Here is a 144,179-nt window from a genome sequence, read left to right as displayed (position 1 = left end):
AGTTTAATGAAAAAGTGGTATCATCCTATTAGTTGATCCTCCTTCAGAGTAGAAAAAGAATCTGAGAAACCACATCTAACTTAACTATATAAATAAATATTTTGTTTTTTTTTAAATTGTTGTTGACTTGCAATTTTATGAAGCATTTACCAAAAAATACATGGAAAAGTTTTAAAACTGAACATATTTAAGGTGTTCCTTACTGCATTTGTAGTGTGACAGTTTCAAGAAACAATTGTAAATTCACTTTTTCTTGGTGAACATAAGTAGAATAATAAATGTATAAGTACTTTTCAAGGGTATGATAAATGTGTGTTTGGCCATGGGTTTTAAATGGCCTCCCAAGTAACGACAGCATGCGTAGGTATAGCTGGGAATGTCACACCTGGGTGCTCCTTGCATGTACAAACCCAGGAAGTAACCATGACAAGTCCCTCTTGCTCCCCAGTCCACAGAAGGAACAAGTTATTCAGCACCTGCTCTGACAAATCTGTCTTGAAGGACAGCTGAATAGAAACATGAAAGTCAGTGTTGGCAGGTGAACTCGGTGACTGCAGTGGTGCTTACCTCCCTGCCTGCTTCCTTCCCTCCCTCCTCCCTGCCTGCCTCCCGCAGGCTGCGTGTTAGGAAGTTCCAGTGAAATATAGCTGCTCTGGAAAGTCCGGCTCAGAGCGAGTGAGGAGGAGACGTGACCTCTCGGCGGCGAGTCAGATCCAATTTTACAGGCAGCTCTGAGTCAGGGTGGAGCCTGTGAACTGAATTTTGTGTTTAAGAAGGAAGTGATGTTGGTGGCAGCTTGTGTTGCTAAGCAGATGAGTTGCTGTCTTTTTATGTCAGCTGACAGTTTCGTCGGGTGTGTGACTTCATTCTTAGATACAGTCAGTGCCTCCCATTTATTAAGGACAAAGGTCAGAAATTGTCAGTGCTGTGATAGCTGTGTCTCTCCATATAAGAAGAGGTATGTTCTACTGAGCTGTCAAAGATGGAAACGGGACTCCTTAATGCTGCTTCTGCACAGTGAAAACAAAACCAACTGTGAGCCTGTCAGTCCATGTCCTGGTCCAAAAGTGAATGTCCTCATGAGTGGGGATGTTGTGGAGTAGGTCAGTCCTGTGGTGTTACTCCGTTTTTATAGGAGCTCACTGCTGTTCCCATTAAAGAGGCAGCCCGTCTAACCAAGTGTCTCATCTCCAGCAGTAATGGGAACTGGGGGCTGAGGAGAGCAGTCAGGCACTGGCCTGTTAAATGGGAGTATAGGTGGAAACCTATGCAATCCCTTCGGTAATCTAAGCAGTAAGCCTGGGAAGGAGAACGAGTTGTTTACCACCTCTGTGCCACTGGCACTGCAGTGGGTGCTGCCTTCCAGCAGTCCAGATCATCACTGGGAACTGGCAGTACCCAGGCAGCAGCTCTGAGCAGCTTGAAGGGGAAAGTGCAGGCTCAGGGCGCCTGCCCACAGCTCTGTGTGTGCCCACACAGTCATGATGTGCTGTCTCAGGTGCCTTTTCCACCCATTCCCCCTTTAAAGTCTTTGGTTACATCCTTAAGCTAGCCTTGAGAGAGCCATGTGTTGTTCTCCTTGTTCTGAGGGAGGTTACTGTATCAGAAAACTTTGACAGAAGGGAATGAATTTTGGGAGTAGTATTAATTCTTGCTGCTGTTGTTGTGTTCCCGAGGATAAGGCAGGGGGGAAGGCTGATGTCCCTCTGACAGCTTTCCCCCCCGTAAGGCCTGGCGGGTGAGTGGTGCTTGGGCACAAACTGCTGGGGCTTGCTGCTCCTCTCCTTTTCTAGTTCAGTTTCTCCATTAAGGAGCTCCCTGCCACAGAAGTGTCTGTTTGGGCCAGTTCCAGCTTTTGTCACTCTGGCTGGCGTGAGTTTCAAAACGAAAACCCACAACACAACTCCCCACACAAGTGTCTACCCTGGCTTGCCCTCCATTCCCTTAGCTTGCTGGTGCCACAGGGTGGCTCCTTGCAGCACTTGTATTTCTACTGCTTTTAGCTTTCCAGCTGAAATCGTTAAGGTTTTTTGCTCTGATATGAGTCTGCTGCTTCCTGGAACTAACCAAAATCCACGTGCTCTCGGTAGTTCAGCGTGCTGTGCTCTGAAAAAGGGATTCCTTCTGAGAAAGGAATACTGCTTTTCTTTAGCATGTGGCACACAGTTATTGTCAGTGCCCTTTTGGCCACGGCACCCCCACCCCCGTCTCCTGTGCTTCCACTGCTGCCTAATTTTTGAGAAGCTTTGAGTAAAACTTTCACTTGTGAAAGAAAAAGAAACCGTTTGTTTGTTTCTCTTTGTTTGGCTGCAGCAATGTTCAGAGATTAATAAAACGTTAGTGTGTGTCAGGGTTGTGGGATTTCAGAGCCACTTCCCACCAATCATGGGACAAAGCATGACGCCTTAGCTCATCTGAGGCTGTGAAATGGCACCCCAAATACCAAGCCTGAAGCGCTCAGAGGACAGCTACTCCAAGCACAAGCTCGGGCTCCTGGTGCAGTTTCACATCTCTCCTTGCACAAAAAGAAGCAAAAGAAAGGCTGCGAGATGAGAAGTTGTTGAGGTTTGGGTACATCTGTACAGAATTTCCTTGGGAGCCACAAGCTCCTTCATCAAAGCCAAAAGCCCTCTGGAAGAAGCCAGATGGAGTATATGGCACAAGCACAAGTACTTCCTGTTGGAACTGAAGCAGGGTTTGGACCGAGCAGGTGAGGAAGCAGATGTATTTAACAGAGCTTTCCTCAAGCAGGATGGGTTGCTCTGAGCTCTCTGTGCATAGCCCTCAGCATTATCAGCTCTCAAACAAGCTGAATACCTGGACCAGGTTGTCAGAAAGGCATGGACTGCTGGGGCCTTGTGGCCTGAAGGTCTTAGGGCACATGGCTTTCATGGGCACTCGATGTCTCCGAAGTGACAATGTCTAGACCTTAAGATCACATTTCACTATACCCGCCTGTTAAAACACATGCTGGGTCTTCAAAGTCTGCTGAATAAATAACCCCCCTTTGTATTTCCATGTGATACTACATAGTTTGCATTTTGTAATACTGGTGTTTTAACAGATGTAAATGCTGCTCAGTAATCTCTGTGCTGTACTTCCTATGGAGTACATTAACTTACCTCTGCATAATTATGCCTGTCATACACAGTGACTTGCTTAGCTTTACACAAACTATCCCCACCTTGAAAGTTCACATAGTTAGTTAGGTAAAGCTGGCACTTTGCTGGGTTCGGTTCACACACATACCCTTGCTCTGCAATTACTGTTGAAATTCTCAGCCGTTAATGCAAATTCTTTCTAATCTGCGAGCCAAATGGCTGCCTGCATCAGATGGAGTGCTCATCCCAACAGCACACAAAGGCTTGGGTAGCTACAAGTGAATTTTCATCCCTGTCATCTCTTGGATATTTTAATAAGCTGTTACCAATAATGCTAACCATGAACACTGCCGTGTTGCTGTTTCCTCACTCTCTCACAGAGCTGCGAAGCTCCTGTTGGTAACTTGGGGAGTTACAGCTTTCTCCTTGGGGACTGGCTGAAGCACGAGTTAAGGTTTCAAAACTTTTTCCTCCATAGCAGCTACGCAATGATGTGTTCCATCCGTGGCTGGTATGACCGTCAAGTACGTGTGTGTGAACATGTGCCGCCCCTGCACCACATCCCACCCTGGCCACGCTCTTCCTCACGCTCTGTGTCCTGCTGCTGCCCAGGAGCTGGAGAGCGGCTGTAATTCTCCCCACGCTGTGAAAGTGCCGTTTGCGGATTCTGTTTCTTCTCATGTTGGAAAATGCTGAGAGACTCCCTTCACGTTTTTATTACCCGAGTAGTGAGCCAGCTGATTTCATAGGCTGCGGCCTGAGGATGATTTATGGGACCCGAGGAGCTGGTTCTGTGCCTTCAGCAAGAGACTCGTGTGGTTTTATTCCCTTGGAGCAAATACCTAAGTACCCACGTGTCCCCCCTCATTGCTGGTGCCAGGCTAAAATACTTCTTTTTTCAAGAAATGCTGCATTTCTTTGGTTGTCTCACCCTGTCACCACAATGTTCTTCAAACACTTTTCACGCTCGGAAGCTTTGCAACCTGATTTCTGCTCAACAAGAAACTGAAACAAGTTCTAGAGGGAGCAGCAGCAATCTGCTGGCAGTTGGTCTCAGAATGAGTTTCTCTTGCCCCTAAATCTTGGAGAAGTTATGTCTTTGAAAGCAAGGGGAGTTCGGAGCGAGCTTACACTACACCAGGGCGCTTGGCTGCTGGGTGAGGGGCCCAGTTAAATGATGCACACAGAAAACCAGGCTTGCGGGAAGTGTTTCTGGGCTGTTTACTCTCTGGTCTGTCAACACGCTGGGAAAGAGAATAGAAGCTGATTACATTTAGTACTTTGGGAGGATCCCTGCCTCTGGGCAGGGTTGGGTTTTGGGGGGTTGCTGTTTCCTTTCTTTTTTCACGAAGTAGAGAAATGCACATTAAAAATAGAACAATCGTAAACCAAGCAAATTTCATGAAGATGCACTCGGGGCATGTGCTGCTTCGGTATTGGTTTTCTTTTAAACACTCTTTCCACTTGCTATTTTTAACTTTATGGAAGGCCAGGGTGAAGAACAGGGAGCACATTCTGCCGCGCCGCCACGTGCTGTCAGCTTCCCAACATGTTTTTCAGCAGGAAGCAGGGGATGGTGTCACCTCCCCAGCTGCCGGCCCCTCACTGCTTCATGGCCTCTCCCACCGAAAACCGCCTCTTCTCCCAGAGAGGTGCTTTCCCCTGAAACCCAGGAGGGGTTGAGTAGGCCGGACGTGCATGACACCATGTGGGAGAGTCCCAGGCTTCCTCTGGAGAAACCCGAAACATGACCTGGGCTGTGCTCCCGTGTGTCCCCCCCTATCCCTCATACACCAACATGGACGCCTGGATTGATGACAGCTGATGACCCAAGAACCCAGAGGAGCTTTTGGCATCCAGCTTGTCCACATCTAGCTCCTGGCTTACTCTCTCTGTTAAGAGAGCATAGAGGAAAGACTGTGAGAGATCTTATGAGGATGCCATTTCTCTTTCTCATTTTACAGGTATGAGTGTGGGTGCAGCCCCCAAAAAGGAGCAGGGGGAGCAGGAGGGCTCTGCTCAACACCACAGGAGTTTGGTTTTGCTTCTCCAACTCGCTACAGTGATGGTAAAAAGTTATCTCGTAAACGACTTGCTGAGAATTCCTGTAACATGGAGCATCTTTATGCTGGGTTTACATTTTAATCCCTTTATTCTTTCAAGATGCTGATTTAGTTTCCAGAGTGACGCAGGGAAGACTGTTGAAGAGTGCTACTGGTAATCACTTTTTTGGTGGGATTTGTCTGATTTACTTAAGGAATGAGTTGTTTCGGTTTGTATCACGCATTTGAACGCACAGCTTACAAACGCGACAGCACTTGGGACTCGGCAGTCCTCCCTCTGCCGGTGCGGGGACACGGACGGACACACACACACACACACACGCACACACACAGCGCTGCTGCCGCGGGCGGTCAGCACTTAATGGCCGCTTCCCTTTGCGAACCCGACCCGCTCGGGACAAAGTCCACCCCACATCGCGGACTGGAGCGATCCTGCCCTTGTCCCGCCCCGCCTGCCCCGGCGGCGATGCGGGCGTGCGGGGGCGCGGTGGCCGTGCCCTGCTTGGCCGGGGGCAGCGGGTGCGGGGCAGGCCGCGCGGGGCCGGGCAGCCGCCCGGGGCTCCCTGCGTTCCACTCGGCCGCCGCGTTGGGGAAGTTGGAAGCGCGGCGGTGACACCTCTGTGCCCCCCCCAACACCGCTTCACCGGGAGTTTCCCAGGGTGGGCCCGGCCCTGACCCCGCGGGGCTCTGTGTGCGTGTCCCCGTGTGTCCCCCCCCATCCCGGTCACCGTCAGGAGGGGCGGCGCACGGAAGACGCCGTGCTCCGCGGCGGCAGCGCTTCCTCGCCCGTCGGGGGGCTGGCTGTGCTGGCGCGGAGGTTAATGACCCCCCCCGCGCGGGTGCGTTTTGGGGCTTTTTTTCCTCTTTTTTCCCCTCTTTTTCTTTCTCTTTTTTCCTCCACCCCCCCCCCGCTTGCATAAATTATGCAGGGCGGGGCGGTGACGTAGAGGGGGGCGGGGCGTGCGCGGCGCTCGCCCCCGGGGAGGGGGCGGTGTCGGGGGCGCGTCTTGTGGCGGCGGAGGGAGGGGGAAGGCGGGAGGCGGTGGCGGGGCGGGCGGCGCAGGGGGCGGCAGCCGCCTGGCTGGTGTCGCGCTCGGCTCGGCTCCGGCAGGCGCGCTCGCTCGCTCGGGAACTATCGGATTAAACTTGAATCGAGTGAAATTACACAAAGGAGCGAAGCGGAGCCGGGACCCGGCGGAGACCCCGAAACTACCCGAGACCCGCGCTGACCCTTCCTCTCTCCCTCCCCTCCCTTCCACCCCTCCTCCGCCCGCCCGCCCCGGTCAGGGATCCCCCTCCTCCCCTCTTAGCCCAGCCCCGGTGCGAGCGAGCAACTCCGTGCGTCTGTGTGTGTGTGTGCGCGTGTGTGTGTGTGTGCGAGACCCGCACCCCGCCTCGCCCCCCCCCCCGGCCGGCGGCACCAACTCCGGAGCGTGTCCCCTCCTCCTCCCCGGCCCCTCAGCGGAGGGCAGCGAGGGAGCGAGCGGGGGACACCGGTCCCCGACGGCCACGCACCGGCCCGGTGAGTGACCCCGCACCTCGCTGGGCGCGGAGGGAGGGAGGGAGAGAAGGAAGAAGGGAGGGAGGGCGGGCGGCCGCCGGCCATGGAGCCGGGGACCGGCGGCAGGTCTCGTCCCCGACGGAGAGCAGCGGCCGGCGCGGAGCAGGGTGCTCGCTGCCATGGGGTGGTGGTGGGGGGGGTGGATGTTGCGCCCGGCCGCGGCCCCGAGCGAGGCGGGGCGGGGGGGTGGTGTGTCTCAGCGGGGCACTTCCCCGGGTGTAAATGGCTTTTTGTTGTGCTGCGGCCGGCCGGCCGCCTGCCTCGCCTCGGGGGAGGGGAGGGCACCGGGGAGCCGGAGCGGCGGCGCCCCTTCCCCTTCGCTTCCCTTCTCCCTCTCCGCCCTCCGCCCCCCCCCTCGCTCCGCAAGTTTGGAGGGTGACTAAAAATCCGGTAAAAGTTGGTGTGAGCGGCGGGGCCGGCGCCGGCCGGGGGGGGGCGGGAGCGGGAGCGCTCCCCCCGCTGACCACGCTGACGGCTCCCGGCGGCCGCGGCGGCACAACAAGCGCTAACAAAGTGAGGGCGCTTCCCCGCCGCGCACGGCCCGGCCCGGCCCGGCTCGACCCGACCCGGAGCAGCCCCGCCCGCCGCCGCCGCGCACCCCGCTCTGCGCCGGCACATGGGTCGCGGGGGCCGGGGCCGGGCCGCAGCGGGGGCACCCCCGGCGGAGGCCGGCGGTGGGTGGCGGCGGGCGGCAGGAAGGCGGGCGGGGAGGGAGGAGGAGGAGAAGGAGGAGGAGGGAGGCGGGAGCACGAGGTGCCGCTCCGGCCGCCGGTGCGTGCGGCGGGGGAATCGTCCTGCCCCGGCTGCACCGGGAACGGGGGGAGGCGCTCCGGCGGCCGGAGAAGAAAGGGGAAAGGGGAGGGAGGGGACGCGCAGGGAGAACGGTACCGAGGGCAGCCGGAGCGGGGACGGCGGACGCCACATAATAGGGGCTTCACCCCGTCGGGCACCTCGCTCCGCGGGGCCGCGGCCACGCACATGGGGTCGGGGCCGGGGCGCTGCCCTCTTCCCCCACACAGCCCCGTTTCCCTTCGCTCCCCCCCGCATCCTCCGGCCCCGTTCCGGGCCATTTTGAGGGTGAGCGGAAAAAGGTGGTTTGAGGCCAAGCGGTCAGAGCGGGGTGGGGAGAGCGGGGCCGGCGGTGCGTGCGGGGAGCGGGCAGCGCGTGAGTGTGCGTGTGCGCGCGTGAGTGTGCGTGTGCGCGCGTGAGTGAGTGTGTGTGTGTGTGTGTGTGCGGTAGCGGGGGGAGGGGGGCAGGGTTGCGAGTGAGTCTCAGGGAGAAGGCGCTGCAGGCAATGAGCAGCCATCATCATTACGTTGCCGTCGTTTATACCGGTAGCGTTAAACCGGGGGACAAGGTTTCATTCGTCCCCCCCCGCAACGCCCCGGGGAGCCCCCGCGGTGCGGCCCTGCCCCGGCGGGTGGTGCCGGGTGGGGTGTGTGTGGGGGTTAGGGGGTGGCGGTGGGGCTGGCGCTGGGAATGGAGCCGGTTTCCTTGCCGGCCCCGGCACCCCGCGCACGGCCGGGTTGAAAGTAGTTGTTTTTTAAACAGACAATGGACAAAAGGAAAGTCGCGGTGCCCGGGAGTTCCCTGCCCATCCCCGCGGCCGCCCGGCGCCCCGCGCAACTCGCCCGCACTTACCCACTTTCCGCCTTTGTTTTCGTTTGGGAAGGGGCTGAGCGTGCTCCCAACTACGGGAAACGGCGATTTCTCCATTTGCGAGACGCTTCTTTTTTGTTTGGTTCCCTCTTTTTTCCTCTTCCCCCCTCCCGCCCCCCATCCTCATCCCCTTTGGCCTTCCACGGGTTTTGACCCCGGGAATATGCGAATCCCCCGATGCTCTAAGTTTGTTTCTGTGTCGATGTGCGCCTCGGTTTTACTTTCATCAGAGCCGATCGCGGGCTGTGTTTATCCTGGAAGATGGCTTTCGGGAGAATGTGTTTGCCTTGTGTTTGTGGTTTGTTTCTTTTTCACCCCCCCCTCCCCTTTCCCCTTCTCTCCCGTGGCACACGGGGCTGGCGGAGATGCAAACAAGCAAGTTGAACAAAAAATGTTTCTGTTCGTTTCCTCACAGATCATCCATTCTAACGACGGCAAAAAAATCTTAATGACTATGACCTTAGCAGCATGGGTAGCTGGTTTACCCCAATTATAAACCCCGTTAGTTTGCGGTAATGTGTGAGTATCAATATATAATTCATATTAAAAAGCATGATCAGTAATTATCGCTATCGCCATGATTATTTTTGTTATAAAAGTTGAAACCCATCGTTTCCCGACGAGAGCGCTGCATCTGTCGCTTGGAGTGTTTTTGTCTCGCTGTTGCACAACAGAGGCTCTCTAGTCTTTAACCTAAAATGGCAGCTTTAATTTGACTGGGGCCCATTCATTGACAATGATAATAAAAAGGCTGAAAGCTAAATGTAGCTGGATGCTTGGGGCACGTTTGCAGAACTCTCTCCTTTTTCACTGCTGGGCGCTGCTAAGAGAGGAACTTGGGAGCTCTCTAGTTTCTAGCCTCAAAGTTTCACACTTTTATTAATTAAAGAGCAACAAAAAGAAGAAGGACAGGACACAAATCGCGTTGCTCTGAGTAACCCCATTCTAGACGGCAGGGTTGGCTGCTGACAAACTTAAGGGTGAGGAGATAGGGAGGGCTTCTTCCCTTGCGAGAGCTCTGCCTTTTTAAACAGCAGCACAAAAAATCGAGTAATGCCTTTTAAAATGAGGCAGCAGTGCCAGGGAAAATTAACCATTTGTTTCTGAGGCTGGTAACAGGTGATGGGAACAATCAGAACGTTCTGTTCCTGTTCCCGTCTCTGCCTACTAGAAGGGGAACACTGCTTGTTTCTTCTGGTTTGGTGTGAATGTGCTCGGGGTTTCACAGTGATCGTTGCTGATAGTGTGCTGTTCACTAGCAGAAAACCACAACTGCTGGGGAAGAGTAGTTCTTTCTTGTGTGAGGAATCATCTAAAGTTTGAAACAGTTTTATAAATCAGAATATCCCCTGCCCCAGCACAGGAAAACGCCACGGATCCACACACCCCCTGTGCTGCTCTTCCATCAGCCCAGACTGCTTATTCTCAGGCTTTCTTGAGCTTTTTAAAACGAGAACTACATAAAGATCGTTGTGAAAGCTGCAGAACAGGCTCTTGGATGAGTGTTAAATGCTTGTGATAGCAAGTTTAACTGAATTAGTGATTCATTGGTACTAGTTGGATAATCATACTTGACCAAATATCTTGCTGAATATATAGCAATGTAATGATATTTCTGTTACTCCTTGTGCATCCCGGTTCGTTTAATTAAAGAGGAAAAAACTTCCTCAGATTCAAAACCTGGAACGGTTTTATTGCTGCTTCAGTAATCAGGGAAAGTTTTGGTTGTAGGTGAAGATCGCTCAGTCCTTTTGAGGAAAAAATAGCTATTTCTAGGGACGTAATGCTGTAGAAATGTCAGTCAAAATGAGCTTTAGCGCAATGTTCTCCCTGTTGTAATCAGAACTCTGTGCAGGGGTGGTAGATTTGAGTTGTAACCATTTTCATCTGAATTCGGTTAATGTGGAAACCCGAAGGGTTAGGTGGAAGGAGGGCTCTAAAGGCTTCCTAGTCCACATAGAGGGGTCAGTTAACCAGAATGTAGCTTTTTCCATGTAAGTTACTTGCTGGCTTCACACTGAAAAGCTTTTGATGAGCATACATGGTATTTCCCATTAACATTCAGGTAGTGTTAGGACTTTATAAGATGTAAAATGAGTTGAGAGTAGAGGTGAAACACACTGATGGTGGAGTGCTGAAGAAGGGGATGTAGTGCTGGGGCCAGGCTTGGCACGGGTGATCCTGTCCTGCCCTGGTGGGGAGGCTGTGTCTATGCCCTGGCCAAGACCCTTGGCTGGAGCAGAATCTGCAGTGTGAGAATACAGCATGGCCTTAAACACCTTAACAGTCAGACTCAGGCATGGTTTTCTGAATAGGTGGAGGATCTGAGTAATGGGAACTTTGAAGGTTTTCAAAGAGCTGCTGAAATCTCACAGTGAGACTCTGCCTGTGGTTTGTTGTACCCGTGGCATCCTGTAGCAGCGGGCTGCTGGGGTTTTTGTTTAGCACATGGAACGATACATCAGGGTTGTTGAGGTGGGAGGAGGAGGAAAAAAGTAACCAGAAGGGGTGGAAATAAGGCACAGGACTCAAGGCAACACGTGTTTAACTCCAGCCCTTATTTCCCATTCATCCTATTTTTACATTCATTTTCATTCAGAACCTGCTGGTTGGTGTCTGCTCTCGTGAATCCAGTGTTATTCCAATAAACCTGTGTGACTAGCAAGGACACGGGCAACTGTGTGACGAGTGGTGTGTGCCCGAACGTCCTCCTTCCCCCCAGTTCCCTCAAATCCTGACTTCCAAACGCTTTTGTACTTGTCTGCTGTGTACAGATCAGTAAGTGCTCAGATTTATGAGCTGATTAACTGATGCCCGTAAGTAACATGGGTGATAATTTTATGTTCCCTGTACACGAGAAATCTGCGGATTTTAGTAAATAATTAAACTGTCTCCTTCACAAATGAGCCTTTTGTGTGTAGGTGAGGCTTTAGATTTCACTTTTCCAACAGAAAAGTTGTATAAATTTACTGCATCTATTTAGCTTCATCATTAACTTCATGGTTTGTCATCACTTATTTTTCTGTGAGTAGCTTGTTTGCACAAAACCCATTGGATTTTAATGGAAGAAGGTCTCAAATATTGCCAGTATTTTGGCAGCGATAAAAAGGCAAAGGGAAGCTCCGTGGATAATTTATTTTTAGAGCTCTTTCAGAGGAAGGAGTGAGGTGCAATATGCAGAAACATTCCATGTTTTTATTAGGATTCAGGATAATGACACCTCATGGAAGAGTTTTCCTCTTGATTTCTTTCTGCCTGCAGAATCTAACTGTAACTCTTAGTGGTTCGTATCTTACGTGGGATCAGTGCTGGTGGACATGCCACATCGCAGTTGCACAGTTGGAAAATGAGGTTGGAAGGCATGATGCCAAGAAGAAGGAGGCTGTGACCTAAATGACACACTGCAAGCACCTGAATGTGACAACAAAGCTCTTCAGATATTCTGAAGTATGCAAAAGCTGATTAGCTCTTTGCTTCCAACATTGTGACTCTTCAAGGATGTAGACATGTGCCTAGAAGAAGTCAAGTCAAACCCGAGGATCTCTGTGCTGTTGGGTTCTCTTGTTTCATGAATGCCACTCAGTAGTGGTTTCTACTTAATTAAGGAAGGTTTCCTTACTTAATTTAAGCATTTTCATTTAGAAGTTGCAATTCAGTAGAAGAGTGCTAATTATCCAGTAAGCCACTGTATTAGCAGAGCATTGTAACACAGGACTTTGAAAGCTCATTGGCGTATCGGAACTAACCCGAAGCCTTTGCTGTCATGGTGTAGGGTTTGCTCTGCTCTGGAGTGACCTATATAGCTATTCTGGGTGTGGTTTTGCTTGGCTTCCGTGGGAGCTGCATCCAGCCTTTCCCTGACACAGGCAGTTGCTGTGATGGGAGGGCCTTGAGGGGAATGGGGGGGAATAAATAATTTGGAGAATCAATTGTCTGGAAAAAGTTGTTGCAGCCAAAATGTGTCCTCCTTCTAATGGTCCTGAGGGAAGTTAAGTCTCAGGTGTGCAGTCTGGATCCCAGAGATGCTGCTGCTTAGGCCCCATTTAAATATGGGCTGGTGATCATGGTGACCAGTGCAGCAGCTTACCTGCCTGGGTGTATCTGGTGTGTGGAGAATCTCGTGCTGGGTAGTTTTGGAAGCACTTCAGTTTTGATGTCCTTGAGCTGCTTTTTAAGCCATTCTTTTGAACTGTGTTCACTGCTGGAACTCCAACAGGTAGTTGGCTTTAAAATTTCTTCTCAGTGATTTTTGGGAGGAATTGGCATACTGACAATTTATTTTGACTTCTGTCTACAAAGTAAGTATCACTTCTTAAACCGTTTCATGGAGGTGTACATCAGATGTACAGAGTGTGATTGCTTTTAATGCAGCAAAACCAGGCCTCCTCTGAAACCTAAACGTTCTACTTCTTTCTATTCCTCTTTCCAGCCCTGTCCCTGCTTCCTCCCCCCCACCCCCCAGCTTTCCCATAGATTTTTGTTCATCTTGTGCCTTCCCTATTGCGTTTTCAGTCTTCTTTCCAATTTATATCACTCTTGTTTGCTCAGTGGAGTTGCGTTTTCTTGCCAGTCTTGGATAATTAGAACATGTTGCAAAATAAACACACATTTCCCCTCCCAGTAATACTGCTTCCTACCCAAAGTGTGGAGGATGCTTTTGTTGGTGTGGGAAGAGCTGGCTGGCTATGCTGAAGTCTGATGGAGTCTCAAGTCAGACCCTGGGAGCTGCCTGGCAAGGGGATGTTCAGCAGCGGAGAGCCAGAGCTGGGGGTGCCTTGGGTGCTGATACAGAAGCTCTAATAGTTTCTCTTGCTGTGTTTGTGCAGTATTTGTGAGTGGGGGTCCAGGTGCAGTCTGGTCCTGTCACACTTCGTGTGGAATGGGGATAACCACTGAGGGATATCCCTTGCCAAACAGGGAAATTAGGGGTGTGAGGTGGAGCTTCTGTGGAGGTTGCTTAGGGCAGGTGTGGAGACCAGCGGCTGTGTGACCAGTGGTAAAGCAGATCAGAACCTGGAGAAAGTCCAAGGAGGACTTTAATAAAGGCACTTTTGTCCTGGATCTTAAAATAGGAAGCCTGTGGATTTATTTACAGGGTAAACAGGATTTGTTAAATCGGTAGTCTTTAGGTGCAATGGAATACCGGTCATTCTTTGAGAGAGAGTTCAGGGGAACCTTAACTGAAAGTTGGGTTTTTAGAGGTTTAGAGATCAGTGACGGGACAAAATGAGGAACAGAAGTTTTCATCATAGAAAGCACTGAGGTGGGGCTTTTATGGGAGAAATGTGAAACAAGCTCTTACATCAGAGAGAGAGAAGTTCAGTTAAAGTCTTAGGTAATAACAGCCTGGGTGAGCGAGTGGGAAGTCCCGAGCTGATGATGACTTATTAAAAGATATTCCCTGCTGCAAAGAGGATTCATAGAGATTGAAATCCAGAGCTGAAATGTCACTTGGTAAAATGGCCTGCAGCAAAGTGTGTGTTGGTCTGGACTGCAGAAAGTAACAGTTCCTGTGATTTGAAAACAGGACAGCCAGAAAGGAGATATCTGACTTTGTTCTAAGTGCTTGATAGAAGGATTGAAGAAAGGAAGGTAATGATGAGGCTAACAGATGTTCAAAAATCACTCTGATAAGACTGAGATAAAATTGCATGTAGGTGAGAGACTGGTAAATTTCAAGGATGCATCTTAATTAGTCATTTAGGGTGTAACAAATGGCGTCAGAATCTTACCTATTCCTGGGTAGGACAGCATAGCTGAAGTCCAGGAATCTGGCATCTTGGGTAACTTGCTGCTTTTAGTTCTGTATTTAAATGTGCATGGTGTGTTCATGTGGGATCAGAAATACCTGAACAACTGTAACTGCGGTTATTAGCTTGAAATAATGTCTAAGAATATATATATGTATGCAATATAAATTTTGACTCAGCTTTCTGGCATATATGTAGGTGCGTCCTGTGGCTTTTGGAGGATGTGCTTTGGTTTGCACTGCTATTGGACTGGAGTAGGTGCTTGTTGGTGGCTTATTGCAAGGCGAAGAGCAGGCAGGTCCTCATCTCTGGTTCTTGATTTGAGAGGTACTTAGACTACATTGTGGATTGCTGGGAGAATCCTGCAGGCTTCCCAGGGTGGTGTGGTCATGTCAGGATGCCTTAAGTGAAGGCCCTGTGTCACTGCAGCCATTGCTTATGTGAGTTCAGAGATCCCTTTAAACTCCAGTAAGGGGACTCTCACTAAGAGTATAATTCTTGCCTCAAGTTGTTTGAACTGTGAAGAATTAAACTGAGAGTTTATAGTGAGCAGTTTAATATCTCTCTTGATTTAGGAAGGAATCATTCAGAAAGCAAGTTAAATAGGGGTCTCTGGACTGCCTCGGGAGGTGAGTCTGGGAGAGACCTACTAAGTAATTCAGTTTATTTATCAGTACCATTACGAGGTGTCTGTTGTGCTTTGCATTCACTCAGCTCTGTGAGTGGGGTACAGCCTTATTCATCCTTAGTTTAATCATCATTCTTTCACTGGGGGGAAGTGAATAAACAGGCTTCAACTTCACTTGCCCCCTCCTTCTCTCTTGATCTCTGCAAAGGTACGTTGTCTATTTTCTGTACAGCAGTAAGTGAAAGCACTTACTTGCTTTAATTCTGTTGTAACTTTAAAAGAGCTTACTGCAAGAAAATCACATCTGTTCCACCTGCATCTCTCCTTCACTACAGTTCTGCAGTAGTGCCTGGCCCAGGCCACCTTCCCTCACTGAAGTGACTCTGAGTGAACATGCTTTAGTATTTAAGCAGGATTTGAACTTTGTGGCAGCCATGCAGAAGGAAGGGGTTGTTCCGTAGAAATGGCACGGCTGTTGGAAGAATCTGCTTGTTAAAGGCAGTGCTAGAACAGGAATGTGCTTTCCAGCTTGGGTCTGGTAATTGTTGTAGGAGGCAGTCTTAGAAGTTGTGTGTGTTAGATGTGGCACTGAAACTGAAAAGAAAAAGACAAATGGAAAGGGGGATTTTTTTGTGTGACTTTTCACTTATGGTTAGATTTAGAGAAATGCTGTGGTTAAGGTGACTGAGCTCTGGAATGGCTAGTTCTCAAGGAAATAAGCTCATGCCTCCCGCCCCTGCTTCCCTCTGCCCAACCTAATGACTACTTAATTTTGGGGTGCTAAAAAGGAAAACCTTGGCTACAAAAGAGGTGGCAGGTGAAAGGAATTTCTTACAGTGCTCCTCATGAGAAATTTCCCTTACACAGTTACTTAAGAGATTAATCTCCTTGATCTGTTTCTCTCTTTCCACCACCATTCCTCTTTTCCTGCCTCCCCCCCCCCCATAAGAGAGGAAACCGCAGTGCCTGCCTCTCTGGTTTAAGGCTGGTCACCCTTTGGCTTGTCAGTGTGTGGTTCTCCTGCTGAGACTGCTGCATGACTAGCAGCACAACTGGACTGTGTAGTGTGGGGATGGTTGGGCAGTATGGATTCTTACTGTGGGAGAAACCGGGCTAGTAAGGGCCCTTGAAGGCAGGTATTACAGAGCCAGCTGGGATGCAGGCTGCATGCTTGATCTTACTCCCCAGTGGGGCTTCTGGGGTCTACTGCAGTCTTCCTTTGTGGCTCTGTCTGTATGGCAGTCACAGATCTGTGGTGTAGCCTCTGTGGCTGTTTAAGGATTTTTGGTAGGCAGCTGGTAAGAGTCTGAAAAAACCCTTGTCTAGTTTGATAAGGTGTAACGATGGTGGTGGTGTGGGGCAGGGTGTTTTTTCTCTTCAGTGCATAGTGAAGTGAGTAGTTTCTGTTTTGAGATGCTTCGAGGTAGGCTGTGAATGTGAATAGCAAGGTGAGGACTCCAGCAGCTGCGCTGTCCCGTTTGCTGCTGTTGTGAGTGCAGTCTGGCTGTGGGAGAGATGTATTTGATACAGGTTCACTTCCAACTTCTCAGGTGAAATGGCATGTCTGCAGTAGGTGGTCCATCACAGAGCAAGGAAGAGCTCTCCATGGAGAGAGCTCACTGGGCAGAAAACCTGGGAACTGGGCACCTGGAGCATGTTGTCACTTCCCTGTGGTACAACACCTTGCAACCCATCGACTTGGCTGTCTCCCTCCGTATTCTTTCTCTAAGACATGTTATTCCTTGATAGTGTTACTTGGCTATTCATGGCAACTTCAGGAGAAAAGGCAAAGTGCTTGCTGTTTTCAGCTTATTGAAAGTACTTGTAGCTTTTCTCCATCATAATGCTCATTGAGATTGGTGGGCAAAAAAAAAAGGCAAGCTAGGAAGAAATCTTCCAAGCTTTCTTTACCCTCCTCTTCCAATAAAGTTACCCTTATCTTGCTATTGTGTTTTAATGTAAATGTGTTGTGTTTTTGAGAACTTCTCTTTCTTCCTGCTGGAGTTTTATACTTAAATATGTATAAGAATACATGTAATATTTTTTTGGTACAGTAAATATTTTGTAGCTCTGCAGATAGCTGAAAGCTATTGAATGTCATCTTGTGGCCCATCTAATCATTTGTAAGTCAGGGTATGGTTTGAAAAACACAGTGAGCTAATTTAACCGGGTATTGTTCTGAAAGGAGAAGTTTCCTCTCTGCCTTTGTCCCCCTGCACCCTTCCTCCCAACCGCATGGCTCTGCTACTTTGTTATAGCAGCAGTGCTTGTCAGGTCCTTCTGTGAACCACTTTAGTTCACTAAAATGGCAGAAAAATAACTCTGTAAAATGGAGAGCATTTTGCAGTTGTAATGAATCAAACCGGCTCATAAAAGGATCTGATGAACACCAGAGCTGGTGCTAAGGACAAGGGGGGCCGGTGGCTTGGAGAGCAGCAAGCCCTTTTCATCTTTTCATTTTGGTGGCAGTGAGCAAGTGGATTGGATCAGTTGCCAGGGAACCTTCGTGGGAGAAATAGAAATAGAGTAATCATCTGTGAAGCAAAGGACACCCCAAGAAGAATGTGCTGGCCTGAGTTCAGACTGATATTAAAATTTGTTTATTCTAGTGATGGTGTGGATTGCACATGATAAACAGTTTGTTAAAATTAATAACCCACTGCCCAGAAATCAGTTTTCCTCTTGAGGTACGAGAACAAAAGTCTTAAAGATTCACTGCCATACAAATGGCTTGTCTGATATTTCAAATGAAAAGTATTTAATCTCTAAAACAATTTATTCGCAGCAAAGTACATTGCTCTTGCGGTGTGTGATTCTTTTCTTGGCAAGCTTGAAGTCCTCCATTAGATTCATCAGCTTTCTGAGTCAATTTGTCTCAAATTTTATCAAATCAATGTTTAATGCAGTGGATTCAGTTATCCAGAATTTTATCCCAAGTATCTACATTATTCCTGTTAGTTTGAGAGGGTATGAGAGTTCTTGGTTATCGGAGGTGGCTGACGCTGTTACCTCCTGTCATAGTCTAAAGCTTTCTCATGCCAAAATGAACACAACTCTTATTTAAAACTGATGAAAAAATGGTGTTGTCAGTAAAATAACAGGCTGCTTCGTTACTCCTGTGATCCCAGCCTCTGCTGCTTTCCAGAGAGAAAGGGGCAGTTTACACTGCGTGGCTTGGCAGAGGAATGAACACCTTACAGAAAACCAGGAATTCTAACTGTGGCTTCTGCTCAAGCCACCTGCCAGCTGGAGGTGATGCTCTGAGCATAGCAGGAGCATGGCATGGGGAACTGCTTGCTTTCTGAAGAGCCCTGGCTATTCTGTAAAATCACTTGTGTAAACTGCCTGCAGTGTGACAGAAGGGCACTTCTTAGCAGGTGGAAGAGTGGAATCTCTTGCTTCCCTTCCTGTTTTTCTCAAGACTTGGACAGCTCTGTGTGCCTTAATGGAAATTAAACACTTGTCATAGCTATTTAAAACCCCCAAAACAACAATGCGGAGCACTATCTAGATTCCACTCTGCACGTTTTACATCTAAAATGTTCCCTTTTGGCAGCTACATGAGGTGTGGTGGGAAGAACAGGAGAGGGGACTTACAAATTCTGTCTGCAGGTACCAAGGATATTGCAGGCTGGTCTTAGTGAAAACTGCATGAGGAGTGGTGGCCCTAACTAACGTTGTGTGTGCAGAGTGAATACTGTAGTTACTAAAAGCAGTTTGTTTACATGAGGAATTGTATGTGCTTGCTCTAATGGGCCTTGGGAAGCCCAAAGCACAGCTGTAGAACATCTGTCTCTGAGACCAGAGCTTGTCTGTCTGATGAATTTTTGTCCTGCATTTTATGTTCAGACTTAAAAAAAGAACTAAAACTTCTTTTTGTAATAGGAAAGTTTTTGGCCGTCCTGCTTGACAACTGGTTTGCACTTGAAAGGCTATCATGCTGCTGTCTTGAACACAGAACTTAAAATAGTGACTCAGTATTAACTTAACTCCACTTCCTCTTTAATCCGATCATCTTGCTTGCTGTATGACCTTATAACACCTTAATTTAAAGGCTGCTTATTCCAGTGGATTAAATTTGGAGGTGTCTGGAGTGGTGGGCATTGCTACAGGAAGGGCTTAAGGGGAGCTGAGAAACAGTTGCCTCAAAAGAAAAAGGAGGAAGGGGGGTAGAATAGGAGCAGCAGGAGTATTTTCCCACTTGCTGGTGCTGACTGTTGTGCATATATGGTCTGTGCAGCAGAGCAAGGCTTGCTGAAAAGTCAGGAAGAGTTTTGAGCACATAGTTGTGCTGCACCATAAGAAAAAGTACATTCATCTTCAGTGAGTGAATTTGAGGCTCTTTGTCTCAGTTATGCATGGAAGTGATAGAAGACAAAATACCTGTTTAGTGCAGGCATCTCTGAGTGTTTGGATGGTTTTTCTTCTTTCCAAGGCTAGTGACCAAAGCAGATGATTGGAAGCCAGGAACCTGAGTGCTGCTCCAGACTGGTATACCAGGTTCATAATGATGTGTTTTGAGGTCTGCCATATTGGGATGTGTAATAGTTGTTGTTTACGTAGCAACTCTCACCAGATGATCTTAGTTCTTTACCAAGCTTTAATTTTGTCCTGCTCCTGATCTCATGAAGTAGATGAATGCTGTCTGTCCTTAAAAGCAGAGTTGGTCTGATATTTAGCACTTTAAAAAAAACAGTTTTAAGTGTTCAGAGTGTGTGTGTGAATAGCCTGCTGTTTTCTGAATTTACTTCATCTTCCTTTAAATGTTTTTCTCAGGAGTAAATTCTAAACAATTATAATTTGTGTACTGATCTTGGGGACTGTAAGCTTCCCCCTTGTCCTGCATGGTTTCCTAAATAAGCTCTGCCAGATAGTCTGTGATTATTATATTGAGCTTAAATTTAGGAGTAGGAGTTTAGATGGTGTACCTTCTATTCTATGCTATGCTATTAGCCATTTTGACTCAGGTTTTCTGTGAGGTTTTCTTTCCATCTCAAGTCAAGTATTTAACTTGACTAAACTAAACTGCAGCCAGCCAATCTCTTTGAAGAACTGTGTGGTTCCAAGCAAGGGTTTGTAATTTGTTGGGTGTGATCTGGGGCTTATGGGGAGTTTTACTGTACCTCTGAAAGCTTTGATCATTATGAGTCCTTGAAAGTAAACCATTGACTTGTGCTGCCTTGACAGAGGTTTAGAAGGCAGCCTGTTCTGTGCTGGGCATAGGCTGCTGTCTTCAGGCCTGGGCTGTGCTCAGTGTGGAGTTGCAGCAGCACCTTTCTTATGCTGGAGGAAGCAGGAGTAGGCTGGAAGGTGCAAAGGGGCAGAGTTCTTCCATTGCTGATGACAGCAGTTGTCTCTTCTGTATTGGTTGGGGGGAAAATATGTGTCCTTAATTTAGGAGATGGGCATGGTCCCCACTTCATAGGTAATAGAAAGCGTTTGTTTTTGGCAGCTAAGATGTTGCACAGAGACTTGTGGATTGGAGCTGAGGATTGAATTCAGTCTCCCAGTAATTCCTTTAAGTGCTTAACCTAAATATGTTGTAGTTATTTTAAGTACCTTTTTATAACAGTAGTAAAGCTTCAGGCCAGTGCTTTGAGCTGATATTATCTGTTACAATTGCTATTTAAATCACAATATGAATGTTTTAATTTTTTCACCACTTTGTTTTAATTATTTTTCATTCAAATGTAAAAAAAGTTTTTAATACAAGTTCAGTATTCCTGAAATTTCAGTATATAACACACCTTTGTCCTGAGTTCTCCCCAAACTGAACTTAACCACTGCAGGTATGGAGTAGCATCCAGAGAAGTACTGTTTGTGCTGCAGTGTTGAGTATTGTCAGGGTTGCTGTTACTACCCTTACTTCTGTGTTTCTGTTACTACACTTACCTCCATTGATAATATGGACTGAAACAGCTTTAAGTTTTCCTCATGAAAGGGAGGTGAAATGATATGCTGGAAATTGTGTATTATCGAAGTTGCATATTTGTCAAGAGCTACTAAAACCATGTTACGAATATGATCTCCTTTTTTTGGTACCAGAGAATAGCTCTGCCAGTTGAGACCAGAGGTCTGTCTCATCCAGAGTCCTATTTCACAGTGACTGTGGTGGAGGCTATCCAGAAACAGAGCAAGCCCCTTACTCTCCAGCACTGCAGCTCAGAATTATCCTGGAAGAAGTGATAGGTAACACTTGATGAATTTTTCTGGCATGAATTCATCTAGTCTTCCCCTGGTCTGTGTAAACTCTTGGCTTCCATTGGGATCGTGGCAATGAGTTTTGCAGCTTAAGTACACATTGTATGAGAACTGCTTCCTTTTATTTGTTTTATTTTGAACCTACCAGCTGCTAGTTTTGTTTGATGTTCTCTAGTTTCCTTGTTAAAAGAAAAAGAGAACAATGGTTCACTACTTACCTGCTCCCTGCTGCTCCTGATTTCGTAGACTCCTATTCAATCCCTGGTTGTCCCCTTTCGAGGCTGGAGATTCTGAAGGGTGTTCAGATGCCTGTTACCTTCCCCTTTGGTCCTTCAGTAATTTTACTCTTGAAGTGGAGGGGAGCAGAGCAAATACTGGCACTGAAGCAAAATACAGGTACCTGATAGACTTTTGCAGCTCTTGTACAATTCTGTGTTTAGTTTGGTTTGTTTTTCCTAAATATGTTTAGCCTTCTGTTTATTCTTCTGACAAATCTTGTCTTCCTGGATCTCTATTCTAGCCCTCAGATCTCTTTCCTGACAATGAGGTAATTGGGTCAAAGCTCAGTAAATTGTATGTAAACCAGTTGGGTTGTAGCTTCTCAGGTGCATTGCTTTCTATTTACTTACACTGACTCTCATCTGTATTTTATTACACCTTCGCTGGGTACAGTGAAGATTGTCTGCTTCCTGCATAGTCAATTTTCGTTTTTAACAAAAAAGACCTTGTTAGTATTATGAGCAAACTCACTTCAAGGCTCACCGCCTGTTCCTGGATGTTTTATGTGCATGCTGAACATCATGGGTCTGGAAAAGTCAGGTGATGTCTCCTAACTTTTTTTTTGCCTGTTTTGAGCCAGTTACTTATCCATGTGAAGACCTTCCTCTGTGAACTGCTGGTGGGAGACCTTTGTTCAGCAGCTGACACGTGTTCTGGTCATCCAGGTTAGCTCAGGCTTTGATCACTTGCCAATTGCTTCAGAGAATTCTCCCGTATTAGTAAGATGGGAGTTTTCTATGGGAAAGCATTAGTGTCACTTTCCATAGCCTGGACTTGGCTATGTGCACATGAACGTTGTTTCTTGTGTCTTCTACTTACTGGCCTTGCTGAGACAGTCTAAAAGTGTGACCACCTTTTAAAACTGATGCACTATTGACATAAAAGCTGTGTTTGATACCAAGTATTATGTGATACAGTAGATAGGCTATTTTATGCTTCAGCTTTTCAGAACTCTTGGGTGAATACAATCTTGCTTTGGTAACTTCCTACTATTTGCTTTGGTTTGATCAAAACTACCTCTGAGGCTTCATGAGATGAAAAAGATGAAAGCCTTCATTAGCTTCTTCAATTACAGTAGATGAAGCAAACTTTAATATTATTTATTTTCCTGGGGTATTTGTCTTGGTTATATGTTAGCCCAGCGGATTTTCTAGCAGGCATTGTACCTGGCATTCATAAAAGGACCTCTTACTATTTTGCCCCTTTATAAACATACCTTTTTACGTACAAACATATTAAGTAAAATTTGTAACTTTACTTGGTAGCTCTTTTTGTCTGCTTTATTCCCCTGTTGATGAAAAATGTTCTTAGACTCCCAGCTTGTGGTTTAACTGATGATTTTTTTTCCCCAGCTCTCTGCATTTTCAGTATAGTAATTTTGTCCATTGTCTGCAAACATTTTGTGCACCTACCTCATTTTCTTCAGTTTCTCTTACCAAGCCTCCTCATTTTATGCATTTTTTTTCTTCGAAAGTAGTAAACACTACAATAGTGCATTTTTGTTGCTATTTCCTTGTTAGGAATGTGAAGCTTAAATATATTTAATGGATTTCATTAGCAGTAGCCATGAGTCATGGTACGGTCAAGTCAGATATGACATGGACAAATCTGGACAAATTACATGGATGTAATATAATTTGCTGGATGTTGCAATAGTCCATAATCTAGGCAAATGCCGCAGCTCTGCCCTGTGTGCTTCACTGTAACTTTGGAGACATTGTTTGCTAAATATGGTTTATATGCATTATATGCCTGTTTTCTTCTTGGCAGCAAACCAGTCACCTTACCAAGTTGTACAAGAGGTATGGAAATTTGTTTTGAATGCTACTGATTTATTTGAGTGAGACAAAGTATGTGACTGTGTCCTTCAGTTATAATTCCCCATCAATTGTAAATTGATGCATTTGTTCAAATACACAGTATAAACCAGTATTACAATCAAGCTGTAGTTATCATGGGAACCATAACTTTGACTTTTCTTTTTCTTGGCTTCCAATGTGAAAAACCGTACTGTAGTATATTACTTAATTGTTTAGTACTGAGGTCTCTCTGTTTTATCATAGTATGTGCCATGTTACAGTACCACTCTGTATAAAAACCTTTGGTGCTTGAAGCAGTGGTGGAACAGTAAGAGTTTATTCATGTCTTCATGTATGGATATGTGAGTACCATATTTAGAAAAACATTCGCACAAATAATAACTGCTTCGTACTGGGTTTCTTTCTGAGAATTATGTTTCTTTGCCTAGCTGAGAAGTACTTGGAAAGTACTGTGTCAATCTGAAGTCACAGGCATTGACTGTTAGCTCTGTGTTTCGTTTGATAATTCTGTTAGAGAAGAGGCTATCCTGAAGGTTACCTGGACTTTGTAGCACGTCTGGACGTCTGTAGCATGCACTCATGCAGTATTTCAGGATAAGCAATTGAATTAGGGGGAGTTTTGCACTTCAGTAGTGGAAGAAATGTTTGCTGTATAAAGATCATGAAGTATTTGAGACCTGTTAGGCATCAATATGGGTGAACTGATCTTACAAGAAGTAGGAGCAGTTGCATTTTCAGCATGGATGCTCTGAAAGGTGGCATATGTGAGTTCCTAACACTTGGAAGCAAATTAGAATTTTAAGATATCTTACAGAATTATTTTTGTTTGTTTACTACCAAGAATGCAGGTGTCATGAAAGGCTTGTGCCAATCCAGTTGTTAAGGAGTGTCATGGTTGTGCTTTGATAAGTTCATTTTTAAACCTTGGGAAACCTACTTCAGCTTCTGGAGAGCATGCCATATGTACAAGAAGAGCTCATCAGCCCTTTTGCTCTCTTCTTAAAATAAGCTAAAAAGCAATCCGTGTGCTTGCAGGGACATTTGTTGAGGGTAACAGGGAAGGAAACCATATAGAAGTGGTACAGGGTTATGGTTTAAGAAAGAACTGAAAGGAATTTTAGCATGGGGTTGTTTCTTAGTTTAAATAATACTAGCAAAGCACCTAGAAGAGAGTGGAGGGATGGTTTTATGTTTGCGAAGTAAAGGGTGGTAACAGAATTTGAAGTAACAAGGGCTGAAATTTATCCAGCCTAGACACAATCAAAAGCAGCATGTTGGGAGATAGTAAATTCTTTTAGGTAGTGCTTACTGTATCCCTTCCTGAACAAATGTATTTTGGACTTCTCCTGTGTAACTTTCACGAAGAATAGAGGGGAAAACTGGAATTTGTTTAAAAGCTGTGTAGTTGTTGTGCATTAGTACAACATTATTTCTGCTACTGGAAGATCACAAGCTATTAGTCATTTACTGCCCAGGTTTAAATGGAATAGGGGCTTTTAGAGGCTGATTTATTAGAATACATGGCTTAGAGGCTTGTTTAAAAGTGTCACCAGCAAACTTGATATGAAAAAATGGCACAAAGACAGTTGGAGGGGATTTTGTCATCGTTTATGAATAGCTGATAAACAAAACGAGGTGCTGTAATGCTGCCATTTCCTTCCTTAACCTCCTTGTCTCCTGTCCCCCAACGCACAGAGGATTTTGAAAGTGGCATTGAGAGGGGGAAATAGGTCTTCATCTAGTAGCATGAATAAAGCCATGGATTATAGGTATCTGCTCCTGTTTCTGTGATCCTTATCAAAGGCATATATAATTCTGTTCCCTCCATCTCCCAGCAATAAGGCAATATCTTTTGGGGCTTGCAACAGGCTTTTAAAAGGCTGTCCTCCATCAAGTACATTCTTAACAAAGTCCTCTAAAGTAGCTGGGTACTGCACCACAATAACAATTGCTTCTTAAATTGTGACTCTGAATTGATAGAAATTGAGAAAACTGTACATAAGGTTTCTTTCTTTCAAACTATGTTAGAAGCTCAGTGTATTAGGTCTGAAATAGGCAAAAGATAGCAAACTAAAAAGCAGGACAGCCTTTCTGCAGGCCACACAAGTCTTTCTGATAAGACTGGTGTTGATGATGTAATGCTTTTGTTAGTATTATCTTAGTTTTAGTTGAAAAGGTATATGTGTTGCCAAGTGGTATGAAATGCAATCATATGCTTTGGGTTCCCCATCTCTATTTAAGAGGATTCTTTGAGCAGTTATGCATTAGCAGAATAGAGTCCCAGTGTAGGGTTTGTTGTAGGATAAAATGAAAACTGATTCTTTGACAGTAAGTTGTTGGTTTTCCTTGCTTCATTCCTTCTGGTCTACCTTGAAATTTAACAGGGTGGTAGGCCTTATCTTGAGTTAAGTACAACAGCAAGCTTCTGGAAATTTTATGTGGAAAGTTCTTTAAAATGTTCACAAAGACAGACTGTCCTACTGGAATTCTGATGCCTCCTTTCCCCCCTGTATGATTATCGAGCTGAAACAAACACACATACTTGATTGGAGCATGAGTTGATTTATATTTGCCCATCACTGTCTCATTTTCTTACTATTGAGATAGGTAAGTGGAAGTAAATTACTTCTGTTTAAGCACAGTTTTTGCACGATTAAAAATTATGCTCTTCCACTTTTATCCTTCTTTGTCTGCAAAAGAAATAGTTAAAGTGTTCTTAGCTGCAGGAGTGGAAGAATAATCCAGGCATTAATGTATGTGGTCTAAAAGGGAAATGCTTATCTGAATCTCGAAAAGCATGCAACTGCAAGGAAAAGACCCATCCAACCAGGATGGCCAATACTTGCTGGTTTGAGTGGGCAGGTAAGTTAGGACCTTAAGGTGAAGGGCCTAGATGGCTTTAGAATATGGGGATGCAATTTAAGATGGTAGTGTTAGTCACCTGGCTTGGAAGAAAATATACAACTTTTACATTTATATGGATGCATATTTAGAACTGGTAACAGTGTTGACACCAACGTTAGAAACATTTTGCATTTTGTAGAGTGAAGCCCCGTCTATCATCTCTAGCTTTTCCCCAAAATCAAGAGATCCAAATTCTGTTAGCATACTCTGTCTTGTGATAAGCCTAATTGTAGCTAGCTCTTCTTCTGGTCATGGACCATCATTTATGGAATGCATAATGTATTTAAATATGTGCACAACTGGCATTTTCTGTGTTAACAGCCCCAAACTGTATATTTGGTTTCCTTATGTCTTGTCTTTCTCTTTAAGGCCTTTGTGAAATTAGTGACTTGGATCTTCTGTGTAATTAACAGCATCCATAAAAGTGATCTCTGAAGGAAAGACTTTTTTTTTTCTTTTCTTGGGGATTAGCAGAATTTAAAGTCATGTCTGTTGTGCATCTTAGTCCAAGTCATGGTTTCTGTAACATGAAATGTCATTCACTGGAATTAAGCTGATTTTGTACTGAGGCTTCTGGTTTAAGATACAGGTATTTTCAACAGTGGAAGGTTAAAAATGATATCTTGAAATATGCTTCTGTTATCTTGAAATATGCCTTGAGTCAGCAGCTAAGTCAAGTTCTGGTTTTGAAACCTGATAGATCCCAGTCTCTGGTATTCCTTCAAATAAAACTGTCTTTTGCTCAGAGATGGAACATTTGGAGTTAGTCATAGATGTGAGCTTTGTGAAGTTGCGAAAATGAGGCTCAGGTTACAGAGCCAGAAATCACTCTTTTAGAAGTTTAATTTGTTCGTTCAAGAGATTTGGCATAGTCCGGGGTAGAAACCTGTTCTCCAGAATGGCATTCGCTTTCCCTGTGTTCATATATATCTTTCATTTTTTGTTGGCTAGCTAGCTGACCACAGCAAAGTGATTATGTGAGGTAAAGCAGAGAAATTAAAGGAGAAAACTTGTCCTCTTGTGCTAATTTTTGTATATTAATTACAGGTTATTCTTCATTCATGATCCTTAAAATACACATTTCCTACTAGAGAACTAATAACTCTTAAGCCAAAAATCTCTCTGGGCTGTAATAAGTTTAGCCTCAATGTAGATATTTGCTGTAAGCTTTAGAGCTGGGATTCTGTCAGTCTATAAATTTTCATTTTCTTCTTATACTGTTGAGTATAATTATGATTCAGTTGATGGTCACTGCACAATTGCACTTCATAAACTCAGTGCATCCACTGTATGTAACTTTATGTAGAAGTTCATCTACATAATAATTCCAAATGATAAAGTCACTGATAATTTATTTTCCTTCAGCAGTAGTGTAGAATTCTGTGGTATCACAGTTGGTATCCCTTTAACAACAGTTCTGAGTTGTTGGAGAAGCATCCTGTGTGATAGCTCTTGTATTCAATGAATTCCTAGATGTTTCTGAAAGATTTATAGTGAAGTCCAAAGGATTTCAAGGCCAAGTAGAGCAGTCTTGTCAGATACAGCTTTACAGCCTAGTGACTTATAATGAGAGGAGAATGTAATTAGAAATTGTCCGTGTCTTTACTGAGTACTGATGAAAACTATGGCTCAAAGGTTAATTCAAATAATAATTAATATTGGTTTCTGTCAGAACAGGGTGGTAATGAAATCTCTGTCGTACGATGACTGATTTTAAGAAGTGGGGGCATGAGAAATAGAGGCTACAGTTTACCTTTTCTGATTATATTCAGTTACCTTGCAATCAGCATGATAGCTTGATAAAGCATAATTTGAGGGCAATTTAAATGTACTCAGAAATATTACAACCTACAGTGAAAATCATCTAACGTGTTGCATCTGTTTAAGGAGCTCGATTGCTGAAGTAGATGGATTTATGACAAATGATCCTTAAGAACTGCGCAAGGCATTTTTTTTTTGTTAACAACTGATCAATACCATGTGTTTGTGGAAAGTATTCTTAATAAGATTTGCTAGTGTGAGAAATGTGGGATGTTACATTGATGTTTGTTTAAATTGGACTAGTTTCAACGAAAGCGATAGACCAGGTTTTGCTGGCAACCAAAACAAATTCTGTTCAGTTTCCTTTCCCGAGTTGAAATTTTCTGTTGGAAAAAAAAATAATGCTGGTAGCTTTTGCCTGAGCTAAAACTGTAATTTTTCAGTTTTAGTAATTTTTAAATTTCAGTTTTAGTAATTCTTTAAAACCGTAATTTTTCAGTTGCAAGTAGCCTGTGCGCTGCTAGACCTGTGGCTTTGAGAGGTGTTTCATGAATGCTTTGCTGTCTTCTGGTTTTCCTGTACCTGCTCCAATCCTGTTGTTAAAATCTGCCTACGGAAAAGCTTCTCCAGAAAGTTACAGCTGTAGCTTGGCTTTATGGGTCCAAATGGTTTTGCAGAACATGCCTGTGTCAAACCTCTCCTTTCTGTTCTCTCTGCTTGTCTTAAATGTTACTGCATTGTCTTCCACGGTTTTAAACTTGCTGTAATTTTAAGGGTGTTACTTTTATTGCCATAAAGAAACCATAAATGCCTCCGAATTCGATCTGACAAAAATAATGTATTTTCGTTCTTATGCTTATGACAGTGATCACAAGACTTCAGTTTTTCACTTACCTGGATAGTGCTTTCCATACAAACCACTTAAGTTCTTGGGAAGCAAAGAGTCTTATCAGGAGCAGAGTCACCGAATGGGAAATGAGTTACATCACGGGAGTTGAGAAAGGGGGTGTGTGTGTGTCTGTTGGAGGGGTGTTTTAAAACTGTTGAGATGAGAGATATGAAGCATTATGTTGATATGCCAGAGCTATTCCTGCTGAAATTTCCCCTAGATGAAGTGTGTGTATGAACCCCAATTTTAATGGTAGTGCTAGAAAAAGGCCCACTGTGCAAGTTATATGCTTAAATTCGCTCCCTCTTATTTTACTGTAAGCAGAAAAATACTGGCTTGGGAGCTGCACTGAAGTGTCTTACAGACATTTCTGAAGCTACAGGGTTTGAAAACTCTAGTGAGCAAACTTCATTATGAAATAGAGCATTTTTATCAGCAATGAAATCTGCACACTTATTTTCAAAAGCTAACAAAAATTCTAAAGGATAGCTGAAATCTTCCTTAGTGAATTGACGTGGCATGTTAATGCTTAATGATTTAGTTCTTTAAGAGAGAGAATCCATTGCCTGTAGAGTTGGCCTAGCCTCTGTAGAAGGCCTGCTGTAGTGATGGCAGAAAAAGTCTTTCTGAATGTGAAATACTGTGAAGTTTACTGAAATGTAAACTCCTACTACTCCTAATCCACTTATAGCGAGACCTGAATGTGCTGAAATTTGTGCCAGTACTCAGAAGATGTCAAGAGTACAAATGCGAACAGGTAGAAATGTAAAGGGAGGTGCTTTGTTGAACATCCTAAAAGCAACTTTTGTTTCTGTATACTCCCCCAAACAGCAATTTGAACCACACTTCAGGTTGTTCTCCCAATCCCTTTCCATGACAAGTCTACACACTGATCTGGAGGTATGAATTAAGACTGCCCTTTATTTAACCAGAGACACACGCACTGGTGTAAATAAGCCATCTCCAAAGAGCAATGAGACTACATAGTGAGTGGGGGAAGGGAAAAGAGGACAGTCATTTCTGTTCATTTTTTTTTATTAGGGTAAGTAGCAAAGTTGCTTGGGTTAGGTCTGCTTGAAATGTGCCGTAGCTTGTTTGCTCCAACCACTTGAAATTCTTTGGGAAGGGAATCTTCCAGAGGCTTGTATCTGTGCTGTGGAATAAACAGTTGCCGTGTGAAGCTGATGTGAGCCTTAGTTTTACTCTGCCTCCACTAAAATACACTTTTACGGTAGTTTGTGCAGGATCAGCACAGAGGAGTACAAAGAGGGAGCTTTTCAGTACAAAGGCTGCCTGTTTGGCCTGCCCAAACCACCGTGAATGTGTTTAAAGGGGACTTTTATTACCATGGAAACTCTCAGACAGGAAGGAATTTGTCCTGCCATATCTAGAAAATAGTCTGTAATGGTCAGCTTTTGCAACAAAAGTGTTTTAAATAGTGGGATATATTTAAAAATTCTTATGGTGAATACGTTTTCCTTAAAAAAAGAATATGTAAAACCCAGTCTTATGCTAATGGCCTTGTAGTATGGGGATTTAGGGAAGACAAGATAAGTACAATGTGAGCACTGGAAGTGTTATAAGAAATCTAGGAAAGTTTTACCTCTCTGTGTCTAGAAGGCTTCCTAGGCGGTGAATTGAAGTAGATGGAATATTCTTATTTTAAGTAGCGTGTTTATCCATCACAGTTATTCATTGAGGAACTGACTGTGTGTGTGCTTGGCTTGAACTGCTGGAAGCAGTTCTGTGAGCACCATGGATTAATTGCTTTTGGAATGTCTTAACTAAAACCTGTTCTTTACTCTCTTGATAAATATCCTTAGAATGCACAAATGGCCTTTATTTTCCTAAATCACACTGATAATAACATTTCTTGTCTAAAAGAAATTCTGGTGCCAGATCCCAGAAAATTTGCACATCCTTTGCAAGAGTTGTACATTGGTATGAAATAACTCCAAGTCAGCAGTCTTCCAGCCAGCACAAGCAGCTAGTGGTAACTTCAAGGTTTTCCATGCACTATGGTAGTGTTCAGTGTTTATTTGTGTGTTTGATCAGTTAAATGGAATCTATTTTTTCATGCATTTGATCAAATTATAATTCCTTTTTTTCTTCTCTGGAACACATAACCAGCAGACATTGGTTTTTCATGTTCTTTCTATACAGCAAATGCCTGGCTTGTTTTAATGATGTGCTTTTCAGGTTAAGTTGTTGAACCACCTGGCTGTGGCCTGAAGGCAGTTTGTCTGAGTGGTACAGTAATAAGCTGATCCAATGGGTTGTGGTGCTTGAAATCAACCATACCACTATTGCTTCTTCCCTTGTGCTGTCACTGCTGTTCAGCTGCCCCTGTAGTGACGATCTTCTGATGGAACTAATAGTTAGACCAGCTTACCCTGGGTGTCAGACTGCACCCAAACATTTTTTTTTTGAGATGTCTGGGGTAAGCAGTAGAATGAAAGCATCTTGTTTGTCATTTGGAGCAGGAATAGCTTAGGAGGAAAAATTGTCATGAAAACTTTATGCTGCCCTGTCAATTTTGCAAATTCCTACAGTTGCTGAAAATCAGTGTTCAAAGTGTAATTCTACATGGCAGGCCAGGTAAAGGACAGTTATATATATAGGTGTATATATCTATATATAGAGATATAGATGGATATATATATAAGTATATATATAAAATGGAGTATTTCTGTGTGCCTTTTACAAGCATCAAATGACCTTGTTTGTATTATCTGGGTTAACACTGTAATCTGCTGCTCTCATATGAGGACTTCCGTCTTACATGTTGATCAGTTTAGTTTCTTGAGGAGCCAAAAGGATTGCAGGAGATAGTTCCTACCAGTATAAAAAGAAACAAGAATTAAAAAACCCACCATGCATAAACTATCTCTGCTTAATGGCTCTATTCCCTGATACGGGGACTAGGGGTAGGCTGCTGTCCAGACTGTGCCAGGGGTTGGGCATCTTAATCATGGACAGTCGTTTGTCTTTTGAAAAGTAAAAACAACCCTGTTACATATATTTCCCTAATAGTTGACTTAAGTTGAGAAAGGAAATACTGGTGACATCATGTATGACTTAATACGGTTATTAACTGCGCAGGTGTTGTAAAGCTGTGAATCTAAACTGTAGTGGAATAATTGTACCATATGTCAGAGTTTTTTTCCTTCAATTTTTGTCCTTCATTTACCATGTTTGTTTTTTTCCCTCTTAAAAAATTTATTTCTGTGCCACTGATTCTGTAATACTGGTTATTTAAAAAAAGAATGGGGGGGGAGCATCACTCTAACCTTGATCCATTTTGATCTTAATTCATCCTGTTTCCTTACTTTTTCTCCAGTATGCACATGTAGTTTTGTCTCCTTCTTCACTGTTCCAGTTCTAGGCTCTCTTGAACTGGTAGTTCTTTACCTGCTGTGCTTTCCACGAAGAAAGCAAATGCTCAGCTTGCTCTTTCCCCCTACCTGCCGCTCCGCTGTGGAGCTGGCACCCAGTGTTTGCAGGTCTGTGTTGTGTGGCTCAGCCTTGTTCTCCTGATGGGAAGTGTGGGAAGCACTAAATCATCCAGCCACGTACCACTTCCTTCAGCTTTCTCCCCAGCAGATCCGTGGGCTGAGTTTGCAGGACAGTGTGATGGCTGCACACAGCTTTAAAGCTCGGGAGTGGGGATGTGCTTTCTGCCCCCACCCCACCCCCTCGCCCGCACAGACATTTCCCTGCTTTCCAGCTGCTCTGGTTTCCATCTGTTACAGGGCCTTCTGGTGTGACTGTTTCCTCATCTGCTGAGCCGAGTAGAATGCTGAAGGACCAGACACTGCGCTGACCCGGGGAATTAGGGGGATTGTGGTTTTGGAGAAAATGGCTTGCATGCTTATTTTCCCTTCCTCTCAGAAACTTGGCATGCAACACATGCACATCTCATATCTTGGAGAAACTTTGCTAGGTGCATTTTTATCTCTTTGTAGTGAACATGTTTACTCATCTTAATTGTTCATGCAGTGTTGTAGGGCTATCCCATGTGGCAGCTGCCCCCCACCCTGGGAGGAGCACTCTGCTTTGGTCTGTGATGGGCTCAGAAATGAACGGTGATGTTAAATGTTAACATGCAGCATACACTGGGATAAACAGCTGAACCCATATTTGTGAAGGCAAAAATACCCAACTAGTCAGTAGCAGAGAGCCAAGGGGTGGCATTAAGAAACCCTGGAGTGGCCATGGCTCTCTTGGCCCAGGAGCTGTCGAACTTTGTCCTGTGAGGTGTCTTCTGTTTTGGCAGGCAGATGCCTGCTGCCCATTTTCAGACTGCTATTTTAGGCTGCTCTTGTCTTTAGCACTTCTTCCATCCTGTAGTCACTTAGATTATTCCTTTCACAGATTGCTGGGCTGTTGCTGTCTCTTGAGTGATACTGGTAAGTTACCGACAGCAGCAGAGACAGTAGCAATGCTAGTATGCAACTGAGAAGTATTCCTGTGAAGCAAAATGCGTGAGCTAGAAAACGTCCATTTGATACATGAAGCATTGTAATTGCTTCTCACCTGGCAGTACCCAGAAGCTGGGCAAAACTTCATTATCCCTGCCAAAGTATAGAAAATGGCCAGAGTGCAGTCTCTTGCTAGTCAAGTTGTCGTAGTGAGCAAGCAGAATCATAGAATGGTTTGGGTTGAAAAGGACCTTAATCTAGTTTCAACGCCACTGTCACAGGCAGGGACACCTTCTACTAGACCAGGTTGCTCAAGGCCCTGTTCATTGTGGCCTTGAACATTGCCAGGGATGGAACTTTCACAGCTTCCTTGGGCAGCCTGTTCCAGTGCCTCACCACTCTCACAATAAAGAATTTCTTCCTTACCTAAGCTAAATCTCCCCTGTTTAAGTTTGAGTAGCTTCCCTTTTTCTGACTATTGCATCTTCTTCCTTTTGGAAGTATTTGTTCTTAGCTTTTAAAGTCTGTTTAGACACTGTCAAATTGGTTTGGATTTCAAAATTATATGTGTAAATGAGAAACGTACTTAGCACCCACTTTTGTAATTGAACAAAGCTTTTATTTCCAGAACCTGACTACTACTCAGCGTGTGGGAGAAGTGTGCTCTGACAACTTGGGCTGTTGTTTGAGGACTTCTGTGATCTCACTGAAGGGTTTTAATATTAATTCATCACTAGTGTTATGGTTGTGTTTTGATGATAGTCACTTAGGAGATGGGTGTTAGGCAACCAGTTGAAAATTACTGTAAAGTGATTTTTTTTTTTCTTAAAGTGCTTCATACATTCAACTTGAAATCCCCAAGCACATTAAAAGAGCTAATGCTCATTCTCCTGAAAGTAGTGTTTCTATGTATTTCTCAAATTAGCCTTCCTCTGCCCCCAGATCCCAGGTAATATAGTATATGTAAGTTAACCACTGATTTCAAAACTGGGGATTGTGTGTTTATTAGCTTGATGTCGGCAGGAATTGATAATGGAGATATAAAATATTATAGAGTTGCCGACAGGAGCAATTGTTTGTCTTTTGGGAGGATAGATGTATTGCATTATCAGAGATAATGTAATATACTTCTGGGTGGTATTCTGTGCATGACTCTCAGTGCAGCTGCCACATGTTGTTCTTTGCAGAGTGAGAATAGAAGCTCTGCACCCATGAGATAATGTTGCCTTCTTGAAAGACAGGAGTGAATAAAAAGGTGACCAAGAAGGAGAGGACTCAGTGAAACAGGAATGTTTTCACTGATGGATAACAGTTGCGTGCTCTGTTGTGAGCAACTACCATGCTGTTTAGCAGATAGCTGTATTATAAGAATAGGTATGGAGATGTCAGGCTCTTCAGTGTTTTGGAAAGAGGCTTCCCCATCCCATCTTCTGCACTTGGAGCATTACTAGGGAAGATACAAGATCAGAATCAAGGGGAATCCAGCTTGTGATTTCTAAAGTTTAGGAACAACAAACAATGGAGTGAGTGTCTGTTAATGGTTTAAGAGTTAGGTTATTTGGTATGCTAGTCTGTCTGGCTACAAGGCTCTCAGATTAAGTAGCTACTGCGTGGTCTAGCAGAAATGGGAAATTAATTTAAATGGATGAATTGGTAGGTCAAAAGGAAGTAGGGGAAACTGGCTGGACAGTTTCCTGGCTGTAATGAAAAGTGAAGTTTTTGGTAAACACTGAAATCTTCAGTCTGGTTCTCAAAACTCTAAAAATACTTCAGAGGGTGTTCTGTAGCCCTGTTTCATTTGTATCGGTTACCATAAAAGGTGGTATGTCTTGTGTGAAATGACAGATGGACACTGCTTTTCTAACAAAGTATAAGTGATGGGGCTATACTGCCATCATAGGTTTGAAATAGAGGCGCTACATAGATTTCTATCTTGTAGATGTTACTTGCATCGCTGCCTTGTTGATCTATATTTCCTCCCTGCCTCTCAAATGAAACTCTTGCCTTTAAACATGTTTTAGTTGGCTTCAGCTCTGGGGGGGGGGGGAAAAATACTATTGCTCTGGACCTTACCTATAAATTCACTCCAGCTTTAACACTGTTACTTTATTCAGTGTTTTAGAAGATGTGAGAGGAAGCTCAGTTTTGTCCTTGTTGTGAAGAAGACATAGGAAGTGTGTGTGAGACATGAAAAATTAACGGTTCGCCCTCAGATGAAGCACTGTGTCATGGCCATACCAATAATCTCAAATTCCCAGATTATCAACAAGGGCTATTTGTGGACCAGGCTGATAGCATGGAGCTGGCTCTCCTGATTTCAGTGAACTAATCTGAATTACATGTTATTGTACATGAATTACAGTTTATTGTAGGCTGAAAAAGTGACTTAGCCAGTTTCTTAGTAGAACATCATAATGTTGTGAGGGGAGAAAAAAAGTCATAACCCCCGCTGTATGTGATGCTACTTAGAATCTTGAGATCCCTAAAGAATAGTGGACTTTTTCCTTTTAAATAGACAGACACTGAAGTGGCTTTGTTGGGTTTTCTTGGTGTTTTGGGTTTTTTTACCTAATGTTTCAATTACTACTTCCTAAAAAGATAGAAGTTCCTGTTTCATGGCATCTTCCATCCCTTCTAAAGAGAGTATGTTTTATATGAAAGTGCCAGGAAGAGTTGCTAGAGCACATACATCATTTAGCATTGCTAATACCTAACTGCTGCTTCTATAAATGCAGGTGCCTAAAAATGTAGGTATTGAATAATCAGAAAAATAAACCTGACGCATTTATGGTTTTGGATGTGTATAGACACTCTTTTTTTTTTTATAAGACTGTCAGCATTGTCGGGTTTGAGGCTTAGAATTTGTTCAATAAATTCTTCACTTAGCTTGCTACTAGAAAGTTATTTTGTAAGTAGCCAGAAATTAAAAGACAGATGAAGTATTTGCCAGATGAAGAAAGACATACACACACACACACACACACAGACACAGAATCTTACTTTTAAACAAATACTTCTAGTTTTTGTTAGCAGCTTTTGAATAGGTTTGGAGTACAGCCTGTGCTGTAACCCAAGCTTGCCATGAGAGGCATGGCTGACTAGTGAGAAGTACATTTGAAAGGGAAGGCAGCAGCTGGCTTACCTGGATGCTCAGAAGCAGGCTGGAAGTCCTGACAATCCTGATGGACAAATCCAGTTGACAGCTGTTGCTGTTTCTACTGCTTTGCAGTCATCTCTTGGTAAACTGACACCAATATCTTTGGCTTAATTCTTGTCTTTTGGTTTTTGAGTAGTTTGCAGAGCTCTGCAGAATGTGTTGGGTGCTATGGAGATATGATAGGTGCAGCTGGTGTTAAGTCATTCTCTTAGCATCCATTACACTGAGAAGTGAGACCTGGGTTTGAGGGAAATCGGAAAAAAGAGCCTCCTTAACAATTTTTTATGAAGATCAGGTGGCAGGAGATCGGTCTGTCAAGTCTTCATGTATTTTAGAGTGGTAGGGCACTGAAGTTTCTCAAATAGAACTTTTTTTTTTTTCTTCAACAACTCTGTCTCATCCAAGCGTGGCACACTGGTATGCAGTGCCCAGGGGGACCTGTCCTGGGTTCAGCAGCAGTTTTTCTCCTTAGTAGTTGGTGCAGTGCTGTGTTTATACTTTCAGCCTGGGCACAATGCTGGTAACACTGATGTTTTTAATTGTTGCTAAATAATGTTTACTTTGACCAAGGTCTTGACCACGACAGGACCTGATTCTGATAACCGGCTGTTACTGAGATGAGCTGCGTCATTGCTGGGTTTGCTTTGAAGCAGCAGTCTCAGTTGAGGACATAACACATACTTCTTTGAGGTGATCCTGTTTCTTGTGCTTTTATTTCAAGACTACATTCAAAGATCACTGTTACCTAAAAGTGACGGTCCATGGATTTCAGGTGTTGAGCAGGATTGGAAAGGAAGAATCGCAGTCTTGAGCATTTCAGATTTTTGGATGATTCTGTGTGATCAGATACAGTAACTTCAAAGGTGCTGTAGCAAATCGGTCAGGAAGGCTCACTGTGGAGGTTTTATTAGTGGCAGTAGGCAGTTTGTCATCCCTTTCAAATACTTCTAAGTACTTACACTTTCATAACTAGTTTTATATTGTATATATAATTGGGGGAACAAGGAGCTAGATTTTATTGCTTTGCAAGCATCATTAATTAAACAGTTACCTAGTCTCAGCTGTAGGTCCAAATAATACTTGCTTATACAGCATAAGCATTTCATCTGCCACTAAAACTTGGGACTCCTAAACCAGCTGACTTCTATCAGAACCTCATCGATGCTTTTTCCTCAGCTGTGCACTGTGTTACTGAGTTCACATGATGCAAGTCCATGCTGTAATAATGCCATTTATGAATTGCTTAACTAAAACCTAGTGTAGGGGTTCATGCTTCTACTCTTTTGATGGCTGTTTACTGCATGCCTTTTTTTGTAGACATAAATTTTGAAATGTTGTCTAGCACTGGAACCTCAAAGGTCTTTGTACCTGTTCTGATTTCTCTAGCTTGAAAGCCGAGGAGTATGTTTTTTAGCTGTTTATTCACCCCTGACAAGCACATTTAGGACCTTTTCTAGAATAAAAGTTTTCCTGCTAGTGTTCTGGATTGCACTGTTGCACAGATAATACACTAGCTGTTGTAGGTCTTGTTCTGACAACTGGACTCTGAATAGTATGTGAAACAGCTCTGAACTGGGCTGGCAACACAGATCTGTATGGTAGCAACTTTCATGCAGTACTTAAGAATATGAGTTCTGTTGTTCTTGGATCTTTGCTACTTAAGTGTTTTTGCTTGTTGCTTTTTTTATGACCCATTTTATGGATCAGGCTTTTGCTTCCCAGGTGTTTACAAACACAAAGAAATTGCAAGTCCAAAAAAGTTTGCAATCTAAACTCTTCCATGATTATCATAATAAGCTGTCCTATTTCTCACATTTACAAAGTATTATTCCAATATTTTAGTCATCCTGTCCATTTTTTAAATTTGCTCACTCTTCATACTTAAAAAAGGATCAACCCACAAGTTACACCACAAAGCCCCTCTACACAGAATTTTAACTCCACAGTCTTTAGTGAGTAGAAATGATTTTTTTTTGTTGTTGTTTTGTTGAGGACAGAGCGGTATTAGGAATTGGTCTTTTTGTGTGTTTTTTGTTTGGTTTGGGTTTTTTGTTTTGTTTGTTCATTTAAAAGGACTTTGGAAAATTCTAGTCCTCTGGAGATGCTGTAACAAGATTGATAGGCTTGAAAAGTAATTTAAATGGAATGTGAATCATTAGGAACAGTGAATATGGCGCTTTCTAGTATGAAGTTAAGTTTAGCCCTGGTGTTTGAGAGAATCACAGAATCACAGAACCCTAAGGGTTGGAAGGGACCTCAAAAGATCATCTAGTCCAACTACCTACTAGTAGGAACCAGTTTCCAAGGTTATCTACATACGAGTAAAAATTTCCTTTCACATCTTATCCACGAATGCAGCACTGCTCTTGAATGTTCAGCATCAATCTCTGAAAAGCTTGTGAAGAACTGAAGGTAGCTCAAGAACTTCCCTGTTGGGGTGTAAAAGATTTCTGTGGTAGATGAATGCCAGCTGCCTCTACTTCTTGCAATACCTTGAATGCCTGTGGCTCTGGGTCACTACCCAGAGTAACTATCAGTAACTATCTTGGACTTGCAAACTACTTCCAAGTTCTTCAAAATCCTGATTATTGTGGTTTAAGGGGAGTGAGATTGCATACTTCTAAATGTTTAGATGACAGGGGTTTTTTCCCTGGAAGGCTTTGTTTGTTTGAACATAACTATGTTGGAGTAATGTTAGAAGTGTGTATTAATCAACACATTTGAAAACACCCCATTTAGTTTTCTTCTTGAAGAAACTGGAGATCTGTTAAAGTTCTGCACAAGAAAATTTGTTTCCCTTCCTTTTGAATCTCCCTTGCCTATATAAAGGAAAAATGTTCTAGCTTAGTCCTTCCTGGAAAGAAAATCCATGCTGCACATAATGCCTGACAAGGATTGCACTCATCTGCCAGTCCCTATCCCAATTTTTAACTTCTGACACTACTGGGTATAGTCACCCTACTACTGTATATGTGACACTACTGTATAGGCACCCTTTTTCCATGCCTGAGTGAACTTGAACGCAGCAGTGTGTTTACTCCTGAATCATAGAATAGTTAGGGTTGGAAAGGACCTCAAGATCGTCAGGTTCCAACACCCCTGCCATGGGCAGGGACACCTCACACTAAACCATGTTACCCAAGGCTCTGTCCAACCTAGCCTTGAACACTGCCAGGGATGGAGCATTCACAACTTCCCTGGGCAACCCATTCCAGTGCCTTACCACCCTAACAGTAAAGAACTTCTTCTTTATATCCAATCTAAACTTCCCCAGTTGAAGTTTTACCCTGTTACCCCTTGTCTTATCACTCTAGTCCCTAATGAATAGTTCCTCCCCACCATCCCTGTAGGCCCCCTTCAGATACTGGAAGGCTGCTATGAGGTCTCCACGCAGCCTGCTCTTCTCCAGGCTGAACAGCCCCAACTTTCTCAGCCTGTCTTCATACGGGAGGTGCTCCAGTCCTCTGTGGCTCCGATCATCCTCGTGGCCCTCCTCTGGACTTGTTCTAACAGTTCCATGTCCTTTTTATGCTGAGGACACCAGAACTGCACACAATACTCCAAGTGAGGTATCCCAAGAACATCTTGATCTCTTGAGCAATCCTCAATATCTTAGTCTTACACACTGGGAGCTGTTGAGAGCTCCAGACTAATTTTCTTTGGCATTCTCCATTCCAGAGAATAGTTTGGTGTAGTCGTTTATGTCATGGTCTGAATAAGCACTGATCAACTCTGAGCCTGGCATTATACTAATCAAACCCACCCCCCCACCCCCCCAACCTCTTTTATACATGCAAGAGCTTGCTTCCATTCCACAGACCAAGAACTAACTAGCTTTTTTGGCATATCCTTCAAAAAAAACAGCAGGATGTTCAAGATGCGTATCTAAATTTTGTTCAACCAAACAAACCCCTTCAAATGTTGGCAATCCAATCGAGTAGTTGTAGAAAGTTTTTTTGGATGTCTGTCCTGTGTATCAGCTGTCCCCCCATATTCTGAGGGATACTATTGGACCCAGGCAGTAAATGTAGGTTCCTGGAATCTGTTCACTCCATCTACTGCATTGAGGTGTGCTGTGTACTGGCTTTCTCCACACCCTCCCTCCCCAAACCCTTTTTTCTTTATGGTGGACTTCAAGTAGTGGAATAGTTCAACACTTGTTTTAAATAGTCTGTCGCATATGCTAAAATACATTAATTAGTCTAAAGGTATTTTTGTAACAGAAAGTTAAGATTTTAAGAATCCAATAGATCATGTCTGTTTTCATTTAAAACACCTCATGAAACATCAATGTTACTTTTTTTTCTTAAAAAAAAAGTAATTTGTAATACTTTCCCATTGCAATATGTAATTTTTATTTCTTTTGCTGAAAGGTTCAAGGCCATATGCTTAAGTGGTAGTGGGCAAAAATTACCATCAATAGTGGAAGTTGAGTAAGGGCTTAAGTTCAGAGGTAGAATGATTCATCTTGCCACATGTAAAGAGCGCAAGGGAGAACTACCATTTTATTCCACAACCCTGAAGTCTGTTCTCTTCAGTTCTGTGAAAACCCTGGCTTTTCACTTTGGATGTATAAGGTGTATTTATCTTCACAGAAATGAGTGTGGATATGTGGTTCCTGTACAAGCACAGACTGTGATCTACCAGTATTTATGAAGAACACATGTACAGGAAAATGACTCTTAAGTACAAGTCATAAATTGAAATGATTATAGAATATACGTGGACAAATATACCATGTGTAGTATTGGTAGACTGTAATTTCATCAAGTGGTTTTTCAGACTTCATAAACTATGAATGAAACATGATTGTATTGGCCTTGTAACAGGTAAAATACAGGGTCTGGCTGCTTTAAAGTGCTCATAATTCTATAGCTGGAAATAGCCTTTTGGGATACTATTAAGTCTTAAAACCTGCCCGTGATTAAAAAAATACATTTCGGTGAAAATCACGTTCAGAAACCCTGGGAAACATTCGAGTATCCACCTCGTGAATTTTTACAATTCCCAGCTTTCTGGGTGTAAACACTGCGAGCCGCTTTCAGGGTAAGGGAGAGGAAAGGCCCCGTTTTACTTAGAACTATGTCACCCCGCCGATTATTTTGCTGTTTACAGAGGGTTTTTTTATGACTTGGACCGTGCGGATCGTTGTTTACTTCAGGGGACGTGACACCCTGCCAGGGCTGTGGTGTGTGGAGGTTGCATGAGGCGGCCATGCGGGCCCGGCCCTGCGCAAACCCTCCCGTTCGCCGCGCCGACCTCTGCCCTTTTGTATCCTGTGACACTCAGCCTGTCTTTGTGCTCAAGTTTATTCATGATGGATACGTTTCCCTCCCAGTCGCATATGCCGGGAGTCCGGCAGAGCGAACAGATAAATTATATTCAGCTGCGGGCCTGGCAGGCCCGGGCTGGGGGAGGAGGGCGGCAAAGGGGCCTGCTGGAGAGGTGGCCCCTCCGCACCACAGCCGGCACGGACGGGCCGCAGCCTCTCGCTCCAAACCCCCCCCCCCCCCCCAATATGAAAGGGGATGACTCTCGGCCTCTCAGATCCTTTTTAAATGCAAAAGAATGTAGGAAATTGCCAGATCAGTTGGTTAATCAGTGACAACTGCAGTAGGTGCACAAAAAGCATGGCCCTTAACAAGAGTAATCAGTTGCGCGGGGTGTTTTTTCAGCGCCTCAGCGGGTCGCCGCTGGCCCCACCTCTTGAATCCCCGGGCCGGTTTAGTGTCAGCTTTGTAAGAGAATGTAATTGCGGGGAGATTTCTTAGTGACTGATGGCAACAATATAAGTCTTCTCCCTGACACCACCTCCCCCCTGGCCTTGCCGAGGCTTTTTGTTCGCCTGGCCGTCGATCTGGCACCGCGGCCACGGAGCGCTCCCGACCCACCAAACCCGTCTGCATGTGCTGCGCTTGTAATGTTCAAACCTTATTCAGGGGGTTGTTAAGCGTGCTGCTGCTCCCCTTTATAGAGCTGTTTGCAAGATAACGTTCCTATCAAATATTTTAAAGAGTATTCCTGAAATATTCTTGTGACTGCCATTGTTTCTCTTGCTTATCTAGGGCTATTTTTAGATAAACCTCCTCACATCTGTATTTTAAACTTCTGTTGGGACAGAGAGTGGTCATATGACCAAAAAAGGCCTCTTAAAATTCCAGGCTACATAGCACTAAACCTGAAGTGTTTCTGGCTTACGCTTGTCCCCTCTCCTCTCACCTCATGTTTGTAATGTATTTAAACGCAAAAAACATTTTCTTTTATTATTCCTCTTCAAGTACACAGTTCTGATAAATGGTTATTTCCCCTTTTTCGTGTGGCTGGAAAGAAGACATGCTGAGGCTTCTTTCTTAATGTAGTAGGTGCTGGCTTAAAATTAGCAGTGCCCCATGTTAGGAGAGAGTTTGCAGCCCAACTGGTATGGGTATGGCAAACGCAGAATGCATTCGCAACAGGAACATATGATGTAACAGCAAGGCTCGGTGGGTTTGCATCAGCTTTACTCCTGTGTGATGCTGTTGTGGTCTTGTATCAGAGCTCCTGTGAAGCTGAATGACGTAGGATATTGTTTCCAAATGTGTGGCACAGGCTGAACTCTAGCTGGTCATTCCTGTATCAGCTGCTTGACAGCAACAAGCTGCCAAATATTCGAAGGCTGTTGTGCCCTCAGTTGCCTCTGTAAAAGTCTGTTCTTTGCCAAAGTACATCATGCATTAAAGGAAATAAAATGCAATCTGGCTTCTGCTTAACTGTTGCATGGGAAACTTATGATTTCGTGCTTTTCTTGACCAAGAGATGTTACTGAATAACATTCATGGCATTTAACTGTCTGCATATGTGCAAAAACTGTGACTTTTGAGAAAAAGCACGTCAGTTTTTCACTCCCACCCCCCTCCCAATTCCAAGTTTAACAAGAGATATTGACTGCCTGAAATTTGCCACAGCAAATTTCTGTAGGGGTGTTTCTCTAAAGAACTAATTGAATTTTACTGAGGTGCATGTGAAATTAAACTTTCCAGAAATGCTTGCACCATATTTGCTGACTCTTCCACAGAGGGTAGAATATTCCTCAAGTGTGTGAGGTCATTCTTCTAATCCTGGAAAGTCCTGTCTCCCTTTCTTGGTAGGGGGAGGGTGAGATTCCTGCTATCCTTCGATTTGGTAGGAACTATACAGACTTACTTTTTAACACAGCTACACTGTTACACAAGAAAATGCTCTATATAAAGAAAAAATTCTTGGAGCATTTGGATAACTAAGTTTCTGTGGAAGTTAGAAATCATGTTGCAGTCACCTTATAGATCTGCTCCTCTGTGATCTTTTATAATCTCTATGCAGGAAGAACATACCATGTATGAAGAGTTGTGTGTGACAGCAATGAGAGCTTAGCATTAAGCACACAGGTGACTAGGTGTGCTTCCCACGGACACTGTCAGGCACTTGCGTAACTGTCCTGGCATCAGCAATGCTGCTCACTCAGTAGGTAGATGAGCTGAAAGGTACAAGTCTTGTCAGCTATCTTTCCCAATTTGAATGTCTTGTCATGACTTTTTGTGTATTGTCAGGGTTTTGCATGAGTTTATTAAGGTTTTGGTGGATATTTTCGTATAATGAGAATGTGACTTTAATTGCTGTTCCTTGTGTCACCTACTTCCATGTGGCAAATGCTTAATTTTCTACCCCAACAACCAGCAGGAGCTTAGCAGTTTTGCAAAGCAGTTTAAATATGCAATGTTTAAATGCAGATTTAGTAACCTAACGTTTAATCCTACATTTAGAGGCTGCAGTCTCAAAATGACCTTTAGCCCAGCTTTGGTTTTTTAGAGTGAGAGGTCTTTTTAGCCTAGTTCTTCAAAATAGCATGTTATTTGCCGTGTTTATTGTATTGTGGTTTAGGTGCATAGTTCCATTGTATAACTCATACATGAGAACTGAAAGAGGTTGGTTTGAGATATCAACTGATAGCTGTAAAAATATCAACTCTGCATGACACATCTCACTTCAAACCTTGAAGCAGTCATTATTAGCTGCCCTCTTATGTTCTGTTTCCACATACTTGCCACATGGCCATCAAGAAATGCGGCTAAATTTCTTGTATAGAAGAATCAATAGCTGGATCAGGCAACCTGTTGATTTACAGAAACTTCTTCTGAACAGCAGAATGTGTGGAGTGCAGATGCATCTGTGTGCTGCCATTGCTGCTTCCTGAACCTGACTGCCTGGTTCTGCTGCTTTGGGAGCAAAGCTAATGAAGTTCAGGTTTTAGTGTTTGCAGCCCTAGATCGGGTTATATGTGTGCAGCAGCCAGTTTTGTTCCACTCATAAAAGTGAGAAACTGCCCACGGCTATTGAGTCCATGTAGCTCTGAAATACTAAGTTGGGCAATGGTTAACTACTACTTAAATTTGAGATCTAGCTTTTTAGGACTGGAATGTTGCAGACTGGATTAAATATATAAGCTTTGTTTATTAAGACAACAGGGTTGTTATGCAATTGACTGTGTACTGGTAGTTGGGATCATACCATTGCTGCTTTGAACAGAAATAGGTTATCTAGGCAGTTGCAAGGAAGTATATTCACTGACTCTTCAGTCTTGTGGATGCAATCTTTCATGTTCAGGAGCAGAAAAGTTATATGCTTTTATTGCGGAATATGTATGATTTCTCTAAGATGATTAAAAAATAAGTTTGCTTTGTTTTCATGCATTCACACTTGAAATCACACTTACATTCAGCAGTCATCTGCCTTTCTAAGGGTTCAGATATCCTTTCCTTTTTACCTGGAAAGTAGTCACTGCTTCGTGAATGTCTGATGGTTTTAACTTACATGATAGAAAATGAACAATCTTGTATTTTGAAACTATGCAATAAAAAAAAACAGACTTTTAGCTGAGTTTTTAATGATTAGATGTGCTGTTTGTGTTGTCTGCTTTCATGAGAAAGTGACCAGTGGCGCTTAGTGAATATTTTAGCTAGAATTATTGGTCAGTGCAGGTCCTACCTTTGTGGAGAGGCTTTTTGGGGGGGTGTTTGTGTTTGGGGTTTTTTTCTTTTTGACCAGCCAGGATTTAAGCAGAGAAAATATGTTGCTTATAGTGAAAAAAGCAAAGAAATTATTGCAACTTAAAATGAGGCTGTGACTCTCATTACTTGCTCAACTGTTTGGAAGACATCTATCCTGTTAGCGTAGAAGGTTGAGAGCCTATTAGGTAATTCCAGCATTGACTATTTTCTTATTAAAATGTTGTTTAATTTATTTGGACCAGTCTATAGCTGCTACTGTCTTTCATTCTTCACTATATGCTGTTAGCCATATATCACATCAGAGATGTGACTTTTAATTGGGGAAGTAGAGGAAGATTGGTGAGAGCACTGTGACTGTAAAGGGCTATGGTCATTAAATTGAAGGCTAAACTTAAATCTGGAGAACTAGTACTACAATTTTGAGACAACTTAATATGAACAGCTCAAACATTAAGTAATTTCACACTTCAGATAAAAATGCAGAACTAAAATCATGCATAGTGGGAAACAGTTTTTTCACTGTAAGTTTAGATGATGGGTTTGTTTGCATACAAACTGCATTAGAAACTTGGTTACTTCTCTTCTGAAAGAGCATGTGCTCAGGAAGTTAGGCGAGTGCTAGGTTCCACACACAGCACATCTCCTTCATTGCAAGCGACAGTCCCTAACCCAAACCTGCAAATTGGGATGGAGTCAGCTGGGCAGAAATAAGGTGTGTTTAATTAAACAAACCCCTTACCCTATTTTAATTTGTTTCTCTGGTTATAGTAGCACGCCCAAGCTACTGTTACTGGTGTTATTAGTGACTGACTCTTGCCTGAATTTTATTGGAAGCCCGTCAGCTGAAAAACAGTAAACGGAGCAGTGCTATTCAAATCTGTGCTTAATGCTTGCAGCCTTGTTTCTGGGGATGCTGTGTTAGCTTGTCTGTATAGCAGGTAGCAAAGAGAATTCTTCTGTGGAGATTTCTGGTACTTCTGTGGCAAAGATTGATTAGTGCTTTGAGAGAGTAGAGCATGCTTGTCTTTAGAAATGGTTCTTTCAGTAGGCTTGATTTATGTAACATGTGAAAATTCCTACCTGTTCATAATTCTTGGGCTGTGAATAGGTTAGCTGATGAGCGAGATCCTCTACTTGGCTCAAGTGTGGTGCTGCCCAGATTACATCACTGGTTGAGAGGCAACAGTATCTACACTGTGCTTTTCATCATTTTCAAGCAAAGAGGCTGGTCAGATGGAGAGTCTCAGTCCACACTGATGTCCAGCTTTGTGAGCTCCTGATGGCAGCAGTCCTCAGCAGGGGTAGCAGTGGCAGAAGGCCTTGAGCAATCTTTAGTCACTGGGGGGATCTTCACGACAACAGAGTGGTCTGCTCTGGAGTAGTCTTGCTACTAAAAGCTTGTTTTGGTGAAAGAGAATGCTTCTCAACCTTGTTGTTGAACTTTCTTACGGTGTGCTTTAATATTACTGGTGGCTTCTGCTTAATGTAAAGACAATGAAATAAAAAGAAACAGGTATCAGAGATAGGAAGATGGCTCAGGAATTTACCCCCAAGTGATTTAGAAACGTAAGTGTTAATATCCCCCAGCTGAGCACTGAAGAGATTTAAGACTGTGGTTTTAAAGGTGACACTCAAATGCTATTTTAAGAGGAGTGATAAATGCTTGTGCTTTTCCTCTTGCCCTCTGCTTCATGCTGTAGAAGGTCCTCTTGACAATGGCTACAAGAAGTGTAATAAATGTGCTGATATTTTCTCCCTAAAACTTGTCTGGGACAAATTGCCTTCAGTTAAAATAGTCTGGCCTGGCATTTTGCACCCAAAGTGACTGAAAGCATCTGTCCTCTGCAACAAAATGCAAGATATGGAAGTACACACTTGTAAATCTTCTCTTTGGTCACCGATTAAGAAAAAATTGGTATCTGTAAAAACAAGCACTACTAAATTGCAACAAAGATGGAAAACCAGTGTTTATTTGCGACATGGACGGGCTTCCTTGACTATTATCTTTAAAGTTTATTTCGAGATATAACACAGAACATTTAAAATTCTGATCTTAAGAGAAAAGAGAGCATTAGACTAGTTCTGTTCATAAGAAGTAGGTCCAGATAAAATCTTTCAAGTTGTTGCGGGGAGAGGATGGGGGACACATTTCAGAATGTGTGAATCTTCTCTGGGAAAAGCCTAAACAGGAACTTCTTGAATCTACTCTGTTACTGTGTGTTGCTTTTTCCTTTTTTCCCCAAGCCCAAGTGTGTACCCTGTTAGGTTAGCATTTTATCATTTAAGTTCTTTCACCAGTACTAATTCTCCTTCAGAGTTACAATTCTGGACAGAACAAAACTTCAGTGAGGTCTTCGTAAGTGCTGTAGTTGCAGTTAGCATGATTACCTGAAGATGAATAATAGGCTCCAGTGATAGGGTTCCCTGTTATCATCATGAGAGAAATTAGGGTATGGATTGAGAAATCTCCCCCCATCACAGAATGAAGCTTTTGAATTTAGTTTACTTACACAAATTGAGCATACAGTTTTACTGAAATGAGAAGTAGCATCTTTTTCTGTTTGCAACTTCATTAAACTGAGATAAATTGTGTGTTAAAAAAAGTAATAATATTTCCTAAATGCTAAGTCTCGGAGTTTGGTGTGTTTTAAAGGGTCATTTGTGTGCAGTTGAAAAATCTGTTGTCCATATAACTACCTTTAGTCCGTCATAGGACTTGGTGCTTCTGCTTGCTCATCTGATTACGCAGCTCAGGGGAATAAGGTTAAGGACATGCTGTTGGTAACTGGAGCGTTTTCAGGGCTTTAGTTCAGCAGATGGGCTGCTTGGCTATATTCATACATCTGCCTACCTGCTGTGGCAGCTGCTGCTGCTGCATGTTGTGTTCTTTTGTTCTGTTCTACCCAAGAAAGGAGCACTAGGAAGTGTAGTGAATGGATTAATTTAAGGTTAAGGCTAGTGTTTTGCTTGCTTCCTAACTCTCTATCACAATAAAGCTTCTGATAAAGCTAATGAATCCTCCGTAAAGTGAAATAGATTTTTAAGATGTATTTCAGGGGCTGAAACTAGCTAGCATTTTCTAAAAAATAGCCAAGTGTGGGGTTTATATATTGCCTGATGTTATTTATTTCAATATCTCCCTCTCTTTCTCTCCCTTCCCCCGCTTTTTCTAGGAGCAGTAACCAGACTTTGCCTGACACTGCGTGGTCCAAAAGAATTAAGGAAATATGGAATGACATGAAGGAGATTAGTTGAGGATTAAAGGCTTTGAGGACAAAACACCTCGCCGAGGTGAAGCACAGACTAGCATTCTAGTTGTAGCTCCGAGGAGCTGTGTGCTGAAAAAAAGATGGCAGATCCAGGAATGATGAGTCTGTTTGGAGAAGATGGAAATATTTTCAGTGAAGGGTTGGAAGGTCTTGGAGAATGTGGGTATCCTGAAAATACAGTGAATCCTATGGGGCAGCAAATGCCCATGGATCAAGGATTTCCCTCTTTGCAGTCATCTCTTCATCATCCCCCTGCAAATCAAAATCAAGCCAAGTTGACCCATTTTGATCACTATAATCAATACGAACAGCAAAAAATGCACCTGATGGATCAGCCGAACAGGATGATAAGCAATGCCCCTGGGAATGGTATAGCATCTCCTCATTCACAGTATCACAACCCTCCAGTTCCTCAGGTTTCTCACGGCAGTGGTGCTGGTGGTCAGATGGGAGTCTATCCCAGCATGCAGAATGAAAGACACGGGCAACCCTTCGTAGACAGTGGCTCCATGTGGGGCCCACGGGCAGTTCAAGTGCCAGACCAGATACGAGCACCATACCAGCAGCAACAGCAGCAGCAACCACAACCGACACAGCCACCGCAGGCACCCTCTGGCCCCCCTGGGCAGGGCCATCCTCAGCACATGCAGCAGATGGGAAACTACATGGCTCGCGGTGATTTTTCAATGCAGCAGCATGGGCAGCAGCAACAGCAGAGGATGAACCAGTTTTCTCAAGGCCAAGAAGGCCTCAATCAGGGAAACCCTTTCATTGCCACCTCAGGACCTGGCCACTTGTCTCATGTGCCCCAGCAGAATCCCAGTATGGCACCTTCTTTGCGACACTCAGTCCAGCAATTTCACCACCATCCCCCCGCTGCTCTCCATGGAGAATCAGTAGCCCACAGTCCCAGATTCTCCCCTAATCCTCCCCAGCAGGGTGCTGTTAGGCCGCAAACACTTAATTTTAGTTCTCGGAGCCAGACGGTACCCTCACCTACTATAAACAACTCAGGGCAGTATTCTCGATATCCTTACAGTAACCTTAATCAGGGATTAGTTAATAATACAGGGATGAATCAGAATTTAGGCCTTACAAATAACACTCCAATGAATCAATCTGTACCAAGATACCCAAATGCTGTCGGATTTCCATCAAACAGTGGTCAAGGACTAATGCACCAGCAGCCCATCCACCCTAGTGGCTCACTTAACCAAATGAACACACAAACTATGCACCCTTCACAGCCTCAGGGAACTTATGCCTCTCCACCTCCCATGTCACCTATGAAAGCAATGAGTAATCCAGCAGGTACACCTCCTCCACAGGTTAGACCTGGTAGTGCTGGAATACCAATGGAAGTTGGCAGTTATCCAAATATACCCCATCCTCAGCCGTCACACCAGCCCCCTGGTGCCATGGGAATTGGACAAAGGAATATGGGCCCCCGAAACATGCAACAGAATCGTCCATTTATGGGTATGTCTTCAACACCACGGGAGATGGGTGGGCACATGAGACCAAATGGTTGTCCAGGTGTTGGCCTTGCAGATCCACAAGCAATACAAGAGCGACTAATATCTGGCCAGCAGCTCCCTAGTCAACAGCAGTCTTTTCAACAGCAAATGCCAACCTGTCCTCCCATGCAGCCTCATCCAGGGATGCATCATCAGTCTTCACCACCCCCACATCCTCATCATCAGCCTTGGGCACAGCTTCACCAGTCACCACAAAACACACCACAAAAAGTGCCTGTCCTTCAGGTAAGCTACTTCCAATGAGTAGAAAACGTTTTATATTACTGTAAATGCATTTCAGGATGTTCTTGTTTGACTCCTATGTTTGTTGCTGGTTATGTGGCTTGCTTGGTGCACAGAAGCTGAAGGTAAAATGAAGTTCAGGTAGCTTGCTAATGTTCTTACAGTAATTTTTACAGGATAACATTATGGAGAGACCAAAATGTGATACAGCAACAAGACAAGCTGAATAGCTGGGTTTTTTTTTCGTGTTGGTTCCTTTGAGGGGAAAATGGAAAGCATGTGTGAGAATTGTCATTTAAACTATTAATTTTTGTATTTGCAACTTGGAGAAAGAAGTGTGAGTTATAACGTGTTTGTTTTGGCCAAGCTCAGGGTTTTCTTTAAATCCTAAGGGAATGTTTTGTGGTTTTAAGTTAGAGCTGAGATTTTAACTTGTGAAAAAATTTCAGCACTAAGTAATGCAACTGAGAAGTGATGGGGCAACAGTTTATGCAAGGAGAAGACAGCAGATGTGAATCATGGTCTGAAATCGAATCTTGAGGCTTAAATGAAATCTCAAATAGGATAGAAGTTTTATTTTCCTGAGTCTCTGGTCTTCTGGGTTATGAGGAAAACGTATTGCTTCCACATCATTTTTCAATTAAAAGCTAGAAGTGGTAAAACATCTTGATCCTCTGCAGCTTAGCAGGTTTGACTGCATGCTAGTATGTTAAGCTTCAGCTGAGAAAGTGTCTTCTGGGATCTTCACATTTGCCATTGCTTGTCTCTGGCTCTATTAGTCATCATTCAGAGTTTTTGGTACTGAATGAATAGGTGGTCAAGATATCAGAGGTTTAAGTTCATTATTTTTTTTAACCCAGTCAGTAATTAATGCCAAGTAGCTCTGCCCATAAATATTTGGAGACAATTGTTGGAATGCAGTCATAATGATACGATGCTACAATAAGCTTAATAAATCATAAAAACAGCTGTCCCAGGCAGCGTCCCAGGCCTGTGCGGGAAGCAGCTGCTCGGCAGTCCCCTCCACTACTGCCTGCCGGCTGCTCCTGTTAGCCGCGCCGCACAGCGTGAGCTGGCTCTGGGAATCAGATGGATGTACTGCAGAAAGGCAGCTGACAAGGAGTGCTACATCGAGCAGCTCAGCAGCTGGGAGAGGCTTCCACATTCCCCCTGGAAAACAGGAGGGGGGAGTGCTGGAGGTGCCATAGGGTTGGGAAGCTCTGGGGAAGAGAGGTCAGGGACTGAGCTGGGCAAGGGGAAGGACACTGTCTTCCTGTGAGGGAGGAGGAAGCTCTCCTCTTGAAGGGGCAAAGACTTTCTCTCCCTGCCCCCCTCACAACTGGTGTGAAATTTTATACCTATGTTGGCCCTTCTTCTCACCGCATCTCCAGCACAGGCTTTGTTTGGAGAACCTAAATTACAGTTCTCACATGCATGTGGAGTTGTGTGTTCCTCCTTGAGAGAGCAGTCCTTGACAATGCCTCTTGTGTTACCAGCTGTGCGGGTAAGCAGGATGAAAAAAGGAGCAAACTCAAAACTACACAAAAAAACCCCAGGAGGATGAGTAGGTATTTGGAAAGGGGGTAATGTCAGCATGGAGAGATCAGTACTGGAAGACTGAGGTTTAGAAAATGTAGTACAAGATGTTGTTCTTAACCTGAAACACATCTAGCAGGAAAAGCTTGAAGGAAAATTGTAGAAATGGTAACATAAGGCCTCTAAAATGGTGTCAATGACACCAGTGATGGGGGGCTGTGTGGAAAGAGAAGGCTTCGGATTGACTGTGCCCTAAAGCGGTGCTGTTCTTCACTGGCATTAATTCCTTGTTTTCATTTGACCATCCAGTAAACCTAGTTTTTGGCAGCAAGAGGTGGTTTGGGAAAAGTTTTCCTTGTAGAATGGACAGGCTTGTTAAACGTTCTTGGTACATTTCCCTTTAATCAGTGAAGAAGTAAAACATAGGCAGCTCAACACTTAAATGAGCTGTGCAACCTATTCCAAAGTTCTGAACTGCAGATGGATAGCTTGAACAAAGGTAAGTGCCGAAACTAAATAATTAGAGGAAAACCACATGATAACTCAAGTTATTTGATTAAAATCAGTAATTCAAACAGTTGTAGCTAGCCAAGTAATGTCTCTGTTAGCCTACCTCAGTTAAGGTTTTATTTGGTAACAGTTATTGTTAACATACCTTCCCATTAAGTAATTAGCTTGAGACCTGACTGTAGCAATGAAAGTCTTGACAGGCAGGCATTTCCCCCTTGAACACTGTTTGGATGAAATAAATATTGTTCAAGTCAATGAAAACTCAACTCCTCCCCAGCCCCTGGGGAAAATGCAGATGTGCTGAACCCCTGCACTTCAGGCTGAATACAGAATTTGCAGCTCTCCTGTCTGCGTCGTGGTTTTCCCTTCATGTCAGTTGGCAGAAAACTGTTCACTGAAGAACAGTTATTTAAATGACTGGTTTGTTTTTATTTGTGTAAAATGAATCAACAAAATAAATATAGTCAGTAAAATGGAAACCACTCTGTACTTTTAAATCAACAGAAGCCAACTTAGTAATTATTTTTTGGTGATTTGAAGCTAGCCTTATCATGGGAAGGCTGTAATACTTGTGGTTAACCAAATTACTGTTTTGTTTTTAGATGTGTTGGAAGGAAAGCGAAGTTCTTATGCTTTTAACTTGAAAGAAATTGCCATGTCGGTTCTATGCCTTGGTTTTGTTTTTTTTTTGTATGCAAAACTGCACATTATTTTGGCTTGGAGACAGAGCTCTGGTGATTGACAATTCAGCTTGTTTAGGTTAATAGCTGAAAACTAGACATGGTTATTAGGACCTCCTTAGCAGTGAGGTGCTGGCTTCAGCACAATTTGATAGATGTCATAAGAACCACTGTAGCACTGGGGCAGTGTGCTTGGTGTTTGAGGCCACCTCTGGAAACATTCTTCAGCGAAGGCTTTTGGAAGAGCTTCATGGCCATAGGGTGGGAAGGTGGGTTCTGCTGTAGCAGGGTAATTGGCCACAGGCAAGGAGTAGCTTGCTTGTTTTCGCAGTGGAGGCATCTGTGTTGGGCTTGTGCTCTCCAAAATACTCATAAATGATCTGGAGAAGCGTGAAAAATCAGATGGTGAAGTTTGTGCTGCTGTTAACACACTCAAAGCTGAATTGCAAGAGCCTGATGGTAATGAAACTAAATAATCAGAAATAAAATAGGAATGTCAATCACTTGGTTGTAAGCTGTGTAAATTGAGATAGGGCCGGGAAGATTTAGGTTGGAGATGAGGAAAAGCTCTTTCAATGAAAGTGTTGTCATGCACAAGAACAGGCTGCCCAGGGAAGTGATGGAGTCCCCATCCCTGGAGGTGTTTAGATGTGTAGACGTGGTGCCTAACGACATGGTTTACTGTTGGCCTTGGCGGTGTTACGTTAACAGTCAGACTTGATGATCTTGAGGGTCTTTTCCAACCTAAAAAAGTCTATGATCCTATGTTGCTACATGTATGTGTAGTATGTCAGTGTGGCAAATGCTGTGCAGCTCTGGGGTCCCTTCCTCACGCCTCAGAAAATACAGCAGTACTTGAAAAAGCACATAAGTGGGTGATTTTGGGGGCAAGGCTGCAAGAGAGATGGTGAGAGCCCCTAGAATTGTGAGTGATATGAGTGCATGAAGAAGTTGAATGTGGTTGTCACCTGTTTTGCGTACTGTAATTCTTTTCAGGTATTCAGCACATTACCAGGTGGTGAGCTCAGAACTGCAAAGTAAGATGCTGATGGCTGAGATGTTGTGCAGAAAAATGCATCATCGTTTGATAAACATGAAGGCACCACATTTGGCTCAGCAGATCTGTGCTGTAAATAAGTGGCTGAGGATTTGTTACTGGGCACACCTACTACGTGCATGTCCCATTCTTGTACCTTTCCACAGTCCTCTATCAGGGAGGGGATATCAGGTTAGACAGGCCTCCAGGGGGTCTAATGCTAGGCTGTTGCTCTTATCTATCATTATTTTCAGAGAGCTGTGTTAGTGACAGAGCAAGCGTAGTTTTCCCTTCCAAAAATAGGCTATCCTGGGTGTGTTGTTATACATAACTTCTGATTTACCCACAGCTACTGTGTGGGCTGAAGTTTTGAGTCCTGTTCAGTAATCATGTTCCACAAATGCCATCTACATTATTTATAGTCAAACGTAGGAATACTTAAATGACAAACAGTTATGGTACAACCTCCGTGCGTGACTAAATGGTTATGGCCACCAACAGTGTTGAAGGATGCTGAGCTACAGTGTCCAGCTTCTTGTGGAGAAGGAATTCATTTTGTGTGTATTACTGGTTCACTGCCAGGTTTACTCTGCTGGCCTTACTCTGTGGGCATGTGACTTTGCTTTAAATCATAACTCATAGCCGTGTTTGGTATGAACACATTCCTTTGAAATTTCCTGCCCTTCCTCCCTCGAAGGGGAAGAGGCAGGGAAAGTCCTGCTGAGTCACCAGCTGGGTCACCCCTGTCACAGGCTCTTCTGTGCTTTCAAACCCTGCCTTGCTGCCTCAGTTTAATTTATGGTTCGATATACCTGAGTGGAGAGGGATATTAATGAAAACTACTATCAGCTTGAAGTGGTTTGATACAATATTCTAACCTGGCAGAGAGTCCAGGTTAAGTCAGTTACTGCTGGCACACTGAAGTGAAATTGACTTTGTTCTTAGTATTTAATTTTTTAAATGCCTAAGAGTAGTAGGAAGAGACTGACTACTTACTTACTTTCTTACTGTCTTTGCATAACCAATTATCCTTCAATGCATGTTCTATAATTTTATTTGATAAGAAATTATTTTGGGTGGTTAGGATTTTCCCCATAAATTATTTATGAGCAGTGCCCCACAGCTCCAGAGAGAACTCTTAGCTGTTTCATCGTTGAGTGTTCAGCTTTTTGTGTATATTCCTGTCAATAAGTAGAACAACTCAAATTAAAAACAAAAACAAAACACACAAACCCACCAGCCAACCAAACAAAACAACTTCTAAACACTATGGCATTCTTTTTGTTTTGATACAGAGGCTATTTCACATCACTGCTAGCTGGTCTTTTGGGGTACCGTATGTGCAAGTTCAGCAAAATCTCAGGGCTGCCCCTGGAAATTCTGTTTTCCCTTTTCAAGTGTTCATAGGCCAGCAAACCAGTGTATGTTGGCAAGATTGTTAGAGGTGCCAGACCAAATGGACTGGAAGAAACGCTAATGCTGAACCTTGACTGGTTGAAATTGTATATTATTTTTATATCTAGATAAGCATATGTGTCTGTGTTTATGTAAATTCTGTGTAAAAAAAACCAGACCAAATTAGAAATTACAGAGAATGATGAAAGAAAAGCTAAGAAGAAAATCCACAGTATTAATCTAATAGTAAAAGCTGATAATAGTAATTTTTTTCTTAAAAGTTTACAGGCTTCTGTTGTGTTTTGTTGAGGCTCTGAAGAGCTTGTGTATGTGAGCAATGTATGCAGTGGGTTAATGGTTTGAAGAAGACTATTGAAGCTACCTTTGGTTCAGAGTATTGGAGTTATTTCACCTCTGTGGAATAGACTGGTCTGTTATGCTGATAACATAATCCATCTGTGAGCTAATTCACATGCAGATCTCAAAGGATATAATAATGAATATGAAATACTTTGTCTAACAAGTTTGTATTCTGAAGTTCTTCAGATATATTCCAGTCTAACAGTTTAATATTAAACATATCTAAAGGCTTATTTCTTCCTCATCCTTAAGAAGGCTGTATGTGCTTTTGTAAATAAGGGATTCCAGTGATTCTGCAGTGCAAAGGCCTTTAGGCCAGAGACTTGTTTTGAGGTGGTTTTGCTGTGGATTTTTTGGACATTATTACTGTCAAGGAGGTACAAGCAACTTCCAAGAATGCTTCTTTCCTCAGGTGCCATGATTTGACTGTGATGAAAATAATTGTGCCATTAAGTTATCTCCTGGAGTTTTGGGTAAAGCCAGTTTGCAGCAGTAGCATAAAAAGACAAGTCTGCATCAGCGTACTGATTTTGTAGGCTTAAGAGTTACCACACTTATTCTTCAGCATAAAGATTTTGAAAGTTTCTATGATTTGTTGGTGACTTGGATGTTTTTTTTTTCTTGAAATCATCAGTATTATCTGAGGAATCACTTAACTATAGAAATATGTTTAACTTTACATTACTGTTCAGTTACTTGGTACAGTATTCTCATCTGCTGATAGTGAGTTCCAGTGGGATTTGGCAACCATCTCATCTTCCCATGACTGAACACATTCTCCTATTTTATATTTATTTGGACAAATTTGAATCTGTTGTTGCAGAGCAGCTTTTTTTTCATGACTGAAAGCTGATAGGCTAATACAAACTCTTATGTGTGTATCATCTTTAGCCTGCGTAATTACAAGGGTGGAAAATTGGGGCAAATGAAAGAAGAAACGCTTGATTATTTTTTCTACATTTATTTTCTATTTCTTTAACTACATCAGCAATCTTAATAAGGAACAAGTTCCAGGAAAAGTAATAATTTCCTGCCTTTTTATTATGGATCCTCCTCCTTGTCTTCTGTCCTGCTCTTACATGTGGAATTTGAGGCCTCCATTTGGTTTAAACTAATCTGCCCTTGCTTATATCCTGAATGCAAGTGTCACAAACTTGTAGAAGTGTCCTTTCTTGTTTCCTCCCCAGACAGTAAATGGCTCAGTTCCTACTATGCTGGGACACCATCTCTTCAAAGTTTGATTTATTTAACTGTTGTGTGTATTGGTTTTCTCCCTCATTTCAGTAACCCACTGCTTTTCACTTCTGAATTTTTAGATTTGAGTTATAATGAAAGAGCTGATGACAGAACAGCTATGAAACTAAAATGCTGGCATGGTAGTTTGAAAAATCAGAATTGGCGGAGTATGCCTCCTGTTCCCTTACTGTCTTTGAGAGCTTTCCTTTCTAGGTATCAGTGTTCTTCTAATTGGATAGACATACACAAGTGGTAATGTGGTCTAGATTTTGGGAACAAATTGCTGTTCTGTTTCTTTTCTTTAGAGATGCCATCTATAAATATTTGGTACCTTCTTTTGTCCACAGAGTTATCAAATTTGGTAGCTAAGGAGCAAGATTAACACCCTTGAATTTTTCATGGTGGTTAAAGCACCTGTCTATATAGATCTTCCTTTGTTTGCAGGTGTGGTTTAAGATGGTGAAGCTGCTTCTTGGGAGCTGGCAGGAGCAGAGTGGAAAGCGTGGACAGGAAGCAGCAATGAGGGAGGAGGCAGCGACAGGTTGAGCTGAGCAGATGGAGCAGTGCTGAGCAGTAGGAACAAGAGGAAATGGCCAGTGTCTGAGTTAAAATGGAGACAGAGAAGTTTAGGGAGTCACCCCACCTCTCCGGCACCAGCTGCTTGAGTCACCTCCGCTTAAGCCCTTGCCGGAAGTAGCCAATTGGCACAGTGGTGCCTGTTCCTGCTCTACATGCTGCTTCAGGGTGCACCTTTGAGTCACCATGCTGTGGGCAGACAGTCCACTGACAGCTTCCCAGCATCACTGTGTGAACTCAGTAACTCTCTATATCTAATCTGCTTAAAAAAAATAATCCATGCAAATGAAGGTGGCTGAGGTCTGGGGTACAGAACCTGAGCTCTGTCCTTGCACCAGCATGCCCTGTCGTTTGGTGAACTGGTTTACCTGGCCAGCTCACTTCTGGCCAGGTCACGCATCTTTTCACTGTACAACTACAGTATTACCCAGGATGGCGATGTGGGAGTGGGAATGCTTGGTGGGAGAAAATGGGGACTGCCTCTTCTCTGGCAGTGAGCTTTCAGGCCCTTTAATACCCTCACATAGCTCAAGGTTCTATATCATAGCCCTTGAGTCCTTCCTCAAACACTGAGAAATTAAGACTTCCATTAGAAGTCAGAGCTTACTCTTGTTTCATTGAGTTAGTGACAAATTGGTCACATTCCAACTTATCCCCAAATTTTTTTAGCTCACCTCTTGATCCTTTTTCCACACAAATATAAATGAATTATTTGATTTTAGATGTGTTTTTCTTTTGGGTTTTTTTAGTTTTTTTTTTCTCTTCTAACTAACTATTTGCAGGTATTTTGTAACTGAAGAGATAAAAGAGCATCCCCTTTCTAGCAAAGAGAGGTTGGCATAATTTTTTTAGGCATGCATTCAAATGAGGGAAGATGCCTCCAGTACCTGTCAATGAGTTGTTTTCCTTGAGCACTCAATGGGATTTTTTTCTTCAACATAAGAGAATAGTTCAGAAGCATGAAAAGTTAGAAATAAAAAGACTAACTTCTTAGTCTTCTTTATGAAGAGACAGAACTGAGAGGTAGGATGGCTTAGTGATGTGAGTGTGGGTTTGATCTATAAACTCTGGAATTTGCATTCTTTCTGATTTTACTGACCTTGATATTATCCTATTTAGTTAGAATTTTCTCAGTTACTGGGCAAGGTTGGTAATAGGGTTGCCTCTGTTTATGAAGAGGAACATGTAGAAGATGGGCATAAATTTGTAATTTATTCAAAATCCAAATTCATAAACCTCCAGATTTCAGTTCTTACTTGGAGGTCTGTTACTGCTAAACACGCCCCCTCTCTGCTCTCCTCATCACTCCTTCCAGTATTGCTCTCAAGAGTTCAGCTCAAGAAAATGAAAATGACTGGTCCAACAGTTCATAGCAGAAATCCCACTTCTTTGTATAGAAACTTGGTAATTGTGAGGTCTAACCTGAGAGTCGTGCAGTTACACAAGATGTTCAAGAAAACAAGTGGATCTCTCTCCGATCTTCCACTGTCTGGGAGGAATCTTTGTTCGTTTGCTTCTGTTGTTCCATCACCTGTTCATCCCTGAATCAGTACCAAGGACCTGGCTGCATCTCCCTCCTGTACTCCTTCCTCCTCCTTTATTGTACTAGCCAAGCTTAGGAGACAGCAGGTAATGTATTATGCTAAACAAGCGCAAAACCTATGAACTTCTGGTAGTTGGCTCATACTGCATAGGTTGCTGTAGTATAAATTCAGTGTCAAGAAATCTGAACTTCTGGAGCTTGGTAGGTTTCTGTGGAATACTGATCTTTTATTTTTGGAAAAATTACAAATATTTGTCTTTAGGAGTGCAACACTTACTGTTCAGTATACAGCACCAAATGTATGTGTGCTATATTGACATAACATGTTGAAGGGAGTGCCAAACTCTTCAATTTCATCTTTCACTTTCCTGTATTTTTTTAAATGTAAACTCTTGTTATTTTAATCAGGATGGAAATTTTCCTGTGTAAGGCAAGATTTCCTAATGGGAATATATACCCACCTACAGCAGACTTCTTTCTTAAAACAGACTGACTAATCAGTTGAATCAGAAAAACATCAGGCAATTTTAATTGCACTAATTAAATTGTGTTTTATTATGTCTCTGTGATGCCCACAACCAAAAGAACATTATGACAACAGTAACTGAGAAGTTAATACTTTTACAGATATTTGGATTTAGTGTTCCTGTAAGAAAAGAGAGAGGACTCATAACAAGCTTCATAACAAACTTCCTACTATCCAGTAGTCAATATCAACTGTTTTTTCCACTCTCTTTTTGCATCTCCTTTCTCTCCAGATGGCCCTCCGTCCACTTGCATTCTGGTACTTCATATCTTTTTTGGCCCTGAAAGACTCTGATAACTGTGATAATACTGTAATTTTCCTTACGTGCAAGTGCTGAATGATATGAAGTGCTTTATTTTATTTTTGGAAGAAATCTTTTTGTACCAGCCAGTTGTTTCTAAATATAGTGGGGGGCTTATAATATGCAGCACATGTCTGAATTTAAACCAACAGCTTACCATAAAGAGTTGACATCACAGTTTACTTCTACAGCTGTATATAGAATATATAGCCATTAAAACTAGTATGAAACTTTGGGCTTCGTAGTTATTACTTGTATTTCACTTGGTTAGTGGGATATTGCAGATGTTTACTGAGGCAAGCATTGTCTATTGTGGACATAGGGACAAACACCTACAATACTGGAAGACTACTTAATTCTAAGTTTCTGCTGTAGCCTCATTTGAAATACTTCAGAAAAACTTGTTGAAAACCAGGTAACTCTGTAAGTAAGGCATTGGACTGGGATTCAGGGAGCTTTTGCTGTCTGACACAGGTTGTTTCATGTTTGTATTGCTGTTGGGTGTGCTCACAAGGTGCTGTGCAGCAGCGGGGAGTGGGGCAGAGCAGAGTTATTCCTTCAGTTCCCAGTTGCACTGCACAGCAGCACTGAAAATGTAACTTGGAAACTGCTACTGGCAAGGAGGGGTAAGTTAAAAGGCTCGCTTTAGACACAGCTGTCTGGTTATAATACAATAGCACAATATAAAACAAAATTCAGACCTGATACTGCTGTAGACACATGTGATTTAAGACCTCCGTGTAGGAATTTTTACATTTTGCTACATATGGGTTGTGTAAAGCACTGCTGCAGCTAGGATACTAAAGATAAGGTATTTAATGTTTCATAGAATAGTATTAATCAAATTGGTTGGAGAACTGCATTATGATTTAGACATTATAATTAAGAGTTATCTCAATTGGTATTGTTAAACGAGGTGTTTGTCCACAGAAAAGGAAGTGTGGGGGTTTTGATTGGGTGTTTATCTTTCTTTTTTTCCTTCCCCTCCAGTTGTAATGGCACTTTCAGATTAAATTGTTAGTTCGATTACTAGAGGAGCTGGGAAAAGCCTACCTGTGACATGCCACAAATAACGTATTCAAAGGCTTCTTCATTTGTTGTTGTGACTAAAAATCCTAGAGTTCGAGAAGTATCTTGGGCTCTTTGACATAAATTGATCTTGGACAGCATATACAACATCAAAGGATTTTTAACAGGTCTGTAATTTTAAGCCCACTGTATCATGAAGTTAATGCAATACTGCAATGGAAAGGCCATTTGGAGAACTGCTGTCTTCCCACTCACTGCAAGAGAAGAATAGAGCTGATTACTGACAGTCTCTTTCAGTTTAGTATCTCGTGTTTATCCATTAAGATTTCTTTGAGTTGGTGGTTTCAACCTGTGGGCTGTATACCCCTGAAGACCCCTGCAGACTGCTTTTGAGTGGCCTGGGAAAGGTAACTAAGGAGAGCAGGTTTATGTGCTAAGCAATAACAATCATATAGGAAGTTTTTAAGGAGAATTACACTTACGCTACTAGAGGCTTACAGGTTAAAAAATAGGAAGAAATTTGATAGAACAGAATTCTGTGTTGTAATGTAAATCTTACTCCAGATGGATCTACTCAGGCTGGTGTCTAAAATGACAGTGGTTGCACCACAGTGAAGCAAAGTGTAGGGACCCCCTGTTCCAGCAAAGCGTACTGGGACCAGTACTGTTTATTATCTTCATCAGTGACATAGACACTGAGATTAAGTGCACCCTCAGGAAGCTTGCATATGACACCAAGCCGAGTGGTGTGTTTGACACACCTGAGGGACAGGATGCCATCCAAAGGAACTTGGACAAGCTCAAGAAGTGGGCCCATGTGAGCCTCTGGAGGTTTGCCAAAGGCAAGCTCTGATACCCGGGTCAGGGCAAGCCCTGGTATCTATACAGGCTGGAAGATGAAGGATTAAGAGCAGCCCTTTGGAAAAGGACTTGGTGATACTGGTGTATGAAAAGCCAAACATGAGCTGGCTTCAGTGTGTACTTGCAGCCCAGAAACCAGTCATATCCTGGGCTGCATCAAAAGGGGCATGACCAGCAGGTCGAAGGAGGTGATCGTGCCCTCTACGCTGCTCTCATGAGACCCCACCTGGAGAACCATGTCCAGCTCAGGGGCCCCCTAACACAGGAAAGGCATGGGCCTGTTAGAGTGAGTGCAGAGGAGGGTCACAAAGATGATCAGAGGCCTGGAGCACTTCTCCTGTGAGGAAAGGCTGAGGGAGTTGGGCTTTGCAGGCTGGAGAAGAGAAGGCTCCCAGGAGATCATTGCAGCCTTCCAGCTCCTTAAGGGGGCTTATAAGAATGATGGGGAGAAGTTTTTTAGCAGGGGCTGTTGCAACAGGAACAGGGGTAATGTTTTTAAACTAAAGGTGGGTAGTTTCAGACTAGGCACAGGGCATAAATTCCTTACAATGAAGGTGGTGAAACACTGGCATAGGTTACCCAGAGAGGCGGTAGATGCCCAGTCCTTGGGAACATTCAAGGCCAGGCTGGACAAGGCTTTGAGCAACCTGATCTAATTAAAGATGCCCCTGCTCATTGCAGGGGGTTGCACTAGATGACCTTTAAAGGTAACCAAACCATTCCATGATCTCTTTGAGAGGAGCAAGTTCTGTGAGTTCTGTGTTGGCTGGTCAAGATTCTGTATCCTCACCTCCCAGGTAACGGATTGTACAGTGGCACCTTTTTTTTTGAAAGGACATGGAAGGAATCTATACTAAAAATGTTACATTTGCCTTTGAATTCGAAGGCAACTGGGCAAAACAGCCTTTCTGTGGAGCTGCCAATCTTGTAGGGGAAAGCGACAGCATGAAACCACAGTTACCTGGGTTGTTCAACAGTTTGGTATTAGTAAGCCAGCTATAAAAAGATGGATTTAGCCAGTGATATATACCCTCCATGTCTGTTGACTTCCTCCATCATAAAGCCTTTCAGTAATTTGAGTTGCTGGGAATACGCTGGCAGGGCATTTCACAGGTTGGAAACATGCAGCCAGGTAATGTGCATGGGGTTACGTAGAGAGCCACAAACGTCCTCACTTTTCCTCCCCTGCCACAGCAGCCGAGTGCTCTGAGGGAACCTGGCCTTGACAAGAGTTAACCCCTTGATAAGCTTGTTCCTCAGCTTCTGCATGCTGCTACAATTGCCAGCTTGACTTCTGTGCATTTCTGTGTCTCAAAAACGCAAAAAGCCTTTGGGTGTACTATTCTGTTCTGCTTTGTCTATATCCAAAATAAAACCATTGCAGCTTCAGAAAGTAACTTTCTGCATGTAAAGGACTTTTAGTAGCTATATCTAATTGGATAATCAAAAATTTTTGTGCAGAACTCTGGGGACTAATACATAAAAGCAATATTAGCAGTGCACATGAAAATATCTACCTTCAGTCCTAGAAAACCACCAATTTATTTCTTGGAAGTCATAAACATAAAATTACTTACATTTTGATTAGCATATTTTCCTTTTGACTCAGGAACATATTCTTTGAGTTATGGATGCCAAAGAGGTAGCTGCTTGTATTTGTAAGGAAAACAAAGAAAATCTTGCCAAGGGAGCACATATTATACAAGAAAACCTGGGCTGTAGGTAGCTGAAGTATGATCTGCAGGTTGTCTTGCTCTTTCAGTGATTAACTGTGTAAGTCTGATACACTTACTAGTAGGTGTAAAAGCTAAAAAAACTCCTTCTGTTCTCTGTCTCTTTCTAGTGTCTCTGTACCAGCTTACCCCAAAACAAAGCACCCCTGTAAATCACCTCATTGCCTCATTGGGTGGGTATGGGAGAAGGAGTTCACATTGGTAATCATGTGGTCTGGAGAACATCAAAGCAGGCCAGGGACATTTTGAGGGAAGAATTTGTTCTATCTTCATTTATCCTCATTGATTCAGATCTTGTGTGTTAGGGCTGTTGTGTATAAGAAGCTTCTTGAGGAAGAATAAGTTTTCCAAGACAACATTAGAAAGAAGTGAAATTCTCTCAGGAACCTTTTGAGTTGCAATATTCCTGTTGCAAGTTAAGACACATGCAAAGCAATTGGATAGCAGCATCTCCTGAACTAACCCAGTCCTTACAAGTATATCCCCAAACCTTAAATAATGCAACTGTGTAAATGAACAACTGATGACCAGTAATTTTATAAGTAGCATATTTCTACTTTTCTCAAATCTCTGTCATCTGAAGTACTTGAAAATAAAAATGACTTCTGTATTGTTTCATGAAAATTGTCCAAACCAAAAAAGGACTGTGGCATCTTTTCTGTTACAAACAGCACTGTAGTACTTTGTATGTCATTCATTATATGAATGAAGACAGTTCCTAGTCAAAAAAGTTATAAATACAAACACTTGCAATCACAGAAGTTTTCCCTACGGTATCTGAGTAGTCATGTTCATAGCTATGATGATTTGTGGATGAGAACGAAGTAAGGTTTATAAAAGAGGTAATACCTAATAATTTTTTTTCAAATGATACTGGCCAGTGTAAATATAAAAGCTTTTTGGGTAACCAATCCCTTTTTTCAGGTTTGAAGGTAGAGCTTCTGTGACGAGAAGCGTGTCTTGCCAGCCCTATAGTTCTGCTTACTAGAGATTTCCTTCCCATAGAAAATGAAGCATAAGTAATTGTTCTATGCATATTTAACTAATTTCTGAAGTAATATGTTCCGTATTTGTCATACTCCAAATTACATTTGTTAAAAACGTTTATTTTTTTAATCTAAACAAGATCTCACTGTTGATTTTTACTGTCACCATGCATTAGGAGCAAAGTACTTGTAAAGATTGGCTGGGTCATTAAGTTGAGCCTCCAGTTCAACTGTAACCAACATGTAACTGTAATCAACATGTAACCATCTTATGAACTACTTCTCATAACCTTATCAAACTTCAATTTAAAGAGTACTTGGCTTTTGCTTTCACTACTCCTTTTTTATCTGAAATCTTACCCAAATCAGATTACTCTGAATGCTGGAATAGACATCTGACTTTTCCATCCTAACTTTATTAATCGCCAGTTTCATACCCAACTTGCTGTCTTGCCAATTTTACCCATCTTAATTCTTTCTCTTTCATGTAGTAGGATCTGACAATGCTTTTATAAATAGCAATCTATCTAAAGTAAGTTAAATTCCCTTTAGACTTCTCCTTCAAGATAATTTGTACCTTTGTCTGAGGTCTAATGGTTGATGATCAGAATTTTGTACAGTATTATACTATGGAACATATACTGCCCTGGGTTTGCTGGGAGCCATTGAGAGGCACTTCCAATGTTTTAATTTTGTTCTCCTCATTGTACATCACACAAGTTGTTTATAGACATCCTTTGTTTAAATACAAACTACTGTAGTCTTCGGCTACAGGCTTACCTTGTTTTATGTAAACATAAATAAATACCAAAAATAATGGGTAATAACTTCAGACAAAAATGACAAGTACTGAAGTATTTCAAGTTTGGAAATGTGTATGAAATACTAGTTAAATTTGTGAGGGCTTAATTCCTTTGACAGCATTTTGAAGTTGTAAGATGTCTACAAATTTCTGAACATCCCATTTAAAACTAGGATTCTGAGTAAGCACAAGCTGCTCTACTGCTGCCAGAGTTGCAGCAGCGTAATGCTTAAAGGACACCTACTTTGTGATAGCATGTAAAAACACTTAATTCCTCTTACTCATCTGCAGTCCTCTTCCCACAGCTTGAGCTCAGGGCTATAATGGAACCTATTAGAGAGAAAAGGTCTATGACTCAGCCATTGAGCCATGCAAACTCTTGGCTTCTTTAATTGGCACCATTAAATCTTTAGTAGTTTTTCTGTCATAAAATAAGTATCGTTGGTGTAAAATGCATCACTGCTGAGGATATATTGTACCTTTTGCCCTCTGATTTCCATGACTTGATCAACATTAGTTATTTAAAGGCTGGTTAATCAGAGAGACTTTTGTAGAATTAATGCTTTTCTGTAACTGTTTAGGAGTGTATCTAAAACAAAATATAAGGAAAGACATTGCACAAGTCGTTATGTTTTCAGGTTATTGTCCTTTTCTATTTAGAGGCAGGAGAAGGAAAAGAAAATCCTAGCTTCCCACTGTATTTCATTTGATCTTTGTAGAACATGTGGAATATGAGGACTGAGTATCTTCTACACAACAAGATGTAAAAAATTCTTGAGTATGTAACTAGGGAAGAACCTGCATGATTTAGTTGATGATTTATTTCTGTGGCAGGTTGGCTTTGGGTTTGGGGGTTTTATATATATAGGAAAGCAGACATGGAAACAGCTGCAGTTTGGGAATAGGACAGACATCAGTAGAGGAAATTTAAAGAACACAAGAGTTAAATGTTCAAATACATACATTTGTAAATACATGTGTATGTGAGAAAAAAAAAGTAGCTTCTAGTTCTACTTTTGCTGTCTCTGCACATACTTCATCTGACACCTTAGAGCTTTTCAGTGTCAGTGCCTCTGAAAGAGGGATGTGATGAGGACACCCAGAAAACTCTCAATTGTTCATTACCATCTGCAGAATCTGCCTTGTTTGTATCTACAGGTGGCAAGTCATCTTTGGTTATGTTTCCCTGTACCTTGTCAGTTTGTCCTGGGGTCAGCTGTAAGAGCTATTTCTTCTTAGTAGCTGGTGCAGTGCTGTGTTTTCAACTTTAAGGATCGAGAAACAACAAAATAAGTTACAGAAATTGCTAAACTATGTAATTTAGTACACATTTTATACAATTGTGTTTACAGAATGATAGCAAACTGCAAAGCTGGAAGTTCAGAAAGATGTGAAGTAGGACTGTTGCTATATGTTTCTTGTGCCTATGAAATCGGATATAATCTGTGTATGCAGACATATTTTTTATTGTTCCCTTCTACTTGCAGAAGATCAACTGTGATAGAAATAGCTGTTTCATTTGGCTTTGTTACATGAGGTATGGCCTGATAATTTATTTACTGTATATTATCCAGTAAACCCAATCTTGAACATCACTGAATCTCATGAAACAGATTGACTCTTTTACAGACACTGTCTCTCTCAGTATTTTGATAAATAATAAATAGCTAAATAAGCTTTTTTTTGTGGTAATTTTGAACATAACACAGGAAAACATCAACAACCACTAATTCATTCATCTTCTAAATTCTTCTACAATGCATATTCTCCGTTGTACATACGAGGAAACCAGGACAGCAGGAGGAGTTGCCTTAGGCCAGAATTATAGGTACAGGCTTTGGGGCTTTTTAGTGTGTGCTGCACAGAGCTGTATTGCCCTAATGCCAAAGCCAGCAGTTATCCAAGTAGGTAGTCTTTTGCAGTTGTGGTTGAGCACCTCTCAACAGGTCCTTTGCTGGAGGTCCATGTTGGGAAGAAATTAATATGTAATTCAAAAGGGAAAAAAAACCCAAACAAGACAAAAACAAACTAGATCCCTTCTGGAAAAAAAAAATTGAAAAACACTGCAGTGAGTTGAGGCTGGTAGAAAAAAAGACAAGAAATTATCTTGCCTGACATTCACTGCTTTCATTACAGACAATCTCCTTGCAGTCTTCCCTTTTCTGTGCTGTTTTCAAGGTAACATGAGTCTTCTCTTCAGGATAATATCTTAGTCAGACCTGATTTAATCTAGAAGTCTTACCCGTTCTATATGCTAAATGAGGCAGCAATTCTGGAAGTAACAAGGGAGGTCACCATGTATGTTAGAGATACTATTGTAAAAAGTTAAGTACTAGGAAGTAAAATTTGTTTCATAAGTGACACTAGCAACATTTATTCTTTGTTTTTGACTATTTGAATTACTTAATAATTTACTATTAAAAAAAAGGTGTTATAGTAGTTTTTTCCTAGGGTTATGGTGAACTGTAATTCTTTGTCCAAGGCAACATTGCATGTTTACTATTTCACTTGCAGTGTGCCTTGCTTCGTCAATGTCTGAAGAAAGCTTTTGAATTTCTGCTGGACAAAACCAGTTTAATGTTGGATAAAAATGGGTTAGAAAAGTCACTTCAGTTTATTAGGGACAGCTAATAGAAATAAGTGGTAGTGGGATTCTGGAGTTCCTTTTTCTCTTGCGATGTGGAGCTTCTTTGTGACTAAGGAAATGGCATTTAGAATATCAAAATGTTAACTTTTGAATAATATTAAGTTGTGAATCTTCTAGTACTAAGTGTGCTCATCTGGACTGTGAGATTGTAACAACAGCAAGGAAAACATTTTTGAGATTTGGAGCAGACATAAACGGTAAAGACAGGATGATTGAGCTACTGTGGATGTATATATCATGGTATCAGAAAACACTGACCAAACATGGCCTTTTGAGGAAAATTCTGAGAGGAGGCCCTTTTAATCAGAATAAGTCAGTAGACTTAAAGAGTAACATAATAATAATCAAAGTTGGTTTAGGCTGGTTTAACTTTCATTCCCTTGGTAGTGCTACAGTACTAGAAGTTCATGGGATCAGTGACTTCTGTATGCTTTTTAAAATTTGTAGCCAAAAAAGCCTTGAGTACAAGTTGTAGTTTAAAAACAAAAAAACCCTTCCAACTCAAGTAATGACTCAAGAAGTTTTCATCTTTTGATTGTGGATACAGTGCAACTGCACATTGCAGAGAGGGGGGGGATGGCAAGACAAGAAAGAGTTATGTGTTATTTTTCTGTTGGGGCCCGTTACAAGTCATAAGAATATTGGTGAACTAAAAGTTTGTCAGCTGCAAACTGAAACCAAAGTGTATTATCTGTGCTGGTAGTGCTTTTAGTACTTTAAGGTCATTTTTATTCAATGGTACACTCTATCCACAAGATATCCTGGTGAAATTGAAAAAGTCTTGCTGCAAATCGTGGAAGAATTCGGAATGTTTGATTATTTAATAGAAATACTTACAGATGGCATTGTGGAAGTATTGTGGGACTTCAGTGGGATCTCCTGTGTAGAGACAGGGGTAAAAATTCAGAGCTTCAAGTCCTTTGTTGCATCTGTTGAAATCTTAAACTTCTAAGGCCTGTTTCTTGAGCTGTTGGAACATGGTATAAATGTATACCTTTGGGGAAAACTTGCTCTTTTTGTGTGAGGGCTTGCAGATGGAAGTGGTAAAGTTCTTAGTAAAAGTTCTCTATGAATTGCATCCTCTGTTCACCAGCCTCATGATCTGATGTTCAATGTCTGTCATTAGGTGATTGATACATTTTTTGATATGTGCAGGTTTCTTAAACATGCACGTTTAGCAAGTCTAGAATGTGACGGGGGAGGGAGAACTTTTAAAACAAAAGTGCTGAGCTCTTGTTTTCCTGGGTATATAAGGAAGGGTTTAGGAAAGTGCTAAGGTTTTACCAAGTCTTCCTAATGTTTTGGAACAAACAGCATATGTGTACATAATCACCTAAAAATATATTTGAAAGTATTTTGATGGTGTTCGCTGTAGCTGTTTTTTGTATGTATGAAGTAAAGCCCTTCAGATACTGCCCTCATTCGTTTCTACAAAAGGGCTTGGTGGGCAGCTGAGATCTCCAGCCTGTTTCCCGAGAGCTGGCTTTCCACACAGGTGTGCTAGACTTGTTGAGGACCTTAGAAGAGGGGTGAGAGGCTGCCCCAGGGCAGGTGGGTGTGTAATGTCGAGCATGGCTTACCATGAGAAGGCTGAAAGAACTGACTATGGTCTTCCTGATACTGGTAGGGAGAGACTGAAAGATAACCAAGCCCAGAAGAAGGGACACAAGGGTGCATGTACACAAGTGTGGCCAAGGCATGGGCATGAAGTGTATAAAGCTGAGTTTGAGGACGTTTGGGCACAGGCATGATGTAAAAAAATATATACACAGAGAGTGGTGCCAGGTAAATAGACTAGGGCAATACACACTTATATCCACACTGCTCCCATCTGTGCTCATACCTGCTCCAAGTGTACTTTCCTTACAGTCTTTATTGCAGTTTGGTCCTTTTGATTCATTGTTGAAAAGCATTTCATATTGTCCTTACAAGTAACAGACTAGGGTTCACAGGGTGTCTGTCAAATGGGTGGTATTTCTGAAGCTTGTATTCACTTGATTCTTAGGTGCTGCCAAGTGGGCAGGAGGAATAAAAAATTTCCTGGCCTGATGATCTTCAGCTTCATCTACTTAAAAACCCCTAAAGCAAACATGCTGCTTTTCTCTATTGTTTTTTCTTCCTTAGTTTAAAATGCATTTTATTTGATGTAAAACATGAAAAAATAAAGTGTACTTTACCTGAATTCAGGTAAAGGGTGTTTTATTAGAGATTTTGCAAATCAAAAAAGAGATCACTTCTGAATTTACATATACACTTTATATTTTTATGTTCTTTAAGAGTATGTATCTCTTACATAAACATGTAAGATTCAGATATTTCTTACTACCTTTCACGTGTATTTTTTACATCTATAGCCTGTTAAATAAGTTTTCTTGTTAACTTGTTTGGGGGCTAAAAGGGGTACAGTTAAAAAGTACCAGAATAGAAATACTTTTTGCTGTTGCAGCATATTATGTTTTTGCTGTTACTGCTGCTTGCAGCAGCAAAAGCTTACACGAAACTTTTTCAGTTGTTTGCAGTCAGAAGAAGCAGCATTTGCAACATGCATGCTGGTCTTTGATTTTCTCCTTAGTTATAAACCTGGTGCTGTTCACTCTCTGTCACTGTGATTTAGATTTGATAACGCTAGAGAAAAGCATTGATAGAAGTAGATGTGAGCTAATTAAAGTCCCTCTTAAAATGGTTGAGTGACTTCTGTAGAAAAACAAAATGTAGGGGATATATTATCACTTCAGTTACTGTGGGCAGGCTGTAAGCGCTTAATACACCAAGTCAGTCACGACTGTTGGGTTTTCTTTTTCTGGGTAGGGTACAGGGCGTTAAGTAGAAATCATAGTTGGTATCAGAGCGTCATAACCTGTGGTTATGGCAGGCAATGGGATGTAGGAATGGGTTACCCTTCAGAGAGGGTAGGTCTCTATTTATCTGAACACTTCCCCCTCTTCCCTGAGGACCTTGGTTTCAAAGTGTGGTTCGTGAAATGTGCCCAAGAAGGGGAAGATGTTCATGTTTTAACCAGAGGAACTGCTTCACTTTCATGGTGGTGCTGAAAGGTTGTGGGGAACGTAGAGGCAAGCCCAAGAGCAACAGCGCAGCCTGTATATATGCTAAAATGATAAGTTAGTCTTTATAATGCTTATGTATTTAATAATAGCAGTTTCAATGCTATTACTGTTTTGGTCGAATATGTGAAGGTGTTTCCTCCTTTATGCTCCCTTTCCTGGACAATCTGAAGTATTATACTAGGTCTTCTGGAAACTGTTTCATCCTGACACATTTTTACTTTACTGTGTGACTTTCTCATCTTGCCTGGAGATGTGTAGCTGCCACCTTGTTTTAGAGGGGTTGGAAGAGACCAGAATGGTAAACCTTGGATATTCTGTAATCCAAGGAATTCTCCAGTAAGCACTAGGTTATCTTTATAGCTGTGCTTGGGCATAACTTCACAGAGAAACTATCCAAATTTTAAATACAGGTTCTACTTGGCAAGGAAGATGTTAAGAAAAAGATACTTATGGGCCACTTTTGAGTAGGACTCTTGCTGCTCTGCCTGTCATTTTCCCACCTCTGGTGTAGACTGTATAGCATAAACCCTGCAGAACTAATGTGGTAAAACTCAAGTTGGTATGTTTCTGGCATGTCTAGTGCTTGATAACTGAGCATACAGCTAAAGGAAACCTAATTTCTGTGGTCAGCGAAGGCAGGCCTGAACTAGACAAGCTGTCAACATGAGGAATATGGATTTGCCAGTCAGTACCTAATTGTCCCGCCCTTTCTCTGTGTCCTGACAGCCAGAGCTAGTTAAGACTTGCCAGAATGGTGAGTCTTCAACCAGTCTACATGGCAATGATGGAGGCTGGAGAGTCTGACTACAGTTGTGTCATATTTAAGACCTGCCCTGCTAGCATTAGGAGCAATCTCACGCTGCTGTCTAAGGCAGTATATATTGCAAAGTAATGCGTAGCAAAAAAGCGTTAATAAAATGTTTGTCTTGTGGAGCATCACAGTTACATCAGCAGTTACAAACAATCCATGTGGTAGCTGTTGCAGTTTCTTAGTGGAAAGTGAATTTGCAGCATACATGCTTCATTATCATAGGGGTGGCAGTTGTCTGATCAACACTGTCAATTCTGATTGATGGACAGTAACTAGAGAGTTCTCTTACAGGACAAGTTAGTTGTTTTTTTTGAGCTGTGAACAAACCATTGGTGCTTATTGCACTGACTAATACTCCACAAGCTTAGTAATATTTCTCACTTTTATGTAAGCATGACACAGTGTTGCTACATATGGTTACTGTAAAATACAATGGTATTTGCTTTTTGGATAGCCACATTAGTATCATTCATATTCTGTAATCTGTGTTACTCCACAGAGCACCTGACCAGAAAATAAATAATTCTACTACTGGTACTGTAGCTGTGCTGAGACTTAATTAAGGAACTCTGTGTTTTGTATAGCATGTTTCTACTCTTCCACGTAGAGTAATGGGGTGATACTTTCAGCTCTGCCGAATCAACGATGATCAGACTCTTGCATTACTGGCTATGGGCATTAAGATTGGTTTTAATCACTTCCACTGCACTGTTAGGATGTTGCTGGCATCAAAATTACAGCAGTTTTGATTCAGAGCTTTTCTGAAAACTTTGGATCAGAAAGTCTTAACTTTTTAATAGTTGCGCGTAATTTTTAAAGACGGTCTCCACTAGCAGACACAGAGCAGGAGGATTTAATATACCCTTGGAATAGTCTGTTCTATACTAAGACTTGTGTAAGAAATAAAATGGTATTGCAGCAGCACTTCAATAAAACATGAACTTTTTTTAGTGCAAACTGATTTTTTAATTGTGAAGTTGTGTCTTGCTAAGAAGGCGTTAATAATACTTTGTCTTCCATACATTTTAATCTGTGGTTTGTATAGAAGTATAGCAAAAGAAACGGACAAGATTCCTATTGGGTCTGTTTGCAAAACAGACTTCTTTCATTTTCATCTGGTGTGATACCATTCCCTTTATTGCAGAGAAGGTTGTTGATAACACTTGTTTTATAAGTGTTATAAGATACCAGTTGTCACCTTGCCTGAAATATTTTTCGATTAGTAATTATTTTCATAAAGACATACACCATCTTTAAGACAGCCGTTCCACAGAAGAGGGAAGGAATCATCATTCACAATAAAGGAGAAGAAATGATTGGTAAAACAGACTTTGGAAAGAATTATGTGTGTGAGCAGTTTTGAGGATGTTTCTGGACTTCACTTACTACAGGAAAAAATACTGTACAGCTGTACTGTTGTTGTATGTAGGTGCTCGTATTTGGTTGCCATTCCGGAGGTGGTGCTGGTTCCTGTTTACTCTGGAGCTTTTACTGGTATGTGAGCTTTGCAGATGGGCAATGTCTGAGAAGATTTATGTTATTCCAGAAAAGCCACAGCTTGCTTCACGCAGAGGGAGCACTGGGACAGGCCTAATGCTGAAAGTGTTGATGAGACAAGTTGAGAATTGCAGGGACAAAGCAATGTATGGAGACATGATGCAGAAACTTACCAAATTATTTGTTTGGAGGATAGTCAAGATGAGTAGTTTGTTCATAATAATCCTGAGGGATGATGAATCCTCTAATTAACCTTTGCAAGGAAGAATCGTGGAGGCATTTCTACCTGTGATGGCTTTTAACACCTTGGGGACTCTGCTTTTGGGAAGGATACAAAGTCAAAACCTGTGATCTCTGGGGCAGCAGGTAGAGCTGCTTCCAGAAACCATGCTGTAGTCTGTCTTACTTTAAAAGAACTTTGTTTGCAGGTTGCAGTTGTAACTTTTCCAAGTGAAGGTAATACTGTAACAGGACTGCAGTTGCTGCAAATGAGAATATTCAGTAATGATTTATCTAATGTGTATAAATATCTTGGAGCGGTCTGTATTTTGGAGCCAGTGGGAACTGACTGAGCACTGGCTCTACTGTTACGCAACTTGGTTCAACAAAATTTAAATAAAGTGTGATTACAGTAGATCTTTTTTAAAGTATGAAAAAGCCCAGGGAGTCTGGAAGGGAAAATGAAAGTAATCCCGGAAAAAAAGAACTTTTTTGTTTGTTTGGTGCTGCTGTTTAAATTTCATGAAGTTAGCCAGTCATGTTGCATACTTCGCTGCTCTTGCTTCTTTCTCCTTAAAGCTCAATATTAGCTCAAGTTACTGCTCTGCTAGGGAAGCAATACTCAGCTACTTTTAGTGCTTAAGTACAGTTGATTGTGGTTCAATCCTTGTTGAAGCAACAGAAAGATTCTCCTCCTTAACCTCCCTCCCTGCCACTAACCCTGGCTGGATTAATCCTACACGCTGTCCATCTTGCCACTTCACCTAACAGGCCTGGTTTGAGATACCTTTCTGTGCTTTGGGCTGCAGGGAATGATCTTGGCTCTAAACATGGAAGCAGCTGTGAAACGCAGGCAGCCTCACTTTTAATTTTTCAAATTTTGGTGATAGCATGTTTAGAAGTTTAAGTTTGAACTCCAGGCAGGTGAGATTTTTACACTCCATAAACGGTTTCTCAATGTTTTTGTTTGTTGGCTTTTACTGATAATGCAAAAGCATATTTTTCCTCCTGGGTAACCTGTTGAGCTGCAAATTATTTTAACTCCTCAGAGTTCCAGAAGAATCCCTGTTTTGCTGTAATAAGCTACGATCTTTAGGAGTGTCCTGCATTGTGATATTGCATGTTAATAGCATTGATTAACTGTCAAGCAATGGGAATTGATGAGCAAATGTCCATTGTAAAATGAAATGGTATCAGTGAAGACTGTACCATGCGGCTGGTTAGGGAGGTGACGAGCCCAGTAGTCGCTGGTAGGAGTATTAATGTGAGCTCCAGGTTTTTTCGCATGATTAAAACAGGCCATCTGTTCTTTGTTAAATGTTTACAAAAACAGCTTTTCTCTAAAAGATTTAAAGAGATGTGGGTCTAGTAAACACACCAGTATTTTTGAGCACCTTTTTCACCTTATTTCAGATAATACCAAAAATAATTCTGCTGCAATTTCAAATAGGATGAATACCTATTTTTGTTTAATCTTCACTGTTTTCTTTTCCTTGGAAGATTAAATTCTGTACCAACATGCTAAATTATAGCTTTGTTATTATGAAAAGCAGCAGGAGAAGCAATTTCTGTGAATTATGCAGAAAAATGTTTCACTCTTTTGGTCAAAATTTGTAATATACATTTTTTTTAATTTCATAAATGGAAAATGGGATCTTCCATTAGAAATTGTGACCCTGTAACTAGAGTTAATCCTTTGTCGATGTAAAGAAGTAGAACTATTTGCAATAATTCCCTGGGGTAGGCTTAATCTAATATTTGCTAGTGAAAGCCCATTCTTCCTTTTATCTGTTTTTAAGGAAGCACAGACAACTGGTCTGGGGTAAGAAAATGCATCTTTCAAGCTGCTTTCGATCTCTTCTTTTCACTAGGTTTGTGTTGCTCCTACACAGCTTCACACTAGGGAGCAATGTGGGGTTGTCAGTTAGGGATAAACTGTTTTAGCATATTGCAAAAGTGTAGGCACAGACTTCCTAGAAAAATAAAGTTAATCAGACCCATTTCTTCGAAAAAGTGCTACAATTTAAAAGATCACATATAAGTGAATTACAAAATGTGCCAAACTGTAATGGGAATGGCATGTGGCAAAAGTATTTTCAAGTAAAAGGAAATATAACCAAAGCCTAATTAAGGCACAGTTGGCTTTTGTAGCTTAATGTTTGAGGGACTGTGAATGATACGAAACAAAATTTTAATATTTTAATTTGTATGCTTGGTAATGCACATAACTTGGTACTGTTGGTAAAGGTGAGTTTTGTTTGAATACTTAGTTCATGCATAAGATTTAAGTCTAATACATAGTCTTGAGTTGTTTCAGAGCACGAGAAGGACTCTTCCGGCTAAGCTTTTTGAGGTAGTAAGAATCTGAATTTTCATAGGATGACATCTTCCAGAGGCTGAATACTACAGTGTGTGCTACAACGATTGCTGCCATTCTCAGTGCTTTAGCTTCTGTCCACAAACTACAAATGTCAAATCATGAAGGGCAGAGATTGCTGTTGTGGAGACTTGGAAAGCTGTCTGCATGCTGACTGTGCTGGAAGTTGTTGAGATTTCTAAACCAACCAGCCAACCAAAACCCCCGCAAGTGTTAGAAAGGAAACAAGGATTTATTTATTTTTTTTAATTGGATTTAAAAAGTAATGAGATATAGTGAAGCATATATAAAACTTAATAGTGATTTCAGTGGCAGGGTTTGTATGACTAATTGAAGATGCAAACTTGAAAATTTTATAGAATTAAATTTACATGGCATTACTGGATTTCTTGTGGGTTTCAGTGTTTGTTGGCTCAGCTGTTTCACATGTCAAGAGGAATTAAACTACCAGTTCTGATTTGTTCTAAAAAGTTTTTAGATAGTTGTAAAAGTTTCGCTTAATATGGCAAACAAATACTGTAGTGCCAAACACAAGCTACTTGTTCAGTACAAATTTTACAAATCATAAAAAAAAAACTTAGCTTTCTTATGGTGTGCACAGCAAGTGAAGAGTATTTATAGTATTGTGGTGGACAGGGCAGTGAAGGCATTGATGAAACTTGCACTCAGGGTCTCTGAAAAATGTGGGCTGCATGAGATGTGACATACCAGATAATACAGAAATATACTGACTATCAGAAATGTAATTTAAAAGTACTGCTCTGAAAATCTGTGGATAAGAAGTACTTCCAGGTGACCTGTCTAATACTTCCTGTCTTCTCCTACCCAAAATTAAGTGTTAGTACAAGTATGTAATTGTACAAGGTACAAAGAAGATAGCTTTGTTCTGTGTTGCAGAAAAAATCTGAGACAACCAGAATTCAAAACCAAGGAAAAGATTTTAAAATACTTCTATGTAATGCATAATTGGACTGCAGAACGCATTGGTGCCACTGACTTCCTGGGATCGGTGTTTTCTATACAGATACCCCAGTCTTTGTGAACTTCCCAGAGTGAAGACATGTTATGGTGACTAGAGATTTCTAGCAGAGGTGTTGGTTCATACTTCAGGATGCTTAACATGAGATTGCCTTGATTTGGAGCTGATTGATATGGTGCTAACGCAACAGGTGCATTAGGTTTGCATTATAGCTGAATTTCCACTACAGCTAAGACCCATTACATTAAAATCAACCTTAATAAACAGGTAAAGGACAGAAACATGCAGAAGTCACCCTGAAAGTTCTTGGTTAAGCCAAGTAAACCTGTCCTGGAGTCTCTTCCATGAAGAACTGTAACTTCTGGCTTGTACCATTCAAGCCTCTCCCAAAGAGCAATAAAGAGTTGTCTTTTTCTTTAAAACCTTGCTGCTTCTGTTGTTTGTGTAGCTTCTAAATACATTAGTTTATTCAAGCAGAGTGGGGGTTTTGCTACTGTGAAGAAATGCAGAAAATAAGACTGCACTGGTTCAGTTTGTTTATGTTCAGAAAATAATATTAATAGATTTAGAAAAATACATATGCATTCACTTTCTCATGTAATGATATTAAGAATTTTATTTACTAAATCTTAAGTGCACTGCTTTCTTAGATCTAGGTGTCTAAAGTGTACATCTCTGCACATCAGTTCCCCTTATGCTCAGGGGTTGGGTTTGTAGTCACTCATTTGCATGCGTGCCACTACAAAGTGCAGTTTGAATAAAAAGCAGAGAAAAGGAAATGTGAATAAGCAGTGCCTAAGTGTGTGTAATGCTATTCCTAGGAGTGAAATTCTGATTTGCTCTAATTCTAATTCTAAATTTCTTCTCTCCAGTTCAATGAATCAAACACCTTGAACAGCTAGACTTCATGACCATGGCTAATGCAGAACTCTTCTACCTAGAATCATCCCAGCTTAATTGTTAGGGAAGAAAAAAGAAGAAACAGAGAGAGAGAGGGTGTGGGAGATGGTTTGACCATATCTGTGGTTGTAAGAAACGCATCAGTACAGTGTTATGCTATTACTTTTCTTCCTGAAAAGCACTGTCATGTGGCATTCATAGCCACAGGCAGGCAGAGAGGAGAAGCAGATTAGAGCTTCAATATGCTTCAGAGTCATGGTAGAGCTTGGACCTTTTTCATTGCAGATTCATGGATCTTTGTGCAGAATAGAACCATTAAGAAAAAAAAAGTTGCAAATATAACCAATATGTTTAGATCAGGTATTTGACATTTGTGTAATTGTACCCAAGTTTTCATGTACTTTGTAAGTCTGGTGTAATCCTGATAACACTGTAGAAACTTCAAATAGACTGTTCTTTTCAGGTTCACAAATGCTTAAGGTAATTCTCTGTCCAATCTGTAGCAGGAACAAACCTGTTTCACAAGTAGGAAGCTGTGGATTTTTGACACAAAATGTTGCGTTATATTACATTTTAAAGTGGTTTTAATCCTTCATGTGCTGATTCAAAATACCTCCTGTCACAGCTGTACCAATGTATATTGTCTTTATTATTTTTTTATAAATGCAGCCTGTGAATAGACTGTATTTTCCTTTGCATGTCTAGAAACAAACTGCCAGTGCAACTGAATAATTTGTAACAAGTTATTCATTCTACTACCTAACTACTATTCATTCTGTTTTGAGATATTTGAAATAACAGTTGTTTTCCTTTTGCATCTGAATCTTGAAGACTAAATATTTAGTATGGTTCCACTTTACACGCAAGCTTTATAATGATTTTACTCTTGCTATATCAAGAATTTCTGGTAATTTTGCATGTTTTAACTGCAGAAAGCTTTGGGGTTTACTCTTTTACTGTACAATGTTTCAGACACGCTACTGGGTTAAACTTCTGCTTAGTATTTTCTCTGTCTGCGATCAATTGCTCCAAAAGAGTAAAGTTGTAGAAATCAAAGTTGCAAATCTCCAATTCTATTTCTGTTTGTCTCTCCCAGCATTCTCCGTCGGAACCCTTTTTAGAGAAACCAGTGCCGGATATGACTCAGGTTAGTGGACCGAATACCCAGCTTGTGAAAAGCGATGATTATCTGCCAGCAATTGAGCCGCAGCCACAGCAAAAGAAAAAGAAAAAGAAAAACAATCACATTGCTGCAGAAGGTCCCAGTAAAGGTTTTGGTAAGGAAGACTTCCCTGGGGGACTTGACAGCCAGAATCTAAGCAGAAACTCAGTGGATTGCTCCCAAGAAGAGAAGAAGAAAAAGAAAAAGCCCAAGACAAAAAAAGAACCGAAGGATCCTAAAGAACCCAAGGAAAAGAAGGAACCCAAGACCCCCAAAGTCCCTAAGACCCCAAAAGAGCCAAAGGAAAAGAAAGCAAAAAATACAACGCCAAAACCCAAGACCAGCAAAAAGACAAGGTAAGTCAGGAAACTTCTATATGTGAGCAGAAAAAAAATGTGTTTGTGGGATTTCTAGAGCATCTGTGCTAAATGGTGTGGGTGGAGAGGAAATCTTGTTTTGTCGTTTGCCTTCTACCATCATGTTTTTGAGGAGCTTGGGCACATATCTCTTGTTTGGCTTTCCTCTTTATGGCTTCACGGTTATTTTAAACAAGCTGGAAAGGCAGAAGGTTAATTTTTCTCTGAAGGCATAAAATTTTCTGGATGTGTTAGATATCTGAACTAACTCTCTGCTAATGCTTATCTGTCCTTCTGTGTGGTTTGTGTACTGAGAAATTAAATTGGTTCAACATTAATGTATGTTTGACCAAATCCAGAGATGGAGGCTTGGAGTAGACAAGTTTGATGATACTTTTCTCTCTACAGTAGTAAGGTACTTCACATTTTTACATGTTGCACAACCCTTACAGACACTATTTTCAACCAACACAACCCATGAGCTATAAGCTCTGCTGTTCAAAAGGCATTTTTATATGAATACTGATGTATCCTTGCTGCAGGCATTATATTCATTTTGTGTTTTATGTAAAGACAGTTTTCCTAGCAGAAACTCGTTATGGATAAACCAGATGCTTCAACTCTGTTTCTTACCTGTTCTCACTCAGCATGTCCCTTTATCAGGATAGGCTTAAAATGCTACAGAGCAGTATGAGAAAGAACAAACTGCTGTTACACATGAGTAAATATGTCGTAGATAATAACACAGATTCTTTCCTTACCCCTCAACTCCCTAAACACCATGATTATAAATGCTTACTTGAAAGAAATCTGAGAGGAAAAAGACATTAAAGCTCAATTTTTTTTTTTCTTTTTTCATTTGTACCTAGAATTTCTTACAACTGTTCTGAATTTGTTCCAAACATCTGAATCTGTTTTTCAAGATGTGGCTAGCATTATAAAATATAACTTCCAGATGGAAGCACAGCCAGACTTGGTTAATCCAAATCACTTTGCAAAATCCATTTGCATTAGGGTTTAAAAATTGTGGTTAATGAATCAGCTTTGCATATATGCTACAAGACTTACTCTTGGGTAGGTCTGATACAGCTATATGACTAAGCAAGGCATGGACATTAAGATGTTACTTGTTCCTGTAGCAAGAAAGAGAAGTTTCTGTACTAGCAGAGACGACCCTTCCTGAAGAACGTGAAACACTGCCTAGTAAAATCAAATGTTGTCCTGAACAAGGTATAGTAACTGGTCAGTAAATTATAGTTTACCTATTGCAGAAGCTGCTTTGGCTGTGTTCCAGACTGATCTGAGAATGGGGTTTATATATATGGCAATTTACAGCTTAGAAAAACTGAAATTATGTATCTCCAAGTATGTGTTTTTGAAACCCAAATACCATATCAGCCAAAATAACCTTTTTGTTCCATTTCCCTATACTCGAAGATTTAGAGGATGACTAGGCCATGTTGTCATGGTATTGAGCATCCCAACAATTTTTGCCACTAAGAAGTAAAAAACCTTTTCCTGCAGGACTTCTCAGTGCAGTTTTACAAGCTCTTTACAATGAAGCTCAATGAGCAATGATTAGAAGGAGCCTGCTCAAAAACATGCATGGGTTCCTCTGGTTGTGCTGAACATCAGCTTTCAGAGCTAGTTTGTCCCATCAACTCAATCCTAATATCTTTTTGTGCATCTCCCTAAATCTTGCGGTGTGCCATGCAGATTAAGGGAAGATTGTTTCCCTTGAAGGAAGAAATCACTGCTTTCTTAGTTGTATTTGTAGGAGAGTCTTTACTCTCTTTCCCCTGCAATGACTCTTGTCCCTGGGTGGTTAAATGAGTATTCTAGTAAGTACTAAGTCATGCTGTTTTACCTGTGAGAAAAACATTTTTGGACTAGCACTAGGAGCATTTGTTATTCCTTATGCTTAACTCAGGGGTGTGGAGAAAGTCCTAATTTTTCAATAATAGGTTTGTGTCTCTGTTATCATATGCTTTCCTGAAATCAAAATCATTCTCATTTTGTGGTCTTGTCAGCTTCAGTATCAAACTTCTTTGAAGAACTGTGAGACTGTGCTGCCAAGGAATGTTAAATCAGTGAAAGAACTTTGCTTACTTTGGCAACATCACAGACAGGGGAACCTGTCCACTGGCAGATCCCTGAATCAAGTTTTTAAATAAATCAGCAGTCCAAACATTTAATCATCTGAGCCACAGTATTTCAGCAGCACTAACTCTGGAAAGGAAATACTACAGTAGCTGAGATGAGTAAGATTAATGCAAGGTAATACAGATTATGGATGATTATGTGGAACTAAATATTTTTATCAAGTTAGTATCTGGCATATATTTACTACTACTGGTTCTGTTGCTCAGTATTTTGCTTTTAAGCATTGAAAGTAGTGTGATTTTTAGATTTCTATATGCTGTACAAAACTTAACAGCTTTCATTCCTGAATAAGATGGGTTTTTTAAATAGTTTTAATAGAAGCATTTTGCACTCATGTAAAGTTCAGGTAAATAAAGTCAGACATAGAAGATGCACTTACTGAAGGGCAACAGTTTTTAGGATAGAGCACAACAAGCCCTTGATAGTTAATTTTGGCACATGTTGTATTACAGTATACACACAGATAAAAAGTCTGATATTTAAGTATCTTAACCATTTTATAATTTAATATAGCTCATAATTTAACCCTGCTATTTCAGTTCCAGTTTTGAGTAACAGTTCAATCCTTTTCTTACACTTCCTGTTCTTTTGTTGTTGTTTACCCTTCACATGTTGTCTCTGTTCAGTGTAAGTTGTGACAAAATGAGCAGCCTGGCTCTCTGAAATACACTTTCACATGAGGGACAACAGTCAGATTTGGAGAATGGAAGAAACTACTTAATTTCATGCTTGTTTGAATTGCATGTCCCATGGCATCTTAACAAGAAAGAAAATACCCAAATGGGCTGCTAGTATGTTAAACTGCATACTAGGTGATTTTGAAAGAAACATCACACTTTAATACTGTGCTATTAGACTTGTAGTGGGTATTAGCCCAATCCTTCCAATACAGAAAGGCAAATATAGGGGTGGTTGGAAAATAAACATTTGCAAAATAAATCTACTGTGGACCAGACTAGTCAGGTTTGAAAGCAAAATATAGATACACCTAGGTTCATAAGTGAGGGGTTTTCTTTAAGTTGTGTGGGTGATATTATGTGGGCTGTTAATGTTATGGAGCCAGCTTCAGGCACATACAAAGCAGGCAGGTTTTTCCAAAAGTAGATGGACAGCGAAAGGCAAGTAGTCCTACTGAATTGCAAAGTCATGTCTCAGATGTCTGTTCCTCCTGTGCCTGTCCCTGGAGGAGATAAGGACCACCTGTTTGAGAAGATCACGCTGCAGCACAGCTGATACCTCTCCCACTGCTTCCTATGAAACCCTAGAGAGTGGCCACTGATAACGATGGGAGAAGCAGTGAGGGTCAAATGGCAGCTCTTTGCAGGAGCTTGTGCCTCCTCCCCTCTCCTCAAAGCAGTGTGCTGCGCTTTGCAGGGCTGCCCTTATCTGCTTCCTCCCCTCCCTGTCGCAGGGGGAAACTCTTCTTCCTTCCCACACATGCAGCAAGCAGCCTGGGATGCAGGGTAGGGCAAGTGTGTTGCTGCTCACGAGAGGACTGCTAAGCATGAGCATAATTACCTCTTTCAGAGGGAGGTGGAGACGACTTTTTTTTTGCGCACAGATTTGCTGTTTGTTGTATCGGAAAGGGGATGGCTCATGGCCACGGAAGCGGGAAGGAGCTGTGTGCAGGGCAGCAGTGCGGACAGCAGGACGCAGCGCCCTGGGGAGCTGGAGGACAGGAAGAGAGGTCCCGAGCTGTGGTGGTAGTTTCCACTCCCAAGCTCGGATCATCCTGAGCGGGGCAGGAAGAGGCTGCCTGTGGGAGAGAACAGGAAATCGAGCAAGATTTCCATGTGTTCATCCACTGGGGCTGTTCCTGTTCACACCTGTCCTCATCTCCCTTTTGAACCGGCCCAGCTGCCAGATATTTACCTTTGCCTTTGCTGCAGGCAGGTCTTGTGGGCTTTGCTGTTACTGAAGCATACTTCTGAGTAATGTGGCTGAGATTTCAGGCTGGAAAAACCCTTATTGCCCTATTGTTTTTTCCTACTTTTGTGACATATAAAAACTGGTCAAAAAGAAAAAGGTTTTGATTACACTAGGAGCTTTAAAAAATAATTGTTTTCCTCAATTAAGGTAGTACAGAAAGCCTCCAATCTCTTAACTTAATTTTGAGAGAGTGGGATTTAATTTCCATGGTGGATGTGTAAATTTTTTCTAAGCCAGGTTCAAATATGCATTTGTCACAGGACAGTATTGCCAAATGGTAAAACAGGGATCAATAGCCTGTCTGGTTTATTTTATATGTTTAAATTATAGAAAAAATCATCATCCAAATTGTGATAGCTGTCATAAATTACACTAATAAACAGATCTGTCAAGTTACTCAGATCAGATGAAGTAGTTGTCCAATGTAAACATACAAGCTAATTACTTCCCCTCTTAATCCTGTGAAGCATGCCATGCTTTTCGGGGTATTTTTGAGTCATATGGTTTGGCCCTGTAAGTTCCTGGAGTTTGACCTAGCTCTGTAGGTGGCTGCTTGACTAACTGACACAACCCACATTGTTGAAGTTTGGATGCTTGTTCTCAAATTTTGTATTTCAAGCTTTCTTGTCAGTTGTCCTACTTGCAGTTCTCCTCTTCAGCCTGTTCTCCTTGTTCACTCACCTGACCTTTTGTGGGTTGTCTTCTTACTGATCCCCTTTGGTCACTGTGCTGTGCAGTCCTCTGGGGTAAGAGGATGGACCCAAAAAGTGGTATTGGACAGCTAGGTTCTAAGACATCTAATCTGAAATGCCTGTGTTTGTATCACCTGAATAGAAAGACTAGTTTTAACTGACAGATTTAAAATATTTTATTTTTGTGTGTGTGTGTGGCAAATACCACTTTAGTTTCTTCCAGGTTTCTAGTTCTTGGTTTGGGACTGGAGGCTATCTTGTCTCTAGTGAGATTTAGCTAAATTTTGCATTCATGCGTATGTAAAAACAACTATGAGAGGTAGTTGCCTAAATGTGTGTTTTACAGCTCGCTGTCCTCATTGCCAGATTTGGAAAGTACTGTCAGATGTGCATCCAGAGCTAAATGTTGACACACAGACTAATGGTAATGGCAATGTATCTAAGGACAGGTTTTTACCTGCCTGTGCTTATATGTGGAAAAGTCATTCTGGTCCATTCCAGAATGGCCCGAGTATGATCTGCTAGGAAGTGGAAAGGCTGAGTCAAAAGTGGGTACATTTAATTGTCAGGAACAAATCACGCTGGCTCTGTGGGAAGATAGGACAGCAGTTGCTGATGCTGCAGCCAGCCAGGTGAAGCTGCTGGGTGTGTGATGCACTGGGAAGCAGCGTGTTGCCTTGCTCAAGGGGACAGTGCTGTTCCTCTATGGTTTATTTGTACTTCACCTTCCTTTCTTTCCTTGAAAGGAAACTGTAGCTACTCATTTAAAAAGAGCAATTCTTCTGCTGAATTTAAAATCTGAGATTCTCAGTGGAGCTGCACACAGGCTTTGTTCTCCCCAAGTTGGTGGCTCTCTCGTGCCTGTTTTTAACTGGCCTAGAAAAGGGGGAGATTAGAAACTGTCTGAGTTGCTTCGTCCGTGTCTCCGCTGTTACTGAGAGCGACTCCGTATGTTGAGGCTGGGGTCGGGGGGAGTATATATAGGTCATGAAACATTCGTTGTGGCAGGGCCTCCAAGCTAAGAGCAGCGAAGGGTCTAACAGAGGCTAGAAAGAGACCTTTGTCGGAGTGGGCCTGCGGGCTGTGCTGGAGTCACTGGGACGGTCTTTGTCTGGGCCTCCACGGCTGGGGTGTACCATGGCCGGCGGTGGGTCGGTGGGCCTGGGGCAGGCAGGCTGGCCCTTGTTAGCGCTTCCTGGCCTTTCAGCACGCTAGTACTTTATCAAACCTTGGCCACGCTATTCTTACCGAGTTTAAGCCTGTTATTCATAGGCGGCAGTGCACCCGGGGCATGGCAGTAACGACTGCTGAACTTAATTGTGTGCCTCAGAGATTTACTGGGGTCAGGGGCGAGCGGAGCGCCGGCCTGTCAGCTCGCTTTACCTGGTGGCGGCCCCCCGGCTGCCCGGGCAGGCTAACCTCCGATCTAAACACATTCGGGAGACACATAAAGTTGGTTTTGGAGGGGGGGGTGGTTTTTTTGGAAGCGGTTTCGCGGTGGTGTGATGAAAGGCGGCGGTGGAGGGGGTGTGTGTGTGTATGTGTATGTGTGTGTGTGTGTGTGTGTGTGTGTGTGTGTGTGTGTGTGTGAGGCGGGGAGGGGGGGGGGCGCAGGCCTTGGCCGCGCAGGTGCCGGGCACGCCCGGGCGCTGATTGAGGGAAGCAGATGGCTGCAGTCGGTGGCCGCCAGCCAGCGGAGCAGGTGCTGGTCACGTGGCCGCGGGTTGCCGGGGCGACGCGAGCGCTCTCGGCGCGCGGATGAAAGGCAAGGGGCCCCGCTTCAGCTGCGGCTTTGTGCCATTGGTGGCAGCTAGAGCGGAAACAACCGCCGCGAGCCGAGCCGGGCCGGGCCGGCCGGGCAGCGCCGGGCACTGCCCTCCCTCAGGGCCCGGCCGGCAGCCGCGCGTCCTCCGCGGGGTCAGGCTGCACCGCCGCCTCGTTCTGAGTTATTTATCTGTCCGTTGTCACGGTTTGAGGCGGTTTCTGCCGTTTTGTCGTGTATTGCACCCTGTAATTCCACATAACGCGAACTCGGTTCCAGAACTAACAGCTAGTTTTCATTTACAAACTCTACGTTATTTTTATTTCTTCATTTTATATCAGCGTCAGTTTAAAAGCAGCCTGGAAAACCGGTATTACTATACCACAGCCTGAGTTGTCCCGGCCCCAAAGCGGAGTGTAAATGTATTGGGGACTTTTAAATGACAGCTCCAACGTACACCTTTTTGGTGGGCTGATGCGCTGGTTGAAATGAACAGGAGTAAAACTTACGGTTGTTTGAGGAGTTACAAGGCTGGGAATTATGAAGGAAAAACAAACCCCAGGCAGCGTCCTCAGCATGAAATGAAAACATCGAGGGTGCAGAAGCCCTATGGAAGTGGCTATGGAAGTGACAGAACATTTGGCAGCCTGTACTCACTGTTCATCGGGTACCAGTACATAACTCTGCTTTGCTCTCAAATGTCTTAACAACTTTCCACAGCCAGCCTGTCAAACCAGTAACAGGCCTGGGGGGGAGGGTGGTTGACCACAGCAAAAACCCATGCCAGACTCAAAGGCTGAACGTGAATTAAAATTGCTAGCTTTTACAATTGATTCTTTTTTGTTGCCATTTAAAAATTTCACTCCTACAATGCTCAAGATTGTCACAGTGTGTGATTGGGTGGCAGTGTATTTAAAGCAGGATTTTGAGACGTGATTTTGGTGTCTTCACGCATTTTCAGGTTTCTGAGTGCAGTTGGAGAGATGTGGTCCCAGCTCCTCAGGTAGACAATGCTTCCATGGGGGAGGAGGGGGAGAAACAATCCCCAGAACCTGTCTCTGCCATCACAGTGGATATAGATTTCTTGTGTTGTGTAGATGCTAAGATACCAGCTGTATGGTTTTTGCTCCCATACAAGCAGTGGTCGCATACACTGAGGCTGTTGTGGGTGCTCTCAGAGCTGATGCAAAAACACCTTTTCAGCCTGGAAATAGCAGGGATGGTAGAAGAAAACAGAATCATTTTCTCATTCGGTTCTTTGTTTTGGTAATGCTCCCTCCGGTTCCACTCACCTGGTCCACATGGTTAGTATCAAGACACATGTAATTCTTTTTCTCTTCATGGGTGTCAGATTGTCCAACATTGCTTTCAAAAAGCGCAGGTTCTGAAGAGGGCAGAGTCTCATTTTCTTGTTGAATACATATTCAATGTCGCTGCCTAAGGTTTTGAAGGGAAGAGGCAAAGTGTCTGTTAAAGAATGGGAAATGTATAGCTGTGGCCCATGCATCATTGACTTTACAGTTGTTTTTAAATACTGCAGGAAAGCAGTTGAAAATAATGAAGTCACTAACAATAAACATCTTGCAGATTAACTGTTTAGTCAAAACACTTTTTGCTTACATTTTTGTACAAATATTGATTAAAAATACCTCTGTTTCAGTAGCAAGAAAACAGATTCAGAAACCAGCACTGCAAAGAAAAAAGGTAACAAGGGAAAGGAAGGTTCTGAAAATTCAGATTTGGAAAAAACTCCGCCACCATCACCTCATCCTGAAGATGAAGATGACCCAGGAGTTCAGGTAATGCTCTCAGTATAGCCTTTGACAATTCAGATGCATAAATCTATAGTTCTCATGGTCTTTTTACAGATATACAGGTATTCAGGTATTTTCAGTGTTGTTATAAAATGGCATACCAGGAAGGTGAGAACTGGAAATCACTGTGGTGAATATTTTACTAAAAGAAGTGTTCCTTACCAGAATTTTGCTCTACAGGCTTACTACCTGCTGATCTGTGTGCAGCACTGCCGAGTTTTCAAGTGTTCTGTCACTGTTGCAGTTATGGTGCTGAATTATCTGTTCTGTGGATTTAATGTACCACTACAAGTTCTTGCTTGTAAACTTTGTGTTTCTTCTTGCATTGGCTTTGCAAACTTTCTGAAATCAAGAATAAGACATGACAAAGCAGAATGTCAGAAACATGCATATCAGGGGCTTGTAACTACACCGCTTTAATGGATGAAGGGGCTTTTTGCAGGAATGCCAGTCATCGGCTAACATTGATAATTTCCTCATGTCCACTGCACACCTATCCCTTTCTGTCCAAACCTTATTTTTTGTAAAGAAAATCTGGAAATAGAAGAAACATATATGACAACTTCTATGTGTTCTGTCATTAGCCGTGTTAAGAAGTTGCCAGCTCCTCGCTTGCTTCTGCTGGCAGTGTTCAGATCAGAGTGAACATTAAAATTAAGAATTTCCTCATGAAAGAGTAGAGATAAATTGAGGTGGAGAAAATATGAGACTCCTTAATAGTCATGCTAGCATTACAGAAATCTGTTGTATTTGTCTGTTGCACATCAGGTTGTGGATGTTTTGCTTCTAATTAGGAGAGATGTTGAATCTGATGACCACTTTAAGAATGGTCAAAGTGGCCTGGTAAAGAGGTTGGCAAGCAGTGGTGTCCTGACACAAACATGAATTATGCCTTCCATCTTGCTATATTCCAGAAGGGTGTAGAGTGTAATGAAATGTGAGCAAAAGCAGCAGCAGGAGAGTGTTATTTCTGATCCATGCAAACCATTTATTTTGGATTAGAAAAGCTGATGTTTGAAGAATTAAGCCCCATCAGCCTGATTAATGGTGCTGATGAAAAGATACAGAAGAAACTTTTGGAGCTGATATTTTTTTGGGTTAGTTTGCAGACGATGATGACCTGTGCACAGATCAGCATATAAGCATGTTTTGCTTGTTTTCAGCTTAGTGTGACAAAACTTCCTCTTCATGAAACTCAATTGGGTGATAAACTTTGCATTAGTTTGGGGTTTTTTTCCTTCTTTTTTATAAATACAAATGTTAGGATATTTTCATAATTTTTTAATTGTAAAAAAAAGATATTTCAGGTATTTTTTGTCATCTTAATAGTCTCTCACTGTACAGGTTATCCTGCACCCATACTTCTTTGCGTAAACTTAGGGAAAGGTTGCAACCACATATGCCAGGACAGCTAGAATTAATAAACTTGTTATGCATTTCTTAGCTGAGATTGATTATTATGCAGTGGTCTGAAACATCACTGCACAACTTAAGCAGGGGAGATTTAGGTTAGATACAAAGAAGAAATTCCTTACTATAAGAGTGGTGAGGCACTGGAACAGGTTCCACGAGGAAGTTGTGGATGCTTCACCCCTGGCAGTGTTCAAGGCTAAGTTGGATGATGGGGCTTTGGGCAACCTGGTCTAGTGTGAGCTGTCCCTGCCCATGGCAGGGTGGGGAATTGGACTGGGTCTTTTCCAACCCAAACCGCTCTATTATTCTATTCTTAGCTTTAAATACTAAGTCTTCTGTATTATGTAGTAAAGCGCAAAGTGATGAATTGTTATCTTTAGAGAGGAAAGATACTTTTGGTATTACCGTACAGATTTTTTATATTCTATTATCAAGCCTATTACTCACCTTTCTACCTATAGATCAGTTAATGAGTAAAAGGTATTCTGATGCAGGTAAACATGCACAGTTTCTGGCAACAGTTTATAATAATTGTAGAGCCTCTTGTGGATGTCAGAGGAACCAGGAAGCTAACCAAGTCAATAAAACTAAATAGAGAACTACCATTATGTTTCAGGTATCCTTTCTATTAGGGAAATAGAAGAAGAGATTGTTTTGGCTACAAAATGAAACGTGTGACTAGCTATTGAGCTAAAAGAGAATTTGTTGGGTTTTTTTTTCATCAGTGATTATGGAAATGAGAGTGTAAATTTGCCACGTGGTATTTATTTTCATTTATAAAAATACTGTTCCACTTGTGTGGGAACCCCCTGTAAGTTACCGTGTTCAAGGTAGAAGCCACATCACCATTGTTTAAAAGGGTGTTGTACCCTTAACCTTTGCTCAAAATTTTCATTTTTAGTTAAATTTGTAATTTTGTCAAGTACATCAGATATTTGTGCTTTTAAAAGTATGATTAACTATCTAAAAGTAAATATTTGACTTTGTCTATATACATTGAGAGACCCAGGTGCATAGATCTTTTAAACAAGCTACAGAAGTATTTGCATGTATGGGTGTAAGATGTGTGTTAAGCTGGGAAAAGTGTAAATAGTATATCAATTCATAAAGATGTTTTTTTAACAGTTGATATTCAACATATTTTTTAATATATACATCAGTCCATTGAGATATTTGATGCTCAGTTGACAGTTTCCTTCAACAGCATCTGCTCTTTGCTTTTCAAAATACATAACCTGACACACAGACTATCTCAGAATTTGAATTTTATTGTTGCAGAAAATGGTGTCTGGCACTGAGCATCAGATTGCAAATTCTGTCAAATGCACACTTGCGTATTTGCAGATTGCTTTCTGCAATTTCTCTGAAGCTTTCTCTCATCCTGGAGGTGAAGGTATGGGGACAACAGTGACCATGTTTTCAAGTTAGGGTGGCTCAAGTTTTTCATTCTCCTGTATTAGTTTGGAGTCTTTTCCCATGATGTGCTGCATGGTATCTTTCTGGATGGTGCTTGTTCAGTGGAGTGAGGAAATTGTATTTCATTGTATTTCCCCTACAAGATAATCTGGATACAACCAGGTGGATGGGGAGAGCAAGACAGTGTGTTGTCACTGCTTAGCAACACAGGCCATGCTGCGGAAGGGTGGTATTCGGTTCCTGCATTGGCCATCTGTCAAAGTTTGTCCTCGATGTGAATTCAGAGGAGCAGTGTCGTGGGCTTTAATTGCTTTCTGATATAAGCTTTCTGATTTTCTAATGTGGTTTTAGTAATGCTGAAAGATTAAAAAAAATGTAAGACTAGCCGACAGGCAGAAACTCAGTATAGTAGTGTCTTGATTCTGTTGTTCCTACCAGGGTGCTGTAAAATAATAGCATTTGCTGCACACTGATGTGTTTAAAAAGCACAAACAAATGTCCTCAGTTATTCTACTGCTTGCCAGTTTTGTTTCTCATGAAAAATATCAATGCTTTCTATTTAGAAACGACGCTCCAGCAGGCAGGTGAAGAGGAAGCGTTACACAGAAGACCTGGAGTTCAAGATTTCAGATGAGGAGGCTGATGATGCTGATGCTGCTGGAAGAGACTCTCCTTCAAACACTTCTCAGTCAGAGCAACAGGTCAGACACGAATAGACTGTAAAGGTGCCTGAAACTGCAGTATTCATTGTTCAAATATGGGTCCTTTTCCTGAGTGATACTCATCCATAGCTGGCACAGTGTGCCTGGAAGGCATTAGCTTTTAGCGTTCTTAAAGAGTACATTAATTTATGACTTTGTTTACAAGCTGATGATATGTAGTTTGATGTAGTTCTTTGAAATTAATTGTCTTTCTCTAAAGGAAACCTAAACTGGACTGCTAGGAATCTTGAATTTACTTCTATGAATTCAGTGGTCTGGCTTCTCTGACTTTAATAAACCACTCAAGCTTGTCCCCTGCTGCTAGGCACCATAAGAACCCCCTTATGAAATTACTGCCTTGTAGTACCCAGCAGGGTACACTTTATTCTCTGTGCAATGTAAATGATGGATAAAATAGTTTGAATAAAATGAGGGGTAATAATGTAGGAATGACTGTTGTAACAATCTCATTGTTTTGTAGTGCTTTTTCAAAGAACTACTTCACTTAACTGATGACCTATTGGAGAATATATGCGTGTTCTTTGGTATTTCATTTGCAATTTGTTAAGCCCTGTGAAATACTCTGTGATCTCTGTTGTTAATTGTGCCTTACCAAAAGGAGAATTTGGTAGGTTTGCCTGCAGTTGTTAGAGTAAGAAATGTAATACAGAATTGCAGGCAATTTTGATACCTATTGTATGGACACTTACACAGCCAACTAGTGTTTTTGAACATCATTTAATATTTAGACTGTATGGTGCTGAAAGTGCGTGTTATTTTTAGAGAGGTGAACAGTGCCCATGTGATTACATCTGTGTTCTGTGTGTGTCAGCCTTTCGGAGAAAGCTAGAGTTGGGTTAGTGCTTAAAAATGGGCTTAAACAAGTATTTTTCACTCCTTTATTATGATATTACATGTACCTGAATCCTCTAAGTTCTTGTGCAAGGGGAAATAAGCCTTCCTGCATATTAAATCCCTGTTGCAAAAAATTATTTGAAGCTCTAAAAATGAAGAAAGTCTTTAAGTAACAAAGATGAACTCCCGTAACTCTTGTATGGTATTTACGGTGTAGGAATCTGCTGATGCTGAAGGCCCTGTTGTGGAGAAAATCATGAGCAGCCGTTCAGTCAAGAAAAAGGTAAACCAAACCAAATGCCTTTCCCTGCATGTGTTTAAACAGGCTAAGCACATTTCTGCTGAAATCCCTGTAAAGTTCTTAAAATACCCCAGATAGATACTCTGAATTCAAAAGCTGTTTAATTGAATAGAGGTGATTCCAGGAAAGCATCCTTTGATGGTATTTAAAATACGTTTGGATTGACATATATAAAACTGATTACTTGTTTAGTCTTTTACTCTTTGCTTTTTGCATTTTTCATTTTCATTTTTGCAAATATACCTATATGGTGCTCTTTACTTCAGAGTGGTGTTTCATGGGAGTTTGATGAGTGAGAGCTCTACTGCATACTAAATTTCTGCCTTTTCTAGTAAAGAAAAATCCTTCTAGTAAAGAAAAATAGAAGTTGTGCTTAGCAGCTGAAACAACTTCACATGTGAACAATATTACATATACAGGTGGTTAATAGATTCCTTGTCACTGTGCTAAGCAGTGAAAGACGTATGGTTTTCTTTTACTTCTGCCCTGGTTTCTAGCTATGTTCTTGGTTTGCTTACAGGTTCTTCTGGTCTGCTTCACAACTTGATTGGCCTTTGCACTTGCAAACTATTAAAACACTCAATAGGAAGTAGAAATGAGCTTCTTGTAAAAAAGGCATTATTATATTTTATAGACTATTTGTGCAGCTTATTCTCTGACTTGTACTGCAGTTGGACAGGAAACTAGTTAACATAGATACAGTACTGATGTTGATCATAGTTAGCCACAATATTTCATTTCCTCAAAGTGTTAATTTTTTTTAATTGGAGGAGGAGGGAAAGTTGCCTTTATTAATGTATTACTTCTTTAATGTTGTGGTGCTTGGGGGGCTTTTTCAGGGGGAGGTGTGAGGGGTGTGTTAGTGTTTTATTACTACTGTCATAACATCATTTACAGCTTTGTAAACTTAAATTCATGCGATGTCATGACTGACTGTGATTGAATTTGACCTGTTCCTGCACCTTTCACAGCACAGAACTTCTAGGGCTTTTTCTGAAGTCTAGAGCTATATTTTGTATTTCAAAACATAGGCTTATTTTTCAGTTAAACTTGATGTAATATAAACTCAGTAATTAGTTGTCCTGATGGTCTACTAGGCAGGAGAGGGGAATGTGGTCTTTTCATAAATGTCTTTACACTGGAAGCTGGTTTTCACCAATTATTTTTCTCTTCTTCGTTTCCCCTGCAAACAAAGGTGTGATTACTCATGGGGAGTGTGTATTTTGCTGCAGTTTGTGGAAAGTGGTTGGTCTGCTGCCTACATGTCTTTGATTGCAAGCTCTGCTGGAGGCAAGCTCTATTTTGAGCTGTTTCTTTAATGTTTTTTATGGATTGTATTTGCAGGTTTGAGGGGTGTCTTTTCTTTTCCTGCTCTTCTCCCCAACCCTCCTCTCCAAAATCCAAAAAAAAAATAGATATCAGGGTGTTAATATTTAACATCTGAAGTATCCAACTGTGCTTTTATTAAAGGTCTTTTACACTCTTACTAACGTCATCAAAACCCTGGTTGTTAGATTACTAATCAAAGTAAAATTGCTGCGATCAGGACTGGTCTGTAAAATAAACATGAGCAAAGGCTTCACTAGGAAACCTTTCAGTGGATTAGGTTGTAACAGAGATGTTGCATTCGAGTAAAGGACATCAGATAGTGAATACGCTTTTCTTATCGTGAAATTATGCTGGTTTTCTCAGAAATAGCCCTAGTCTAGTTTAGGATTTAGCAGATAGCATACAGCACTGTGCTTGCAATCATTTTTGAAGTGTACAGAATAAGGTAGAAATTAATTCATGTTTGAAGTGTAAGAGACAATGTCTTTCCGCATTGCTTTTAATATAGAATTTTGAATTCTGTTGAATACTCTTCCCTCATGCAGAAAGTGTTAAATACATGCATTGCTCTTTCCAAACCATCACTGTCCTGACGTCTTCAGTTTGCATGTGGAAATTTCTAATTTTTCTATTTTCTTGGCCAACTTCAGACCCCTTTGAATTTCTGCTCCTTAGCTTTAAAAAGAAATGTCTAGAACCAGACATGCTGTTCAGCACCAAACATGCTGTTCAGCAAAAGTTAGCACATATTATGGAAAGATGTGGAGTATGTAGAGCATTATACCTGCATGTTACACATCTGAATTTCTCTTTCTGCCTACCCATACACGGTGAAAATTAGATGTAAGTGAACTTATATACAAACCATAGAATCATAGATTGGTTTAGGTTGGAAAGGACCTTAAGATCATCTAGCTCCAACCCCCCATGCCATGGGCAGGGACACCTCGCTCTAAGCCATGTCACCCAAGGCTCTGTCCAGCTTGGCCTTGAGCACTGGCAGGGATGGAGCATTCACAACTTAATTGGAGAACCTATTCCAGTACCTCACCACCCTCACAGTAAAGAATTTCTTCCTTATATCTAACCTGAACTCCCCTGTTTAAGTTTGAACCTGTTACCCCATGCTCTATCGCTGCAGTCCCTGATGAAGATTCCCTCTCCGGCATTCTTGTAGGCCCCTTCAGATACTAGACGGCTGCTATGAGGTCTCCATGCAGCTTTTCTTCTCCAGGCTGAACAGCTCCAGTTTTCTCAGCCTGTCTTCAAATGCTGGCATTTCACCCACAGACTGATTACAGTGTAGTGCGGTGTATCAGTTGAGGTTATTTGCTTTTTGTGTTGCTTTGCATCTGTAATTAATGTGTTCTGCCTTCTGTTTTACTAGCAGTTGATATTTCTGGCAGTTTTGCTCTGTGTTTTAAGCTTGCTCTTGTCTCTGCACATAAGTGGCTTGCTCAAATAACTTTCATTAGCAGGTATTACTGTACCGCTTCTGTGGCCATGGCAGTGCAAGATTGTGTGCTCTTTTAAGTATTTGCTTGAAGGGAGGGATCATTTGTACCTTCACTTCTCTGCAGAGACTGTGGATCAGATTGTCAGTTATGGCTGAACCTGGGCAGTGGCAAGTTGAAGTGACCTGCATTGCCCAAGTCTGCCATGCATTATTTTAGGATGTTTACGTTGTAAGTTTGGACAAATTTTACATAAATTTCCTATCTCACCTTTTTACCTGCTTAGCGTCAGTGTCTGTGTAGTGGGTATTAGATGGTGGTGTCAAAGGCCATGAGCATCTGTCTCAGATATCCTGAACTGCTGTATTGTTAAGCTCTATTTGAGTGCTGGTGATTGTAACTTGATTAGATTATCCTTTTTTTCTGGCAACAATTGTGAATACCGGAGTAAGATCTTATAAAGACTTTTTTGAGAATTACTTTGTATTTAGGTGAATCCTTGATGCACAGTGCACACTCATAGACCGTATAATAAGGCAGACCAGTTATTACCCATCAGACAATACAAAAGTACATTTTACTCATGAGGGTTACAGGATTTATCAAGATTTACATTGTAAATTATTATTAAGTTGGCAGTTGACAGAAAATACACTTGACTGAAATGCTCTTGAGGGGAGCTAAATTGGCTAATATGAAACCTTTGTATAAAGGTGTTTAACCATGTTGTCATTGTAAGATTGATGTATCTCAAAGGATTCTGATTTAAAACTAATCAAAGAGACTTGGCCATAATACATTTCAGAAAATAAAAAAGTTAATGCCTTAAGATTAGGGATGACTTTGTTAAAGAGTGGTATTGCCTCAGGCTAGCTAGGAGATTCAGCTAATGGGTTCTCCTATTTTCTAATGCTTTCTTTAATACAGTTTGACCTCTAGATGTGAATACCTTATAGAGAAATACTCCCTTTTAAATCTTTTATTTATTAAAAAAATCCAATAGTCTTCAAACTTCTCCTTTTGACAGTAGCTTTGTAAGTGACAGAGAAGCTTCTTGTCTGCTTAGGGTTAGGGGATAGTTTATCTTCTTCAACAAGAGGATTCAGGAAGATCAAGAACATCGGAGAACCATCTCTTCCATTTCTTCAGAGAGACCTAGGTGGAAGCTGGTGTTGCCCTTCCAGAAAGGAACACAAGCAGACTGTACTGGAGTGACACAGATGCTGAAATGATAAAATCCCTTGCTAGTCTGGAAGAGAAGAAATACTATGGAAATCACGCATTAGGAACGCATTAACTTTTTCTTTGCTAGAACAGAGTTTAATGCAGCTGCTACTGTTGTTTTATTCTTTTGAGAGAGAATGGCAATTCTGTCTCTAGTTTCAGAGCAGTATCTCTTATTTATATTTTTTTATTTCTTTATATAAAAGGATGGAGAGTATGGGCTTACACAGGGGTGAAGAGTTTTGTCTGTTTAGCACCACGTACAGTTATTTATTACAGATGATGTTATCCTGATGAAGTCTGTAAAGCAGAAAATCCTCTTCTATTTAAAATTGTTCCAAAGTTCATTAGCAAACACAAACCGTTAATGTTGTGACATAAACTGAATTCTAAACGTGTGCCTGGTGCACTGTCCTTAGTTTGTCCTGTGGCTGGGTTCAGGAGTAATTCAACAAAGTATTACATGCCATATGTTATGCAATACTTTGGCACTAGGGATGAGTTAAGGGTAGTCTCAACCCTTAGCAGTGAATGCCCTTGGTTTTGCTGGTTTATATCACAACTTTAACCTTGCTTTAAATGTAGTTTTTGGGTGTTAATTTAATTTGGCTGCTCTGTATGTGAGACATCTTGCCTGAGTGAATTTAATTGCACCATTGAGTAAAACTAAAGCCATGAACACTGATGCACTAAAATTCTAGCAGAGGTATAAGGTTTAGTTTTATATGGCTTCTTGTTTGGAGTTATTAACTATATGGAGGAATAAACCCCCTTTAAAATTCTTTTTTAAAACATTACAAAACCCACAATGTAAAGTTGCCATGAGCCAGCCAAAAATAATACATATGGCATTCAGGAGTGCAGTTGCTAATTGGTTGCTGCCTGAGAAAATGGTACACTTGGCTTCTACTTAACACTGTGGGTTTGGCAGAAAGCCAGGTTTGGGGTGAGGTTGTGAATGAAGCTGCATGTGGTTAGGGAGGAGTTCAAATGATTCATGTCTTGGAAGTTGTAGTAAGCAGTGCAGTATGTACTTGGGTAAGCTGCTGGAGGAAACTCCTCGCCCATGGCCTCTCCCCACAAAGGCTTTCCTACACCTCTGTCTATGTGAGGACCGTATTCTTTAATCAGTTTTTTTTGTAGTCAGACCATATTTCAGTCAGTTTTAATCATTAGCTGAATTGAGCTGTGTAGTGGTTTGATTCACGTTTCAACAATTCTTTTCTTATAGATGGAGAATGGAGAGGAGGTAGAAGTAGAGGAATTCTATGTAAAGTACAAAAACTTGTAAGTAAAGTTACAGGTTTCATTACTGTCTTTAAGTTCATGTAACTTCCTAATGCTTTTTAGTAACTATTTTTCGTAGTGGTCTATTATTACTCAACTTTAAACATTTCTAATATTTAATACAAAACAGTGGCAAATAAACAGGGTAAACCTTGCATTGGTGGTGCTGGGTTTGATAATGTCCTCCTAATTCCTATTCTCTCCAGAATGAAATCTGTAGGTAAAATTCCTCAGCTATTAAAAAACTTTAAGGCTTATTATGCATGCTGCACCTATGCATGAATATGTGTAACTAACTGCAGCCATGAAGTATTGTGTGTGCATACTCAAAAATAATCCTTAACATTTTTTTCAAAAGCAAGATATGTGTGCAACAAAATGTCCAAGGTTACAAACTAGATGGCTTCCAGTATTCCAGCAGATAGCTGCCCCTCCATAAGCGAGATGTAATAGTGGTGAGAACAGCATGTTGTTTCACTTCTGGGCTCTGAAACTGCAGTGCAATCAGTATTTAAAATAAGATACTTCATAGCTGGATAAGATCATTTTTCTTTTGGAAAAATAGTATGTCTTGTTTACTTTTAGCAAATTTTCCATCCAAGACACAGATATGTTTAAAGTGAATTTCTTGCCGCTAACTGCAGATAGACTTCACTTTAAATATGATGCCACCTTTGTACCTTTTGCACTATATTGATTACTGCATGATGTTTAATAGCTTAATTATTTTTTTTTCTTTTAGTTTTATTACATGGACATGTAATTTTTGTATTAACTCTTCATGTCTTAGACTTCTTAGCAATATAACTTCTGACGGACTCTAAATTTATAATGTGGGACTAGTCATTTTGGCAAACTCTTCTTAAAGATGAATGATTACCATGGAGCTACATTTAAAAGGGGTTTTCTTTTATTCAGCATTAAAATTGACCCATATGTAACTTTTAATTACAATGCTGTTCTCACAAAAAGCTGGTATATCATACATATACATCTTAGTATATAAAATATTTCACTATTTTCATTAACTTGTAAAACCCCTACTCTTTGCTAGAATATGATTTCAGATTGAGTCTTGTATAATAATTACGTTTTGAGTATGCCTAATAAAAATCATCTTAGCTTTGTGCCAAGCACTGGGTGTATGTGATATGTATTTAAATTGTGGGTGGGAGTTGTTTTTATTTACTGACAACATTTGCCATCAGTAAGTATACTTATTTCACATAAAGATGATTTGTTAATAACCTGTATGATGAAGAAGGTAGAGTCCAGTTTTCCAAGCATGGCACTACAGTGTACTGGAAGTATACTAGTGGGATACATAAAGGATGCAATGGAAGCATAATTTTGAGTAAGATTTTGTTTCATCTTCTAGTTCTTACCTTCATTGTCAGTGGGCATCTGTGGAAGAGCTGGACAAAGACAAGAGAATTCAGCAGAAGATAAAGCGGTTTAAGGCAAAACAGGGCCAGAACAAATTCCTTTCAGAAGTACGATTTGTTTATTTATTTATTTATTTTGTTTAAGGTATATCCTTGTGAATTCTTGCTCTGTGTAGAAGCAGAAAAATTTTAATGGCTGTGTGATGTATCAGGAGCATTTATTCTGGTATAAAGTATAACCAGGTCTTGCAGGTTTATGAATCTCAAGTGATCTGTCCTGACTGTATACTTTCCACTGTATTTTTTTTTCTTTCAAGTGAGTGGGATTTTGCTCTGTAAGCATGACTCTTACTGAATCAGTAACAGCTCTCTTTTCTCAGGAGCTGATTATGCCAGAAAAATGCATCACATTTTTCTGTGTTATGGACTGCTGCTCACTAGGGATTCTAAGCTTTTTATCATCAATTTAATTTCACTTAGAGCCATAAGCAGTAGTGTGGCAGGGGTCCTGTCAATAAAAGACCAGATCTGCTGCTTTGTCTCTGAAAGCTTTCATTTCAGTAAAATGTGGTCTTTTGAGGAAAAAACCCTAACATAACAGGTTCATGTGCTACTGTATTTGTTTATTTATATTTACTATGTAGTTTGAGTTGAACAAAACCTGTAAATTGTAAACTTACATCTGTTCTAGGTAAGGATGCCTGGAATTCTCTCTTATTTCTGTATTTATTTTTAAAATCTGTTTCCAAATGGGTACAAGTTATTGTAAATACTTGGAATTTGCTCTTGTTTTAGAAAAAGCTACTAAATGTACATAGTCTTTAGTACTCTTGCGTGCCTTTTCTATTGAAGAAGATCTTTAAAGTATAAAAAGAAGCACAACACTTTAGTACACAAGAGAATCCCGTAAGTTGTTGCAGGGAGAAGACAGAACATAACAAGTCATGATTTTTTTTGAGACACTGTGTATGCATGCAGTGTTTTCTGTTTTTGAAATAATAGTCTTTGAATCTTGCTTATAAAGCAGTTAGACAGTTCCTGTAGTTAAAATAATCCAAAGGCACTTAGTGTACAAGGCTCTAATTTCTTTATTGCAAGCTGTAGTTTTCAAGAATGCTAAATGCATTGCATGCCATAAGCCCTTTCGATTGCTCATTAGTGAATTGTAATTTCACACTTCATTTAAAATATTCTTAAACATTCTCTCACAGTAAAAGGTTTCACACAGTAATTAAGAGGCCCAGTTAACAAAGTCTGAGAAGTCTGATTCCCTCACGGGGAATGATCTTGCTGAATTGTAGCATTTCAATTAACATGTTGAAGTTTGCCAAATATAAATTCTGTGTCACCGTGACCCAAAATATTATTGCCTGGTGAAATATATAATAATTTTTCCTCTCAGGAAGGGCTAATAGAGATATCTTTCCTATTTTTTGCCTCCTTGAACAGATTGATGATGAGCTTTTTAATCCAGATTATGTCGAAGTTGATCGAATCCTGGATTTTTCACGTAGCACAGATGATAACGGAGAGGTAAATAAAACTTTTAGTGCAGCTGTAATTATATGGTCATTATGGTTATAATTTTTTGTTTAGAAATGTGAATATATTGGAACACTTTAAGAAGCCACCAGGGTATATGTGTATGTAGAAAACAGACATGTTTGGGAAAACATTGGCTAGCACAGCAGTTTTCTTAAAGTAAAAGGGGTTAAGTGAGAATTTTAAACTTACGTCACCTATATTTGAAAACTGACAAAACAACCCACCACACCACCACCACCAACATCCTCTAATATATAGGTAAGGTGGTACTTAATACTGTAGAAATATGACTGTCCGTTTAGGTAATACAGCATTTAAATGAAAATTGCAAGAATCTGAGCTCAGTGTCATGGTAGATTAGACATTGTTTAGACTACCTGTGGCAGAAGAGGTCCTGAATTCAGTATTTCTTACTTTTTAATGACTTGTTCTGCAGATCAAAATCACTTTGTTCTTCCAGCAGATTCTTCTTTGGCCATTGTCGAATACAAGGCTTTACTGACAGCGTTTCCATAATGCTCTGTCAATGAATGGTGGTGGTTGGGTTGCCTACTGGGAAGATTCTGATGACACTTATAAGAAAAAATAGTTGATTGTTGAAATATGTGGTAAACACAGAAATTTTAACGGTTGGAAAATGAATATTGATTTACTTACAAATTTTTATTCTAGCCTTAGCAATTTCAGTTGTAGTGTTGTGCTTTTGTTGGTTGTAAGCTTGCATTCCCTGTGTTCTGATGTTAGTTTGTTAGGTTGTCAAGGTGTCAGCCTGCTGTTTTCTTATCCTTTTGGCTGATTCAGACATTCAGGTCTGGTAAAGCTGTTGAATTTTATCTAGCCTGCAGGTCTCCTGTCAAAATTGTTACACTTTTATTCTTTCTAAATTGCAATGCAATCTTATTTTTTGTCTTAACAAAGCCTGTAACACATTATCTGGTGAAATGGTGTTCACTTCCTTATGAAGACAGCACTTGGGAGCTCAAGCAAGACATTGACCCAGCTAAGATTGAAGAATTTGAGAAACTGATGTCTAGGGAGCCAGAAACGGAGCGTGTGGTAAGAATTGGCTCAGTATAGAGGATTTTATTTGAAAATAGTAAAGTAATGTGGTCTTTCAGAAACCACTAATGGGATTTGCTGTATTTGAAACAGGAGCGACCTCCTGCCGATGACTGGAAGAAATCGGAGAGTTCCAGGGAGTATAAAAACAATAACAAACTCAGGGAATACCAGTTGGAGGGAGTAAACTGGCTTCTTTTCAATTGGTACAACACGTACGTAAAATACTGCTTACTGCTGAATTCTGCTTTGGTAAAGCTTGGAAACAATTGCAAACAGTCCTCTTTTTGAAACAATAACCTTATAAAGTAATCTTCTAAAGTGGGGTTTTAGAATTATTTACATGTCTCATTTTTTTTGCTGCAGGAGAGATACACAAATTAATTTTGGGTAGATAACACAATTGTGTATTAAACATGAATGTCAAATTCTTCTGGCAAATGCTTTTGCATGTGTGTGTTCATGCACACCTGTGCTGCCCCTTTCTCTCCCATGTGAACTTGAGAGGTACATAAAATGGATATATCCATGCTTATAGCATCACAAATTATACAATTTATTTAAAATGCAAGGAGATTATGATGTCTTTTCAGTGTAAACTTGCTATTCTAAAAAATTTCTGGTTTAGTCAGTTTAGCTCCTTACTGCTTTTCTATGTTTTTTAAGTTATGAAGAAATCATTCAGACTGGTTTTATTATTGTTTTCAGACGAAACTGCATTTTAGCAGATGAAATGGGGTTGGGAAAGACTATCCAGTCCATTACGTTTCTCTATGAGATATATTTGAAAGGAATCCATGGTCCTTTCTTGGTTATTGCACCATTGTCCACAATTCCCAACTGGGAAAGGGAGTTCCGCACCTGGACAGAATTGAATGTGGTTGTGTATCATGGGAGTCAAGCAAGCCGGCGGACCATTCAGTTGTATGAAATGTATTTCAAAGATCCACAGGTAAAAGCTCTTCATTTTTTTTCTTTTTCTCTTTGTTGTATGTGCCTTACTGTCGTTTATTAATCTAAGCACTGATTGGGTTTGTTGCACTGATACAGTAGGCTTTAGCTATTAGTGAACTAATAAAGGGAGTAGTTTTTGTTAGTAGCCAAGAGATAAGCTGGAAACAGAAGGGGGACCAAGAATTGTTGGTGCAACTTTTGTTCAGGATTTCATTGTTTCATGCAAGGTTTTTTTTGCTTTGCATCCCTGAGGAGACCTGTCAGAAAGGATTCTTAATGAAGAAACTATTGTAGTTGGAACTAAGCGTAATAAACAATCTTTGCCTACCATTCCAGGAAAAGACTAGCTTGCAGAAGCTAAACTTGTTGATACTTCTTTTTCAAGTTTTATATATCAGATGTATTTTGAATCTGTGTTACTGTGCTTGTGTTGAATAGTTCTTTTGAGAGAAGGAAAGCAGGTACAGAAAAAATTTGGGGTAGAATTATTTGGAAAACTATAGCTATAAAGAGTAGCATCTTTGCACTTACATGCATGGCTTTACCAAAGGTAATTAAACATGACTGGGGGAAAATAATGCATGTACATTGAATGTTGTTTCAAATCAACATAATCCTCACTTAAATTTGATATAGAGTGTTATTTCCAACTGAGCTTAAGGAAGTGATCAGTGGTGAATTTATACATTTAGATTTTCTGTAAAGCATTTGATTTTATGCCGCTGGATATTTTGATTAATAAACTAGTATGATATAAAATCAATATGCCACGCATTAAGTGGATTTAAAACTGGCTAACTGATATTTCTTGATGTAATTGTAAATGAGAAATGATTTGCATTTCCAGCTTAGTTCTTAAGGGATTGGTTCTTGTCCATGAGCTATATAACACTTTTATCAATGACCTGAAAGAAAACATAAAATCATTACTGTGGAAGTTTTCAAATGACACAAAGATGGGGAGAGTGGTAAATAATTAAGACAGTTTGCAGATACAGAGTAAGCTGTGTTACTTAATAAATTGGATCCAAGCTAACAACACTCAGAATAGCTAAAATAGGGCTATCTGTGGATGAGGAGTGGAGGAGAGCTACAAGGAGTAGGGAGAGCTTGGTTCTGGGAAGGCTGTAAGACAAATGCAGATCCCTTCGTGTCATGACACATGATGACCAGTTAAACATGAGTTTGTACTGTGAGACTGTGGTTAAATGGGCTAGTGTAGTGCAAGTGTGTAGGAGGAAAGAAGTCTTTATTAAAGAGTAGAAAAGTCACAGCATTCTTCCCTTTGTCAGTAATTGGGTAGTAGTTCAGTTCTGCCTAGTGCTCACTTCCTGTCCACAGAGTGTTGAAAAACTGGAGTCTTGGAACAAAGCTAGGGGGGAGGTTGCTGGATGGAAAACATGCTATTACAGGGAAAGAACTAATTAAAAACTGTTTTGAAGGTGATGACTGCGGCACAACTTGACAGGCCATTAGGGCAAACAGCCTATATACTTATATATGGTAGAAAAAGCACATAGTAATTTATAGTAGTTGGAAGTTACATCTGTTTGGCCTAGAAAATAACCATTTTCCCAGCAATTTTTCAGAGAAACTTTCAAATCAAAATCATATATGCTATTGTTAAAGAAGATTGATTTGAACAACAGTTGCTACACTGAGGTCTAATGCCTGTTATTCCTTAGGATAATAATAACAGCTTCTTGCTTAGATGTATAATACATAAATAAACTGGAATTGATTAGTACTTCCGGTTTTAAAATTATTTCTTACCAGAGATGGATACGTGATATCAAATTTGAAAATTTGGGTTTGAACAAATATTGTTTCTACTGAAATGTTTTCCTGTGTTAAAAGTCATATCTGTTCATTATTTAAGTGGTGCTTGTTCTCAGCATGTTCTTTCCCTTAGAATGCAGCAGTTAGGTAGCATGAAACCTGAAGGGATGTAATCAGAAAAATCCCACTTACTGTGCAGATTTAGTGTTATTTTGGCAACATCATTTCACTGATGTAAAGGCACCTAAAAGCATCTGAGGCAAGAAGCCACAGAAAGTTTTGTTCCCCCTGTTGCTATAGTCTTAACTTGCCTCTTGCAATGACCATGGCAATCATTTGACCCCATAGCATGTAATGATAAAGCACTCATAGCACAGAGAAATGAATCATTTTCTGCTAGCTTTGCTCCCTAAACTGCCCCAATCACACGATTGTCATGGTTGGGGATAAAGGAGAGGAGTGAACTCATCTTTTTGGTGGCAGGTAGCTTAGATGTGTCATGAAATCACCTTCTGTGTTCAATTCATTTTAAGACTATGTAACACATGGTTGAAACTAAATTATGGGGGGGGAAAAAGTCTCTTCATGTTCTGACCAAAAGAATCTCCATGTAGCACTCAGTCTGGCATCCTCTAAAGTACTATCAGCAGGTGTACGATGGGGAAAGAGAAAGAAGGCTAGCTTTGCCAGTCTCATTTCTTGCCAAAGACCTCAACCCAGATGTCAGCATCTTAGACTTTTTAGACCTCAATGTGGAAAAAGGTCTCCCCAACTGAGATGTTTCTCAAAGGCAGTTGAAAATTGAGGAAGTCTGAGTGGCTTTGAAGGGCTGTAATAAGAGATAGCATGTGTAAGGAGCACCTGCCCCATCTGCAGTAGAGTGTTTTGTCAGAGTCAACACCAGTAACCAGAGTCAAGTTGTGAAAAGCTAGAGAGTAGTCAGTAACAATATACATTTCTGCAGTGCCGTGACTTCAACACTAACTACTTCCAGAGAATGTTCCCTAATATCCCTTCCTGCCCTACTGCTTGTGAGGGTCATGTAGGGAAGCCTGTTCTGAATGTTCTTGAGCCATATAACTGAAAGGACCTTCTGGGGGCCTTCCTTGGTTGGAATATCAGATAAACCAGTTCCTTTTCTTCTGAGAAAGAGTTCTATTGTAAGATCAGGAAAACTGTATATGTCAAATAAAACTAACGACAGAGCCCGGCAAAATAGTTGTTTGTGAGGGAAATTTGACTTCGCAGTGTAATGAGGACTGGAAAAGAGAAACCTCCTGACTCACATGTAGAAATGGAATACCTTGTTGATTTCAACTCGATTCTGTTCATGTTCAGGACTTTTTCTGGCTTAGCTGATTCATTCCTTTTGGGCTCAGTGGGTGTTGGCTTAGAGTATTTTCCTGCCTGTATTGTTTTCCACCTTGCTGAGAAGCTACTGAGCTGGGAACACGTCATCAGCATAGGATTACCTCAGATTTCTGTAACAGATGGTTAGTATGCAGTAGTTTAAGACCATACTTCACCACTAGGGACTCTGTCTTTCACCAAAGGTTACGTTAAATTCCATTCTACAGCGTTGCTGTGACTTAGTTTTCCAAATGCCTTCTGGCTGTAGTTGGTTGTTGTGCGCATTTTTTGCATCTGTTCTCTTGTTCCTTGAAGTGGAGCCTGAGGTTGGTGGGAAAAGACCATAATAGTCTTTCACACTTCCCAATGGTGGAATGTGCATCTTTTTATAAGTCCACTTCTTCCACACATCCAGTTGATCTTCTCAGTTTGTATCTGCTAAGAGGTAATACCTCAAAATATAACCGAACTTTTATATTAATATGAAGTTGTTGTACCTTGTGGCTATCTCTGTTGATTGAGTTGCTTCCAGAAGACTTTTCTAAACAGAACAGGAAACTGCTACCTATTAGGATGATTGATTTCCTGAAATGGTTGAACTTCCCTGAGTAAGTGGATATAAATTCCTGTGTTTCTAACATGAGAGAACTTCATTTGGATGCCACACTGAAACAGGATAAGTTGTTTCCTAGTTGCCTACAAATTCACCTATGACAATGCTGTACGTCACTTTCCTGAGAGTTTCAACATTCAGATTTCTCAGATGTGACATTCACAGGATTAATTAGGGTTCTTTCTCATACTTCCCGAAGTTTGGGAGACCTGAAACTGTGAAGAACAATATCATTCACCATCTAAAGCTCTTGGAGATCTCATGGAACTTTCTGCTTGATTTACTGTTGTGTTCTTCAGTACAGCATTTGACTGTCTTTCAAATAATGTGAGCTCTTGTGGCAAGACTGCTATGCATATTTTAATCTGAGATTTAGACAGCTCTTAAGTATAAAATCAGGGGTCCCTCTTACAATTTTTGCTTCAACTGGATGCACTGCTTTATGCAGTGATAATTTTTGAAGAGCATTACTTGCCCTACTGTCTCTAGGTTGCTCGTGGAAGAGTTTTCCATTACGTGGAGAGAATTTCCTGAGCTGCATTCTTGTATTTTCGGTGATATCTGGCTCATGAAGAGGTTACAGCATTTGCTGGCTATTTAAGTTGCCCACTTAGTGTATCTCCATCTGCTGTTTGTTAGGTAATGAGTTTTTTCTCCTTAAGAAGATAAATGTTTCTGGACTGCCACAAGAAAGCACTGTTGAACAGGTCATTACTTCCTCGGAAACACTCTTGATGTGCACTGTCAGATTTAATGCTGAGTTCAGGGTATCAGGTTTCCAATCATTTTACGGAGTTGGTAGGCAGTTCTGATCCCCACAGTTTGGGGACGATTATATGCAGGTCATTTGTAAAAGGATTCAGACTTGCATGTGTTTGAAGAGAGAAATGGTCACCTTACTGTAAAATACCTGTTTCTTTTGAAATGTATTCAATACACCACCCATGACACAGTCCTGCTTTGAAAATATAGGATGGCATTGAAGTTATGTGAGGCCCATCCTTAGTGAGAGTGTGTTTCTGTGCAGAGCTGGTGACACTAGAGATCCCAAGTTACATTTTTCTTTGAACAACATTGGGAAGAAATATAGCATAACATCAGAAAGATGTTTATTCCATGATCTTCAGTAAAGTTTATTTAGGGTAGGGTTTATTTGCAGTAGAGTCTTAGTATCAGCCATGAAAATAAGACTCTCAACTAATGAAATAGTGAGTGTGGTGCCAGACATCAAGTAAATCGTCCTGTTGCACATTCGTTAACACAAATTTACAAAAATACCAAGGAAACATTTGCAGAGATGTCCACTGTGAAAAAAAAGTACTGTTTATTTGGAGTCAAATATTCTAATAGTCATGAATATGAAGCCTTAATGTACTTACAGCTTATTTGGATTGTTTGGGAGGACTGTCCCATACCTTTGATTTAAAGAAAATTCTCTTGACGGAGTTGGAAAAGCTTATTTTTGAGTGTTGCACCAGTGCATTAATGCATCAAGGCGTTAGTATAATCCACATGAATTACAACTGAAATAACTTGTATAACATCTTTGTAAGGTATATGCAGGGATTTTGTGGGCCTTTTTTACAGGATTAAAAGCATAGCTAACATGAAGCAAGTAGTAAACATTTGTATTCCCTTATTGAGTCAGCAATAATGACTACGTTTACTTCATTCAGCACCTTGGCCATTGTACTGTTCTGTATTTTTAAAGAATGAATTTTGAAGATGAAACAAATGTACTTGTTTCTGCGCCAGGGACTTTACTTAAACTTTTGCTCTTCTTTTTAGGGTCGTGTGATAAAGGGATCCTACAAGTTCCATGCCATTATCACAACATTTGAAATGATCTTGACTGACTGCCCAGAGCTGCGCAACATTCCATGGCGTTGCGTAGTCATCGATGAGGCCCACAGGCTGAAGAACAGGAATTGTAAGCTATTGGAAGGACTCAAGATGATGGATCTGGTCAGTGTGTACATTTACGTTTGCATTTTATGTATTTTTATTACTCCTCATTTATGGTTTCCTCAAAAAGTAAAATAAGAGGTTTTCTTCTCAAGTAAAATCATCGAGTGCTGATAAGAGTAAGGGAAAGCTTCTGAGAAAGTCTTTCAAATACCTGGAAGCATATCATACCTTCCATTTTTGAATGCTGATGTTTCCTAAGTCTCTTAATTGTTTTAGGCCTAGAACTGTGTGGATTCTGTTAAGATTAATTTGTTCTTCCCTTTCTCTCTTTTCATGTGACTTACTCTGTAGTCCCTTCACATAGGCAGTTACTTAAAAATATAGCATGGTCAGGTGGTCAGATATACGTGCGAGAGTTAAACTGCTGTGCAATAATGTCAGCTCCAGCGTTATCTTGTTGTGTGGACATAAGGTTGTTCTTTCAGACTGACTAAGGAAGGGAAGAGTGAGTTGGTTTCTGATGTTTACCTAAGTAGGCATTACATCATGTGCACAAAATACTTTTATTAAGTGCACAGAGAAAAATACGATGATTCTTTCTCCCTGTTTGTTAAATAATACTTTTCATGGAGTCTTGAGGTTTAATGAATAATAGTTTATAAAAATGATGTATGGACTTTATTTTACTTGTTATGGTTGCTTAGAGGAAAGCTGAGCCTATAGGTGTGGCTGCATGTGGAGATACAGGACTTCTCATGTCAGTTCTTGTTCTACTAATAAACTCATGGTTGACCTTCAGCTAGTTGTTTAACCTCTCTGGGCTCCTTCTCTAAAGCAATTTGGAACTTCTCTTGTCTTTGCCATTCATGCTCTGTTGCGTGTAGATGGAAAGTAGGACTCTGCTTCAGGTTTCCTGTGTTAGAAACTGGCACACCAGCCCTGAAAAAATTCATGCACTGGAATCTCTTGGAGGTGTTGTAAATCGATGGATTTTCACTGGAAAGTGATGGAAGTGCACTGGAAGTGATAGGATAAGTTCAGTTACTGTTTTGCTATTTGAAGTTCATTGTATTTGTGAAAGGTCTAGAATGTTGTGTATCAGTAAAATCTCTTCTTGTATAGGAAAGACTTTTAAAGGTGCATAAGTAATTGAGTATTTTTCTGGGCTGAAGGAAGGCTGGAATACTAGTTAGAAATGACTTTAAAAGCACTATAAGTAGTTGGGGTGGGGAGAAGACACAAAGATGAGAGATACATATATGGAAAGAAAAGAGAATTTTGTGTGTTATTCCATTGAAAATTAATTTAGATGGATTCCTAGGCAACTATTTCTTAACCTTTCAGGAACATAAAGTGCTGCTTACTGGAACCCCTTTGCAAAATACAGTAGAAGAGCTGTTTAGCTTGCTTCACTTCTTGGAACCAGGTCGCTTTCCATCAGAAACAACATTCATGCAAGAATTTGGTGATCTGAAAACAGAAGAACAGGTACCTCTTTTGCACAATTTTATATTTAGATGTTGTGAAATTATCCATCTTATTATATCTGAACTTTATTATTTGCTTTTACAAATTATACCTATTTACTTTTTGGAAGACCATAGTAGTTTTTTCTCTGATTTTTGTTCTCATTTGGTTAACTGCTGCATCACTGTGGCGGGGGCAGGGTTTGTTGTTTATGGGATCCTTTGTCCATGGATAATGCAGAAACACAGAAGGCTTCCCCTTGTTGAAATACGGTATTAAAAATGGGGGTGAGGTGCCTTGTAACGGTTGCTGGAAGAAAATGCTTCTAGAATTCCTTTAAGAGAATTAACTTGTCAGCTGACCTTCTTCCTTAAGCATCACTGTCAGAGCGAGGGGAGTGTCCTCTCTAACTTCTGTGGTGTTAATGTCTGAGCGTTTTATCAATGACTTCTATGCAAACAGGAACACATTTGAAACCTAGCTTAGCAAGAGGTAACCAATTGGAGGGAGATTTTTTTGACTCATTCAGAAACAGATTTCTCAAGCTGTCCAATAGAAGGAATGCATAAGGCAGTGCAGAATGAAAGACCCTTAGTGAAGCCTGTTTTGGACCTAGAATGTAAAAGCTTCTGATGATCATATATGACATTTCATCTTGTATGTATGAAAGTGTTTCAAAAAGTCAATAGGTAACTTTAAGATTAGGACTTACCTTGTCATGGCACCTTAATTTGACCCCGTGATACTCAAACTTCATGGTTACATGTGTTTTTGTGTACAACTTTGTGTTGGTTTTGTCTGAAAAACCAATTTCTGGTATTTCTAAGTTTTGACTGCTTGAATTTGTTAACTATCTTTGAGAGCAGCTCTTTCATAGGGAATAGTGTAAATTACAGAACAGTAATTACAGGATTGCTCCCCCAGCCCCTTACCTCGTGGAAAAATCATAGTGTGTCCTGAGGGAATCATAGGATGTGTTTGCCCAGATTGTGCAGTCAGATGCATGCTGCCAGTCAGAATGGACAATGACCTGATTGGAAGTGAACCAGCTCTGATCCAGAAGCCATGTAGTCCTCTTAGTATAGTGTTTGAGCTGTAGTTTATATATCTTAACTCTCAAGGTAGCTTGTGTCTGGCCAGCTGAAAATGTCAGCAGAGCAGAACTGGACACTTTTGAAGCCATACATAGAACTATTACTAAAGTAATGTCATCAGCCATGAGCAGAATTTGGGTCTGGATTGCTTCGGCCAACAAGTTTGGAAGAGCTGCCTCCTCTGCTGACACACCGTTAGCTGTTTTGGAATTTGATTTGTCTTTCAAGTGATGGATGAGATTATGTTTTAATGACTTGGGTTTTCTCCTCCATTCCTTGCAATCCCATTCCATGTATTTGAGAAAATTAACATTTCTTCATCCCTCCCCCATTTAGGATGTGTCTTAAAGAATATGCTGCAAAACCTGGAGACACTAAAAATGACCAGTGTGTTACAAAATTAATGGAAAGAAAATGTTTTCATTTTGAGACCAGGCGTCAGTAGTTTCTACTTCAGTGGATGTCAAAATGAGGAAATAAGAAAATCATCAGAAACAGATACATAAGGGAAAAATAGTATTAAACGTTGTGTCTAACAGATAGAAGTTTAATTGTAAACCTTGATCTTGCAGACAGATTTGCTTATATACCAGTACTTTGGGTTAGGTCCACATGACTGGTATGCAATACTATCCTTGTCTAGAAGGATAGTTATAGGTGAGGTCTGCTTAATAACAGTCACTAAACAAAAGGGTTGCACACTAAAAGTTGGCTTCAGAAGTGTATATGTCACTGAGTTAGCACTCAGTATGTAGGTCATCGAGGAAGCATTTTTTTACATGGGCACTCTGCTTGGGTTCTGAGGTAGGAAATAAGGATTTTAAATTGAGGAAATTGAAAAATAAGTATTTGAAGCCTTGCAGTTTTAATTCAGTTATTTATTACATGTATGTTTCCTAGGTGCAAAAACTCCAAGCTATTTTGAAGCCAATGATGCTGAGACGTCTCAAGGAGGATGTAGAAAAGAACCTGGCCCCCAAAGAGGAAACCATCATTGAAGTTGAGCTGACAAACATTCAGAAGAAATACTACCGTGCTATACTTGAAAAGAATTTCACGTTTCTTTCTAAGGGTGGAGGTCAGGCAAATGTACCTAATCTTTTAAACACTATGATGGAACTAAGGAAATGCTGCAATCATCCATACCTTATTAATGGTAGGCCTCTTATTTTTCTCCTCATTTGAAAAATGATTGTAAAGAAGTTTAATAAGTTGGAAATTATTTATTTTTTAAAAAATCTTTTTATTTATTCATTTACTGTAAGTAGAAAAGTGAGATAATGTTTAGGTTCTCTTAGGTATGGCTGTACCTGCCAGCCACAAAAGCATTGCTTTTGAGGATAGCTGTGGTGCTTTTTCCCAAGGTTTCTTAGCCCCAGCAGAGTTTGTGTTGCTGTTACCAAGTTTTCCTTTCTGTTAGTTCTGACAAACAAGACTTCAGTTACCATGCAGGTTGTTGAATGCTGGCATAAATTTGGCAATATTTTCTTCAGACTTAGAGTTAGCTGCTCTTATTTTCTTGCCATAGAACATTATGAGATAGTACCTTAAAAGCTTCTGAATAAAAGTTGTGGGGTAAGAAATGATGACCAGGCTGGATTTCTATGGCCACGTGCTGTCAGTTCATTTCGTAATATAACTAGTCAGGAAAAGATTTGTATGAATGTCATCTTAGACATTAATGACAAATACTGTTTTCTAGAGTGATGCTGTTGATTTTAGATCAGAATTATCTGAGGCAAGTAGCATAGAATCATAGAATTGGAAGGAACCCGTAAGGATTGTAGAGTCCAAATCCCTGCTCCTCACAGGACAACCTAAAATTAAACCATATGACTTAAGAGTCTCATCAAGATGCTTCTTGAACTTTTGATAGTCCTGGTGCCATGACCACTTACCTGGGGACCCTGTTTCAGGGACTGACCATGTGATGAACCAGCTAGCTATAGCTGTCTGAAGCATGCTAAACTTGTGTGTGGTGGTCAAATCAAATCTGCCTTCTGAGGATGTAACACAAACCTCCATACACGGTTAGATTCTACTAGTTTCTTGTTTCCCAACTCCTTTTCCTTATTGTGTATAATTTATGCTATGGTTGGTTTAATGCTGGGTATAAGCTGCATGATGAAAGACTGTTTTGTTGAACAGCCATATGCGATTTCATTTTTTTTTTATTGTATGACTTCCATATTGCAGTGCTTACATTTTTTTCAGTGACATTTTTTGTTTAAATGGGGGAAAGAATACTTAAACTGATTCACAAAATGACATCTAATTATACTTCATGCGCAAGTAATTATTCCAAAGACATACTATAGGGTTACTCCAAAGTACTTCCACTCAGCCATGCTGGTGGGCTACTCAGTTTCTAAACTTGGGTGAGCTACAGTTAGATAGCTTGTGGTTCTGGTGTAGGGGTATTTTGTTTGTTGGTTCTTTCTTTCGAGTTTACTCAGCTACTTCAAGTTTATATAAATGAGTTTACCAGAAAACAGTTCAGGAAGTTCTGGTTATGAGCTTCTGAACTTGACACTTTTATGTTTCTCGGTTTTCAACTAGTTTTAACCTTGCCATTATTTTTCCTTATTTTATATTTGCTAAAAGAAACAAACTGAATGTTTTGCTGCTACTTTGTTTGGTCAAATAGAGTTCATGACTAATGCTTGCAGTGTTGCCTACAGCAGAGTGTTGTGGGCTTTTTTTCTCACAAGTCTTGTATCATTTAGTGTCTATTAGAGACTGCTGAAGTCCAGGTGGCTATAGACAGAATTTCAGATATTTTTTGGTGGCTGTATCTGAACCCTAATCAAGGGAGATGGGTTTGTCTCTTGAGTGTTTTTGCCTTTATAACATTACTGTGACTTTTGAACATTTGGACTTGCTTGGTGTCATGCAGCAACATGACACCAAGGGTCAAGCCTTCAGATTTGAGGGAAAAGGAAATCCTGATTGTTATTAGTGTGGAAATGGAATTACACAAATGCATCCTTTGTAGTTCTAGGGCAGAAAACATTCTTACATACTGTAGTTGTCAGAATCTGAAGTTTTCTCTTGTTGACTGATTAACATCTTTGTACTTAGCGATGGTACAAGTTTATTGTAGTTCCACTAAGAAGTCCTGGGGTGCTGATAGTACAAGATGTTGCATAGCACTCTCCTTGTGAATCATTTGTTGCAGTAGCAAGATCTTGAGACTTAACTGCTTCTATCAAAGCAGTTAAGCCTCTGAATCCCTCTTGTTTTCTTCCAAGTTTACTGGTTTTGTGAGCATGCAGTACTGCACTGTGTGCTGGAATATCCAAGTAGAACAATGTACGTTTGGTTTTGCATAATAGTTGTGAGCAAGTTTTCTAGATAGTCTTCATTTAAGAGCCATAGTAGATTATATGGTGGAAGTAGTATGGTAGGAGTTGAATGTGGAGTGGTTTTATTCATTTATTTCTTGATTTGTAGATGTGTTCTGTGAGAGGAAAATGGTGATATGCTGATGCTGAGACTGTCTTTGAGTAGACTTCTGGGAGTTTGTACAGTTTGTGTATTCTCCAGCCAACTTGGGCAAAGCATTTTCTGTCTGTTTTCTTAGAGCGGGACTCCTTGTTTTATCTACAGCAACTATTACCAGCTTTTTATACAGCATTACTCTTTCTTCGTCTCCAAGAGCCAGTCTGTACTTATACATCATACAGTGTTGAACACTGGAAAGCGTTCCTGCTCTAATTCTGTATGCCCTCTTGAGGCCTCTTAGCCTCTCCTAATTGGGATTGGAAGTGGGGGCTTCCCTGATGGACCAAAACTGCATTCAAATACCTTCCTTTCATCCCCTACTGAAAATAACCTAGGATAGAAACTCATGTTACAGACCCATAAGTAGTACATCAAGTCATTTTTGGGTAACGGGCTTTTCAGTATACACCACTTAATTGCAATTGAAATGGAACCAAAAAAGATAGAGTGGTCTTTTATAGGGTTTAGCTAAGATAGGGTTTTTGAAAGAGCAGATTTTTGGAGGTCATGGTCTGTTGTGGAAGTGGATCTTGCCAAGACCAAACTCTTGATACTGAAAATACACTGTTCATTAGACCAGTTTGGTGGTTTGTTATGGTGTGTTTGGCTTAGGTGGTTTGCTTTTACAGATGCTGTGTTTGCATATTGGCTTACTTTGTTGTAGCAAAACTTAAATTTGGATATAACAATTGAGGAAGAAATAAATGATGTAACCAAGAAAAATCGCTGAAGTTACTGTGTATGAACTACTTAACAGCCTGCTATACCCTGAAATTATGTAAGCTTGCTACAGAATCTGAGATGTACTACCAAAAATTCTGCCCATTTTACAAAGTGGGAAGTGGTACGTTTGAAGGGCACTTGAAGGAGTGTCTGGCTGTACTATTGTCACATGGGTTTATTTTTCTTACGTGCAAAATATTTAATGCTTGGAGTACGGAATCCAGCTAAGGAAAATTAAGGGATGTAAAACTACCTTCAAGGGTAGTCACAGGTTTAGTCCATTGCGTTCTGTAAAATCTAGTAATGCAAGCGTATTGAGTATAGGAAGCAGTCAGCCAGCCTGCTTAGGGTGGTATCTAGTTAAGGCACCACATTACAGTAGGCACTGAACCAGCAACCGCACAGGGAGGGTGCATTTGCGTGTTTGTTTACAGGCATCTACTTGGAACCGGGATACAAGAGAGATGCTCAGCAGAAGTCTGGCAGTAGCTGTTGTTCCCTCCTCCCCCAGCCTTCCCACCTTTCCTTGTGTTATTCAAAAGCAGTATCGATGCTGAATATACAAACCAGAAATACCTGATAAACTACATTTTGTCAAAAACCAAACAACACACGTGCACAATCCCAACAACAAGAAAAAACAGACTGAAAAAGATAGCTCAAAAAAAGGGTTTACTTGAATGTGAAATAAAATTAGAATGAAGATTCTTAACCTTTTATATAGCCAAGAATAGTAATCTGATAATTCTTGGAATAGTCCACAGATTGTAGAAGTGACCAAAAATAAAAAACTAATAAAAGCACAGAAGTGGTTGAAGAGAAACTGAATTTCAGTCTTCAGGTATTGAGCAATACAGGGAAATATTTGCTGCTCTGCATAGTGTTCATAGGTAGAGAATGGCAGGAAGGAACTTACATACTCTTTCCAGAATTAGTTAAATATTGGGTGGTAGCTTCATCAAACCAAACAACAAAAAAATACATTGTGAGAAGAGAAAGCTAAATAGAAGGTAAAAATAATAATGTTACAGCTGCTTATCCTTCCCTTACCCCCTAAAGTTAGGTTTTTTCACTGTTTGGATTTTTGATTCTATAATTAATGGTGGAAGAAGCAAGTCCAGGTCGTGCAAGTGTGGAAGCCTGGTTGTGATTCTGGAGCTCAGGCATCAGATGTGATTTCTATTCCTTACATTTTCTTGTGGAAACAAGATATGTTTTCCTCCATGTTGCATTTTTAAAAAGAACAGGAAATCCATTTGACCTGTTGGAATATGGTTTACTTTTTAATCTTCTTTCCTATTTTTTTTCATTAAATTATGTGTGTCAAATAGTTGTATTAATATATTCAGGAAAGGGTTTACTCCTGCTTAAAAGAACGAATGCTCAAAGTTACTTTGTATTTATGCTGTATTTGTGTGTATGTTTACTTTAAATTAAAGCTTAATATCTTTTCTAAATGTTTATTCACATAATGCTTACAGCATTCCTGCAGTTTCTATAGGGCATTGAAGGCAGGCGCGCTGTTGGTAATAAAGCCCTTTGCAGTGTTCCTGTATTGCTGTCCAATCTTTGCAGGTGCTGAAGAGAAAATTTTGGAAGAGTTTAAAGAAACACACAATGCCGACTCTCCAGATTTTCAGCTCCAGGCAATGATCCAGGCTGCTGGCAAGCTAGTACTGATTGACAAGCTGCTGCCAAAACTGAAGGCTGGTGGCCACAGGGTGCTTATCTTTTCCCAGATGGTGCGCTGCTTGGACATACTGGAAGACTACCTCATTCAAAGACGGTGAGAGCAACAAAATAATACAATTCTAAATAAACTGTGCTTTCCTCAGTGGCCACTGTATTTAACCTGTGAATAATCCATATTGAAAAGGGATGAAATTCAAACATGTTACAGTACTTTCTGCAGTGATCTGACTACAGGGAAAAGCATACCTGTAAATTGCAAGTACTGAGATTTTCCTTTTGTGTGAATACAAAATGACCTCACATGGAAAGCTTTAAACCATTTGGTTTACTACTCAGTGAAATGTTTTAGTGGCTGTAGAGATTTTTAGCTTAAGCCTCATTGTTTATTTAATTCCTTGGAATGAAAGTTTGTTCTTTACCACAAGAAGCAAAGCAGGAGACATAGTAGTGTGTCTTCCACTGATGAAGATAGTGGATGCAGGAGCAGTCACTCGGTTTATTATAGTCTTTTAACGCTATAGTAGCATATTTTATTTTTGTTTTAATTGCATATTCTAACAAACAGTGCATTGCAATGAAGTTCTCCATATAATGCATCTATATTTCAGGTACCCGTATGAACGAATTGATGGCCGAGTAAGAGGCAACTTGCGTCAGGCAGCTATCGACAGGTTTTCAAGACCTGATTCGGATCGGTTTGTTTTCCTGCTGTGTACAAGGGCAGGAGGTCTGGGCATTAATCTTACTGCTGCTGATACCTGCATCATTTTTGATTCAGACTGGAACCCCCAAAATGACCTCCAGGTAATACTGTGAGATACTATTTTATTAAAAATTTTTCTATGCCTTTTTGCTGTGAAATTTTCTGCACTTACAACAGTAGTTATCTGCTGCCCCTCTCTTGGAAGCATAAAGATTATTACTTATATTGAAAGCAATGACTTTTAAAGTAAGTTTTCTGCATTGATTTGTCACCTGTAACTATCTGTCTTTGTTTCACCAGGCTCAAGCACGATGTCACAGAATAGGACAAAGCAAATCAGTGAAAATTTACAGGTTGATAACAAGGAACTCTTACGAAAGGGAAATGTTTGACAAAGCTAGCCTGAAGCTTGGCCTTGATAAGGCTGTGCTACAGTCTATGAGTGGAAGAGAAAATGCTACAAATGGGGTGAGAATTAATATACTAACGTGCATGATCAACAAATGCTACAAAAGCACAACACTTCCCTTGGCTTGTTTGTATATAGCTGGAGAATGGTGGTTTTCAGCTGGGAGTATAGCATGTATTTTAAAGTAGGGTTAATTAAGGACAGGGCTACCTGAACCGGCTCAGCCTATCTAATGGCTCTTTTATTGCCTAAAGCATGCAGGTGGAGTCATGTTCCCTCAATCCACATCCATTCTCATCATTCCATCCTTTACATTATGTTCATCCCAGCACTTTTTGGAGTTCTTCTAGTTGCATCTTTATGGCGTAGACTTTTTGCTTTGGACTTCTTTTGCTTTAGCTCTTTGTCAGTTTAGTAAGTTAAATCTGTGCCCAGGAGGAATTTAGCAGTCATAAGAGCTAAAGTAAAGGGAGTCAGTGACAATGAATTATTAAATAGTTTAAACCACTCATATAACTTCACCCTAAGAATTTTGTTGTTTGTATTTGCCTTTTAAAGGTGACCTCAGCATGAATGTTTAATTGACCGATTCCACATTATCGTAGAGTTTCAGTTCTTAAAATGCTAAATAGGAATACCATCAGTTTGATTATGCTGTCACATGTACAAAAAAAACTCAGACCCAGCCCCCATCTCTTGCATGTTACAGGTGCAACAGCTTTCTAAGAAAGAAATAGAAGATCTTCTTCGAAAGGGGGCATACGGTGCTCTGATGGATGAGGAAGATGAAGGGTCTAAGTTCTGTGAAGAGGATATTGATCAGATTCTCTTAAGGCGAACACATACAATTACTATTGAATCTGAAGGAAAAGGCTCAACATTTGCAAAGGTGTGCATTGACATTCAGAGAAAAATTAATGAATTTGTGACCAGGATAGATGGAAGTAGTATTAAATTGCCTTCTGTGTCAATGTACTCATCTTGGATATTTCCCTCACATGTATTGTGATATCTGTATTTCCAGTTCTGATAGTTTCAAGGCTTACCTTTTTTCTTTCTTGAAATTACAACTTTATAACTCCAAAATATTTTCTTTACTGGTGAAAATAGATACTCTTTGTAGCATACTGTTAAGAAAACAATACATTGTTCTCACATTTGCTAGGCTAGTTTTGTTGCATCTGGGAACAGGACAGACATTTCCTTGGATGATCCTAATTTTTGGCAGAAGTGGGCAAAGAAAGCTGAGCTGGATATCGATGCTTTAAATGGAAGGGTAAGAGTTTTGCAATAGTTCCTAGTACAATTAAATTGAAGATTTTCCCTCCTCCTAAAGTTCTATATTTTCACTTTGATTGTAGAATAACCTAGTTATTGATACACCAAGAGTAAGAAAACAAACCAGACTCTACAGTGCAGTCAAAGAGGATGAACTGATGGAGTTTTCAGACCTGGAAAGTGATTCTGAAGAAAAACCTAGCACAAAGCCCCGTAGGCCTCAGGACAAATCACAGGGTTATGCAAGAAGTGAATGTTTCAGGGTGGAGAAGAACTTGCTGGTTTATGGGTAAGGATATACAAGTTAAATATACTGATTGTGGCTACAGAACTGAAAATATGGAAATGATATATAGTAAATAACTCATCTGTCTCTTGGACAAACTTACAAAATCTCTTACTGTGTAAGCTTTACCTCAGTGCGCTGTATACATGCCAGTGAGGTTTTAAGTTGATATATGTATAGATAAGTTGTGTATATGTGTGTTACTTAGTTAAAAGTATCTCACAGATGGCTATGAGCTCATTGGTAATAGACGTAGATTTGTAATGCCAGAATATTTGTTAATGGTTTCTCATAGCATAAAGAATTCCTGAGTTATCAAGGATTAACCTCTCTTTTCTAAGTGTTTTGGAGAACAACAAAGTGTATGTGTAAAGAACAATGTGGTTGTGAAATCAGCAGTCAATCTGGAGGTTTTCAACATAGATTCTGGTATTTTGGGGCCACTTAAATTCAGCCATTTGATACTTTATATTTTTCCCCAATGAAGTTAGCAATTTGAGTTTCACGTCTTTGAAAGCAAGTAGCTATATCTGACTGCTAACATGGTGGACTTCAGAATTACTGTCTTTATTTTAGGAAGTTGTGTACAACGGTTGTTAATAACAGAATTCAGGATTAAAATAAGAATGATTCCCCAAATACCATGATTGTAGGTATTGGTTGAATTTCTTATTTGTAGCTTAGTGGGACCATTAGAGTTAAACATATGTACTTTATTATTTTGAGTGTAATCCAATTGCAGCTTTACGAGCAGTGAACTTATTGCCTGTTCTGTAAAATAAACTTTCTTAACCCTTTGGTGGTAGAGGTTGATTTCCCTGACGTAACCTGCGAATGCAAAATACATTGGTGCTAACGCAGGAGGTCCCAACTTACTTGGTAACAGGAGTTAAATTGAAAGTCAGCAACTAAAACACCAGTCAGTGCCCTGGCTGTTGTATTGAACATGTTTTTCTTATAGCTGGGGTCGGTGGACTGACATCCTCTCACATGGGCGCTATAAACGTCAGCTAACAGAGCAAGATGTGGAAACCATCTGCCGGACTATCCTGGTGTATTGTCTTAATCATTATAAAGGGGATGAAAATATCAAAAGTTTCATCTGGGATCTGATCACTCCAACTGCAGATGGGCAAACTAGAGCTTTGGTTAATCATTCCGGTATGTCAACTCAATCAAATAATGTTGCCAGTAAATAGGAAGGAATTGCTTCAGTCGTGCTATGTATTTAGTTTAAACTATAGCCATTCTGACATGTCATAGGATCTTGTCAGGTTTTATGAGTAAGGTGGGCTTTGACTTGGTCTGTACTTAAAGGGCAAGTCTCCTTTGAACACTTTGCAGTGTTCATTTCCATAAATCAGTTTTGAACAGGTATTCCAGAGTGATATTTAAGTGGCATCTACTGCAGGAATTAATCTCTTTCAAAATGCCATAAATCAGAAAGCTTGTTTCCTTACAGCCATTCAGATTCATGAGAGTTTTTACAAAAAATATTTACATAACACAGTTTTCTGGCTGTCACTTTGAGTTTTGAAATATTCACACCTGAATTTGCATGAAAATCTTGGTTTATTTTTGTTATTTGCCATTTTCTGTACTGAATTATGTTGCTCTTCAGTTTTTGGGGGTGGTGTTGCCCATAAAGGAATAAATATAGCAGTGATAGCTTTAGATGGATATTTGTAATGCAATCTGGGGTGAGAGCTTTTTCTGTTCAGATTGTATAAGAAGTATTGGGGTTTTATGTAGGTCTGTCTGCACCAGTGCCCAGAGGGAGGAAGGGCAAGAAAGTGAAAGCCCAGAGTTCACAGCCAATGCTGCAAGACGCTGATTGGCTCACAACCTGTAATCCAGATGTGTTATTTCAAGAGGACAGCTATAGGAAACACCTCAAACATCACTGTAATAAGTAAGTATTAATAAATATTTCATTTAGAGGGTTTTGTTTTACTACATGCTTTTGAAATGCCTGCAGTTCTTTTGGATATTTTTAATAGGACACAAGGGCATTTAATAGGATGAAAAAGCCATTATTACTTTTTAATTTGGGGATAATCATCTTAACAGATATCTGGATACTTCTGTAAGCTCTTTATGACTGATCAGCACAGTTCTGAAGAAAATGGTTTTCTACTTAGTAAATAGTGATGGAATCAGATGAGGTTATTCTTTTTACCATATAAAGGAAAGACTACACTAAGTCTATTTCTCTTGACAATTGGCTGTCTTTAAACAAAAGCTTTTTTTTTTCTCTTACCCTTCTTGTGGGGTCCTTTCAAGCTGATGTCCTTTAAAGTTCTGTTCCTTAGATGTTAAAGTCAAATATCCAGTTCTTAGTTTTCAGAGTATCATATAATAGAATATTTCTTCTTTTCTGCTTTGTTTGGGATAAAATATATCACTGAGTTCTCTTACCTGAATTGGTGCCCTGGTATGATTTTTGAAATTGTAAACATATTGTTAAAATTGAAAACCACTGGGGATAAAGATCATTGGATTGTTTTATTGTTGCAGAATCTCTCTTAAGAACCTCTGTTACATTCCTTTGGCTTTTGTTCTGTAGTATCTTTGTTATTTTTGTGTCAGCTTCCTTTGACAGCGTCCTGGTTCTCCATCTCAGTTTTGCTTACCGTGTTTTTCATTATAGCCATTGAACCTAACCCTTCGCCCAAAAATAGCTTGCTTGGGGGTTGGGGAGAGGGTATTTGCTTTGGGAGGTTTGGGGGTTTTGTTTTATTTCAAATTTATACTCCTCATTACATATATACCATGCAGATGTAATGCAGTGTTACTGAAAGATCATAAGTTACTTTTGTGGTTTTAATATATATTGTGCCTTACTACTGGTTATTGGAAAGAAATTATTGATTTTAAAAGTACCTGTAGCCTGTCAATAGGGGGTGTGATGTGAAGGAGGAAAGGCATTTAAGGGGTTTATTAGCTCATTTCCAGATGCTAAGCAAGCTTAATTCTCAGCTGATGAAAACAGGTACTTACAGAATTATATTAGCAAGTGCACTTCCAAATAAACTGCTTTCTGATTTTTTCTGAACTGTTACTCTGATCTGTTATTACATTTCACTTACTCTTAAAGTAATTAAATTCTTCCCTGTAACATTATTTTAATCTCCCAGCTAACATGTCTTCATTACTTGTTCTGTCAGTTTGCAGATCAGATTTCAATTCATTTTTAAAATATTGGTTCTGTAATAATGCAGTAGAATAATTACCAGGATCGGGAATACTCCTAAATGTGCAAGAATGTTTTCAGTTGCAGTCTTTTTCCTTCACTTCCCAGATCCACCAGGACTAAGTGAATTGTAGAAGCACCATGTTTAGCCCAGGTAAAAGCAAACAGAGGTGAAAGCCAATTAATAATCTTAATTTCCTTCAAAAGGTAGCAGTAGCAGTTGGCTTTAAAAGAATTGGCGTCCTATCCTTATGCAACATGTATGCTGTTTTAGTGCATAGGACTCCTGAAAGAGCCTCTGGGTTTTGGTTGATGTTTTTTTTTTCCTAGCTCCTCTTCTTTGGCTGGATGTAACAGCTGTTATTGCTTAATACTAAGATGGTAGAGACCCTTAACAGCTCATTTACATAGCCACACAGGGAGCAGAGACACCTTACTGGACCCAGTTATCACGCATACAAAAAGAAGCATGTCTGACATGTTTTGAGTTGCAGACATGACCTTCATTCAAATCCCTGCTCTTTCGAGGTTTGCTTGGATAACACATGTAAAAACGGCTATTGCTCTGGTTGCATCTGATCTCTAATGAGGAGCTCTCAAAACTGGTGGTGGTCTAAATTTTTCATGCAAGCGAGTGATCAGATTACTGCTTCTCTGGTCACCCTTGCTGTTCCAGGAGCAGCAGCAATTCAACAGTTGCTGTGATGAATTTGGGTACAGCGAGAGGGCAGGCTGAGTAATCTCCGTTTTAGCTGGTACTGATTCTACTTCATGAACTAGGCAGCAGGGGGTGCCCTGATTTGGGCAAACCTAGGAGAGCAGGATCATTTTCAGGTACTTTTTCTACAGAGATGACCTCTTTTCTAGTCACCTTGAAAAGCCAGTCTGCCGTGCTCTCTCCTGCCAGCTTCAAGTGTGACCACACCACCTGACAGCGCTTCCAAAAATGACTGTAGTATTGCAGAAATGGAGAAGAAATAAACATGGGCAATGAAGATTTTTCACTTCCTCATAATAGTTAGGTTGTGCGCAGGTAAAATTAAATAGCAGTTTGAACTATAAAGAGTAAAAATAGTTAATATCTCCCAAGGGAAATGGGGGATTATTTTCCCCCCCCCCATTCTTGGAAGCAAAAAGTTGTATAATCTGAAAAACCTGACATTCCATATTGAGGGTTTATTGTAAGGTAGTAAAACCAGATTTTATATCTCGTTTATTCCTACAACTTCTGATGTGCTTCCAAAAATGGTATTAAGGCAGCAGCTGAGGAAATTTTATGAGATAATGAAGCAGAACAGTTACTGAAAGCCATCTGCTCAGTTGTTTACAAACTTGCTTCAATACTTCAGAGGCAGTGGTAGAGTACGTGTCTAAACTTCACAAGCTGCACTAGGTAGAACTAAATGAAATGCGGCGGGGCTGGGCTGAGCTGGGTCCCTCTCTGTGCAGTGTAAGCAGTTGCCAGGCAGGCCTGTTGGAAGCCAGCAGAAAGCACCACACAGAGGTGATTATGTGCCACCATCTGTCACGCTTCAAGCCTACCATACAGCATGGCTAATCAGCCTTGGCAGGATGATGGATGAACAGCAGCAGCTGCCAAAAGCCACTGTTGGCAAACAGTCCTGAAGTTAAGAACTTTTTTCCCCCCTCTGCCTTCCTCTCCAGGGTCCTGCTGCGTGTCCGCATGCTCTACTATCTACGACAAGAAGTTATAGGGGACCAAGCAGACAAGATCTTAGAGGGTGCTGACTCAAGGTTAGTGCAAGTGCAGGTTGATTTTTTTTCTGCTGTATGACGTTGGTTTTTGTAAAGTACATGTACTGTAGTAGTGGAGCATTTAAAGGTTGTCATGGTTTATCTCTTAAATGTCTATTCTCAAGCAGCCTTAGTTATTTTTTCAAGAGCAGTGGGTAATTTCCTTGGGGGAGGAAACAATGTGGGAAATGACAAAGGCGGAATTTCAGTTCTGTTAATACTGAAGAATTATTCTATCTCAATTTAAAAATTTTTTAAAAATATACTAAGACCTTGAATTAATCATATTGAATAAGCATTGGATTTCCGCTCCCAAAGTAGCTGAATGTTGGGTTGTTTTGGGGGGGGGGGGGGGGTGTGAGGGAGGTGCATGTGTGTTTTTGTTTAACTGTCCTAATTATTTTTCAAGTTACTTAAATTCCTATATTGGGCTTTGGAACTTCCCTCAAAATTCATATTTGGAGAACAGCGTGAACCCCTTCTTTATTAATAAATAAATAAATAAATTGTCCAGTAGTGCCTTTTAGAATATAATGGTGTCTTCACAGTGAAGTAGATATATGGATACCTGAGCCATTCCATGCCGAAGTTCCTGCAGACTGGTGGGATAAGGAGGCAGATAAATCCCTCTTAATTGGAGTATTCAAACATGGTAAGTGATGTCTCACTCTGAACAAAACTCAGTTGTAAAGCTTTCTGTGTGTAGGACTGTTCAGTCATAATATTAACAAGTATTGTTCCAAAGAACTGTTGGCTTGTATCTCCCTTTTTTTCTTGCCTGCATTAAAAACCCTAATATGAGCTGTAAATATCAGATGCTGTTTTTAAATGTTTGCAGAACATTTGAGAAGAAAACATTACTTTCTTGGCTGTAAATAAAACAAAACCATATTTGTTTAAATAATAGCCAAATAGTAAGATAGATCTCCATAAACTTTGCTTCCAGCACTGCTTCACTTGCTAACTCTGCCAACCAGTGTCAAAGTGGACGGTGGGCTTAACCTCTGCTATTAATCTGTACAAGTGCCTCCTGGGCTTTGTTCCAAGCAATATTTCACAAATGTCAGTGTTGAGAACTCCCGGCTCCCTTGAGTGGGATGCAGCCTTGTTAACTTTGAAAGGCTGGGGATGCAGAGCTGGCATGATATATACAGTGAGCGATTCCTGATTATAATCCCAATTCTCTGGAGGTTGCAGAGGTATTCTCAGCAGCCCAGCCTGACTAAAGGGGAGAATGATGGCTTATAAAACCTTTCATGATTACAGTTTGGCTTGAGGCTCTACAGCAGTTAGGAGCAGTGTGTTGTAGTACAAATCCTAATTGAATTGTGCTGTTCTGCCTATGTACAGCAGCTCTGTGTTGTGGGCTCAGCTGAGGCAAGTCTAGTCTAAAAATCATTTTCCTGCAGTGCACTGTTGGGATCTGCCATTTTCCATCTAGTCAACTTGGGCAGTAAAAAAGCAAACAGCAGTTTGAAAACCATAGAGGGAACAGTGTCATCTTACTGACATGCATCATCCTAAACCTAATAAGACAGGTTCGTTGGCCTTACGTATAACCCATGTATACAGCATTTTTGCAGCCTACACTGAGGGTTCCAGCAGGGCTGGAGCTATAGAGAATGTGTGTGTGTGTTTCCGTTCACATCTGCATGTTTCCAGTAGGGAGTACTGAATGTGGAGAACCACTGTGAAATTCATACAGGAAACTTAAAGAAGATTTTCATTTGTGAAAAATTTTTACTTTACCTTATGAAGACATTAAATTCACAGCTTTCTTCAGTAGCTGCTATTTGTTCATGTTGTTGATGTGAAAATGTTTCTGTGCGGATGGAATTTACCAATATGAAAAATTTCATTACATGAATGAAATAGTTGTTTTCGGCATGGTGACAGCTCCTTTGGTTTTACTTAAAAGTAAATCAATTAATCCAGAAGATTTTACTTCTACTGCCTAAACCTATTCTGTTCACAGTTGGTCATAGCTTTAAAAACAACCAAACACATTTGTCTCATGCTCTGCATGCAGGTTATGAGAAGTACAATTCTATGAGAGCTGATCCAGCACTTTGCTTCCTGGAACGGGTTGGCATGCCTGATGCAAAGGCCATAGCTGCTGAACAGAGAGGGACAGACATGTTAGCAGATGGTGGTGATGGGTAAGGAGGACATGAAAAAATTAATAAACTTTATCAACATTGTATATGTTGGCATGAGTTCATGTGTCATATCTTGCTTACATCTTGCCTGAGGATCTGAAGTGATCATATGATGTAAAAAGTACATAGAATTGTTGACACAGTTGAGCATGAAATATAAATGTGTACTATACCATACTGCTGGCTTTTGTAGCTTTCTTGCTTTTGTCCAGAAAATCAGCCCCTCTCAAAACCAATGTGTTTCTTGAAAAAATGTCTTTTAAATATTTTATAGTGGTGAATTTGACAGAGAGGATGAAGATCCAGAATATAAGCCAACCAGAACTCCTTTCAAGGATGAAATTGATGTAAGAACTTCCAACTTTCTGTATTTGCAAATACATAAAATTGTAATTGATTCCCCATGTTTATTTTAAAGTGTGGTTCTTGAAAGCTACTTAGGTAAACACACCTTACAGGGACTGGTTGCTGCTGTGTTTGAGAGATGACATATTTTTCTTGTGAAATGGTAACATATGGTCAAAACTGAAAACTAAAATAACTTCTGCCTTCTCCCTAAGGAATTTGCAAACTCACCTCCAGAAGACAAAGAGGAGTCCGTAGAAATACACCCAAGTAAGCCTATAGCAAAGAAATTAAAAAGGCAAAAATGAACCATTTAGTGAAAGGTGGACTGTTAATATTGTCGCGTGAGGGGAGAGATGGTGGGTTGGGAAAACACCACAGTAAACTTCTTGCTGCCAAATCTCTTCATGCTTCATATCTTTCAAAACCAATTATTTACTGTCTTTGAATAATTCACATTATGGGTTTCTGGGTTTCTAATTACATAGTAGAAATTGTGATGATAAAGACCGGATGTTTCATAATGCAGCCGTTAATGTTTTTACCGAGATAGTCTTGGAAGTTACAGATATGTTGTTTTCCTCACTACAGAGGAAAATTGCCAAGTTTAAGTGAGAATAATAGAATGGGAAATCATAAGCGTAGGTGTTTCCTCAGAAGCAGAATGATCTTAGTGTAATATATTTAAAAATGTATTAATTTAAATACTTACAGTATTCATATGTTTGCATTCATAACATTGAATTATAATGCTTGATGGTTACATCTAAATGCTTCACAAGAATTTCTGAGTTTGTAGAATTGGATGGTTTGATTCTATTTTTTATCTCCTACCAGTATAGTTCTATTTCTAATTTGCAGTGCACAGATGTTAATGAAGCATATGATCTTACCTGATAAAACAGGACCCTAGTTATAGCCATAGGAACTTTGGAATATTTAGTGGTGGTTTTGCAGGGCAAAAATACTTCTCTGTTCTCTAGACAAGCACGGCGAAAGCAATTCTGAGTTAGGCCAACTCTACTGGCCCAACACTTCAACCCTGACTACCCGTCTGCGTCGCCTCATTACTGCTTATCAGCGCAGTTATAAAAGGCAACAAATGAGGCAAGAGGCACTAATGAAGACTGACCGCAGGAGACGCCGGCCTCGGGAAGAAGTGAGGGCACTGGAAGCAGAAAGGGAGGCTATAATAACTGAAAAACGACAAAAGTGAGTTTCTCAGCGGTATTTCTTCAAATCTTATTTGAGCTTTTGTGTCACCAGTGCCACTCTTCTGTTTTGAAAGAATAAACTTAAGGGCATCCAAACTAGGTTTGGGAGTCTTACTTATTCAGTGTTCTCATTTCTCTTTTCTTCTTCCTTGACTAGATGGACAAGAAGAGAAGAAGCTGATTTTTATCGTGTAGTGTCTACTTTTGGAATTATTTTTGATCCTGTAAAACATCAGTTTGACTGGAATCAATTCAGAGCATTTGCCAGGCTTGATAAAAAGTCCGATGAAAGTTTGGAGAAGTATTTTAATGGCTTTGTGAATATGTGTAGACGAGTGTGCCGGATGCCAGTCAAACCGGATGATGGTAAGTTTTAACTGACTGTAGAAATAACATAACTGTGAGGAGAACGTGGAAACTGTTGAAACTTCATTCCCAGATGTGATGATTTTGAAATGGGTGTACATTTAGTCAATGTTTAAACAGCACACATTGATGTCATTGCAGAACCACCTGATCTTTCCACACTGATCGAGCCCATCACGGAAGAGCGTGCTTCTAGAACTTTGTATCGCATAGAACTGCTGCGGAAAATCCGCGAACAGGTTCTCCACCACCCGCAGTTAGGAGAGAGGCTAAAACTTTGCCAACCAAGCTTGGACCTGCCAGAGTGGTGGGAGTGTGGTAAACATGACAAAGACTTACTGATTGGTGCTGCTAAACATGGAGTCAGTAGGACGGATTATCACATTCTGAATGATCCCGAACTCTCTTTTCTTGAGGCTCACAAAAACTTTGCTCAAAACAGAGGGACTGGCAATGCAAATACTGTCTCTTCTGTAAACCCTCTGGGTGCTGGCTGCAGTCAAACACCACCTGTTGTCCCATCCACACCCGTACAAGAAGAAAAGACTACAGAACAAATGGAGTCTAAAGTTGAAGGGTCTGAAAATCCAGCAGCCAAAGAGAAGTCTGATATCAAAGAGGAGACAGATATTGCAGATAAGGACACTAAACCAGACTGTGATGCTGAAACTGAGCCTGGCTCTGTTAAATGTGAATTGAAAGACATAGAAATGAATACAGAAGTAGACCCAAAATCTATTTCTGAGAAAGGTTCAGAAGAAGATGAAGAGGAGAAAATTGATGATGATGATAAATCAGAAGAATCCTCCCAACCTGAAGGTAATGTGTTGATCAGATCAATTCTGTGTGCTTAGCATGAGGCCCACAGCTGTTGTAGCTTGTGCCAGCTGGTAAGTGGCACACACACAGCCATTATGGAGCTTGGGATGGGCTACATGTAGCAGTTCTTCTGCCCTTCCGCATATCAGGTGGCTAGATAAGCTTTCATGAAAGCCATCCAGCATCAGCAGGGTATTCCCCCACAAGGGATGATTTCCAGGATAGCTTACTGAGCCAATGATCATGGTCCCTGTGCCAAATGCATAAGGCTAAGGCTCTGCTGTAGTAATTTCTGAACAAAAGCCTGAGTTACAAATGTTGTGCTAAGACTGGTTGTCTTAACCTGTCTAGCTAGTTAGGTTGATACTGGGTGATTGGGAACTTCTGTAGTTAATACCTGGTTGTGGTTGTTACTCAGCAGGAGCAGTTTCTCAGGGTAAGAATTTTGATGAAGAAAGCAATGCCTCTATGAGTACCGCAAGGGATGAAACACGTGATGGATTCTACATGGAAGATGGGGATGCCTCTGTGGTTCAGCTGCTTCATGAGAGAACATTTGCCTTCTCTTTCTGGCCTAAGGTTGGTTAGGGGCAGAAGGGCTTGTGTCTTTTTTCAGTACAGATAAAATAGGGGAAATGTGTTCACAATATAACAGCAACCTTTGTGTGAGTCTGCACTTTGAGTGGGAAAGGGACTTTTTACTAAGAATGATTAGTGGGATAGCATCGTATTCTTCAATTTCAGACAGATTAACAGGTGAAATGAATTGCTTTACTGTAAATAGTGTCCTTTGGTAAAAACAAAAACTACTGACAGATATGAGTTTCTCATAGGCTCCATGACTGTATGTCAGCAGACTCGTACCTCCATCGATGGAAGCAAACCTATAATTTTTATTAAAGATTTTCTCTGCAGAGCAGTCTGCACTGTTAAGATCAAAGATTTTTAAGATCACCTTTTTATTTAGGGGTGAGGAGATTGTAGAGAAGTGTTCCAGGGACCTACGTGATCTAAACTATTATGTAATGTTGACAGATGTAATTGTATTAAGGTATCCTGCAAACAGAAGCAGCGGTTTTAGATAGGATAAAGCTATATCTTATTTTGGTAACAGTGTAGGAAATTATCTAATGAAAAACGTTGTGGGTTTTTTTAATAGGAAACCCTACCCTTTCATAATAAATCCATCCATAATTTAGTACTCTCTTTTGCAGTAAGGGCAGAGAGGGAAATAAAGTAGTAATAGTCTTAAGCTTACTAATCACCATAACAGGGCCATCTGGTTTGGGACAGGGGGGGCAGGGCAGGGGGACCTTGCTCTTAATAGGCTTATTCCTGGGGAAAGCAAGCAGTCTGTTGCAGCTGCTGAGATTTGCTAGTGGCTTTGCACTGTTTGGCTGTTCAGGAAGCTCACTTATGCTCGTATTCCCTAACCAGCAGTATTTCTCATAGGCTGGAAGCTTCTACTACTTCAAGCAGGGTAACGTAGAATGTGCTTGAATACTGAAATGGAAAAAATGGAATGATACTCATGTTCTTTGCTTTCAGCATGTACTTTGGAAACACGGAGTGAAATCTTACTCCAGTTACAGTGTAAAAATAAAGCAAAAAATTCTGTATAGGTTCAGCATAAGTAGACTAATAAACATAATTAGAGATTTTTAGTGCACACGCTTCAGTGAAATTTGAAGTGATAATGGGCGTGGAATGAAAATTGACATTCATTAGATGTCCCTAGGTTGGTGCCCATTTCATAATGTTGAACTTTATTAATAGTGACGCTAATGAGGATCCACTTCCTAGGACAGAATTGCAAATTCAGCCTCTTGGATCTTGAGAACTGCGGCTTTAAGATAGTGATTGCAGATGTTTTGATTTTCCCTACCTAACTAACTGTTGATTCTGCTGACTGATGAAGTTTTGAAGCGTAAAACAGGACGGAGTTTCTGTTAGATTTGTCAGTTAGTACATTGTAATACAGAAAACCTGGTCTTTCTCCTTTTCCCCAGTGGAAATGCAGCTTTTAAATTCTAGTGATGTTTTATTCTACAAAATTGGTTGCATATTAGCTTTTTGTCAGGTGACCACTTTATCCTGACCTGAAAGAATAGTTGGTTTTGAAAGTATTCCTTACGCTTTGGAAGCTGGAATATGTTGTTCCACTCATTTGAGTTCAAAAGGCAACTTTCACACTGAAGGTTCATTACTTACTTTCCCTTTATGCAGGACCGGGTAATGATCAACCGATTAGACAACATCTGTGAAGCAGTGCTGAAAGGGAAGTGGCCAGTAAATAGGCGCCAGATGTTTGATTTCCAGGGGCTCATACCTGGGTATACTCCAACAGCTGTGGACAGCCCTCTACAAAAAAGGAGTTTTGCAGAGCTCTCTTTGGTTGGTCAAGCCAGCGCCAGTGGCAGTGAAGATATTACCGCTTCTCCTCAGTTATCAAAGGCAAGACTGCATCTTTTTCTTGCATAAACCATTTTATCTTGCATTCGTTTCTTTTGCATAATAGAAAAAATACAAAAGTAGCATTTGTATACATAAAATAGGAAAAATAAAAACGTGTTTCCTTGAATAAAATGAAGGCTTTGTTTTCAGCGTTAGACATTTGCACTTTTATTGCAAATTCAGTGTAGCAAACCGAGCTTTGCTAATGTTTGGAAATGCTCATTTTTCATTAGGAAGATGCACTCAATTTGTCAGTTCCACGTCAGAGGAGGAGGAGACGAAGAAAGATTGAAATTGAGGCTGAGAGAGCTGCCAAAAGGAGAAATCTTATGGAAATGGTTGCCCAGTTACGTGAGTCTCAGGTGGTCTCAGAAAATGGACAAGAAAAGGTTGTAGATTTATCAAAGGCCTCACGAGAGGCAGCAAGTTCTACCTCGAATTTTTCATCTGTTACTTCAAAGTTTATCTTGCCTAATGTCTCCACACCCGTTTCTGATGCCTTTAAAACTCAAATGGAGCTGCTGCAAGCAGGTCTTTCACGCACACCCACAAGGCATCTACTAAATGGCTCTTTAATAGATGGAGAACCGCCCATGAAGAGGAGGAGAGGAAGGAGGAAAAATGTAGAAGGGCTTGATCTGTTATTTATGAGCAACAAACGGACATCATTGACTGTAGTAAGACAGCAACCTTTTTGTCTCATATTTGTTATTCTGTGTCTAGTACTTTCTGAATGTGAGTTTAAAGTGTCGTCGTGCTCTCCCTAATACTAATGTGCAGTTTTTATCCAATTAGCTTTTTCCTTTGTGTTTAGAGCTGTTTCTTCTTGTGAACAATGTTTTGTTCAAAAACAAGTTTTCACTCTAGCAAATTGTAGCTGAGTTTTAAGTAGCTTGTACTTTCAAAAAGATGTTTGTTTGTTTGTTTCCAAAACATACTATATGTATGACAACATACACTTTGAGGCTTAAATATGTCTTTGTTACTATGTAGGAAAATGGTGGGCTTGGAAGCCATTAACTGGAAATACACGAAAACCACTCTGTCTTTAGCTGTATGTTCTTTAATATTCAAAGATGTTAAATTTACCAAATTCCCTGATGTTGTGGTATTTCTTTACATAGTGTGAATATTTAAACCCCATTTGTGTATGCAAAATGTCCTTGAGCATTCAGTGTCAGTCCCTGAAATTATTTCTCACAGGTAACTATTCCCTTGAAGTGAGAATTAATACAGACGTTAATGTTTTCAGGAGGATGCAGAAGTGACCAAAGCTTTTGAAGAAGATATGGAAGCCCTGCCAGCAAGGAACATTCCATCTCCTGGTCAGTTGGACCCAGACACTCGCATCCCTGTAATCAATCTAGAGGATGGGACCAGGCTGGTTGGAGAAGATGCTCCTAAAAACAAGGATTTAGTTGAATGGCTTAAATTGCATCCTACTTACACTGTAGATATGCCAAGTTATGTACCAGTAAGTATGTGATTCCAGAAGTGTTCTTGTATTATATTAATCCAGAAGTTAGTTTTATGAAGTTCAAAATCAACTTCCCTACCTTTGGGCATAGTCATTGGATTTTGTAACTGTTGGTTTTCAGTGGGGGTTTCTCTTTAAGCACTCTTACTATAAACACCCAAGTTAGTGGCATTGGGATGTATGGGTTGCTTTTTTTTCTTAATACCTGTATATAATAACGTGTTAGCACAATGTTCCTGTCAAGTTCTGCAGAATTTCTTCATCTGACAAGAAAAAAGACTTTTCTGAGATAATGTAGAATCATAGAATATTTAGGGTTGGAAAGGACCTTAAGATCATCTACTACCAACCCCCTTGCCATGGGCAGGGACACCTCACACTGAACCATGCCACCCAGGGTTGTGTCCAACCCGGCCTTGAACACCACCAAGGATGGAGCATTCACAACTTCCCTGGGCAACCCATTCCAGTGCCTCACCACCCTTTACAGTAAAGAACTTCCTCCTTATATCCAGTCTAGACTTCTCCTGTTTAAACTTGAACCCATTACCCCTTGTCCTGTCACTGCAGCCCCTAATGAATAGTCCCTCCCCAGCATCCTTACAGGCCCCCTTCCAATACTGGAAGGCTGCTATGAGGTCTCCACGCAGCCTTCTCTTCTCCAAGCTGAACAGCTTCAACTTTCTCAGCCTGTCTTCATATGGGAGGTGCTCCAGTCCCCTGATCATCCTCTTGGTCCTCCTCTGGACTTGTTCAAATAGTTCCATGTCCTTTTTATGTTGAGGACACCAGAACTGCACACAGTACTCCAAGTGAGGTCTCACGAGAGTGATTTGAAGCTAAAGTAATTGGCCTCTTACAATGGTTCTGTGAAAGGGTGCCATGATTGGTGATTTTTTGTCAAGAATATGAAAAGCTAAAAAATAATCCATCTCTCTTCTTTCCAGAAGAGTGCAGATGTGCTGTTTTCCCCATTTCAGAAGCCGAAACAGAAACGACACAGATGTCGAAACCCTAATAAACTGGATATAAACACCTTAACAGGAGAAGAAAGGGTACCTGTTGTAAATAAGCGAAATGGAAAGAAGGTAAGAATTAAGTTAGTTTGGTGGGGGCTTTAACAGTGTCTTTGCATGTGGAAAGCAGGTTTTCTACTCCAAGGTTTCTTTTTGAAAGTTTAATAATTTGTCACTGGCAGTTACTGGAATGTACCACCCAGTTCCTTTAATTCTTTTTGTGCTCTTCTAATACGTTCATATTAATCACTTGAGTAAATAACTCTTACTTTTTGAAACTATGTAACATGGGGGTTTTTTTCTTATTTCAAATACTAATTTCTTTAGTAGGTTTTCCTAAGCTGCAGCATTTTACTCTACTTCTAAAACATGATAATCTCAATTATAGTATCATTAGGTGGTTTCCATATAGCTTTCCACAATCTGAACTGAATCTTTACTGCTGTCCTTCAGACATGAAACTGCACAGATAGAGAATGTCCATATAAATAGTTGTTCGGATTTTGTTTGTGATGGTTTGCTTTGTTTATAAGTGTTAACCTTGTCTTTTGCGTTAGATGGGTGGAGCTATGGCCCCTCCAATGAAGGACTTGCCAAGATGGCTGGAAGAAAATCCTGAATTTGCTGTTGCGCCAGATTGGACTGACATTGTTAAACAGTCTGTAAGTGAAACTCTCATTCCGTGCTTCACTGTATATTTTGGGATGGAAAAGTTGAAGGCTGTGTAAATTGATTATTAAGTCTTTGTCTCATAGTTGGTTTTGAGCTGAGGAAATGGTATTGTCTGAGTGGGAGTTACCCAGCTCAGGGAGTATGGTGATAGGAGGCTGCTGCAGAATGGACTTGAAGTATGCTCCTAAAATCAACTACAGTAAGGCAGCCTTCAGCATTTGTTTTGTATTTTTTTTTATAAGCAACAATCCTTAATAAATGCAGGTGTTCATATATTAGGAACTATTAAGAAATGCTTGTCATATTCCAAATAGAATTGATCATCTTGGTAACAAGTGCCATCAAAGGATTATGTTTTCTGCCTTTTATTTTACAAGAGTTTGGAAAAAAAAGGGTACAATTCTGCAAATACTTACTTTGATAAAACATACTTTAGCACAGTATGAAGTACAAAGCTATAAACTCATAACTGTAGTATATCGGGGGGATTTTAATGAAGCTACAGAGTTTCAGCATGCATGTTTTACTTATCTGTTTAAATGTAAAAAATCTGTGACTTTGCTTTCTTCAGCTATTTTTTACATGTTCTACTGCCATTCAGTTCAGTAGCTGCCTAGTCAGGATTTGCCAGGATTGGAAAACAAACTGCTTTAGCCGTATGCTGAAATCCATTCTGTTTCTTCTGTTGTCATCAGATAACTGCTGAAAGCTATAAAAGCTAATGGAGAATAAAGCTTGTTTTTCATCTTCCCTTTCCAGGGTTTTGTTCCAGAGTCCATGTTTGACCGTCTTCTCACTGGACCTGTTGTGAGGGAGGAAGGAGCAAGCAGAAGAGGAAGAAGGCCAAAAAGTGAAATTGCCAAAGCAGCTGCAGCAGCTGCTGCTGTAGCATCAACTTCGGGAATCAACCCACTACTAATGAACAGTCTGTTTGCTGGAATGGACCTCACAAGCCTCCAGAACCTACAGAACCTGCAGTCTCTCCAGCTTGCAGGTCTCATGGGCTTCCCGCCAGGGCTAGCAACAGCTGCTGCTGCTGGGGGGGATGCTAAAAATCCAGCTGCCATGTTGCCTCTGATGTTGCCAGGGATGGCAGGATTGCCCAATATGTTTGGACTAAGCGGACTGTTGAATAACCCGATAACGGCTACTACTGGAAATGCCACTACTGCTTCCGGTCAAGGAGAGACTGAGGATGGCACTTCAAAACCTGAAGAGAAGAAAAATGAGAATGAAGAGGAGAACAAAGACTCTGAGAAAAGCACAGACACTGTTTCTGCTACTGACTCTGCAAATGGATCTGTCAGTGCTGCTACTGTGGCAACTACTGCCACTGCCACCACTACCACCACCACCAACACTGGATTGCCCACAAACCCTCTGGCCTTCAATCCTTTCCTGCTGTCTACCATGGCTCCTGGCCTCTTCTATCCATCTATGTTTCTACCTCCAGGACTGGGAGGATTGACTCTGCCCGGTTTCCCAGCATTAGCAGGACTTCAGAATGCAGTGGGCTCCAACGAAGAGAAGGCTACTGACAAAACTGAAGGAACTGCCTTTAAAGATGAAGAAAATCTCGAAGGCAGTGATGCAGAGGAGAGCCTTGATAAAACTGCAGATTCCTCCGTTTTAGAAGATGAAATAGCACAGGGTGAAGAATTAGACTCACTTGATGGGGGAGAAGAAATAGAAAACAATGAAAATGATGAATAACCAGTACCAGTTACAGTAAAGTGTTTTAAACTTTTGACAAGTGGTAGTCCTACTGTTTACACTCACAGTTAATGTCCATACTTAGTTTTTATAAGCTGTTCTGTAACATAGTGTAGCAAAAAAGAAAAAAGTTCAAGTCATGTTATACAGATGTGTCAAAAGGTATCTTGGTCATTAAGTATTGTGCAGTGCATTATTTATTATCCCTAGGAGAGATGAAATTTGAGAGGTGATCATGTCTTTTTAAGGAAATTGACATAATGCTCTGCTTTTTTTGTTTGTTCCTTTTTTTTCTTTTGGTACCATTGGTATTATGAATTAAGCAGCAATTTGCAATCAAGTGGCACTAATAGAAGGAAGTGCTGCTTAAAGGAAGGATGAAGTTATATATTTAATTTTTTATTTTTATTTTTGTTTCTTTTTTTTTTTTTTTTGCTGTGAAGGTCAAGATGGAATTTACCATACATATCGTACTCGCGCTTCATTTTGACTGCATGGGAGTTCACCCGCTCACGTGCGCGCACACCCCCACACACACACTCTCTCTCTGACAATCTTCATGATAGTGTGAATGTCTCTGTCTTGAGACGCAGCAATAATAAGGCAGCTGTTGAATGTGAAGAGTACCTTTTGGAAATTAACCCGCGGAGGAAGGTTCTTACAGGATAAAGCTACAGTTTAATCGTCTCGTGATCTTGTAATGCACTGGTATAAAGCAAAAAGAAAAAAAATCAGGTACCTTTTTTAAATTAAAGGACTTTGTTACTTTAGCCACAAAGCTAAACAGCATTACCTCAACTCTAAACTAGCCTTGAAGTTTACAGACATGACTTTGTAAATGTATTGTTTTTCTTTGTTGTGATGTCTTTTTATTTTTTTTCTTTGGAAACTGCTATCATGTAAGATAAGATGTAAATTGCTGCCAACTGTAGTAATGATGCTTTTAATAAAAGTGACCCATGATATGCAGAGATGTAATTATAGAAGGTAGTGTTTAGGGACATCAGAATTGGTGTTCACTTTCCGTATTTGCATTGTAGCTTTTTTAATAGCATTTTTTTTGCTATATTCTTTATAGATTAGAGGCTGTAAATGCTGAACTGGTTGTCTTCAGGGGGCTAGGCAAGAAGAAAAACCTTGAATTACCTTCATATTTTCCACTCTGAGTAACTGCAGAAATGCACGCTAAAACCCCTACTTTACTCCTTCAAAGGGGCATGAGAGACTGAGAATACTTTAAAATGTGTTCAGCATGTGATAATGTGGTACACTAAAGAACAAAAGGGCAAAAGAAAAATGAGGCTTTAATAGGCACAATATCTAGGTCATTTATCCTTGGTTAATGGGTAGAAAAACACAATGCTGTAGTGACAGCAAGGGATACAAAGGCTCTGTGGTATCCTGTAGACCAGAGCTTGTGATGCCAGAAACCACTGTGTCAAACAACCTACATGAAACTAAAACTGACCCACTTTTCTTAAAAAAACAGTGCCTCTTCTGGAGAGTTACCGATTTGTACCCTTTTGTGACCTTTTGATATTTGAGATAATGTGCCATTTGAGGATTTCTGTTTTCACAGTGTTGTCACCTTGACACGCACATACACAACCATCTCAAGAGTGAAGATAAAAGGCTGGATTTGCAGTGGAGTACATGAAAAATGAGCTATTTGAGTGGCCAGCTGTGGGTGGACCCCCATCTTTAATATTATCTGTGCTTTTGGGATGCTGGGGAGCTGCAAACCTTGCTCTCATGTCCACTGTGAATTTGCATGAGAGCTTAGATAGACAAGTCTTGCAAGGCCAGAATTTGGTCCTGAGGGGGACATCTGAAAAGGGGTGAACTTGGCCAAGAACGATTCATGAAAGATAAAAGTGGAGGAGAAATGAAGGCTGAGGAAGTGAGTTTTGTGTGAATGAATCGCAGGCAGGCACCGTTGAAGTGAATAGATGTCAGGATGTCTTGTACTGCCACTTAAATAGATCATACGGAGTTAATGAAGGTCAGGAAGGATTCCCCCTACCATGTACATCACTGAATGGTTGACAAGGTGCCTTTTTCTGAAACATCATATGCAGACTGCAACAAAAAGGGAGAGACTGAAAGCCAAGGTACAGGTGTGTTACATGCTCTGCTGGATTTGTTCGAGCTGTTGTTTAAATCAGTTAAATGCCTTGTGTCTTGTTTTTCCTTCTACCTACAAAATTCCCACTGTAAAAGTTGGTAGGTGTTTCCCATTGGCTGTATTCCAGCCGTTTTATTTTGTAGATAAATTCAGTTTTATAATTCCCAGCAAAGATTTACACAGACTAATGACATCCCTTGGGAGGGCCCTTTTTAATTGGCAAGACTAGAAATTATATTGTTAAATGCCGCACTGTTCTTCTCTGTCAAAATCAGAGGGATGCTCTGGTAACCACCTATCTCTGCCTATAGGTTTTTGGTGGGGAAACATCCAAGTCATGGATGGGTGTCCAAGTGATAAGTAAGTTCACCTTACCCCTACTATAGGTGTTCCTCGATAATGGTATTGCTCATCTGCCTTTTCTTAATCACATAAAAAAACAAAAGTGGAGAACTGTTGCAACAGAGTGAATGCCATGGCAATGTGCAAGCCTCCATGCTCTGCTTGTGCTTTCCAAACAGCCTTGCTTCCTACAAGCCAAACGGACCACTCACCTGTTGAAAAAAAGGTGACATTTGATTTTTTGGAAGGGATATGGGCCCCTGGTATGAAAAATGAAGTGGGGGGATTGCCATCTAATGTCCAAGAAATGTATTACATGAAAATATGAAGGTTTTTCTTTGATTTGACACAGAGATTTTACATGTTAATTACTGCAAAGATTCTCACAGAGTTTTAAAGTGTGTCTAAATGAATAAAAGCTTACTTCAGATGCTTAGTTCAGATACTATTCTGCACTCGATTCACATCTGGAGCACCCTTCTTGTGCGTCTTAATGAGAAGCCTTCTGTTAGCCACCAACCATTTTTTGCTGTACCTCCTAATGTTCATGGAAACGTTAATAGGGTTATCAAGGAATACAAATGACTCTCTTGTGGCTTTCAGGAAGAAAGCACCTGTGTCACAGTGCAGCAGTGGTCTGTGTATGAACACAGCATTTCCTGTGCACAGTCCTACAACCCAACAACAGTGAACCTGATCAGGCTGGTAACGATGTTTTGAAGAACTGGACTGTAAAGGAGAACTGGTTCAAGTATGAGTGTTGAAAACTGTCCCTGATGAAATAGCAGACAAATCCCTAAACTAGTCACAAGTATCTTGTGTCAGCTTCAGTCTCTTGTTTCATATCAATGTCAAATGTCAAAGTGTACTGCTTACTGGAGTAACACACACTCCTGCTGAGGACCTTTGCTATTGAGAACAGCAAATTAAGCACTTTTCCATTTGAAAGAGGGTTAAGATTTGGGAGGAGAGGGGTTATTAATCGTATTAAGCTTCCGTTGAATTTTGTATTGCATACAAAACTGCTTGGGGTGTTTAGGACTCCTGTTTCTCTGCACCATGTGTTTCAGCTGCATCTGAATCCTCGAGTGTCAGGGCTGGGGATCTGGTAATGTCAGGGCACCTGAGGGCTCTTGGCTCTGCTGCCTCCAAACTCTTCCCTGAAAGGTGCCAGCCCGTGAACGTGTTCCCACTCTGCTCAGTGGGAGCGAGTGCTGGCTGCAGGTTTTGCTCCCATGCTCTGTAAATCACCTGTTGTACCCTTCCTCAGTGTCAAGTGATGATGCCTCGGAGAGACTTGAAGTTGGCCCCTTACATAGAGAGATGATGTTTCAGGCATCTATTCCAATCATGAGCTTGAGTCAGCCGTTAGAGGAAAATACATTAAAGAAATTAGATTTGAAGGATTGAAAGTTGCTGTGATCAAAGTTGGATAGGAGTTTTTGGAGCAATTGGACACCTCCTGAATGTAAGGTGAATGTCCCAGCTCAATCCGCATGCAGTTTTAGGTAATAGATTTGATGCCAAATAGCAAGAATTAAAGACAATAAACCTATAGTGCAAAAGCATATTTTCTAAAGGGGAATGGTTTTGGGTTTCCAGCTTTTACAGATTGCTGTCACACCGGTGAAACCATCAAATCTTCATCTTTTGAGCTATTTGTTTAGCAGTAGCTCAGTGCTGGTAATTTCCAACCTGTTACGTGTGCTCCCTCAGTCTTTGCCTAAAAAGTGTAGATGTTGGTGATAGCTGCAAGTTGGAGACTTCATTAAATCCTGGTAATTGTAGTCTACATTAAAACTGAAAACCCATCCCACCCATTTAGGAAGTTTGCTGAGCATATGCAGATGCAAGCATTGTTAACTGGGGTCTCACTGCAGCAGCTCCTTTCTCTTTTAGTTCCAACTTTTCATATGTGCGCATTATTAACCTAATAGGCAACATACAGATGCTGAACCATGGATTCATCCATTTTTCAGGCAGTTTAATCCATAAACTGAACAGCCAGCCAACCATCAGCTTTAAAACATCTTAGGAACAGTGCGCTCTGCGAGTCATGAATGGTCAGTTCTGACAACAGAACTCTTGCAGCTCTCTTCTTCCTGGGCAATGCTTTGACAGTCCAGTGTTTTGGAAGTCCCAAGAACCTGTGGGCTCTGCAGTTGGGAGCAGCAGCCGCCTGGTCTCTGCTATCGGTCTCCTCCCACAGGGCTTCTGCTATTGTTGGGCCGGGGAAGGATTTGCATATCTGTGGCCGCAGAGCTAATGTTCGCTCCCTCCACTCAGAGGCCCTGCACGGAAACTCCATGAGCCGCCTTTTTTTTTTTCCTCCCTTTTCCCTCTTTCTTTTTCTTCCTTTTTCTCTAAGGGCTAGTAGAAAGTAAGAGACGGCCATTGTATGTCACTGCAGCGGCATTGTTCCGCACCAGACAAAGATGGCATATTTCTCAATCCATAGTTTCTGCTCCTTCAGCCATGGCTGGCTACTGATGAGCAGCTGTGCAGGCTCTGAATAGCCCAAGGCATTTCCTAAAACCATTAAAAATATGAATTTTCCCCAAACATGTGCCAAACCCCTCCCAAAAATATGCAGTAGGAGGAGGGGGAAGTGAAGCCTTTGCTCTTTGTCCAGAATATGTTTTCCTGAACCCAAACTTTCGAGGCATGCCTGCTTTCAGAGAAAGCGTGCAGGTTCTCTCAAACATATTGCCTGGTTCCTGAATGACTTGCATCAGTACTGTTCAGAAGATTAAAAGAAGAAACTTTGACATTTTCTGTAAAGGTTTTTGTGAAGAAAAGAGAGGAAAGCGAAAGGTTTTAACGAAGCCGTATAATTTTGCTTTATGAGCTGGACAGATGCTAGTAATAAATTGTTAGAGAAAATGTTAAAACTCATCCCTGTTCTTCATCTGCCGTGCATCTGACATTTCCAAAATATCATTTCGGGCTGTCACTGTAAGGACATGCTTTTTCCTCCCAGTCGTCTTCAAGTTCTTCTCAACCAGACTGGCCATCTTCTGCTGTCTCAGTCTGCAGCAGGCTTGCCATCTGCTATATGGCTAATCAATTCACAAAGGTGCTGCTGGGCAGTGCAGACTCCCTGTCCTCTGCCAATATTTTCTGGAAGTTGTCAAACATAGCTGAATTTGTTCTCAGCTGTCACAATCATCACATTGATTCCAGCTTGTAGCACTCCAGTGACCAGTGGGGTATGTGCTTTGTTTTGCAAGCAGTGTTTGCTCTTTTATGCCCATTTGCTTAGGCAGGAGTGATTACTGGAGTCAGATGTGGGGAGCCTGCCTCCCTGGCTGCAGGTAGACAGTGCCCACTGACTGTCTTATGTAGCCTACTCCCAGGTTTGAAGGGTGAGCCTGTGGGCGCATCGGCAGACCAGGGCTCCAGATTCAATTTCTAATTCTGTCTGCTTCCCTGAGGCGGTTGCTTTAATTGCATTTCCAGTCTTCAGAATGGAGAATGACACTTGCCTTCTTCACAGAGATGTTGCGAGGCTAATGTTAGCAACAATCATGTGGTACTCAAGCCACCCTGATTAGGACTGCCTGGGTAAGAGACTTCAGCTCATCCTTGAACATGACAATCTTCATTACATCTCCGGCTGTCGTAATACAGCCCCCTCAATCAGTTGATACCACTGATGGCAAACCTGCTACCCCACTGTGAGGGACCAAACCTGTCAGCTTTTCCCTGCTGTCTCCTGCTTCCATGGAAAGATATGTGCCAAGCTTTGGATCTCACTTCTCATTGTCCTGTTGAGTCCTGGTTTCAGGGCAGGGCTACAGCTATTGCTGCTGCTGTGCACCTTGCTACCTCTTGACCTTGGGTATGCTTTCTGTTCTGACTGCGTAGTACATCATGAAAATGTGACCATAAATCAGCACACTGAATTCTTCAGGAGGAGGGTTGGTTGTCATCTGCGTGCAGCAAGCTCACTGCCCCAGACTTCAAAAGAGCAAACTTTGGCCTCTTCAGAAACCTGCTCAGTAAGGTTCCATGGGATATAGCCCTATAGGGCAGGGGGGGCCAGTATTGATGGTTGATATTCAAGGATCACCTGCTTTAAGCTCAGGAGTGTTGTGTCCCGACATGAAGGAAATGGGGCAAGAAAGCCAGGAGGCCTTCATGGATGAACAAGGAGCTGCTGAGAAGACTTAGAAGAAAGAAAGGATTTTATAGAAGGTGGAAGCAAGGACAGGCAGCTTGAGAAGAATACAGGGATGTTGTCCAGGAAACTAGGGACCAGGTTAGGAAAGCTAAGGCCCAGTTAGAATTAAACTTGGCTAGGGATGTGAAAGATAACAGGAAGGGATTCTATAGGTATGTTGCAAATAAAAGACAGACTAGGGACAACGTGGGCCCTCTCCAGAAGCTATCAGGAGAACTGGCTGCCCTGGATTTGGAGAAGGATGAGGCTCTCAATGACTTCTTTGCCTCAGTTTTCACTGGCAAATGCTCTGAGTACACCACCCAAGGCTTGGAAGACACAGGGACTGTGAGAATGAAGACCTTGGGCCAACTGTAGGAAAGGATCTGGTTTGAGATCAGTTTAGGAACCACATTCCATGGGACCTGATGAAATCCATCCGCAAGTCCTGAAGGAGCTGGCGAATGAAGTTGCAAAGCCACTGGCCATCATATTTGAAAAATCATGGCAGTCAGGTGAAGTTCCTGATGACTGGAAAAAGGGAAATATAACCCCCATTTTCAAGAGGGAGAAAATGGATGACCCAGGGAATTACAGACCAGTCAGTCTCACATCTGTGCCTGGCAAAATCTGGGAGCAGATTCTCCTGGAAGGCATGCTGAGGCACATGAAAAACAACAAGGTGCTTGGTGTCAGCCAGCATGGCTTCACTAAGGGGAAATCCTGCCTGACCAATTTGGTGGCCTTCTATGATGGGGTTATGGAACTGATGGACAGGGGTAGAGCAGTTGATGTCATCTACCTGGACTTGTGCAAAGCATTCGACACTGTCCCACATGACATCCTTGTCTCTAAATTGGAGAGACATCAATTTGATAGGTGGACCACTCGGTGGATAAAGAACTGGC

At 40.9% G+C, this 144,179-nt stretch overlaps 1 protein-coding gene across 3 annotated transcripts; it reads left to right on the top strand.

The window, feature by feature from the left end:
* Positions 1 to 48,391: 48,391 nt before the first annotated feature.
* On the top strand, positions 48,392 to 137,792 carry CHD7 (chromodomain helicase DNA binding protein 7). Of its 3 annotated transcripts, none has more exons than XM_005152518.4 (37): positions 48,392 to 50,250; positions 78,949 to 79,370; positions 87,577 to 87,715; positions 91,123 to 91,260; positions 92,333 to 92,398; positions 97,655 to 97,710; positions 99,089 to 99,203; positions 100,545 to 100,628; positions 101,559 to 101,696; positions 101,793 to 101,914; positions 102,408 to 102,651; positions 108,184 to 108,360; positions 109,648 to 109,791; positions 111,765 to 112,020; positions 116,667 to 116,877; positions 117,392 to 117,587; positions 117,787 to 117,954; positions 118,605 to 118,784; positions 119,061 to 119,171; positions 119,257 to 119,462; positions 120,421 to 120,620; positions 121,212 to 121,371; positions 124,318 to 124,407; positions 124,956 to 125,059; positions 126,437 to 126,566; positions 126,841 to 126,913; positions 127,127 to 127,181; positions 127,895 to 128,123; positions 128,283 to 128,491; positions 128,633 to 129,310; positions 129,729 to 129,889; positions 131,537 to 131,764; positions 131,998 to 132,441; positions 133,017 to 133,238; positions 134,189 to 134,329; positions 134,815 to 134,919; positions 135,689 to 137,611. In XM_005152518.4, exons 1-37 carry the CDS (start codon positions 48,568 to 48,570, stop codon positions 136,640 to 136,642), a joined length of 9,039 nt encoding a protein of 3,012 aa, XP_005152575.2. In that variant the 5' UTR covers positions 48,392 to 48,567; the 3' UTR covers positions 136,643 to 137,611. The 3 variants fall into 3 exon arrangements, with proteins under 3 accessions (XP_005152575.2, XP_030907920.2, XP_030907921.2); XM_031052060.2 differs by having other exon boundaries at positions 87,580 to 87,715; positions 135,689 to 136,656; XM_031052061.2 differs by lacking the exons at positions 87,577 to 87,715; positions 91,123 to 91,260; positions 92,333 to 92,398; ... (27 more) ...; positions 131,998 to 132,441; positions 133,017 to 133,238 and having other exon boundaries at positions 48,568 to 50,250; positions 78,949 to 78,999; positions 134,222 to 134,329; positions 135,689 to 137,792.
* Positions 137,793 to 144,179: the final 6,387 nt, after the last annotated feature.

This window comes from Melopsittacus undulatus, chromosome 1, assembly GCF_012275295.1.
Source record: "Melopsittacus undulatus isolate bMelUnd1 chromosome 1, bMelUnd1.mat.Z, whole genome shotgun sequence".
Taxonomy (NCBI): domain Eukaryota; kingdom Metazoa; phylum Chordata; class Aves; order Psittaciformes; family Psittaculidae; genus Melopsittacus; species Melopsittacus undulatus.
The sequence above is the reverse complement of the archived record's forward strand: the minus strand, read 5'-3'. Positions and strand labels throughout refer to the sequence as shown.

Bases quoted from the DNA above. Each gene is read 5' to 3' on its own strand.
- CHD7 (XM_005152518.4), top strand. From the start codon at position 48,568: ATGGCAGATCCAGGAATGATGAGTCTGTTTGGAGAAGATGGAAATATT. The intron at 50,251-78,948 runs GTAAGCTACTTC...TGTCTCTCCCAG, and splicing joins AAAAAGTGCCTGTCCTTCAG to CATTCTCCGTCGGAACCCTT. The intron at 100,629-101,558 runs GTAAATAAAACT...GTCTTAACAAAG, and splicing joins GCACAGATGATAACGGAGAG to CCTGTAACACATTATCTGGT.